Raw genomic sequence first — 144,179 nt, 5'->3', positions numbered from 1 at the left:
TTCAGATTCTGTGTCTCCCTTTTTCTCTGCCCCTCCCCTGCTCACACTCTGTCTCTCTCTCCTTCAAAAGTAAATAAACATTAAATTTTTTTAAATAAATAAATAAATAAGCTTATTCTAAAGCAATAAAATAAAATGGAAATGTGAGAATTCTTTTTTAAAAAAAGAAAGAAATTAATGTCTCCAGAACAAAGAAGATATGTAGATAGCCCTGGAACCTGAAGATAGAGCTGACCTAGGTAGTCAGACTGGATGCTGTTGCCTCAGTTAAGCCAGAGATCTTCAGGATTGGATTTGGAGAGTAGGTAGGCTGAGATTTCAAAAACGACTCCTCGGGGCGCCTGGGTGGCGCAGTCGGTTGAGCGTCCGACTTCAGCCAGGTCACGATCTCGCGCTCCGTGAGTTCGAGCCCCGCGTCGGGCTCTGGGCTGATGGCTCAGAGCCTGGAGCCTGTTTCCAATTCTGTGTCTCCCTCTCTCTCTGCCCCTCCCCCGTTCATGCTCTCTCTCTGTCCCAAAAAATAAATAAACGTTGAAAAAATTAAAAAAAAAAAAAACGACTCCTCAACGGTCCTGATAGTAGGAAAAAATAGGCAGGACCCAGAATCCAACAGCACCTGACCCATGGGAAATCCAAGGCGGTTTTGTATGGTGGTTCCTAAACTTTAGTCTGCATTAGAATAATGCAAACAAAATCCTTGTGCAAATGCAGATTTCTAGGGCCCGCGTCCTGGCACTCCGATTCAGTACGTCAGGAGTGGAAACTTGGCGATCCATATTTTAAGAAGACTTGCTGGTGACTCTGAGGCTAAAAAGTTGGCAGAGCACATGCTGCAAGCAGCTATTTGGAACTAAAAATTGAGAATAGTGGTGAAAGTGTGGGCCTTGCCGCCAGGCTGCACAGATATCAATGCCAAGCTCGGTCACTTCCCACCATCTCCATGGAGGTAAGTCTGTGCCTGTGAAAAAGAGTCATAGTACCCACCTGACTGAGGTGTTATGGAATTAGACAAGTTAACATACGTAAAGTCCAGAGCCTGGTACAGTCTGAATACTCAACTAATGTAAACGATTATGGACTGCAAAAGCATACCAATATTGCCGGAAAAACAAGCTTAGCAAAATTTACATGTGAAATTCCAAGCCTTGTGGATTTTCGCAGTGCTGCAGATTTATGGTACAACCAAAAAGAAGATTTACATCAACGTCGATTTCTGCCTCAACTGATCTTCAAAATACTTCAACATTACTTTCTGCCTATCCTGGAACTTTCAAACATAGTATAATTACTTGAAAACATTAAAATAGGAAGAAGTTAGAAACAGTATTGGCAACATTGGTTGGGTGGTAGTGAAGATGATGATTGACATTTGTGTTACAAGTTTTTTGCCTTTGAGCTGTTACAGGGAAGACAAGGATGATGGCCAATTCCACCTCTGTAATCCTAGGCCGTTTCCTCTGTAGGGGTATAAAGCAGATCATACCGCCCCCCATTTTGATTACAGAGGAAGCTGGAGGCGCAAAGTTTTCATGACTAATAAAAAAGAAAATCAGGATTCAAACCCAGCCCTTCAGATGTAGTCTAGTTTTTGTTTTGTGTCTTGTGTTGTTTAAACCCACTCTACGGTCCTTCTATGCAATAAAAGGAAAGTCTGTTAAAAATAACATTGTACCTTGACATTGAAGTAGGACTCAGAGAGAAAGCGGGGAAGAAAGCAGCACATTAATTTTATGCACGTAAGGAATAGTCAGCTAGTGACATCCAAGTATAAATGCTTAGGTAACCACATTTGGGGGATATTTGAGTGGCACAAGAAATGTACATAAAAACCTACACGTATAAAATGGTTTGGAGCCATAAAGATATATAGAAGTAAACTTCATGGCAGTTGTTGAAGCTAACAAAGTAATGTCATATAATGGGGTTATCCGATGGTTGTAAGGAGACAGTGACAAAGGATATTTTCATATCTACTTTTGAAAACATGGAGGATAACTATACTCAGCACTATTTATTGAGCACCACCCTTTGGTAGGAATTTTAGAGAGGCTATCTCATACGGCTCTAAAAACAACCAGGAGAGGTAGGCATTGACCTGAACATTAACAGAAGAGAAACGGAGAATCAGAGTAGTTTGCCCAGGGGCACGGGACTTATAAGTATTGGGGAGAGTTGCTATTTGAACCCAGATCTGTCTAACTCCAGCCCATATGTTCTTGCCCCTACACCAGCTGCTTCAAGTCAACGGAACCAAAAGAATTCTCCGTTCTTTCTCTCTTAATTCTTTAATGCCGAGTTTGCTAAAACCTATTCTTGTTAACTGACGTCTCTCCCAAATCTGCCTCTCCTCATGTGCTTTCTCTCTGTGACTCCCTTGGCAATCATCCCAATCAGCCGGGCTTGACGCCTTTCTTCCATTCATCCTACCCATCCAATCTGTTTGCAAGTCCTGGCAATTCTAATTCCATCTTCATTTTCACACCATTCCCCCATCTAAAGCCTGACAGGAACCACCTACTGCAATGCTTCACTACTTCTAGCTTACTAGGTTGAAATAACCTCTAAAATGGCCCCCAGTGAATCCCGCCTATTTATTTACACCCTTGTGTAAGGACTGGGCTTGGTAACTTGCTTTGAATGAGCAGAATAAGCACAGTGAATAGAATATGGCACATGTGATGGGATATCACTCCTGAGATTAGGTTACAAAGAGACTCTGGTTTCCATCTTGCTTGCCCTTTCTTTTTCTCCCTTCCTTTCCCTTGCTTTCCCTTCCCTTCCCTGCTTTCTGGTTTAAAACAAAGAAGTTTATGGCCTCACTGTTCTGGAGGTCAGAAGTCCAAAATCAAGGTATCAGCAGGGCCATGGTCTCTCTGAGGCACTAGGGAAGGATCTGTTGTGCATTCTTCTTTTCCAGCTGTAGATAGATGCATGACTACAATCCTGAGTTTATCTTCACATAGCCTTCTTCACATGCTGTCTACTTGCCCTTTCTTGCTTTCTCACTTGCTGGCTCTGATGGAAGCTGGCTGCCATGTAATGAGCTACCCTATGGAAAGCTTCACTTGACAAGGAAGTGAGGGAGGCCTGTGGCCAATGATTTGGAGGAACTGAGGTTCCCAGTCTAATAGCCCGTGAATAGCTGAATGCTACAATAACTACGCCCAAATTTCTCATCTACAGAAACTGAGATAATAAATGCTTGTTGTTTTAAGCTGTTACATTTTGGGATAATTTATTATGCAGCAATAGGTAATGAATATACCTTTAATGGGTAGTCCCAAACTTGGGAATAGTATTGTTAATTTGAGGACTGCCAAATCAAACGTTTAGCAATATAATTCTGATTATGTCATTCCATGTTGGAAAACCTTCAATGACCCCTCATTTAGGCCTTAAGAAGATATCTAAGCTTTTCAGCTTAGCAATGAGATCCTTTATCATTAAGTCCCAGCCTACCAGTTAATAATTAATTAAAGGCTTATTTCATAGTTGAAGGCAATAGTGTGTAATTCAGGTATCCACTGAATCCACTCTGTCCTTTAAAGCCTAAATAAGATAGGCTCCAACCATCACGACACAGTCAGTGGAAAACCCACCACCCTTCCCAAGATTTCTATCAATTCCTGGTGGGTTTATGATCTCACAATCACCTCTGGCTTCATTTTTCTCCTGCTGAATTAATTCAGTGTATGGATTTTCTCTCTGTCCCACACATTACTGTTCCACATCATGTCAACCCAGATGTAGAAATGTAGAAATTGGTCCTGGTCCTTCACACTCACAAACACACACACACACACACACACACACACACACACACAACCACATCTATAAACAAGACTGTTGTAGGGAGCAGACTTTGCTAAATTTTGAAAATTTGCTTCACATCTCAAATAATTTAGATTGAGTTTTAGAAATGACTATTAAAATATTTTGGGAAGTTAGAAAATAAAAACATAAATTAATTTTGGTCTGTATTTGCATAAACACTGGAAAGATACCCTAAAAACTAAAACAGAAATTACCTGGGGGTGGGGGAGGGTGGAATGGGATAGATGGAGGCAAGAGTTGGACTAAGGCATTTCACTGAACATATTGTTCTGATTTATGAACCATATAAATGTTTTTTTCCCCAGGAGATTAAAGTAAAAAAAATAATAATTTAATTTAAAAGATCATTTAAACCCTGTTGGGAATTTCTCAGTGGCCACATCATCCTGCTGGATTCTGAATCCCCCTCTTATTCCTCCTCCTTAAGCACTCCTTCAAGGACTGAATCAATTCCTGCTCCAATTTGGATTTTTCTCACTCCCAATTCAATTCAATTATCTTTTGTCCCACTCTCAGATTCATCTCTAGGGCTACTTTTGTGCATTAAAAACTCACAAACGGGGGCACCTGGGTGGCTCAGTCGGTTAAGCATCCAACTTCTGCCCAGGTCGTGATCTCACAGTTCCTGAGTTTGAGCCCTGCATCAGGCTCTGTGCTGACAGCTCAGAGCCTGGAGCCTGCTTTGGATTCTGTGTCTCCCTCTCTTGCTGCCATTCCCCTGCTCACGTTCTGTCTCTCTCTCAAAAATAAATAAACATTAAAAAAAAAAAAAACAACCTCACAAAAGTACTGATATACACAAAGTACAAAAGAAGACCTAAGAGTGGTACTTTCCAATGCAATTCCAATGCACCTTCCCATCCAGGATACAGAATAAGATGGGGGTGATGGAGAGGAGTTGTCAATGGGGCCATGTTACCACAGACAAGTTGGAAGGTGGGAACCCAATGGGTGAGGTGAAAGGAGAGCAAAGGCAAATGGTGCTTATAACACAACTTTGCTTGGGACCAAGCAGACCACACCCCCTGGCTTCTCACGCTGTCTTTGCTGGGCATGTGTGTGCTGGGTAAGCTAACAAAACGTAGATTGCCACTAATGACATACGTTGTTCAAGTGACTTCCAATTCAGTAGTGTGACTTTAAAGCATCATAAGTTGTTTTTTTTTTTTTTTAATTAAGCAAGAATTTGAACTGGCATGTCACACAAAAGAATGTACAAATGGCTAATAAACATATGAAAAGGTGCTCAATTGCATTTGTCACTGGGTAAATGCAAATCAAATACATAATGAGATATACGATGTGCTCATCAGAAAAGCTAAAATGTAACAGACAATCCGGAGTGTTGGCAAGGTTGTAGAGGCCCGCTGGTGGAGGTGTAAATTGGTACAACCACCTTGGAAAACTAGCAGCGTCTACTAAAGCTGAGCTTCTGCACCATATGAATATTCTGACTCAGCTAGTTCACTCTTAGGTATATTCCAAGCACATATGTGTACATATTCATGGTGATACTTTAACATTGTACCTTATGTTAAATTCAACTACATTTGTAAATATGATCGGAGATATTTAAAACCCACAATCTTACTGCTTATTTTATTCTGCTCCTCAGTCATCTGTGTGACCTGCCCACTTCACCTCTCTGGGCCTCATTTTCCTCAGATATTGAATGAGGAAGCTGTAAATCACCAATCCCAGACCGAAGGTCTTCCAGCCCCAGATGACCGGAAGGATGGGTGAATACTTCTGGAAGTAGTGTGGCACAGCCTTACTCAAGCTACGAGGCAGTAGGCAAGCCTAATCGTGTCCAGAACAAAGCCAGTACCAGGAGTGGAGCGTTTTGTGGTATGCACAGGTAGGGGGATTAATTTGTAGCCAAGGGTAAAAGTAGTTCCTGACTTCTACCAACTGGAGAAACTGGGAAATTGAGAGTAGCCCAGAGTGTCCCTTCCTCCTCTTGCCTATGCAAGGGAACTGAGACATAGGTCCACCCATTGTGGTCAGCGTCTTCTGACTCTATCCAATCAGAAGGGTTGGAGACATCTCCTGGAAGCAGTGTAACCCAGCAGCACCGGAACTGAGGTGAGTAGCAAAACTGGTAGATTGCAGAACAAAGCCAGTGAGCCTCTTCAGTTGGGGAACTTGGAATGTGGGTTGGCTTGAGTTAAGGCAGCAAATAATGAACTTTACCAGCTTTAATGTTACTTCTCCTGCTGCACCCAGATAGAAAATCTAATTCATATCCCCGTTCATCATTGAATACAGCCTTCAGCCTGCCCAATCAGGGAAACTCACCATAGCACACAAAGCTGTATAGCCCATTCAACAGCACTATGCACAGTGGCACTTGAACAGAGAGCACAGCCCATGGCTTTCCTATGTGCAGAGCAAAACTAGTGACCTCATCTGACCAGGGAGTTCAGTGCACACTAGGGCCTGATTTAAGCTCCCAAACAATGAGCTGTACAGGTCCTGAACTCTGTGGTCCCACGGCATGAAAGCTAATGGATAACCCCCATCTATAACTGAATATAGTACCCAGTCCCAATCATCTAGTAAGCCTGACCAGAGAATCCAGGCAACTGCAGAGCCCATCCTACAACTCACTTGGGCAGGAATCAAGCCAGCAGTCCTATCCAGCTGTTTTCAGCCTGTGGCTCCCCCCACCCCTATCCACAGAGCTCAAACAGTTGCCTTACCCCAAAATAGCCCATAATAGCAGCTCCCACCTGTCCAAGGACATTACCAGCAAATACACCCAGAAACCCAAACTGAGCTGACTGTGAAAGAACTTTCTATGCCAAAGCGAACCTGTAAAGTCTGGGAGAGGAACCCAGTTACCCAAATGCACAGATACCAACACAAAGAATCAAGGATCACAGGGCGCCTGGGTGGCTCAGCTGGTTAAGCATACAACTTCGGCTCAGGTCATGATCTTCTGGTTTGTGGGCCTGAGCCCCATATGGGGCTCTGTGCTGACAGCTCAGAACCTGGAGCCTACTCCGGATTCTGTGTCTCCCTGTCTCTCTCTGCCCCTCCCCCACTCACACTCTGTCTCTCCCTCTCTCAAAACCAAATAAACATTAAAATTTTTTTTAATTAAAAAAAAAAGAATCAGGATCACAAAAATTCAGGTAAATATGACACCACCAAGGGAAAATTGTAAAGCTCAAATAACTCACCTAAAAAAAAAAAAAAAAAAAAAGAAAATAGAGATCTACAAACTGTCAGACAAAAAATTCAGAATAACCCTCAGAGTTTGGGAATTTTCCTCAGAAAACTCCTAAGGAAGAGTTCGAAAACTCCCCCGGAGTTCCTCAGAGTTCAGAAATTTTAGCGAACTACAAGAAAACACAGATAACTAAACAAAATTAGGAAAAAAACTAAACAAAATTAGGAAAACAATGCACGAACAAAATGAGAAATTTGACAAGGAAATAGCAACCATCAAAAAACAAACAAAACCACAGACATCTTAGAATTGAATAATTCAATAACTGAAGAATTCAATAGAGAATTGCAAAAGTAGATCAGTGATCTGGAATATAAAGTATTAGAAATTATCCAGAGGAGCAAAAAGGAAAACAATTTTTTTAAAAGTAAATAAAGCCTATGGGAATTTTAGGACACAATGAAAAGAAACAATATTTGCATTATGGGAATTTCACAAGGAGAAAAGAAAGAAAAAGGAACAGAAAGTATATTTAAAGCATTAATGGTTGAAAACTTCCTGAACTTGGGAAGAAAAATGAACATCCAGATAGATTATACACATTGTAATTAAATTGTCAAAAGGCAAAGACAAAGAATTTTAAGAGCAGCAAGAGAAAAGAGAGAAGTTACATACAAGGGAACCCCCATAAGACTAGTTGCAATTTTCTTAACAGAAACTTTTCAGGGCAGGAGAGAAAGGGATGACATATTTAAAATATTGAAACTGTCAACCAAGAAGTCTCTACTTGGCAAAGTTGTCCTTCAGAAATGATAAAAATTTTCCCAAACAAAAAGGCTGAGAGAGTTCATTGCCATCAGAGCTGCCTTACAAGAAATACTAAAGGAAGTTCTTTGAGTGGAAGTAAAAGAATGCTAATTAACACCGTTAAAGCATAAAGAGGTAGTGTAAATATCACTGATAATAGTAAATATATAGTCATAGATTCAACAACATAGTAATTCATAATTACTTACGTAATTCACTTACAACTCTAGTTTAAAAGTTAAAAAAAATGTAGTAAAAATAACCAAAACTATAATAGTATGTTATTAGTAACACAGTATAAAAACATGCAAATTATAACAGCAATCATTTAAAATGTGAAAGGAACGAGGTGCCTGGGTAGATCAGTCGGTTGAGCGTCTGACTCTTGATTTCGGCTCAGGTCATGATCCCAGAGTCATGGGACAGAGCCCCACATCAGGCTCCTTGCTGAGTGAGGAGCCTGCTTAAGATTCTCCCTCTGCCCTTCTCCCCTGCTCTCTCTCTCTCTCTCTCTCAAATAAGAAAGAAAGAAAGAAAGAAAGAAAGAAAGAAAGAAAGAAAGAAAATATATGAGGGAAAGAAGTAGCAATGTGAAGTTTACTAATTTTATTGAAGTTAATTGCAATCAGTTTTTAAAAAGGTGTTATATATTTAAGATTTTCTGTAAGCCTCATGGTGGCTACAAAGGAAAATCCTATAGTAATTACACAAAAGAACAGGATAAAGAAATAAAAACACACTCATACTAAAAGACATCAAAAAAAAAAAAAAAACAAAAAACAAGAAAAGATAGCAGGATAAGAAATGAGAAACAATGGATCTACAAAACAACCAGAAAACAATTAACAAAATGGCAATAGTAAGTTCTTACCTATAGATAATTATTTTAAACATAAAAGGATTACATTCTCCAATTAAAAGACATAGAATGGCTGAGTGGATTAAAAAAAGCAAGATACAATAATATGCTGCTTATAAGAGACTCATTTTAGCCTCAAAGACACATATACACTGAGAGTGAAGGGATGGAAAAGACATTTTGAGCAAATAGTAATCCCCATAAAGCTGCACTTATTTCAGACAAAATAGACTTTAAATTGAAAAGGATAAAAGGAGACAAAGAAAATAATTATGTAATGATAAAGGGGCAATACATCAAGAAGAGGCAACAATCATAAATATTTATGCACCCAATATGGAAGCACCTACATATATAAAGCAAAAACTAACAGAACTAAAAGGACAAATAAATTGCAATACAATAATAGTTAAGGACTTTACTGCTTCACCCTCACAAATGGAGAGATCATCTAGACAGAGAATCAATATGGAAACAGCGAATTTAAACAGCACTATAGACCAAATGGATCTAACAGATCTATACAGAATATTCTATCCAACAACAGCAGAATACACATTCTTCCCAAATGCACATGAAACATTTTCTAGGATAGACCATATGTTAGGCCACAAAACAAGTCTCAGCAAACTCAGGAAGATTGAAATCATACCAAGTATCTTCTCTGACCACCATGGCATAAAACCAGAAATCAACAAGAGGAAAACTGGAATATTCATGAGCACATGGAAATTAAATGACAGTCTTCTGAACAACCAATCGAGCAAAGAAGAAACTCAAGAGGAAATAAAAATGTTTCTTTTTAAAAAAAAATTTTTTTAATGTTTTTTTTTTTTTTTTTTTTTTTTTTTTTTTTTTTTTTTTGAAGGAGAGAGAGACAGAGCATGAGCCAGGGAGGAGCAGAGAGAGAGGGAGACATAGAATTTGAAGCAGGCTCCAGGCTCTGAGCTGCCAGCACAGAGCCTGACGTGGGGCTCGAACTCACAAACTGTGAGATCATGGCCTGAGCCGAAGTCAGACGCTCAACCGACTGAGCCACCCAGGCGCCCCAAACGTTTCTTGAAATAAGTGAAAATGGAAACAAAACATACCGGAACTTGTGGCATGCAACAAAAACAATTCTAAGAGGGAAGTTCATAGCAATAAACACCTACATTAAGAAGCAAGAAGAATCCCAAATAAACAACCTAACTCTATATCTTAAGACACTAGAGAAAGAAAAACAAACTAAGCCCAAAGTTAGCAGGAAAAAAACAATAAAAATTAAAGCAGAAATAAATGAAATACAGAATAGAAAAAAATAGGAAAGATTAACCAAACTAAGAGTTGTTTCTTTGAAAGTATTTTTTTAATTGACAAACCCTTAGTTAGACTAACCAAGGGAAAAAGAGAAAGTTCCAGTCAACAAAACAAATTAAAAAGGAAACATTACAACTAATTACGCAGAAATTCAACGGATCATAAGAGGCTACTATGAACAACTATATGCAACAAACTGAACAACCTTGAAAAATTCGTGGAAGTATACAACTTTCCAAGACTGAATCAGGAAGAAATAGAAAATCTGAATAACCCAATTATTAGTTGGAAGATCAAAGCAGTAATAAAAAATCTCCCAATGAAGAAAAGCCCAAGACCAGACAGTTTTACTGGTGAATTTTAGCAAACATTGAAAGAAAAATTAACACCAATCTTTCTCAAATCCTTACAATAAATTAAGGAGGAGGGAACACTCCCAAACTTATTTTACAAAGCCAGTATTATCCTGATATCAAAGTCAGAAAAGGATACTACTACAAAACAAAACTTCAGGACAATATCCTTGATGAATATGGTTGTAAAAATTCTCAATAAAATACTCCACACTGAATTGAACAGTACTTTAAAAGCATTATATACCACGATCAAGTGGGATTTATCCCTGGGATGCAAGAAAGGTTCAAAATATGCAAATCAATTACTATAATACATCATATTAATAGATTGGGTAAGATTGGGTGCCCACTCTCACCACTCCTATTCAACATAGTACTAGAAGTCCTAGCTAAAGCAATCAGGCAAGATAGGGAAATAAAAGGCATCAGAATTGGAAAATTGTTTCTATTTGAAGATGACATGATTTTATATATAGAAAATCTTAGAGACCCCACAAGAAACTGCTAGATCTAATCAATAAATTTAGTGTAGTTGCAGGATACAAAATTAATATAAAAATCGGTAGTGTTTCTCTACACTAACAACAAATTTTCTGAAAAAGAAATAAAGAAATTAATTGCATTTACAATATCATCAGCACCAATAAAATGCTTAGGAATATATTTAACTAAAGAAGTGAAAGATCTCTACTCTGAAAACTATAAGACATTGATGAAATAAATTGAAGAAATGGAAAAGTACCCTATATTCATGGGTTGAAAGAATCAATACTATTAAAACATCAACACTACCAAAGCCATCTATAGATCCAGTGCAATTTATATTAAGATTTTGATGGCATTTTTTACACAAGTAGACAAACAATCCTGAAATGCATGTGGAACCACAAAAAGACCTTGAAGAGCCAAAGCAATCCTGAGAAAGAAGACCAAAGCAGGAGACATCATACTTCCTGATTTCAAGCTATACTATAAAAGCCACAGTCATCTAAACAGTATAGTACTAGCATAAAAACAGACAAATAGCCCACTGGAGCAGAACTGAGAGCCAGGAAGAAACCCAAGCATTTTTGGTCAACTAATATTTGGCAAAGGAGCCAAGAATAATCAATGGAGAAAAGACAGTCTTTTCAATAAATGGTGCTGGAATGATTGCATATTGTCATGTAAATGAATGAAACTGGACCCAGGTCTTACACCACTTACAAGAATTAACTGAAAATGGATTAAAGACTTAAATGTAAAACCTAAACTCCTAGGGGGAAAACATAGGAATAAAGCTCCTTGACATAGGTCTTGGTAATAATTTTTTGGATATGACACCTAAAGTACAAGCAACAAAATAAAAAATAAACACTTAGGACCACATTAAAATCTTCTACATGGGAAAGGAAGCCATCAACAAAATGCAAAAACAACCTACAGAGTAGGAAAAAATATTTGCAAATTATATATCTGATAAGGGGTTAATTTCCAAAATATATAAAGAACTCATACAACCCAATAGCAAAAAAAGCCAAGTAACCCAATTTAAAAATGGGCAAAGGATCTGAATAGACATTTCTCTAAGGAAGATATACAATAGCCCAACAAGGATATTCAAAGATGCTCATCACTAGTCGTGAGGAAATGCAAATTAAAACCATAAAGAGGTATCACCTCACGCCTATTAGAATAGCTATCATGAAAAAAAAATAATAGATGCTGGCAGGATGTGGAGGAAAGAGAACACTTGTACACCATTGGTGGGAAGGTAAATTGGTGCAGCCACTATGGAAACAAGATGAAGTATCCTGAAAAAATTAAAGATAGAACTATCATATGATCCAGCAATTCCACTTCTGGGAATATATCCAAAGAAAATGAAACTTGAAAAGCTATCTGCACTGCCATGTTTGTAGCAGTGTTATTTACAGTAGCCAGGACATAGGAACAACTTAATTGTCCATCAGTGGATGCATAGATAAATTATGCAGTGGAATATTACTCAGCCATTAAAAAAAAACAAGGAAATCCTACCACTTGTAATAACCTTGAAGGCATTGTGCTAAGGAAAATATATCAGAGAAAACAAATACCATATGATCTCACTACCATACAGAATCTAAAACAAAACAAAACAAAAACAAAACAAAGTCAAAAACAGAAAATCAAGCTCATAAAAAAGAGATTAGACTTGTGGTTGCTTGCCAGAGGGCGGGGAGTGGGGAGAGAAGAAGGTAGTCGAAAGGTAGAAACTTCTGGTTTTAAGATAATTAAGTGCTAGGGATGCAATGTACCACATGATGACTGTAGGTAACACTGCTGCACGATATATAGGAAAGTTATTAAGAGAGTAAATCCTATGAGTTCTCATCACAAAAAGAATTTTTTCCTTTTTTCTTTTTTTCTTTCTTTTCTTTTTATTGTATCTATATGAAAAGATGAATATGTAAGCTGAATCTATAGTGGTGATAATTTCATACTACCTGTAAATCAAACCATCATGCTGGACACCTTAAACTTATACAGTGATATATGTCAATTATTTCTCAAAAACAAACAAACAAACCTGGAAAGGAAAAGAACTTGTTGAACTAATTAACTCGTTTAAGAATGTTAATACTATCAAGTCACACCTAATACTGCAAAAGAAATCTAGTATTGAAATTTCTTTAAAACATCTCAATCAAATGACCGAGAGACCATCGTTATTTGATAGCTCAATATGTTAGCACATTAGGGTTTGTGATAAGACAACTAAAGCCATTGAATCTGGTTAATTACTGTACCATGGAGCTTTCATCTAGAGAGAATGACCATGAACATCTGAGAAAGTGTGTGTTAGTTTCTGAGGCTGAACTGAACTCCTTTCCTAAGTAGGGCAGTAGGAATGAGGCAGAAGAGCTGACTCTATTTGTCTCATGTTGGTCTTCTTTCCCTCTCTGGCCTCCTGGGTGTAACAGATGCAAAAGAAAGGCTTTGCACAGTTATAGCTAAGCCAGGAGAACCATCCCCAGGGAGGGTTCAGTTAACCTTCATTAGTTGCTAACTATCTTTTGCAGGTTGTTTCTAAATTAAGTTCTGTAGATTAGTGGCTTTCAGTCTTTCCATGCACGAAGCAGACTGTTCTTGCTCCTGTGAGTAATCCCTAAGGAAGTCATAGCCACAATGATCCATGCGGGGGTGAAAGCTAAACTCAAGACCGGAGGGGTTTTTAGGGTAATAAGATTTTTTTTTTATGTCATTTTCAGTTAGGAATGTAACATAATGATGTAGAATGCTAGCCAATTAAAATGCAGTTACTGTCCAAACAAGAGCGTTTACAGAATGACTTACAAAGAAAAGACAGTGTGTCTGTTTCATCTGACATTTGGCTATCAGCCACAAAGACCATGGGGGTAAATGGAGAACCTCCTTCCCTGCTTGTCTCAGATTTCACTCTATCTGGAAACATAAATGTCAGACCTCTTGTTCCAGGTGGAGTTTCTTTGATTCACAGCAGAATTTTATCTTGCCATGAATTGTAGTTGCATTGCCAAGGATGGAAAAGGATGTGAAATTGGACATGTTTTTGCTGAATTTGTTACAAGGCACCATAATTTTGAGGTCAGCCTTACTGGAAAGCAATCTGGAAATATGTATTCAAAGTTTCAAAATTGGCCTGTCCTTTAACCAAGAAACTGAACTTCTGGAAAATTAATCTAAAGAAACAGATAAAGATTTGTTTTAAATATGTACGTCCAAGAATATTTGTATGAGAACAATTTGTAGCAAAGAAAAGTCAGAAATAACCTAAATGCTCAACAATAGAGGGTTGGTTAAATCAACTTTGGTCCAGCCATATCCTTGAGTACTATTCAACTCTTCAGAGTGATGTCATACAAAAATTATGTATTGAAATAAAGAGATATTCTCTATATATTCTTTTAAAATTGTATCTTATGCCCATTTTTGTAAGAAAAACAAATGGCTAAAATGTGTTGAATATTTACTTTGCACTAACATTCATATGCATCTTCATATTTAATCCTAATGCAGTTCTATGAAGTAGATATTAACATTGCTACTACCTTCACTTTACAAATGATGAATGTTCTCAAGGTCACATGAGTAGTAAATGTCAGAGAGAGAGAGAGAGAGGAGGAGGGGGAGAGTAAGGACAGAGAGAGATTGGGAGGTATAGATTAGTATATTACAGTGTAAAGGATCTGCTGCAAGATGTCAAAAGCTGTTATCTATGATTATATGGGATTATGAATATTGTTGTTTCCTTCTTTTTGTGCATGTATTCTGGGTTTTTTTTTTTCCTATAATGAGACTGAGTTGGTTTCATAATTAGAATTGCTTAGTCTATCGAACATCTTTTCTTTTCCTTGATCCTTTTCAAGATAGCCTCATATGTATGGGAGAGAGCACTGACTCCTGTGACTTCTTGGTTACAGGGCTGGTGGGGAGGGCAAGAATTCATGAAGAATCCTCTAGATCTTGCCAAGCTCTGTTGCAGAGTGGCTGGTCCCAGCTGCTCCTTGGACTGGTGAATAGAGAGATAAAATGAGTCCAATTTGACTTGTGGATAAATCAGATAAGTGGATAAATATCCACTACTAATGACTACATGGTCTTTGGTCATTGGGTTGTCCATTTTCAGAGGCCTCCTTTTCCCAACACCAGACTTTGCTCACCAATGATGCTCTAAGAAACACTGTGCTCCTCTAAGTCAGCACCTGGGCACATTTGCACCCCATGAAAATTCTGTGTAAACTGAGGCTTTACCTCTTTTTTTAATTGTGTTAAGAACAGATAACATGGGGTGCGTGGCTGGCTCATTCAGTAGAGCATTTTGATCTCGGGGTTGTAAGTTTGAGCCCCATGTTGGGTGTAGGGATTACTTAAAAAAATCTTAAAAAAAAAAAAAAAAAATATATATATATATATATATATATATATGTTTAATAACAGAGAACATGAGATCTATCCTTTTAGCAAATTTTTAAGTGTACAATATGGCATTGTTAACTGTAAACTCAGTGCTATAGAGCAGATCTCTAGAACTTACTCATCTTGCATAACTGAAATTTTATACTTTATATAAAGTTTTATATGGACAGTAACTCTCCATCCCCTGCCTAAGCCCTTCTACTTTCTGCTCCTATGAGTTTGACTATTTTACCTTATTATTTTTTTTAATTTTTTAACATTTATCCATTTTTTCAATATATGAAATTTATTGTCAAATTGGTTTCCATAGAACACCCAGTGCTCATCCCAAAAGGTGCCCTCCTCAATACCCATCACCCACCCTCCCCTCCCTCCCACCCCCCATCAACCTTCAGTTTGTTCTCAGTTTTTAACAGTCTCTTATGCTTTGGCTCTCTCCCACTCTAACCTCTTTTTTTTTTTTTTTTTTTCCTTCCCCTCCCCCATGGGTTTCTGTTAAGTTTCTCAGGATCCACATAAGATTGAAAACATATGGTTTCTGTCTTTCTCTGCATGGCTTATTTCACTTTTGAGAGACAGAGTGTGAGTGAGGGAGGCACAGAAAGAGAGGGAGACACAGAATCTGAAGAGGCTCTAGACTGTGAGCTGTCTGCACAGAGCCTGATGTGGGGCTCGAACTCACAAACCATGAGATCATGACCTGAGCTGAAGTGGGACGTCTAACTGACTGAGCCACCCAGGTGCCCCTAAAGGTATAATCTCTCAAGCTCACTCCTGCTGGTACCTCTCCACTATCTCTCTGAATCTTCCTGGACGACATCGCAAATCTGGCTTCTCTTAGCACCTTGTACCCTTTCTCCAGCGTGCTCAGGTGAGTAGGATTCCTCCAGGTGGTTCCTTCCCTGTCACCATCTGCATCTCCCTTCTTCTCTTACAGCCCATCCCCAGATGAACGAAATCTTTCCTTTATTCTTTTTTCTGTCAGATCAGCACTTTCCTTTCATAAATCTTTATGAAGAGGTGCACCAGGCCTGATTCATGATATGCTAAAGGTGAGGACATTGGAATGTTACAATTTTCTCTTTCTAAAATGACTACCTTCCAGAATTGTTATTGCAAAATTATGTTTAGGCGCCAGAAGAGGAATATTAACTCTTTATCTCTCTTGATATTCCTTCTGCAACAATTTGAAAACTTCCCTAATGAATCAGTCAGAGGTATCAAATGAATTTCTTCAGAAGATATAGTTCAAGAAAATTCAAAGACCTAATATTTATATTTCCCTAGTACATTGTTACAGAAAAGATTGAAATCTGGCATAAGGATTATATAATTAGGGAACAGGACAAGTTATGTGGGCGTCCGGAGTTATAGAAAACATCTCAGTTAGTGAGGGTTTGAGAAAAATGATCAGATGCTTTGTCTTTCTATAAACATCTGGAAAAAATATTCTGAGAACACTCTCTGAGAATGCTAGGTAGTGGTGTTCAATGAAGGAGAGTTGGAACAGAAAGGCAAATTTGAAAATAGTCGTAAAAAAGTACTAAATGAAATATGTAGGATACTTTGAAAGAAAAGTCAAGAAGCCAACTCAGAAATAAAGGAACTGAAAGAGATGATAGTAGAGAACCATATGCAACTACTTGCAACAAAAGTTGTCAAGTACAAGGAGCTTGATCTTTGAGGTCAAACAGAACAGGAATTAAATGCAGCTTTGCTAGTTACTGACTATATGACAACCAGAAGTGATCAATCCTGTCTCTTGCCAACCATTTATTCATCTAAAAGATGGGGTCCCTGGGTGGCTCAGTTGGTTAAGTGTCCAACTCCTGATTTCAGCTCATGTCATGTTCTCATGGTTGTGAGATTGAACCCTGCATCAGACTCCATGATGATCATGCAGCCTGTGTAAGATTCTCTCCCTCTCTCCCTCTGCACTTCCCATGCTTATGCTCTCTCTCTCTTTCTCTCTGTCTCTCTGTCTCTCTCTCTCTCTCAAAATACAAGACTTCCTAAAGAAAAGAAAAGAAAAAATAAAAGATAGAGATGATAATATCTAACTCATTGAATTATACAGAGAATAAAAATCAGATAATGAGTAAATGACATATGTAAATTCTTCAAAGTAATGTGGGGCATATAATACCTGTTCAGTAAGACTGGCTAAACACATATCATCATCATCATCATCATCATCATCGTCATCATCACTACCACTATCATTAGAAAAGGCACAGAATATCTGAAAAACAACTAGAAAAAAGGCTATGGTCCAGGCTTAGGAGAAGCCATGTGAGATCATCGCAAGAATGATAAGTGAGAGCCACAAAAGAAGATAGAGATAAGCCAGACACTTAGGAAACTCCAAGAGAAAGCACAAGGAAAATGGGGATATATATGATTTCCTTATAGATATGGAACCAGATGTGGTAGTAAATCCAGAGTCTATACAACTGAGTTTAAAAAGGTCATCTTGCTTCCTCTGCTGAGTCACACAACTCTGAAACAAGAGAGGAAGAAGAGGAAGAAGAGGGGAAAAACAGCACCCACTATAGTTGGATTTTACACTGGTCACGATAAGAGCCATGAAATCCTAAATGCATCCTCCGCACATGTGGCTTCAATATCCAGAACATGAAGCCCTCTCTGAACACAGGATATGTTGCAACCTGGATGTTCTCCTGGAGCTTCGACACAGGGCCTCTTCCTCCCATCCTGGTCTTCATTTCTTTGTCTGCCTGTGCAAGAGAGTTTTAACTATTGCAAAACCTTCACAAATTGCTATGCCTGGTGCTGTGCTAGGGACACGGCTCCTGACACTTACGGGAGCAAGATGGCCTAATGTTTGGGACTGGCATGCCAAGAGAAGGGAAGGGTGCCACAGTGAGGCTTAATCTGTGAGAGCCCCCCTTCAGGCACAGTACCTAGGAGAGGTGTTCAATATTTGCCCTTTGTTTAAATCTGCTATTTTTTGATGCTTCACTGCACTTCTTCAAATTTGTGGAGCCTTGTTTCTAGCCTACAGTGTGGCAAGTCCAGGACCCCACAATGAATATGCTGACGAATTACTGCCTTCTTCCTTGGGCTCTCTTGTCTCGGAGCTTGGCATAACTATGTGACCAATTAGCAGGTGCGTCTGCTGTCTGGTTTGTTGTCTACTTCTCCACCAGGCAAGAAAGCTTTATTTGGGAACATTCTATCCTGGCATGAATAATTTTGCTTACCTCTGCCAACAGCCCAATATATATGTCTGTTCCCACACTGCATATAGGTCCACAGCTGAGCTGCTATAATTATGATTGGGAATTATTTTTGATCTAAACTAATATTACTATTTGCCTACAATGTATTTTTAGGAGAGGGGAGCTGAAATATCTCGTCTTCATTAATGCAAACCTGTATGTAAAGAGGAGATACAGAAAAAAGCAATTTGCACATTCAGAGAACTTGGAAATGAAAGTTTGCATTATTTATACTATAAGAATGCTTTTCTCCCACAATAGAACTCCAGAAATCCTTTATTCAAATCACTTACTGTGATATAAATATTGTGGATAAAAGTACTAGCCTTTGGCTTTTTCTATCGTCCAATTCTCAAAGCTATCTGTTCATTTAATTAATGCTTCATGCCTCAAATCACATTTATTAGCATATGAAAACACAAGTCAGGTTCAAATCCCCAAACACTTCAGAAACTCAAACACAGTCATGAAATCCGAAGTCAGTTCAATTTATTAGTGATCAGTATTTGTTAAGAAATTGCTAGTCTCGTTCCATTCCATTCAGTTCAACAAATAGAATGCGTCATGCCAGGAAGAGGGGAAACAAAGGTGTCCTCAAAGACCTGAAGGTCTCCTGGGGAGACTGGAGCATGAACGGATCATTTCAACCCGAAGGTTAAGTGTTCTCATTGGCCTTTGCACAAGTTGCTATGGAAACATGGAGAGGGAACCATTTACCAGTCGGCCATTTGGAGAAGATCTGGACAAAATGTCCACCAGAACTAAGATGTGAAAGTTGTATATGAATTGATCAGGCCAGTGGGGATGATGGGCATGTGCATTCCAGCAAAGGAATTTACCCTTATATGTAAAGTGTGAGTGAGAAAATGACAGTAGGTTAGGTCAGAGTTTTAGGTGAACCATAACACATTCCTAGAATCAATCATTTTGACCTACAGAAATGGCAATTTCGTATGGTTCCTCCTATCAGTAAGGGTCAGTTACAGACAACTTTGTATTAATTCCAGGTTGAACAACATGTGCTTTATCTTGCATGGGGTAGAAACTAATGAATTTTAATGAGGTGAGTTTCTGTCTAAAGTACAGATCTGTGTCACAGATGAGGTGACTCGTCTGTGGGTGGCCCAAGCCAGGTTACTCCTCAAGTCGTTTCTCCCTCTCATTTTTTCTCATCAGGTAATAGCCCAGATGAGAGCTAGTGGAGGCCTGAACTAACACCGAAGTACTAATGCATAGAACAATTGGAAAAGGTAATCACAAGATAAAATCTGTCAGGTTTTCAGTGGAGTAGAAGAGAGAGAAGAAAGGCTCAGGTTTCTGGTTTGTGTCACCAGAGGGAATGTGGAGCCATTAACTCAAATGAAGAAAGAGAAAAGGAGCCGGACTGGGGTGAACATAATGAGTTACATTTTGGATGCATAGATTAGGAGGTGCCTGTGGAACATTCCAACAGAGATAGTTATCTGGAAGGAAAGTGAATATAGGAGGCTAATCCAGGAGGACTCTGAACTGGAACGAGAAATCTGAGGACCATCAGATCATCAGCAGGGTGGGAACGGGAGGTCCAAAGCATAAGAGCAGCTGACACTACTTGGAGGCACACAATTTTCAAGGGAACTTTAGAGAGCTGATGTTTTCTTTACATGCTTTTCAGCTGAAGAAGCTTTAGAAATAATCTTATTTGTGGGGCACCTGGGTGGCTCAGTTGGGTAAGCATCCAACTGTCAGCTCAGGTCACGGTCTCACAGTTTGCAAGTTCGAGCCCGTGTTGGGCTCTGTGCTGACAGCTCAGAGCCTGGAACCTGCTTCGGATTCTGCGTCTCCCTCTCTCTTTGCCCCTCCCCTGCTTGTGTTCTGTCTCTTTCTCTCTCAAAAGTAAACATTAAAAAAAATCTTATTTGTCAATATGAAAGAGTTGCTCCAGTTGAAATGGGGGCAAGAGTCACAGAGCCCCGCTTGCTCAGACTCCCTCCTCCTCCTCCTTCTCTTAAGACAGCCCCCAGAGATCTCTGAGGAACACTTGGGAAGTGATTGATCTGGATCAGGGGTCAGAAAACCAAGTCTCACGGGCCACATGCCTACTTTTGTAAATCAAGCTATATTGGAACACAGCTACACACATCCTATTTCTTATTGTCTGACTGCATTCATGCTTTGGTAGCAGAGTTCAGTTGTGGCAGGGACTGTGTCGACCACCAGAGCCTAAAATATTTACTATCTGGCCCTTTACAGAAAACGGTTTACTGACCCCTGATCTAGACTAAACCCTTTAGTTCACAAATGAGAAAGCTGAAGTCCAGAGAATTTAAAAACATCTGACAAGCTGTTCAGGCTAGAACCCATCTTGGAATCCAGCTCCCGCTGTCCTAATTAAAAAAAAAAAAAAAAGGCAGAATTAGCAATTAACATGCCAAACAATGAACTGGATGCATTGCCCACCCACAATAATTCTTGTAAGAACAGCAAACGAATAGCTCTTTTACTGAACTTCCTTTCACCATCCAGCAAAATACAGTTTTTAGTATTTCTTTGTTGCCGTTATCTTAGAAATGAACTCCCTTTGTCTATATTACTGATTATTCTACTACTTTTTCTTGCCTAATTCGATGAACTTAATTCTTCCCTAATTTAACATTTTATGTTAAAACATGAAGTAGGGTATCCTCTTTCCTACAGTAAGGAGCACGGATTGAGATGTTAGTTCTCCAAGGTGGAGTCAGTATGGTGGTTCACAGAGGTGTAACACCTGCTGTTCCAGGTCACACTACACAACCTCATTACACTGCCCCCTGCCATGTGTAGCTCCTTCCCCTTCCTTACATCTCACTCCTTTTACACATCACTCCCATCAGCAAATGCCATGTAAGTGGGACCAGAAACGAGCTGGCGCAGAAAGGTGCCTGGAGCTGCAGAAGTGGACAGGTGGACATGAGGTGGGAGGGGCAGGGAGGGAAGCACAGGGACCAGCCGTTCCAGCAGGTGCACGTGCCATAGTCCTGCCTCTGGGTCCTCCCCCTCGCTGGAGTCCAGCTCCCACACTTGGGCAGAGAGGAGAAACACAAGGCAGGAGGCACACATTGCAGAGTTCTAAATGTAGTTCAGACAGCACCAACTGGGAAGGGAAATTTTTCCCACGGCTCTCCAGAAGGATTTTCATGTAGTCAGAGGTCTGGCGGTGAAGAGACTTGATCTCGGTTCATCTGCTGATGACAAAGCAGTATTGAAGAGCCTCCATTTTCTCCAATCCATATCCTGTTTTTCTAGAGTGGTAAAATGAATATAGAGGCATGAATAATAAACACTTATTTGTCATGTTTCTTTTAAGAACGACAAGGGAGAAGTGATCAGCCACTAATGAAAAGGAAGAGGTTATTTTTATAGATAAAAAGAACTACAGTGTTTAAGAATATCAGAATAAAGTTCCCACTGTGTTTAGTTAAGACTTTGTCTGGACACATGAGGTGGGGAAGAGAAGTGTGAAGAAGGAGCATCGAATAAAGGAGGTCTTTGTAAGAAAATGAGACAGTTAACTCTTTTATTTACAAGCTTACCAACCCTCTTAACATACTCCACTGGTTTTGTAACTCATCAGTTCCATTTCTTATCGTTAGCCATGTTGATTTTAAGTAAAATGAAGAAAAGCATATGAGGATAAATTCTTATCTTGAGTGTGGATATTTTAGTATCATGCATTTATTTATCAAATATTTATATAGTTGCTATTTTACTAGTTTCATAAATATTAACTCTTTCTTGAATAGTTATGGAGTACATCAGGGAAAGAACTGAACACTAAGTTATAAAAGTTGATACAGGGGAAAAAAAAAGGAAAATATTATTAGAAGCAAGATTCAGGGGAAACAATGCAAACAGTATGTTGACAACTGGTATTTTATCTTACTCTACCTTGCTTCTACAGAACATCTCCTCTCCTGAACATTTTGTTGCTTCACTTAGAGTGTTTCTGAGAAAAAGAATCCCATACCTAAAGGCTCAGCTGCAAGGGTGCTTTTATCTCCCCAAGGGGACGCTCACATTAGTGACCGATTTTCATCACTGCTGGGATTTAAAAGAAAAAAAAAGTGCCTAAGTTTATATAATGCTTTTGAAGGTATACTATGCAAATCATTTTACAGATTTACATGAAAAAATGTATTTAAATATGTAAATTGGAATACCAAAAATTATTTAACTACAGTATTTGTATACTTCCAGTTACCAAGAATTTTTTATGAGTATATGACAGCCATTTCCTATAACTGCAATCTCCTCATGTTTGCATTATTTTCCTTTCAACTATTAGAACCTTCTTTTTAAGAACGTGTCCCGTCTGTCTAATTGGCTCTTCTTCTGGATCTTTACATGTCTCTGACGTACACATTTCCACTGGATCAATGTGCAAGTTTGTGAGCTTCCTTTCCTCCTTCAATTAGCCCATACCTAACCAATTTTTATTCAGAGAATTCAAAGACCCAGCATTATTATTGTCTTTCCTCCAGCCTCCTCCATCTTTGGTCAGAAGGTTGCTATTGGACCTGCCTACTTCGTTGCCTATAGCCAGCAGGGGGCTCTGTGAATTTTCCATGCGTTACTCCCATGTGTTACTGCTGTCTGAGCCCATCGATTCCCTGAGCTCATGCTTCATCCTCAGTCCACTCCTTTCTAAAGATCTTCTTTATTTCTTTATATTATATGAAACAGCTGTGTCAATTTCATTTCATCCTTTCATCTCACAAATACTTGTGTGTTGAACTTCTAGTATGTGCTAGGCACAGGTGCATCATCTCTACACATCCAATGATGAACAAAACAGACATCACCCCAGTTCTCATGGAGCAATAAAAAAGTAAACAAATATTGTTTCAATTGTTGGAAGTGACAGGAAGGATATAAACAAAGATCACTGAGGAGAATAAAAGAACTAGGACTTAGGACGCCTGGTGGCTCAGTCTGTTGAGAGGGGCTGAGACTTCGGCTCAGGTCATGATCTCGAGGTTTTTGAGTTCGAGCCCCTCATCAGTCTTGCTGCTGTCAGTGCAGAGCTGCTTCGGATCCTCTGTCTCCCTCTCTCTACCCCTTCCCTGCTTGTGCTCTCTCAAAAATAAATAAGCATTAAAAAAAAAAAAAGAGCTAGGACCACTTACAATGGTCAAGAAAGGCTTCTCTAGTGAAGTGTCACCATAGCATCCTTTTACAGAGGGGCTTTTCTCTGTTAGCAAAACTAGATTAACACACACTTCCCACAACTTTTTTGAGAACTGGGAAAACTTGTTTTTTTTTTTTTTTCTTTTGTTGCCACCTCTTGTCTTAGAAATAAAAGAGCTCTATCTTCTGGTGGCCTGTGCATGGAAACATACACCATACTGTTTTCTACCTCAGGGTCAAAATAAGATCCCCTCCATAGATTGCCGTCCTGGTGGCCCAGCCAAACTTGGCCAACGGGAAAGAGGCTTGGCATCAGGGACCACGTGACTAGTTTTATCCTGTTTTCTGAAGACTTTTTGATCCAGTCCCTTCCCTCCCCAAGATATTTTTTCCACATTTTAACTTTTATTCTGTTTATCTCCTGTTGTCCTCATCCCCTCTGAATGACAAATCAAGACTCTCTAAACCATCCTTCACTCTTACATCTCTAACAGATTGAAGCACCTTTATTTTCTGAACTCCTAGCTTTGAGGGGGCAGTCCAGCACAGCACGTAGACACCCAGCAATGCAAGAGACCCACCATACTTGAACACCAACCTTACCACTTTCTAGTAGTGAGATCTGGTACATGTGATGAACTTCTAGATTTCATTTTCCTTACAGGTAGAGTGAAGGACAATACATCTATATTAACTTCCTAGTTCCATGTACTGAATTACCATAAACTTAGTGGCTTGAAACAACACACTCTATTGTCCATAGCTTCTGTGGGTCAGGAGTCCAAGTACAGCTTAGCCAGGTCCTCTGTCCAGGGGGTCACCAGGCCACAGTCAAGCCATCAGCTAAGCTGTATTTTCATCTGGAGGCTCAGCTGGGGAAGAATCTGCTTCTAAACATCCTTAGTTTGTTGGAAGAATTAATTTTCTTGCAGGATCAGGACTGAGGACCCCAGCTTCTCCTTGGCTGTTGGCTGGGGGCTGCCCTCGGGTACAAGAGGTCATGTGAAGTTCCTTGACACATAGCTTCTCCAGTGTGGCCACTTATTTCTTTAAGCCTGAAAGTAGAGTTTCTAGCTCCAGTGTGCCAAATGGGAGTCTTAAATAATGCAACATAATCACCTGGCCTTTGCCACATATCGTAACCTAATCAGGGGATTGGTTGGTGACATACCATCACTTCTGCCATATTCTATTGTTAGAACTCTGACTACCCCAATGTCAATCATAGGGCTGCTTAAATAAGTACATTAAATAAAATTACACATGCGTTCAGTGTTTTACAGGTCCTAAGTGTAAGCAGGTCCTAAATACTCAACAATTAGCTATTGCTGCACTGCTCCTTTGTTGTACTTTTTAAAATCTACTGCCAGAGGGATGTCAGTTTTTTAAGTTATAACTGAGCACTGGTCACATCTTCTAATCACCATTTAACCTTCACAAGCTTGTCTTTTAAATATATTTTCTGAGACCCTCATTTCTTCTCTTTTTGCTGGTCATTGGATTGGCATTCCCACCTGCTGAGGACGAGGATGAATGAAGGTCATATTATCAGCATCTTCTCTAGCACATTATGCCATGGATGATCTTAAGGAGAGAATTACATTCGCCTGATCAGCTTTTTTCTATAGTCCTGAACATAATAAATATTTTCCCACACTCCTCCTTTGGCACATTTGTTATTTCTCTGCTGCTTTTTTGTACCTCTGCACCATCAGTGCTGTGCCCTGTGCAATCCTTGGCAGCTTTGCAGAACGTTTACTTCAAAACCTCTTAGAACAGTGTTTAAAATGTTAGCAGCTTCCAGTGTCTAATTTCACTTTGCTTAAATGAAATTAACTGCCCCTGTCCTTATATGATTGAGGTGGGTCATGTCAGTACCCAAGGCTCTTGGCATCCCATGGGATCCTAGGCCTTGTGTGAAAGGGGACCTAAAAGTTCACTGTCCAAGAGGCAAATAAAATCTAGGGTTGAAAGAGATGCTGTAGTTACTGTTTGAATATGTCAGAATCTGGCTTTAAAAATGGTGCAGTACCGGAAAGGAGGGTCCAAACTTAAGGAGAGATTAAAAAGAGAGAGAGAGACAGACAGACAGACAGACAGAGAAGAAGGAGGAGGAGGAGGAGGAGCAGGAGGAGGAGGACGAGGAGGAGGAGAAGCACCCTAAGAAGGGACCATGATATCTACATAGTAACCAGACTGAGATTAGAGATGGAATCCTACTGTCTAGTGCTCCTGCTAAAATCAAGTGGACTGAGAGACCCAAAAGGGAATTGAAGCAAAAAAAGGAAGAACTCCTCTGTGCTTTGGCATTGGTGCACATAGACCCAGGGGTAGAAATGGTGGCTGGTCAGGCAGGTGGGCCAGGAGGACAGTGAACTGGAGGGCAAAAGTATCATACCATATAAGACGATTCTTGCATCTTTAGCCTCAGCCATATCCAGTCATTTGTAGAGTGACTGTTTTTGCAAGCTGGCACATTGGCATGACCCATCCAATTTATTAGCCACTGGTTCAGCAAATGTGATTCTGAAGACTGGGATTATCCTGGTGGCCCTGTTGCCTGGCCCGTGGGTGCCATTTACAGCATTTTCCTGTGTGGATCATGGCTGACTCAGGCCATCTTCAGGTGTCAACTATTATGACACTAGCTGCTTTCATTTTTGACCGTTGATTAAAATCCAACCTGTGTTATTTCCCTTCTCTCTTTACTTTTCCTGCTTCCAAAGCAGTCCCTTGAAAAGGAAACTCCACTTTCAAAATTTTAGCTAGGTAAAAAATATACATACACACAAAAATATGACTTAACATGTTAACACATATGTAGTAGTTTTCTTTGGCTGTTGTAACAAGTTACCACACACAGTGACTTGAAAATACACATTCATCATCTTACAGTTCTATAGTTCAGAAGTCCAAAATGAGTCTCACTGGGCTAAAACCAAGATGTCAGAAGCTGTGTTCTTTTCTGGAGGCTTCAGAGTAGAATGCATTTCCTTGCCCTTCCCGGCTTCTAGAGACCACCAGTGGTCCTTGGCTTATAGACCCTTCCTCCGTCTTCAAAGACAGCACATGAGGCCAGGGTCTTCTCCTACTGCCAGCCATCTCTCTGGTTTTGTCTTTAGACTTTCTCTTCTACTTTAAGGAAATTTATGATTACATTGGGCCTATAAGAATAAATGATAAGACTCTTCCTACCTCCAAGCCAGTTGATTAGCAAACTTTAATTCCCCTTTGCCATGTAATCTGACATAGTCACAGGTTCCAGGACTGGGATGCAGACATCTGTGGGGGCCATTAGTGTGCCTACCATGCTAGGATTAGGAGTGATTTTGTTGTTGCTATTTTTATTTCACCTTATGTGTATTTTTAAATTTCTATATAATAGACATGGATTACTTACATACATTTTTAGAAATCACTTCACAAAATGATACAACTTTCTTATCCAAAATTTCCCCGTCAGTGTCCCCCCCCCCCCCCCAATGCCACCATGACCACTACCACTTAAGGACAAAATAAGTCACTGAAATTTTCCATAGGAGACTACTCTTTCTTGACTATTTGCTTTTTTTTTCTTAACAGCTCTATTATATTTCCACAGTTACCTTTGACTTGCTGTTTAATTTTTTTTTTTTTTACTTCTGTGGTTGGGAGTGGAGAAAATATTTGTTTTTAGAACTTTCTCCATCAGAGTCACCATTGCCTCTTTTACTTGAGAGAATTTTGACATATTTATAACATATACCCCCAGTCTCTGATATTTAGAAAATTCAATCAGCATTTTCTCCATGGATCTTGCCTGAAAGAATAATAAAAGCTTACATTTATGTAGTACTTATGATGTTCTAGGCACTGTTCTAAGCACTTTACATATATTAAGCTAACTCACTTACTGTACACAACCATTTACTGAGATAGCTACTATCTTTATAACTATTTTATTTTTTAAGGTTTATTTATTGACTTATTTATGTGGAGAGCACAAGTAGGGGAGGGGCAGAGAGAGAAGGAGAGTAAGAATGCCAAGCAGGCTCTATGCTGTCAGCATGGAGCCCCATGTGGGACTCAATCTCATAACCATGAGATCGTGACCTAAAGTGAAATCAAGACTAGGATGCTTAACCAGATGAGCCACCCAGGCGCCCCCTTATTACCATTGTAAAGGTGGAAATAAGGTACAGAAGAAGGAAGAAACTGAAACAGTGGAGTTAAGTAACTTGCGTAAGGCCACACAGCTAATAAGTGATGAAGCTGGTATTCCAACTCCAGAATCCAGAATCCATCCTCTGATATTTTGTTTTATTGCCATTCATATTTTTGTATCTTCTTTTCCCAACATTTTTTTCTTAATTTACAATATTTTTTCATCTCTTATTCCTTTTGCCCAAATTACCATTTTTTTTGAGAATATAATTTTTCCTATTAGCATACCAGGATTAGGAAAGGAAGTACAGCATCTCTCATAATCTCTATTCTTAAATGCCACAAATGCCACAAATGCTACTGGTGATTACTCTTTTTGGAAGAATATTCCTGACTGTTTACTGCTGTGCTTTTCAGTCCTGTATCCATGCAAGTTGATTCTACGTATTCGGTGTCCTTTCACTTGTTTATTATTCCTGATCATGTTTGAACGCTTTCTGCAACATAGTTAAATCCTGTTATATCATAATCAAGACAAATATTATACCCTAGAATAAAATTCTTTTTTACATTTGTTTTAGAAGGAAAACTAATGTATATTGATTGGCTCTTGAGCCAGGAAAGAGGAGATGCTTTTTCAAATGTTTGTTTAACCTTCACAAGACAGCTGTGAGGCATGTGGTGCCTTCCTTACTTTACAATTGAGAAATGAGATATTAGACAATAATCCTATCACAATTTACTGAAGGCTTGCCTTGGTCCACCATCTTTTTTCATGCATTATCTTAGAAACTTCGAAGGTGGTATTGTTTATCTTCATCTACAGAGGAGGAAACTGAGTCCTAAGGAGGTTAATTAATTTCCCAAAAGCTTATAGTAATGATGGTTTCTCTGACTTCAAGGACTATTGCCTTTTCTCATTACCACACAGAGATTTGGGTTCCAACTTCTGCTGGAAAATCTGTTGTTCTTATGTTCTTCACTCTTACCCTTCAAGAGTTTTTATAAATTGAGGTGAATTCAAATGCCTGCAGGCCCCAAACAGGTAACAAAATGGAGCAAGACAAACCGTGTGTCAGGTACACAATGGTGTAAGCTAAATGGAAGTCACAACTGATCCTGGACCTTAATATCTCCAAAGGCACTTGGATAGAGCTGATGGTGAGGCTGTGCCCATGCACAAAATAGAGGGTGGAAGCCCCACATCCAAGAGTGATTGAGACCAGCTGGCTGAGGGCTCAGAGGCTTAGAGTTAGTGTAACATTTTCATGGCAGAATGCCATCACATGTTCCAGATCATCAGATTTTTTAAGACAAGACAGAAAGTTATATTTTTAAATTATCATTTCTAATGTTTCAATGATGGCAATCAATATGGCCCTTTGTTCTTGGGCCTCCAGTTTGGGACCTCTCTTCTAAGGCTGTCTTGTGCCTTCTTACCCATTTTATCTTGACTTTCCTCCTCCTTTTGCAAATGTCATAGAATTTCTTTTCCTTATTTCTTATACCATTTTTTAAGAAATATTTCATTTCTAACTTTTTTATTGAGGTCTAGTTAACATACAATTTTATATTAGTTTCAGGTGTACACCAATGTGATTTGACATTTACATACATTATGCAATGATCACCATAAGTCTAGTTACCATTGTCACCGCACAAAATTATTACAGTATTATTGACTGTATTCCCTATGCCATACTTATATCCCCATGACTTCTTTATTTTATAGGAAGTTTATACCTCCTAAACCCCCTTCACCTATTTTATCCATCCCTCCACCCCCTTCCTCTGGCAACTACCTGTTGTTCTCTGTATTTATGAGTCTGTTTCTATTTTGTTTTGCTTGTTCATTTGGTTTTCCTTCTAGGTTTCACATATCAGTGAAATGATACTGTGTCTGTCTTTTTCTTTCTTACTTACTTCACTTAGCAATAGGCTCTAGATTCATTCATATTGTAGCAAATGGCAAGATTTTTTTGGTTGAATAATATTTCATGGTGGGTATATATGCATATATATTACATCTTCTTTATTCATTCATCTATCCATGAAAATTAGGTTGTTTCCATATCTTGACTACTGTAAATAGTGCAACAAACATAGGGGTGCATGTATCTCCTCGAATTAATGTTTTTATTCTCTTCAGATAAGTACTCAGAAGTGGAATTATGGGTCAAAAGGTGTTTCTATTTTTAATTTTTTGAGGAAACTCCATACTGTTTTTCACAGTGGCTGTACCAACTTACAGTCCCACCTACAGTACACAAGAGTTTCCTTTTCTCCACATCCTCACCAACACTTTTTATTTTTTGTCTTTTCGGTACTAGCCATTCTGACTGGGGTGAGGTGATATCTCATTGTGGGTTTGACTTGCATTTCCCTGATGTGCCAATGTCGATCATCTTCCCATGCATCTATTGGCCATGTCTATGCCTTCCTCGGAAAAATATCTATTCAGGTCCTCTCCCCATCTTGTAATTGGATGTTTGCTTTTTGGTATTGAGTTGTATGCATTCTTTATATATTTTGGATATTAATTCCTTATCAGATGTATCATTTGAAAATTTCTTCCATTCAGTAGGTTATCTTTTAGTTTTATTGATGTTCCTTTACTGTGCAAAAGCTTCTTAATTTGATGCAGTCCCAATTGTTTATTTTTACTTTTGTTGCTCTTGCCTGAGGAGACAGATCCAAAAACATTTCTAAGGTGTCCAAGAGTTCACTGCCTGTTTCCTTTGAGGAGTTTTATGCCTTTAGGTCTTACATGTCAGTCTTTAATCCATTTTGAGTTGGTTTTGTGTATGGTGTAAGAAAATGGTCTAATTTCATTCTTTTGCATGTAGCTGTCCAGTTTTCCCAGCACCGTTGCTGACTCTTTTTTCCCCATTGTATATTCTTGCCCTTTTTGTTATAGATTAATTGACCATATAAGCATGGGTTTATTTCCGGGCTCTCTGTCCTGTTTCATTGATCTATGTGTCTGTTTTTGTGCCAGTACATACTGTTTTGTACCAGATCTTGAAATCTGTGAGTATGATACATCCAGCTTTGTTCTTTCTCAAGATTGCTTTGGCTGTTCAGGGTCTTTTATGGTTCTATAAAAATTTTAGGACTATTTATTCTAGTTTTATTTTTTAAAATGCCATTGGAGGGGTGCCTGGGTGGTTCAGTTGGTCAAGTGTCTGACTTCAGCTCAGGTCATGATCTCACACTCCATGAGTCTGTGCTGACAGCTCAGAGCCTGAAGCCTGCTTCGGATTCTGTGTCTCCATCTCTCTCTGCCCTTCCCCCACTCACACACTGTCTCTCTCAAAAATAAATAAACAGTAAAAAAATAAAAATAAAAATGCCATTGGGTTGCACTGAATTTGTAGATTGCTTTGTTTGTAGATTGTAGATTGGACAATTTGTAGATTGTAGTGTGGACATCTTAACAATATTAATCCTTCCAATCCATGAACATGGCATATCTTTCCATTTATGTGTGTCTTCTTCAATTTCTTTCATCAATGTCTCATAATTTTCAGAGTACAGGTCTTTCATCTAATTGGTTAGATTTATTCCTAGGTATTGTATTCTTTTTGATGCAATAGTAAATGAGATTATCTTTTTAATTTCTTTTTCTGATAGTTTGTTATTAGTGTATAGAAACCAAACAGATTTCTGTATATTAATTTTGTATCCTACAACTTTACTGAATTTATTTATTAGTTCTAATCATTTTTGGTGGACTTAACAATTTTCTTTTTCTATATAACCTCATGCCATCTGCAAATAGTGACAGTTTTAATTCTTTCTTACCAATTTGGATGCCTTTTATTTCTTCTTCTTGTCTGGCTGGTGTGGCTGGAACTTCCAGTACTGTGGTAAATAAAAGTGGTGAGAATAGACATACTTGTCTTGTTCCTATCTTAGTGGAAAAGCTTTTAGCTTTTCAGCATTGAGTATAATGTTAGCTGTGAGTTTGTCTTATACGGCCTTTATTATGTTGAGGTGTGTTCCCTCTATACCCACTTTGTTTAGAGACTTTTTTTTTTTTTATCATAAATGGCTGTTGAATTTTGTCAAGTGCTTTTTCTTCATCTATTGATATGATCATATAACAATTTGTATTTTTTAATACTACCTTTAATATGAAGTAATATAACCTTTATTATACAGGGAGAAGACAGCCATCTACAAAACAAAAGAGGTTTCCAACAAATTCTTTCCTCATGGCCCTCTGAAGAAACCAAACCTGCTGTCATTCTTAGTTTCAGACTTCTGGTTTCCAGAACTGAGAGAAAATACATTTCTGTTGTGTGGGCCAACCAGTGTGTGGTATTTTGTTATGGCAGCCCAAGCAGACTGTTACATCCTCCTTCAGTCTATGTTCAACATAGCAGCCAGAATGAACCTAAATCAAATCATGCCTCTTTTCTGTGAATACTCCCCAAAACCAAAGTTCTTCTACTGCCCTGAACTGATCTGTTCTCCCTGCTGCCTGCCCTACACCCTCTCCTGCGATGCTCCCCTCACTCTTGTTCTGGCCATGGCAGCCTGTTGGCCTGATGTGCCTCAGGCACTAGATTCTGGCTCTGCCCCAGGGTCTTTTCACTGCTGGCCTTCTGCCAAATGTTCTTCCCAAGATAACCACCTGGCTCTTACTCCTCACTTCCCTCAGGCCTTTCCTCAGGTACAATATTTTCAGTGAGGCCTTTCCTAGCCATTTAATGTAAAAGTGCAACCCTCCCACACCCTACTATCCCCTTGCCTGAATTCTTATTCTCCTTAGTCCCTATTACTATCTAACACAGGATATTTTTTACTTATCTTTTAATATTGTCTGCCACCCTACTCAAATGTAAATTCCAATGGGGGCAAGGATTGACTGTTGTGTCCATTCCTTTAGCTATTGTGCCTGACACATTATTGATGCTCAATAAAGAGCTCTTGGGGCGCCTGGGTGGCTCAGTCGGTTGAGCGTCCGACTTCAGCTCAGGTCACGATCTCGCGGTCCGCGAGTTCGAGCCCCGCGTCGGGCTCTGGGCTGATGGCTCAGAGCCTGGAGCCTGCTTCCGATTCTGTCTCCCTCCCTCTCTGCCCCTCCCCCGTTCATGCTGTGTCTCTCTATGTCTCAAAAATAAATAAACGTTAAAAAAAATTAAAAAAAAGAGCTCTTGAATGAATAAAGGAATTAATGAATGAAGAAATTCTTTATACCAGTTAGAAGTCTTCCTTCTTCCTAAACAAAAAGCCTTGGTAATATTAATATCAACTTACCATGCCACACTTAACCATGGTACAATACCGCTTAAAAATCCTAAACAGTCTTGAAAGAGAATGAGAGGCCTTTTTTTCTCCATAACTGCCAATGACTCTTTTTATCATACTTTTTCCCTGATAAAGTAAATCTAATAAATCTAATTTCTTTGCTGTTCCAAAGTTCCTCCCACACCCATTTACAATGGTTCCTCTCTATTACTCCTTACATCTATTCTTACTGCATAGCATTTGAATTATTCCAATAATATCCCTTCAGTTTATCTCTATGGAATTAATAACCAAATGCTCAGTGCCTTGTTACAGCAAATGTACAATGTCTGCTTTCCTAGGAAAGCTATGGATTCCTGCTTTCTACTTGAGGAAGAAATCCCAAGCAATATTAAAACCGCTGTAACTTTAACAGGATGCTAAAGATAAAGAGTAATAGATTTCTTTTCTTTTTTTAATGTTTATTTATTTTTGAGAGAGAGAGAGAGAGAGCAGGGGAGGGAGAGGGAGAGGGAGACACAGAATCCAAATCAGGCTTCAGGCTCTGAGCTTTCAGCACAGAGTCCGAGGCTGGGGTTGAACCCATGAACCACAGGATCATGACCCGAGCCAAAGTCGGACACTCAACTGACTGAGCCACCCAGACGCCCATAGATTTCTTAATTTTCAAAAATAGAACCATAATCTAAACCTGACAAAACAGAGTTATAAACCCTGTGTTTTTCAAAATATGGCCTAGAAAAGTTTAAGAGTGATTTTAAACATCCAATGGAGCAAATTGTAGCTTCTAACCACTTCTGTCCCCAGTAAGCCCTTGAGCTAATCCTGGCCTTCTTTTGAACAGGACTGCTGTTTTCCTGCCCACCATGTGACTCACAAGATTAGAAACCAGGCCTTCCTTAAAGTCCCTTCCATCAAGATTCTATGAATTTTTTTCATGCTGGGTAAGGCACTGACCACAGAGGACTTAAGCTGTCATTGGTGTAAGATTCCTTGTTGGAATATTTTTGGAGTTTAAGGAGATATGTTTTTAAGCAGCAATCCAGTTTGCTTTTTAGTTTCTAAAAGATTTCTAGGAATCAAGGTTATCAAGAGACGGCCCTAACCGTTGAAGCTTCAATTACATCTTATTCTTCAACTTGATTTCAATGGCTTCCAAGAAGTATTTGCCAAGTGAGGCCATGGTGGGAGGCAAAAGAGATGCATAGTGTCAGCCCTAAAAATGCTTGCCTTCTGGTAGAGAAAATCAAATTAACATCTTTAAAACAGTGAGAGGCCAAAAAATGCAAATTGGGTAGTGTTGATCAGAAGGGCAGGAGTGGTTCAGAGAAAGGAGAGTAGTGTGGTCTGAAGAAATCAAGAAAAGCCTCAGGAAAGAAGCAGTATGTCAGACTGAAATTTAGAGGACAATAAGATTAGGGTTAGGAAGGGGGGGGTCACCGTAGTCAAGAGTAGGAAGGGGAGCGCCACAGTCAAGAGAAATAACATAAGCAAAAGCATGGACATCGTTCCTGAGGAATTCTAAGTGGAGGATAAAAATCTTCATCCTCCGGCCTTTTCCTCTCTCCCTCCAAAATGCATGATTGCCTGGCCCCCACGGGGCTCTGAAAGCACCCCGAGACTAAGTCCATGTGTATCAGGTGAGAAAGCATGTGGAAGTCTCTGCCCAGAATAATAAGTGAGTAGTCCCTTGGTTTCTCCACTACATTTTGAAGAATATAAATGAGCAAATGTCAGATTCAAATAGATCCCTCAAGAAGGATAATTTTAGTTGACTGTTTGGGACTGGAAGCCTGTCTGGGCACGTACAAGCACACAGATATCAGTTACCTTTGGTTACTGAGGAGGAGCAGGTGTCTAAACAAAGCCGCTGCTAGCCAAACTGATTTAAAATGACACTGTGCTCCTCCACAGCCCCAGGGATTAGTGAGCATGCAGCAGGCCCAGGATCACCTTCTTTACAGATGGCTTTTGAGGACACCTGTACTTAATTAACTGTCACAGTCAATGGCTACATTTGAGCCTGACATTTTGTCCTGAAAGGATCATGAAGTTATACGAGCATAACACTGCTGAGCTTAGAACCTGGAGAAAGTGACTCCAGGCTGTTTGTTCCAGGCTCAGTAGCTTCTAAAACCTCCCAAGTCTCTCTGAGTTCCCATTTAACTTTAAGTACATTAGGCAAAGGTGCAACTTATTCGTTCTTATTTCTGTGCTATTGCCTTTTCTATTTGCCTAAACATGTTTACTGAGTGCTTACTCTGTGAAAGGCTCTCTGCCAGATGTTTGAGTGAAGAAGGGAAACACAGAGATGAATGAGGCAATTTATGTCCTCAAACAGTGTGAACTCTCCTCCAGTAGTAGCTCTGTGGGGTAGAGTAAGTCTGAAGCCATCAGGGATACAGAATATGCCAAGGGGAGGCAGGGCAAGGAGCAATTAATTTTGAGGGAAAGTTTCTGCGAAGACTCCTCAGAGGTATTTTTTGACTTGTGTTTTCAAGAACAGACGTATTCTTATTGGGAAAAGAAATATTCAATAACAGAGGAGTGTACACAAAGGGAAAAATATGAAAATGTACGATATATTTGGAAAATGATCAGGAACCCAGGGTAGTTGGAGGGATATAATGAAAAATATGTTTTAAAAGGTAGGTTGAAGCCGGATGATGGGGAAGTTCAATGGCAGGCTAAGGAGATATGATTTTTTTCTCGGTGTATGAATAATAAAGAGTTACTCAAAGTTTTGAGCAAGAGGATATAGCATGACCACATGTAATTATTAGTATGTGAAGGGTGGCAAGATGTGCCACCTAAAATATATTCTTTTGGCATAAGGATTATTTTGAGTGGAAGGCAATGGAGAAGAAATTGATAGAATAGCCCCTTAGCACCACCACCATGCCATTTGCCTAAAAGCAGGGCATAAATTTGTAAAGGTGTCCCCTTCCCTTCTGTACTAGAAAGGACAGAAGTTAACACTGGAGACAACTCTAGACCTTTATTGGCCCAGAGAAATCTACACAAAAGGAATCTATAAAACAAACCTTGTTAAAACTAGTCCTTAGGTCTCATTTGTTCCCCCATATATTTGCCTTCCCACAATTTGCCACCTCTAGAGGCTCAAAGTCTTTTTCCTTTGTCTTGTCACTTCTCTGAAAAAAACGCTTGTCTTTGTTAGGCTTTATAAGCCCAAGTTCTAACCACCCCTTTGAGTTACTCACCACTGGAAGCTCCCATGTGTGTGCACAATGCACTTGTTAATAAACGTGTTTGTTTTTCTCTTGTTAGTCTGTCTTTTGTCAGCCCAGTTTATAGGCCCCAGCCAATACAACTACGATGGGTGGAAAGAAAATAATTTTTCCCTCCTCTACTTGTACTATCAGGAATGTGACGGATGGACTGAAGATAAAAAAAGGCCAGTGAGGACCAGCAGTCACCATATTTCTAGAATGAGATGACAGAGGCCTGACCTGGTCCAGAGATAGTGAGAATGACCAAACGGGGCAGATTCAGTAAGCTGGCTGAGGTACAAGGAAGAATAGAGGTTGGCTCCAACTTTAGCTGGAGTTGGTGTTCACATGTCATCTCCTACCATACTTTCTATGCACATCCCATCTCATGGAATAGGACTTGAACTTATTTCTGTTCACAAAGAAACTTAAACTTACAGACCTTTTAGATCTTCCCAGAACACAATCCTAAACTGATTGTCAGATTAAGACTGATAAAGGATCAAATCCAGTAGCTGCAAGAATAGAGATACTTTCAAATGAGAAAGAGGAAACAGGAACCGGTTCATGATGAAAGAGACTGGGGACACATTTGATGTTCAGCTGCCTGGTGGTCATTAATGTAGAGATCGCCTCACTGTAATTAGGAATGCTCACTTGGTGTTCTCTCATGGCAGTTGACAGAGGTGATAACTGCTGTTTCAGATATTTGTGAACATTTAGGGTAATCTTTCGTTTGTTTTTCTTCATTTGTTTCTTTGTCAGTTAACTATTGGAGAAACATAAGTTTCAGTTCTATTGAGTCTTCCACGTTGAAGCCAAGATAGAAAATTCTATCAGAGATTGAATCTCTTCTAGAAAACTTCGTCAAGCATTGAAATAAACATTAGGGGAAATCTTGTAACAGAGCCATGAAGGCCAGAACCTTTCTTTTAAATTTTTCTTTTTTTTAATGTTTATTTATTTATTTTTTTTATTTTTTAATTTTTTTTTTCAACGTTTATTTATTTTTGGGACAGAGAGAGACACAGCATGAACGGGGGAGGGGCAGAGAGAGAGGGAGACACAGAATCGGAAACAGGCTCCAGGCTCTGAGCCATCCGCCCAGAGCCTGACGCGGGGCTCGAACTCACGGACCGCGAGATCGTGACCTGGCTGAAGTCGGACGCTTAACCGACTGCGCCACCCAGGCGCCCCAATGTTTATTTATTTTTGAGAGACAGAGAGAGACATGGTATGAGTGGGGGAGGGGCAGAGAGAGAGAGGGAGACACAGAATCTGAAGCAGGCTCCAGGCTCCAAGCTGTCAGCGCAGAGCCTGGTGCAGGGCTCGAACCCACGAGCTGTGAGATCATGATCTGAGCTGAAGTCGGATGCTCAGCCAACTGAGCCACTCAGGTGCCCCAAGAACCTTGTCTTTTGAGGGGGAGACCAGGCCTTTTGTCTGATGGTACAGGATGAGGATGATTTATTTTAATTTTATCTGTTAAGTCCCTTATTTACATAAGCAATTGCTTTTGGTCTATTACAATGGCTTATGCCTTCCTGAATCCAATCCTAGAGCATCATCTTTCCCAAAGATTCTGAGGAGAAAGGACTTCATTTGTGATCTCGGGAGCTACAAAGAGGCGGCACCTCAAGAGCGCACCTCCGTACTGGGCAGCCTGCCTTGCCTCAGGAACAGAGGAGGCAGCCAGCCCTTTGTCCCAAAAGCTTTTTCATGACTAACCGACAGTGAAACTGTTAGGTGGAAAATGTGCTGCAGAGTTTCCAATTACTCTGAAAGTAAAACTAATGCCCTCATGTACTTCCAGAATAATTATTAACGTCTTTCGTGATTGAAAACTTTAAAAAGATTCAGATCATTGGAATGAATATGTTCAAGTGATCTTGCCTAGCATTTAGATCATCTTGAGTAATTTAGATCAAAACGTTTGCTTTTATGCTCTAAAACACTTGTGAGACATAATTTTCAAAAATACATTCGTGAATGACAAAAAATATATGTATATAAAGCAAATGTTGTGGCCCAGGGAATTTTGATATGTTCATTCATAGTTATACTTCAACAGTGTGTTGACCCAACTGGCAGTTTTTGAGACTTGTTACCTGCCAAAGAGTATTCATACCCTAGGGTTCATGAGCAATTGTGAGTTTGTGGATACACACACACACACACACACACGTGTGTGTGTGTGTGTGTGTGTGCGCGTGTGCGTGTGTTTGAGGTTTGCCTCTAGTAACAGAAGAAAACTTGCATAAATTTGCCACTTAAGAGACAATCTTCCTCCAAAAATAAATCTTGATTCTTGTACTATATCATCACCTTACAGTTTGGGGAAGAGGAAAGCATCATCTGGAAGGAAAAATATGCTTAGGAAATTCGCTGTGACTCTCTGATTTTTAGGTGGTTTCCACAAAGCTGACATGGTTTTGTGTGTGTATGTGTGACTGTTTCTCTCACAAAAGAAATGAGCAAATATATAACAAAGAAGATGTTTTAGCAAGACCGAGTTTCGCCTCTGTTTTTGGTCCTAAAACCAAATATTTTCAAGGTAAAAACTTCCCAAGCAAGGGGAAAACAAAAATAGTGTTCTTTGTAAAAATGCCTTCTTGCCGCTAACTTGAATGATTTTAGGTAATTACAGTTGGCCACGATGCAAATTCTCATGATGCAGGGTCAGTATGGCAGTAGGAATAGAAAGTACAGACTCTTTCTCAGAGCCTTGGGCACCATCTCAAGTTAGGTTCTCTCTGCCCCAGGCCTCCCGCTGGCTCATTCCCAACCCATGGCCTCTCATGCTAAACCTTGTCTAAATCTGACAGCTCCACCGGGTCCTACGCTCGGTGGAAAAATACCATGTGCACATGTTATTTCCCATCCTCTATGGCTGGAAGACACTGATGACATGTAGTGCTCCAGACTTCCAGAGTCATTTCCAGTAACGAGATATTTTTCATGGCAGGTGTCCACGAATCAGTCCATCCTATAGATGGTCGGGCTGAGTCTCAAGGATTGAATGACCTGCACTCTGAAAATCCCTACAGAGCAATGACAGAGCCAGTTTCATAAGGTAAGGCCTCCAAAGAAATGGGTCATCCCACATGCAAAGTCAGGAAATGAAAATGTGGCCTCGGGCTCAGTTGCAGGGGAGAAATTTTAGGAGGGCTAAATATAGTCACCCAAACTGGAAGACAGCCAGCGCTCAGGGTGCCCGCTTTAGGGGCTTACACAAGACCACTCTGGCATCCTTAATTGCCACAGGTGTGTTACGTAGTTCTTTTAATCTCTTTTAATCTCTCCTAAAAATAAATCTTTAATGAGTCTAGCTCCAAATGTTGACTGTATTATCATTTTTAAGTTAAGGATGAAAAGAGGCTGTGGTGAGGACTAGAAAGAAGAGGTGTTCCTTCTTGGGAAATCAGAGGTGTAGCCCATGAGTTGCTAAGGGATGATCCTGAAAGTTGATCTTCTTTCTTCTTTTTAAGACAAAATTTCTTACAGACCCCTGTTTAATTTGTTCCGTACCATATTATTTTTTGTTTTGTGAAAGCCTGAGAAATGTGTCTGTCAAAGTGTGGTTCCTCGCTGCCCAGGTCTGAGGATAAGGCCACTGCTTTGTCTACCTCACCTTCAGAGTTGTCTGTGCGCCGCCCAGAGGTGCTAGTCCCGTGGTGGGAGTAGTGAGACCAACATATGGGCCAGCAAGGTCCCTTCGCTCTCCAGGGAACCCCACCTTCCCGGGTGCAGTAGGGGTGGTAGAAGAGACTGGGTGTTAGCAAGGGTTTTGGAAAAACGTACGTCTGGCAGTTGAATCGAGGTTTCATTTCTTACTGTCGCGTCCATGCACAGACCTCAGGTTATTTGTTTATACCTCAGAAATAATAACACCAGGCCTTCCAACAAAGGCTGTGAGAACAGATGAGGGAATGGTGCAGGGTAGTCATCAAAGGACCCGACACAAGATATCCTCAGTACACGCTTAGAGGATCTTGCTTAGCATTGAAATGATCATCCGGAACAATCAGACAACCATAGTTGCTTTTATTACATCTAAAACTCTTCTGGAGGAGCTCCTGGCTGGCTCAGTCGGTAGAGCATGCGACTCTTGATCCTAGGGTTGTGAGTTCGAGCCCCACGTTGGGTGTAGAAATTACTTAAAAATTAAATCTTTAAAAATAAATAAGTAAAATACTTTTGTAAAACATGATTTGGCATTTGATAAAGAGTATTGGGGACAGGGTTGGTTTTGCAGATGGCATTGTTTCCATGGGATAACTCACATAGATTAGCGTATGTTATCACTACCAGAAACAGAGAGGGAAGATTCTTCTTAACTGGCATTTCAGATGTCTCCAAATTTATTTCTTTGACTCTCAATTTAAAGTCATATCAATTTGCTTCCTTGCTAGAAGGTTTGTACATGAAGGCGGCATTCCACTATGGTAGCCCAGCTATTCCAAACTGGCTGCTTATTAAGGCATTCACCATTAGTGGTCTTCCATATTTTCCTGTGTTTTCCCCTTCCTCAAAAGCAGGGGCCATATGGGCACCTCTCTCGTTCCCTGCGCCCCCCCCCCAGTCTTAAAACTAGCTAGAGTTCAATGAACTCTTAGCGATTAACTGTTGGATGCATGTAGAACCATTTACTGCTGAGGGATTTCTCCAAAGACACAACCTACAAGCTGAGTTTCCCATCTCATGAAAGCCACTCTCTCCACCCAAATTTCTGTATTTAACTATAATCTTCAATAGATAAGCAGGTGTTTTGGGGTTTTCGTTTTGTTTTGTTTTGTTTTTTGGGCCACTGGTTAGCTCCTTCTCTGTTTAACTGGTTTTGTCTCCATCCAAGACTACTCTTTTGTTTTTTCTTCCTACAAACTCTTTTTTAAAAAGAGGTTTCTCTCTGCAACTTTTAGTTTCCCTGAGGCTGGGTGGATAGACTTAGGAGGCTTGAATTTTGTTTATGTGCTTTGAAAAGTCTAATTATAACTCTTTGGGGAGTTGCTGTGCAAAGTGTTGTATAAAAGGAGAGCTGGATGGGGGACTGACAGGCTGGCGGGGATTAAACGTGCATGTCACTGTGGTGCTGGGTGCAGCTGCCGCAGCAGCTAATGCTACAACAAATAACCCTGAGACAAAGGTTTGCTGCAATACATTGTTGTATCTTACTGGGCTCTTAGAGGGGGGCCTGGTTAAAGGAGGGCAACATAGCACTCTTAAATATGGTGAAGTTGGCTGCCTTTCCAAGCTGACTTAGGGGACCAAGGAGTCCCCCCCCAAAATGGTGCAAGCCTTTCATTCTATAGCCGAAAGGTCAAGTGTGGAATCTAAAAACTCCCTGCTAAAGCCATGGTGTGCCACTACATAAGACAGAGTCACTGACTGGTCAGGGAGTGGCAATGAGGAGAGAACTTGAGGTCAAGGCCCTTAGAAAGAGAGGCTTTGCTGGGGCGCCTGAGTGGCTCAGTCGGTTGAGCGTCGGACTTCGGCTTAGGTCATGATCTCGTGGTCTGTGAGTCGAGCCCCACATCGGGCTCTGTGCTGCAGCTCAGAGCCTGGAGCCTGCTTCAGATTCTGTGTCTCCCTCTCTCTCTGCCCCTCCCTTGCTCATTCTCTGTCTTTCTCTCTCTGTCAAAAATAAATAAACATTTAAAAAAATTAAAAAAAGAAAAAGGAGAGGCTTTGGAGTAAGGTATTTATATGTTTTGTTCCTAGGCTGGTCCAATGAGGATAAAGTAAATGTTTTTAAGGATATCCATTGAGGAGTCTCAGGATAGCTACTTTACCCCCCTCCCACCCTCTTTACCACACAGTCTACAATCCACCATGCACGTCTAGCCTTGTGGGCTAAGAATTGTCTTTTCCCCTCCAAGTGTCTGTTTTTTGTCATTATTTGCAAAAGCTAGGGCAAGGAGAAAGTTAGTGGAAACATCAAGTTGTTTATACCTTTGCTTCTCAAAGTGCGGCCAATGGACCAGCAGCATGCAACATCACCTACTGACATCTTACTTGTTATAAATGAAGACTCCAGCCCCTACCCTAGACCTACCGAATCAGAATCTGCATTTTAACAAGGTCCCCAGATGATGTACGTGCACATTAAAATTTAAGAAGCACTGACTCAGATCTTAATGTAGATTTACTTAATTTTGGTTTGCACATTAGAAAGACAGTGGATCATTTCTGGATGTTGAAAGAGGATACGAGGACGCAAGAAGCTGTACCCCGTTCTATTCCTTGATAGATTCACCGGAATGTCTCCGGGGCCCATCATTCTGTCAATCCTAGGCCAAGTCACTTTACTAGTTTATTCCTACTCCCGCTGGATCCATACACTCCACCTGCCGGTGACTAGGTCTCAGTCATCCCCCTTCTTGTGTCCGTCTAGACATTCCCAGAAGAAGAAGGGAGTAGCTCACATATGCTCACCCTGCTACAGACATCGTGTCCAGAAGACACATGCTCAGAAGAAGAGGACATCTTTCAGACCTCCACGGCCCACAGCAGCTGCACTCTGGTCTGCTGTTACCTGGAGTTCTTTGCCATCTGCTTACTAGGCTCTAATATTTATCTCAGGTGAGAACATTTCCCTTAGAGTGGCCACCTCTTTTCTGAAGAGGGGGGCAGGAACGGAAAGGATGGGAAAAGAGGGGTTCCCGTGCAAGACAGTGGGAGGTAGTGGCCAGAGAGCAAAGTGGATCCCCAGGTAATGCTCTGTAGAGATATGGGAGAAGAAATTCACCACACAGTCTGCTGTTTCGTGTGAAGTTTCTTTCTGAGCTGTGCTCTAACGCCGGCCTCCCTCCATTTCTCCAAACAAGACTTCAGCAAAATCTGCTGTCTCTGACTTCTTGGCAAGAGAGCTGAGCTTCAGAGACCGTGTCTAGCCTGTGGTCAGGTGATGTGGTGCGTTGAGATATGACCTCACCTTTGAAGGCACACCATACCAGCTGGCTAAGTGACCTAGATTTCAGGGGAAACAAGAAGTTGAGAACAGTAACTATGGATGTGTAAGTCCCCAAAATTCTAGAAACCTTGGGGACATCATTGATTTCCCACAGAATATGGGATGAGGGAGGCTCGAACAATTACTTTTTACATTAAACACATGAGTGCTCCCAGTAGGGACTCGGAAACAATTCTGCTAGTGAGTGTAACTGTGTCCTTTCCTGCCAGGACAGAAAGGTTCTGGAAGGTTAGGGAGATTAGTTTGAATTGAAGTCAGGAAAAGCCACTGCTGCCTGCCTGCACTTAGCCCTGAGGACCCCCTTTGCCACTCTCTGAAATCCAGCTTCCTTCCCTTTGCCCTCTGCCCCTTGTCTGTCAGACACGTATTGAACCCCTTTTTTTAAAAATTTTTTTTAACGTTTATTCATTTTTGAGAGACAGAGAGAGACAGAGCATGAGCGGGGAAGGGGCAGAGAGAGGGAGACACAGAATCGGAAACAGGCTCCAGGCTCTGAGCTGTCAGCACAGAGCCTGACACGGGGCTCGAACTCACAAACTGCGAGATCCTGACCAGAGCCGAAGTTGGACACTCAACCGACTGAGCCAACCAGGCACCCTTGAGCCCTAAGTTCTAATTCCCTCCCAGAGTCACCAGTGATATTGAGGAACCTATAACCCCCAAGAAGATTTTGTCTGTGGAGCACACTTAAAGGGTCTACACTGGGAGCCACCAAGTCCTGACATCTGCAAAGCTGAGCCTCTGCTGAGCTGTAGCTGAGAGACACAGGGACAAGAGAACTTGAGTTTACTTAGCTGCTACCACAGGAGCATGAAAACTCGCCTTTCCTGTTTCTGGAAGTTCTCCTCGTTCTACCTACCCAGCCCAGTGCCTGCCAACGTACACAGATGCGTCAAAGGAATGACTGAGCCTTCCTTTATGCAGGGGTGTTGACTGGTACAAACATGTATATCTAGTTGGGTCACTAGATGCTTGGTTTTCTTCATTCAGGCTTAAAGCACTTACTCATCTAGAAGCCTGAAAATCTATCACCACACCACTCGTGGTCTGCTGGCTCTGCCACCATCTCCAACCTTTGGAGGCCATGAGAGTCACTTGGGGTGACAAAGATGCAGATTCCTTGGCCCTGAGCTCAGTTGAGACTTTGTCCTGGTGCGCCATGGGCAACACTGGAGAATCCCTGCTCCAGGGTGCTAACTCCAAGTTCCCTATCCTCCAGAGTCATTAATTTCTGCCCCTCCATAGCCTTTGGATTCTTTTTTTTTTTTTTAATGTTTATATTTATTTTATTTTTGAGGCAGAGAGAAACAAAGCATGAGCAGGGGAGGGGCAGAGAGAGAGGGAGACACAGAATCCGAAACAGGCTCCAGGCTCTGAGCTGTCAGCACAGAGCCCGATGCAGGGCTGGAACCCACGAACCATGAGATGATGACCTGAGCTGAACTCAGACACCTAACTGAGCCACCCAGATGCCCCCACAGGCTTTGGATTCTTAAATTCCCTTCAGAGGTAGGTTCATCCTTTTTGCTTCAGGCATATTGTGGCTTTAAGAGTCGCCTATTTATTTACCAGCGTAGTCAGGTTCCTCTTTTTTAGTTTCTCTGACTCCATTTTTTCCCCCTAAAACTCTCTCCTCATTCCTAATTCTGCCCTTCCTCCTGCTTCATCTCTCTACTTAACCTTCTGGAAAAAATTAACCTTGGTAATAGTCCCTTTTATACAGACCGCAAAACACAAAACACACTTACATTTTAAGGGAAACTTCTCTTTACTATCATTAAAATGTTTGAAATACCAAAGACTCCATCTATATATGATTAACAGAAGAACCTCAGACCTGTGAGCATGGAAGGAGCAGTGACAAACTTAACCTACCTTAAAATTGTTGCTGTGGCCAAATCATGTTCCCCGTAAACAGGGAGCCACTCTCAAGCTGCTTTCACTGTGAGACCGAGGACCTAAAGCTGTCTCACTGTTCCTAGTCACCATTACAATGAAAAGATGCTACTTTAATAAGAGACTCTTAAAAAATGAGTACAAACTGAGGGCTGATGGGGGGTGGGAGGGAGGGGAGGATGGGTGATGGTATTGAAGAGGGCATCTTTTGGGATGAGCATTGGGTGTTGTATGGAAACCAACTTGACAATAAGTTTCATATATTTAAAAAAAAAGAAAAGATGCTACTTTAGCAGTTTAATAGTACCTACATTCCTTATTTTAAATGAAAAAATAAAATGCTTTGAAGATTTATATTTGCTAAATGGGTGGGAAAAATAAGCGCTTCAAATATTGCAGGAACAAAAGAATCATTTTTTTAATTTTTTTTTTCAACGTTTATTTATTTTTGGGACAGAGAGAGACAGAGCATGAACGGGGGAGGGGCAGAGAGAGAGGGAGACACAGAATCGGAAACAGGCTCCAGGCTCTGAGCCATCAGCCCAGAGCCTGAAGCGGGGCTCGAACTCACAGACCGCGAGATCGTGACCTGGCTGAAGTCAGACGCTTAACCGACTGCGCCACCCAGGCGCCCCAAGAATCATTTTTTTTAGGCATAAAGTTGGAAGTTTTAGATTCAAATCACTTGTTACTCATTCAAATCCTTTTGGTGAGGTCTCAAATCTTTAAAGGAAAGGACAGCTAGCTGAATTAAGAATTGAACTGCTTAAAACTTGATGAGACAGATACCGAATTATATCTAAATCATTTAATGGTTTCGTGTTTAATGTATCTTCTGTAAATGTGGTGTTGGGTAATATTGCTTAAATTCTGCTTTTTTAATAAAGAGCTAAACTTTTATAGAAAGGAGGAAGAAAAGCAATGGATTTAATCTCTACTCCAGAGAAGTCAGAGCCCCCAAACCAATGCGGTATGACTGCCACCTAGTGGCAGTGTATCCTCATCACAGAAGCCGTGCCTCCTGGAAGCAGGGGAGAGGGCTACAGCAGGTGCCCTGACTGCAGAGCTAATTTACAAACTAAATCACCACCAGGTGACTGCAGTAGAGTTTTATTTTCCACCATGTCAACTTTCATCACTTCTAAAGCTATTTGAAGAAATATATACTTGTTAACATAGTTTCAAAGACAGTTATACAAGGACATGTAAATCATGGTTTTCATTCTCCAGGAGTTTATCTTTATTTCACTCAGGCTCCAAATGGACAAATAATATATATTTGAGGTTCAAGTTTCCTATCAATTTAATTCTATCTTAGAAAACACTTTGTGATGAAAAAAAAGCACTAAGTTTTGCTGATTTTTGTATCTTTGGCATCAGTAAGGGAAAGAACAGTGGGGCTAAATCGGATTCACTCAGCTCCAACACTGACCAGCTGTGGTACCTTAGGCAAATATTTTATTATTTTCCAATTCATTTGTTCAACCTGTTAAACAGAAGAGCTATAATAGATTGTCTCTAAGATGATCTCCATGAAAAGTTCCAAGACTTCGCCTGTTTCTTAATTTCTACCCCACTGTGGACCAAAACATTTTTAAACTTTAGCTGAGTGGCTCCATTCACCCTGGTCCAGCCCTCCCACCCCACATGATTATGGGCGATTTCAAGACTGACCCAATTTTCATAACCTGATTCTATCCTGGAGCCTTCTGAGAAACTGGAGTGTCTCCGAAATAGCTCAACTGAGTTGGTCAAGCAATTTTTGCTGCTTGCCATTTGCACCTGTGGGTTAGTAAAGCAGTCTTTTCAAATGAAGTTGGCAAAGAAGGCATAAAGGATTTGAATAAAGCCCACAAGGTTCAAAAGTGTGTAACCCGACATAGTTTCATTTTGTTGAGTTAGCAGCTATTTTTGCAAACTTAAAAACAAAAGCTGGTGTGTTCGAGGTTTCATTTCAGTCCATGCTTTCATTATTCAGAAATCAGTGCCAAGACGATTAAGCATGACCTTTCCATACAGATGGTGCCTCCCTTTGCTGGCACAAACAGCACCTGTCACACTCAACCTCAAATGCAGATGTTTGCATATTTTTAAGATACAGTGTCTTAAAATGGTAAAATGAGTGCTGACGTAAAGGCTTTGCGGAAGGGCACATAATATCACTTAATCTGTTTGAATTACTTGATAAGAAAGCCATACTGCAGTTCTAGGAAATTAGGAGACATGTAAAACAAAGCACTCTTCTTAAATCACATGTCCATGTGCTTTCTTAAAATTATTTGAAATAATGTACAAACACTGTTGATTCACTGTGATAAGAGGTGTTTTGCTAAACGTACATGATCCCCCACCTTCAACACAAAGTATAACGTGTACTCCGCATGTGCAGAAAAGCTTCAGCAATCCTGCATGATTGTTTCCAAAAAGTCACAGTATCTCCAAGTTAAAAGGAACCTCACAAGTCATTTCCCCCCCATATAAGAATCCCTTCACTAGTAGCTACAAAGGCAAGGGAGAGAAAGGGCTGGGAGCAATCTAACCCCAAGAATAGCCAATAAAATTAAAAAAAAAAAAAAAAAAGAATCAACTTGAGGAGAAGTCAGTCTGTTTTTATTATCACCAGCAACCAGCGGTTCCAAACAATGTCGATGATAAAATACTCCTCCAGGCAGGAGCAGACCGCCTTCGCTTCTCCACCCCGCCCCACCCCACCAACTCCCATGCTTTCTACAGGATCTGGCCTCTGATGTAATATTATATGACTTACAGCATACTCTTTTTTTCTAATAAATCTTCTTTATATCTCCTATCAAAGTGATATTTTATAACTTAAAAGGTATAAAAACAATATAAACAAGCATTTCAAAATTTGTCCATAATTTCACTATTCAGAGCTGCTTCCAGCCTACCAAAGCGTGTTTCCCGCCTGTCCCCCTCTTATCAATTTTTTCTTTACATGATTCAGATCATTTGTATATCCATACTAAAGACTGTCAATCACATTTTTAAAGGCTGCATAATAATTCACCATAGAGGGCTGTGCCAAACATTTTTTAACTATTCTGTTAGTGTTACGCATTTAAGCTGTTTCCTGCCTGTCACTCTTATAAGATAATGTCATGGTAAAGATTACCATAATATTATTGCATTTCTCTAAGTATAGTGGTTAATATTCCTGGAAATGGAATTACTGGATCAAAGATTAAGCACTTCTTACGAAAACCTTAGAAATTATACTGCTAAATGGCTAGTTTGCATACCAACAGCAGTGCGTGAAAACGCTGATCACACTAGATCTCACTGACAGCCAGCATTATCAGGTGGTTGGGTTAGAGAGAGGGGGGGCTGTTTGTTTATTTTCATTTGTTTGCGAATTTGATAAGCAAAAATGTATCCCATTGCTAATACAACTTATACTCCTTTGATTACAAGCAGGATTTTGCATTTGCATTTTCTCATTTATGAATTCCTCTTCAAGTCCTTTGCTTGTACAGATAGCCAGGCTTTGGAACTTATTTTTTATTAAAAAATGCACAAAGAAGCACAATTTTTTATAAGTTTGCCTGCCTGGGCAAGTCTCACACTGAAAAGTTTTTCTGCTGCCATGTAACCTTGACCCCACCGACCAAGTGCTGCCTTTTGGAGGCACACGCACACTAAAAAGGCATCCTTTCCTTTCTACGGCCCTCTATATCCTTACAGATAACCATCACAGTCTCCTCTGTGTTTTTCTTCCCAGACTGACCAACTGTTTCATCATCCTATTTGGTCACATTTTAGTTTATTGGAGCCCACTGGAGTGGTGGACAGAAAAGAATAGAGGAATCAAGCTGTGGTTTCACCAGGAGGATGGGGCAGGACTTTGACCTCCACTGACTATGGTGCTGTCTCTGTTAGTGTTGCTTAAAGCATCCTTAATCCTTTATCTATCATCTGTCTATCATCTACCTATCTATCTATCTATCTATCTATCTACTTTCCTGCACGATTTCATGGATGTTTCACAAGTAAGAAAGCTACCGAAACTCCCAATCTTTTTTTAAATGACTTTTCTCAAGCCAGGTCTCTTTATTCTGTGCTCAAAGGATTGATTTGAAGACCCTAAAAGCAGATCTTTACATTCATGAGCGGTGTGGCAGATACACTAGCAAAGCAAAAAGCAAAAACAAAAAAAAAAAAACAAAAACAACAACAAAAAAAAAGCACTCTCCTCTATTTGGCACACAGCTAGATTTCAATTCCAGGCTCTGCTGCAGCTGGGTAGAGCCACAGGATAAGTCACCTTCAGTGGAATAGGAGAGGTTATATGTATCTGTTATTGGTCCAACCCCTAAAAAGCTCCCTCAACTGCTCCTCCATGTTGACCTGATTTGGGAAACTGAGAACAACTTTAAAATCTATGTGTTAAAGACAGCACAACGACTGATGTCCTGGTATGTAAATGACTATGAGGTGGGGGAGAGGGGTTGCCCCCGCTGACTTGTATACCCTCACTGGACAGTTACCTGAATAAGAACTAAACTTCCTATGCGCCAAAGTATTAAATGTTGAGTCCACTGGAAGTAGTAATTTAGCATACCCTAACACAGGAGAAAGCAAGCTACAGAGGAAAGAACACAGAACGAGAATAGCATGCGTCTCTCCCATTCCTGACCTCTGCTCCCCTTTAATCACAGGAGCTGGGAGCCCACAAACTGCATCTCATTGATTCCCTTGCCAGCTGTCTTTTAGAAAGAATCTGTCTCTTGGGAGACTAGAGAAAGGAAGAAATCTTTTTTTGTTTTTTAGCTTTCTGCTGTAGGCAGTACAGCCAGCAGCGGTGGTGGCATTTGCGAGCCTCGGAAGCAATAGAGCCAGTTTTCAGCTGCATCAACAGAGGTGTGTCCCCCGGGGTCCTGGAGACCAGCAGTGGCAGTCTCCCTCCCATGCTCAGCAATGCAGACTTGTGTGCCTGGCTCAAAGGCAGTCACAGCTTCATGATCTCCTCTTATTCTTCCAACCTCTTTGTAGCCAGTTCCCTGCATTATATCCCTTCCTGGATGAAATATCCAGAAAGTTTTCTTTTTTTCTCACCTGGACACTGACTGACAATACACACAAATTCTGTTTCTGGAGCTGTGTCCTAGAATCCATGTTCCTGGAGCATGCTCTTTGTTGTTTCTGAGCCCCAACATTCTCATATATTAAAAAAAAATAGCAAGAATGATGAAAACTGCTCTGCCTAATTAACATAACATTCATGATATCTAAAAGAAAATGATTATGGAAACTCATTGTAATTTATACATAATTTTTTTTTCAGTTGTCACACTTCTAATTAATTCAGGGCAAAGCTGTACAACGTAGCAAAGCCCCATTTATTACATTTTATCTCCTACAAACTTAAAAAATTTTAAGTAATAATTCCAGGCCCCAAGGTAGACCATGAACCCACTACCCATTAAAAAAAAAATTTCCACCTTCCTAAAAGAAGTGTGATGTTTTGGGCGGACAGATCAACACCTTAGATAAAATCTGTTGCCGTGAAACATAAATTCTGACCTGGTAACCTGACAGAGCGCCAAGATTCTAACACTACAGAATTCAAGGCATTCTTTTGAATACTGTACTTTAGTAGTTCTCAAAGGAAAATCAGGAAAAGACTTCCAGCTCAGTGAAGACCTTGATCAAAGCATGGTACAAGAGAGCAGGTGTGCAGACCTTGGGAAACGCGTGGCAAATTCAGCGGGCCATGGGAGTGCGTTTCCACGACGGGGCTCTCACCACTCACCGCTTCGGGGCCAGTTTTCCATAGCCTGCTCTCCCAGCGCCCCAGTCCTGCCGTTACTCATCTGGTACCTGGCCCCCAGAACAACCACGGCCATACTGCCTGCCCTCCTTAAAGCCTGCGTCCCAGTCTTTGGGAATGATCCGCTCGTCCTGATGAGTTCCGTTCATATACCTCATGGCATTTCTGCCTCTGCTCTTGAATAGTATTGCACAAAGCAGAACCCACATGCTGTCTTCTTCAGCTTATCCAGGCCCATAGTGGTTTTCTTCATGTCACTTTTGCGGAAAAGTTCACAGATTTGTTCTTCAGTTGAGTAAAAGGAAAGACTGCCAGCATACAACCTACGGCTCTGCTTCGGTCATTTTTCCTGTTCTTCATTGTCACCTCGGAAGTTTTCCTGTTCTTCAACGTCACCCCGAAAGGGCGGGTCCCGGTACTGGCTCAGCTCCACGTAGGAGTCGCTGCGCAGCGCCTTCAGAAGGCCATGGACGCAGTGCAGAGAGGAAGACAAAGACGCCGCCACTCTGGGAACAATGAAGCCCGGCGACCCATTATTAGTATTATTGGTATTGTTATTTTAATGCAACCTGATTAAGCTTCCTCTTGTTGGTCGCATCTTTCTCTTTCTAGAATTTCAGGAGCCTTCTTGAGTATTTCTAAATCTTGATCCAGTTATAATATATTAGTTATTTCATCCTCTGAAAAAGACTAATATAACCCGCTGCCATCAGGAAGAAAGCTGATCTTCTATAACCACTGAGGTGATTGTATTTCTTATTCCAGGGCAAAGCTTCAGTTGTTTCAACATTGCCTCTTGGCAAATGTCACCAAAGAACCCGTGAGCCTGGCTTCCTGTACATATGCAGAACTGATTAAATGCCAGAGATGGGCTTGGGCACAGAATACATGGTAGACACAGAGGAAGGGTACCTCAGTATCCCAGGTGAATGTTCCTTGACTTCCACTCACTTTGCTTAGGCTCCTCTTAGAAGAAGCAGGACCTCAGCCCTTTATCACTCACAGCTTCCTGTTATTTCTGGGAGTTCCCAGAAACCACCTCATGTGTGCTGAAGACCAAGTTCCCTCCTGTTCTCTTGCTCTATCTTTTGTACCAAGGGTCCCGCAAAGACCATTTAGCCATGTCCTCCATGAGGCTGCCCTATGTAGTGTACATGGCTCCCCCGTGCTCCCCTGACTCTGTGGAGGCAGTTCAGTAAAGTGCACAGAAACAGGAAAGGGCTGGCTTTTGATCCCACTACTGCTCTCCTCAGTAGGGGACTTTATATAGCTGCCTTTAATGGATTTATGACATCATCGTTTTTATGATGTTCTTGGAGTGAGAAAAAATTGTGCTTGAGGTAGACCAAGGAGAGTGACAGGATCACATTGCAGGAGATTGTGTTGGGTAAGAGATACTTTCTCGCACCATGCACAAAAATAAATTCAAAGTGGATGAAAGACCTAAATGTGAAACAGGAAACCATCAAAATCCTAGAGGAGAACACAGGCAGCAACCTCAGTGACCTCAGCCATAGCTTCTTACTAGACCCATCACCAGAAGCAAGGGAAACAAAAACAAAAATGAACTATTGGCACCTCATCAAGATTAAAAGTGTCTGCACCATGAAGGAAACAATCAACAGAACTAAAAGGCAGCCCATGAAATGGGAGAAGACATTTGCAAATGACATATCTGGTAAAGGGTTAGTAGCCAAAATCTATAAAAAACTTATCAAACTAAGCACCCAAAAAACAATCCAATTAAGGAATGGGCAGAAGACATGAATAGACACTTTTCCAAAGAAAACATTCAGATGCCTAACAGACACAGGAAAAGATGTTCATTCATCATCAGGGAAATGCAATCAAAACCACAATGAGATATGACCTCATACCTCTCAGAATGGCTAAAATTAACAACACAAGAAACAACAGATGTTGACAAGGAAGTGGAGAAAAGGGAACCCTCTTGTACTGTCAGTGGGAATGCAAACTGGTGCAGCTACTCTGAAAACAGTGTAGAGGGTCCTCAAAAAGTTAAAAATAGAACTACCCTACGACCCAGCAATTGCACTACTAGATACTTACCCAAAGGATACAAAAATAAAGATTCGAAGAAGTATGTGCACCCCTATGTTTATAAAGCATTGTCAACAATAGCCAAATTATTGGAAGAGCCCAAATATCCACTGACGGATGAATGGATAAAGAAGATGTGGTATATATATATATGTGTATATATATATATATACATATATATATATATATATGTATACACACACACACACACACACACACACAATGGAGTATTACTCAGCCATCAAAAAGAATGAAATCTTGCCATTTGCAACAACCTGGATGGAGCTAGAGTGTATTACACTAAATGAAGTAAGTCGGTCAGAGAAAGACAAATACCATATGATTTTACTCCTATGTGGAATTTAAGAAACAAAACATGAATATAAAGGGGGGAGAGAAAAAAGAGAGGGAAACCAACCATCGGAGACTCTTAATGAATAGAGAACAAACTGAGGGTTGATGGAGGGAGGTGGGTGGGGATGGGCTAGATGGATGACAGATGTTAAGGAAGTCACTTGTGATGAGTACTGGGTGTTGTATGTAAGTGATGAATCACTGAATTCTACTCCTGAAACCAATATTTCCCTGTAAGTTAACTAACTAGAATTTAAATAAAAATTTGAAAAAGAGAAAAAAATTTTTGGGTAAGAGATAGAAATATATACAACATATAACTTTACATATCACATAATTGATTTGTCACAGAAGTAAGCAAAAATTCTATGTAATCAATCAGGTAGAGCTAAACAGAAGTGGTATCCAAAATATATAGATTGCAAATGAATACAAGGAATCTTTTGGGGTGTTGAAAACATGCCAAAATTGAATTGTGATGACAGCCACGCAATTCTTTAAATTTACTAAAAATTGCTAAATTGTATTGCTAAATTGTGCTAGAACAGAGTCCCAGAGGTGCCCTTCATTTGTTGGGTGGTGGGAAGGTCTCAGGCATCTGGGAACAGGGGTGGCCAAGAGGACTGGAGGACAATCAGGGGTTCAGGGCAGTGGCTATTTATAAACTCGGATGGAAGTACTTCAGTATGTTAACAACCAACTTAAGTGTTTTGACAAACAATATGGCAGAGTATGGAAACTGGAAGCACAGGCTAGGGGCAGGAGGAGAAGCATTTGAATATGGTGGCTAAGGAAGTTACTTCTGAGAAGGTGACCTTTGAACAAAACACCTGAGTGAAGTGCAAGAGGAAACCACATGAGATCTAGAGGGAGAGAAAATCAGGAAAAGGGAAAAGCTGGTATAAGGCCCTGAGGCAAAAGTGAGCAGGTTCAAGGAGAAGCAAGGAGGATGGGAAAGCTAGGTTGAAGAGAGTGAGTAGAGTGCCAAATGTGTATGTTGTCTAATCTGGGGGGATACCCTGTCCCTGCTCCAATAACACAGCAGCTGAAAATCTGGGTAGGAATGGAGATAAAGTCCACAGCATCCATCAACTTGATCCTTGGCATGCTCTTCCTATGGCCCTGATGGAGCCTGTGACTTTTGCTGTACTGTGGATGACAGTGGGTGAGGGGCACATACGGCCCTTGAGAAGTTGTGAAAGAATGGAGCTTATCCTGAGTGACATATGGCAGTGTGATTCCTAAGGAGCCTCAGTGCAAGACAAGGATTTCCCACCACTGCTGGGGAGTCTTGATTCTCCACCTTCCCTGAGATGGGTTTTGTCAATTGCACTGCTATACTACTTCTATAGAACTTTCAAACACTGGAAGGTGATATGAAGGAATTAAACCACATCACTGCCTTGGTGAAAGGAACAAATATTTCACACTAGATAAAGAGGGTTGGGAATGGAGTTCAAGATTAACTACTGAAAATGAAAAGTGAGAAAATGATAGAGAAGAGGGTAAATAAGAAAGAGGAACAGGGAAAGTTTGGGAAGGTTGAAGTAAATTTTACACCCTGAAGTTGGTGAGTTATACCCATATCCAGACAGCCTCCGTATTCAACAAAGAAGCTAGGACTGCTTATGGAGATGAGACAAAAATGAAATAAAGTCTCAATTAATTCAAGACAACCCAGTTACCTTAGCCTTTGATACTGGATTAAGTGATCATATAATTGTGGCAGAAAGCACAGAGGTGGTGGCTTCAAGCCAAACTAAACTGGCATTTTTTTAGTGTATTTATGTATTTTGAGAGAGAATGAGAGTGCATGATTGGGGGAGGGATGGAGAGAGAGAGAGAGAGAGAGAATCCAAGCAGGCTCTACACTGTCAGCACAGAGCCCAATGTGGGGCTCAAACCCACGACCCTTAGTTCATGACCTGAGCCAAAAGCAAGAGTTGGATGCTTAACCAACTGAGCCACCCAGGCGCCCCTAAATTGGCATATTTTTAAAAGCAATATGGCAGCTCGGAGCCCACCACAGAATTAAGAGGAGAGATGGAAGCCTTTCCTTTGGAGCTTTCCTTTGGAGAGCTGGCCTGCAGCTAAAAAACATGGTCAGTTCTTTCTTACTCTGCTGTTTCTGTGCCCTAATTTACTATGAAATCATGATTCTTTTTCTTTTTCATGGGTTGGGAGAGCAGACAGTGGAAAACAAAGTTAGGCTTCCTCTACCCCAAGTTATGGTAACCTCAGTACGTGATAATCCCAAGCCATGGTTTCCCTTTCCAGAATGTATCCTTTATTTCCCACCAACATAAACGATGACGAGGAGGAGATCATGCTTATTTAATAACAAACAGTTAACCAAGGAAGCCGAAAGATGGTTCTTTCTGTGAAGAGAATAAATAGAATTGCCATTTCCAGGTAACCAGGTGAAAAGCAGACATTGTGATAGTTAAGCTTCAGAAATACATTAGGAAAAGATCAACAAGGATTTTTTAGAGGAGTCTCAAATGTTAGAAGCCCATTCTCCTAATAAGGAAATTCAACTCTGGACACAATAGCTCTCAATGATTTGGATATGATAGTCATTCCAATAAAGGCCCAAGATTTCTTTTTTTTTTTTTTTTTAAGTGTTTACTTATTTTTGAGAGAAAGAGAGTGTGAGCGGGAAGGGGGAGAGAAAGGGGGACAGAGGATTTGAAGCAGGATCTGCACTGACAGCACTGAGCCAGATGCAGGGCTCGAACTCACATACTGTGAGATCATGACCTGAGCCAAAGTCAGACAGACGCTCAACTGACTGAGGCACCAAGGTGACCCAAAGGCTCAAAATGTCTTGATAAATAAAATTTTTTCCAACAAAGCATAAGATGTTCTAGAATTGTTAAAACAACTTGATAGTTTGTATCCATTTCTGTGTTCAAACCCTGTATGGAAAGAATTCAGTGCCTTGAACCAGCACCATTGAAATAAGTAAAAAGCCATTTGCAACTATGTGGATGGACCTCAAGGGTATTATGCTAAGCAAAATGAGTCAGTCAGAGAAAGACAAATATCATATGACTTCACTCATGTGAGAAATTTAAGATACAAAACAGATGAACATAAGGGAAGGGAATCAAAAATAATATAAAAACAGGGAAGGGGACAAAACAGAAGAGACTTATAAATATGGAGAACAGACAGAGGGTTACGGGAGGGGTTGTGGGAGGGGGGGTGGGCTAAGTGGGTAAGGGGCACTAAGGAATCTACTCCCGAAGTCATTGTTGCACTATATGCTAACTAACTTGGATGTAAATTTAAGAAAATAAATAAATAAGAAATAAGTAAAAAGCAAATTATGTGATATGAGGCAAGAACTGCAGTTTCTTTAATTTAAAAATGTATATATAATACCTAAAAAATCGAACTTAAAATATATTATGAAATATTTGTTATGAATACCCGGAATTTTGTTGAAACCATCTGGTAATGCTATAGCAACTGGTGCCACTGTAATCCTGAATGTGTGGAGAGTGGAGCAGGGGGCCAGTGGGGAAGGGTGGGAGCCTGGGGAAAATGGAATAAGTGACAGAAACAACGACTTCAAAGGAGAGGGTCACAGGAGCGCCTGGGTGGCTCTGTCGGTTAAGTGTGGACTCTTGATTTTTGCTCAGGGCATGATTTCATGGTGCGTGAGACTGAACCCCTCATTGGGCTCCTCACTGAGCATGGAGACTGTTTGAGATGATCTCTCTCCTTTTACTCTGCCCCTCCCCCGCTCGTGCTCACGCTCACTTTCTCTCTCAAAATAAATAAGTAAATATTAAAGAAATATTTTTTAAAAAACGAGAGGGTCACAGGGGCGCCTGGGTGGCTCGACTTCGGCTCAGGTCATGGTCTCGCAGTCCGTGAGTTCGAGCCCCGCGTCCAGCTCTGTGCTGGCAGCTCGGAGCCTGGAGCCTGCTTCAGATTCTGTGTCTCCTCTCTCTGACCCTCCCCCGTTCACGCTCTTTCTCTGTCTCAAATATAAATAAACATTAAAAAAAAAAAGGAAAGGGTCACAGATGGGAAAGCAGAATGAGAAAAGGAGAAGGGCAGGAAGATTGAAAGGGAAGAGGGTGATCTTAGTAAATTTTTGCTACTTTCCTGAAAAAAAAAAGGGGCGGGGGGAGGTTAAGTAAAAAACAAAGCAAAACAAAATTTGCTGAAATGGGAACAAAATAGCTACTGAAACACTGAACAAAAAGCTGTAGAAAGAGAACAGGAAATCTCTGCCCAGCTGCCCCTTATCTCTGCCGTGTGTACGTGCGTCACCTCCCAGGCCAGGACTGGCATCTGCTGCAAGTGGACCCAGTGCTCCCCTCTGGGCAAGCTGTAGCAAAAAGAATTTTTTTTTTTTTTAATTTTTTTTTTCAACGTTTTATTTATTTTTGGGACAGAGAGAGACAGAGCATGAAGGGGGGAAGGGCAGAGAGACAGGGAGACACAGAATCGGAAACAGGCTCCAGGCTCTGAGCCATCAGCCCAGAGCCTGACGCGGGGCTCGAACTCACGGACCGCGAGATCGTGACCTGGCTGAAGTCGGACGCTCAACCGACTGCGCCACCCAGGCGCCCCTCTCAAAAAGAATTTTAAATGTTCACGTGCAATCAGTATGCTGTGCGTTAGCAGAGCTTAGTCTCCCCCAGGCTGTCTTTAGACAGGCAGGAATTTCTCCCACGCACTCAGAGTAAGCCCGGGCCTTGCAAATCACTGGCAGACGGAGGTAATAAGGAAGAACTTTAAGGAGAGATGAAATGATGCCACGGGCAGATCCTTCCCTTTAGGAACAGCTCTGCTGTCTTGGTATCCTATACGGCAGTCTCCTCAAACTTCCAGGGGCACGGGAGTCACCTTGGGGATCTTATTTAAATGCACATACTGGTTCAGAAGGATGGAACGGAAATTCTGCATGGTAACAAGCCCCTGGTGACGTGAGTGTTGCTGGTCTTCAGACCACATTGGGAGAAACAAGTAATAAAGCACCCCAGTGACTCCTGAGTGAGTCAGGTGTGTGTGTGTGTGTGTGTGTGTGTGTGTGAGAGAGAGAGAGAGAGAGAGAGAGAGAAGGGAGAGAATCCAGAAGAACATTCTCTCCTGCAGGTACATAGAGAGAGAAGGCAGGAAACAATACATGTTCTTGGTCCATTTATTACTGCACTTTGTCCGATTCCCAAGGATTCAGTTATAGTAGTTTCCCTTTGGCACTTTCAGGCACCCAGGATTCTCTCATGAACTGGGACACAAAGCAATACCAGCTGAGAGGAAGCCCAGTGAATGAAGCGGGAGTTCCACCATGCCCGTTAGTTGGGCACCAGGCTGGCCTCTACAACTTTTCCTATCTTCTCACCCAACTCTTCCTTCTCAGAGAAAACAGTCATGGGCGTGTTGGAAAGCTTGGGTGATTGAGGCAGAAATATTGAGAAGATGCTAAAAACCGGACTTCAGGATCAAATCTAGTGGTTTGACTCTGATTTCTTTATCCGCTGTGAGGGGTTCCTGAGATAGAAGCTTCCCTGGAGTCCCTTGTGTTTGTGTGTGTGTGTGTGTGTGTGTGTGTGTGTGTGTGTGACAGAAGGTGGGGGTGCTTGCACCCTCTTCTACAAGGTTAATAGCACCAAGAAGAAACTATGCTTGACCTCACGAAAAAAGTTAGAATTGATAGGCCAATCCCAGCTGGCATGACTTTATCTTTATTCCCTTTGACAGAAACTGCATGTGTGGGTGTCCTCAGAGGTAGCTACCTAAGTTTGCATACTTCCTGGCTGACAGAACACTCCTGCCCGTGCCTCAGGGCCAGGGTGGTGAGTGTCAGTGGGAGGAGTAACCAAGTTTCACTTCCTTGCTGGTTGGAGGCTCAACCACAGCAGGCTTCTCCCTCAGAGGAGGAGACAGTGAGAAGCAGTTGGAACTCATCTCTCTCTGCCTTCCCATAGCACCTGGCAGGGGCTCAGGAGACGTGAGGAGCGCGAATGGGCAGAGCAGAATCTCTAGAAGGGAAGATGAGCGCCCAGGATCCTTCAGATCTGTGGAGCAGATCAGACGGAGAAGCAGAGCTGCTCCAGGACTTGGGGTAAGAAAGCAGGTCTTCCTCTCAAAGTACTTCTTGGGTGAGCGTGGGCTCCCAACTCCCACCCAAATGCTCACTTCGATTGATTATCTTTAGCACGCTGCCATCTACATCTTCTGTCCCTTCCACTTCACTCATTTGTGTCTGTTAGGAATCTTTCTGCTTGGGGCCAAAAGCATACAGTCTTTTCCCAGATCTGAAAACAGGTAGGTGGAGAGAATGAGACACAAATCAAATGTCGGACATTCTTTGAGACTCGGGACAGGATTAAGATGCAGAAGATGGTGTTGCTTGATTTCCTTGATATGGGTCTGCTTTATGAATGAAAGTGCTGTTCCAGACAAAGCTCGAAGCTGTATTGCTAGGAAAGTAAACAGAAAGCCCAGCCTACTGCATGGGAGAGGGACTTTTTCAAAAGACAAAGAATGAGGAAGTGTCTGCAATGTCCCATCTGTGTTTCTCTCTCCTGACACTGCGTCTGTGAGTTCTTGTATGTATTCATGTCTGCAGGCACAGCGCTGAGGCTTTTAAATACAAACAAGTCAGGAAGAGGATAGCATTTCTGCCTCTAACAGGTTGTAAGTTTAGGGAGATGGAGACATCACAGTCCTGTCAGAAGGGACCAGATGAGATAACTCATGGGGATATTTAATAAAAGGAGCAAGTATTATGCAAGAGGTGTAGGGGGTTTCCTAGAAAAACTGGGCCTTTACCCTAAAGCATCAGAAATGTCCTCAAGAGGCTGATTTTGACACCTGGGCTTCACGAGAGGCGAGCCCAGCACCTGTCTTGATAAACAGCACTATCTCCACAGCAACCCACTGACCTAGAAACTGTTACCATCTCCATCACACAAAGGAAGAAAAATGGTACCAGAGGGCTTGAAAACATTGCCTACATACACGTCAACACTTGGCAAAGTTGGGATTTCAACCTGCAGAAGCCTACATTCTTAACCAGAGAAAGACTGAGACAGGGATGAAATCTCTCTGCATTAAGGCTGCAGAGATCGTATCTGTTTGTGTGGTGTTACTGTAAAAGTTCTCAAGAAGTCCTGTCTTTAGATTTTAAAATGGAGGTCTCCTCATTGAACTCTCCCTTCACAAGATAAATCAGATAGAACAGCTAGAATTTTCTAGAAAGTAAACTCCCTCTATTGGGAATTCAGCGTTTCAGGATGTCACTGTTCTTCTAGGTTGAATCTCCAAAGAGAAAGGGTAAAATGCCCCTGAGCATCCAAATGGGTGTCACAAAGTCCAGGCACTAAAGCCAGACCCTTGGGATCTCACTCCTGGCCTTATTAAATTATTAAAGTGTACTTCTTTACATGCTTCATTATCAATATTCCCAGCCCACGATGGGTAGGAAGTTCCAGAAGAGAAGAGAGACAAAGGAGATACTCAATTCAATTAAACGATCCGAGCCCACATTCTGTGCTTGAATGACATTGTCACCTCCCTGGATGACAGCGATGAGCTAGCCAACGTCTCTTCTCTTCACCATATGCCCATAGCAGGAAGTGACTGCGGGTAAAACCCACAAGGAAAACAGAATTGTGCCTTCCCTCCTTGTTCAAAGAATGGACACATTCTCAGCACAACCCAGAAACACCCAAAACAGATACAGTTATGTCCAGACTTCTGTATTTCAGAAGGCCTGGAAATTACTAAACATCTGAGGATGATTTCTGTAACAACAGATAAGCTACAATTACCTAGGAAAATTTCTCTACAGTTGTGGTTCTTCAACCTTAATTGTACACTAGAGTCACACAAAGAGTTTTTAAAAGTTCCTGTAGAGGCCACAGGCCAGACAAATGCCATTAGTATCTTGGGAGTGAGCAGGGTTTTTTTTTTGACACTCCCTAAGTGGTTCCAGAGAGAGGCCAAGGTTGGGAGTCACTGCATAGAATACAAATCCATCAGAAGTGCTGAAAAAAGTATGGCCTTATTTCTCATTTGTTGGGTAAGCACCTGAATCTTAAATCCATTCATAAATGTTGACTTCTTGTTTGTTGGTTTGGAGGCATTTTGCTTAACAATTTTATTGAGGTGTGTTTTACAAAAGAGTGGTACAAATATCACCATAAATTAATTTTAGAACATCTTCTTCCGCCCTAAGAAGAACTTTCAGGAGCATGGTTTATTTAAATATACTTTAAATATTTAAATATACTGCTGATATACCACTTGGATGAGGGGTGATTTCTAGAGTGTTCCTATTTCCCTGATGTAAATCCTTCTACCATGGGCAATTTCCAATTGCCAAGGGTTTAACAACCTGCTTGGAAAATTCCTGAACCTTTCATAATGGACTTGAGAAAGTCCACACTTATCCTTCCAGGGCATCGCTGATACACCTTTTATAGGTGATGACATCTGAGAAAGCTTGAAAATGACCTGTTGTCCTTGGCAGAATTCTGAATATAAACGAAACTTTTTCTTTGAAACTTGAAGTCACTGGTTAGGTATGATCTGTACTAAAACTTCTGGTTAGTTCAGTTTTTCTAAATGCTCCATAAAAACAAAATGATATAATGTAATTGATAGATAATAGGTGGCCGGTTTTAATGACTTCATTTTAAAATTATTTTAAATGTATTATTTGAGTAGTTAGGTAGATTCTTATGTTGGTATTTTGGGTGGTTAGAGAGATCTCATACATCCTTATTCTTTGGTCCCTATTTTTATTCAGGCTCTGCAATATCTAAGTTCTGAAAATTAAACCCTGAACTGCAGCAAATCCATCACTTGCCTTTTTCTAGGACACACATGGCTCACTCAGAGCACAGGTTTATTCTTTTCTAAAGTACCTAAATCAAGCAACTCAGATGCATTTCTGTGTCTCATTTATAGAGCATCAATCTAAAACATTTATTTTCTTTAATCCTCAATGTGTTCACGTGTCCAAAACAAAGGGGAAATAAAACCATCTGTGATTGTTGCTCAGATTCACTTACGCTTTGGGGGTGTGGGATTGGGGGAGGAGGCGGCAGGTGGGCTGGAAGGGAGGGGCCGGGGGTATGGAGAATGGTCAGCAATAAGGAAGAGGGGCTGGGAACAGAGTCAGGCTGTTTGTGCTTTCTAAATGAAGCAGTGGGGGAATGAAACAAGCAACGAATACAAGCGAGATCACCAAAATCACAAACTAGTATAAAATTGCTGGTTAGTTAATAATTTAAAGTTCCAGATGTTCTTTGATCACAACAAAGGTCCCTGGAGGACAATGTAGGAATAGTATATACTTTGTGAATGGGTAAGCCTTCATCAACTGTGTAACTACAGACACAAAAAGGATACTATAAAACAAAAATATATTAGGACTTTTTAAATTAAATATTCAGATTATCTAGTCAGACGTATTCCTTCAAGTGAGAAATATGATAAATGTTCTCTTCTTATATACTTTCCCAAATCTCAAATTTTAAGAGAAAGCCGCAGCGTGTAGCTGTATTGGCTAGAGTCAAAAAGCTAGATTCTAAGTTCTGGCTGTTGAAAAAAATAAGGAAGTTTCTCATTTCTCTACCTCCGTACATGTAAGAGAAGGTTAGAAGAGATCAGGGGTCAGCAAACTTTGTTTGTGAAGAGCCAGATCACAAATTATTCAGGCTTTGCAGGCTTTATGATTTCTGCCACAGCTATTCACATCTGCCACTGTCATGCAAAAACAGCCGTAGATAACACGCAGACAAGTGACCGTGACAGTACGGTGTTCAACAAATATTATTTATGGACACTGAAATTTGAATTTCATATTATTTTCATGAGTCACAAAATATTTCTCTATTTTTCCCTCCAACCATTTAAAAATGCAAAACCACTCTTGTCTCTTAGTCGACACAAAAACACGTACCCTGGCAGGAAATACAGAAACATGTACCCTGGCAGGATTTGGCCCTCAGGTGGTAGTTTGCTGACTCAGGGAATAGACGATAATAAGCAAAATAAGTCCTCTTTATGAGGCAGACATTTTGCATACACTAGCTCTGGTCTTCAGGCGGTCTTGGCGTTCTAATTTGCTATCCAAGGAGACTCACAAGCAGAAAACTCAGACTGCCTGAGGTCCCAGAGAATCTGTTGGGATACGCGTTATTTTCTGACCATGTGCTACGTGCCAGCACCATATACCTCTTATGTGCACTATGTCATTTAGCTTTCCCAGTAACACTTTCGATGTGGTATGATTATACTCATTTTGTAGAGAGGGAGAGTGAGTTCAGACAAGGTAGGTGAACTATTCAGGTCACAGACCTCATAGTGGTACAGCTGCGGGACATGCCCGCGAGCTTACCCCAAAGCTGATGCTCTTTCCACTGATCAAAACAGCCATGTGTTCTAATCACGACAATTAGTAGTTATTGGATGCTCACCGTGTGCTGGGCAGTGTGTTAAACCGTTTGTGTGTGTGATTTATAAAATTGACACGTCACTGGCAAGTGGGTACTATTAACTAATATCACCTCCATTTACAAATGAGGAGCGTGAGGGACAGCTTTTATCACCATGCACAAGCTTACATGCTCATAAACCTTTACATCCAGGAGTTTGCCTGTCCAGTGACGCAACTTCCTGATTTCTATCCAACTTTTCTCTTCTTACTGCATTAGCACTATTTGTTAGTGCCAGATGAATTCGGAGACAAAAGAAAGTTCCGTGATTATTATAACCAGCAGATGTGATCACTAAAAGAAGTTTTTCTAGGGCGACCGGGTAGCTCAGTCAGATGAGTGTCCGCTCTTGATTTCAGCTCAGGTCATGATCCCAGAGTCATGGGATTGAGCCCCATGTCGGACTCTGTACTGACAGCAAGGAGCCTGATTGGGATTCTGTGTGTGTGTGTGAGTGTGTGTGTGTGTGTGTGTGTGTGTGTGTGTGTGTCTCCCTCTCCCCCTCCCCTGCTCATGTGTTCTCTCTCTCTAAAATTAAAAAAAAAATTAATTTAATTTAAAAAACAGATATTATTCTTTCACATTCTTCACATAATAAGCCAGGCCAACACCCTAATTAATCAAAAATTTATTGAATTTTGTGTAGGTTCCATTTTTCAGAGCTAGACAAATAGAGTAGGCTAAGAAAAGTGTAGTAAAGTCAAAGTTTTAAAGGAATCTGTTTACAGGGCGCCTGGGTGGCTCACTCAGTTAAGCATCAGACTTCAGGTCAGGTAATGATCTCTCAGTTCACAGTTCGAGCCCCGTGTCGGGCTCTGTGCTGACAGCTCGGAGCCTGAAGCCTGCTTCGGATTCTGTGTCTCCCTCTCTCTCTGCCCCTTCCCTGCTCACACTCTGTTTCTCTCTCTCTCTCTCTCTCTCTCTCAAAACTAAACATTAAAAAATTTAAATAAAATAAAATAAAGGAATCTGTTTACAGAGCTGTGATACCAAGTAGAGCAATAAACCTTGTGCCTCTTCTGTGAGCAACTCTGTAATCTTGGATTCTAAAAATGGAAGGTGATTCTCTCATGGCTGTATGAGAGTATGTAACTACCGTATAGTTCAGTCTCTCCTTGACTCAAATGAATTTCCTCTTCAGTTGTTGTGTTTTCTGTTCCTCCCTGGGTGATGGTGACTTCCTTCTACTTACGTGTGGAAATCTGTCCACAAACCTTCTCCGCACTGAGTGGAGTCACTTTGTTTCATTCATTCGCTCCTTCATCCATTCATAGATCCATCTACTGAATGAGGACATTATGCCTTGCATAATGTGGGGACACTGAGCTTGAGAAGACACGGCTGTCACATCGGGGAGTTTACAGCACAAAGGACAGAGAATGCACCTACATGGACAGTTGGAACACAGGCAGGGGGGCGCTGAGGGCCATGACTGTGTCTAGATGAAGCACACAGCATATGGCAGGCAGGAAGGAGATCACTGGTTGTGAAGAAGATGGCTTTGGAACTGATAGGCATTTGTCAGTTGAAGTCAGAACAGATGAGTGAAGGGGTAAAAGTGGCAAAACACATGGGTGTTCAGGAAATAAAAGAAGCCCACATGACTCAGAGCCTCTCATCCCTGGGACCCAGCAGTTAATGAGTGCTCATTCAGTAGGTTCTGGGATCTGCCTCTCGGAGTCCCCACCGTCTGTCTGCCTCATTCTCAGAGAAGGCACCCACCTGCCTTTCCTCTTCTGGTTTCTAGTGTCATAACCATAGCCTTAGCCATTTAAAAAAAAAAAAAAAAAAACTTGCATTAATGTCTCACTCCTACCACTTCCCTTGGTAAATTCCACTTCTGGCTCCTACTCCCTGATACAGACCTGTCTGAAACCAGCACAGTCCACGTAGTCAAGACTTAATCATGTTCCTTGCTTCCTCTCTAGAGTCTCTGTGGCCACATGTTCTCCTTGAGCACCCACCTGCCAGTGCCTGCCCCCATTATCTGTTTTCAGACATTTTTGTTTACAAATATCTATAACTTTAAAGAGCATAAGAGCAGGGTGCCTGGGTGGCTCAGTCAGTTAAGCAACCAACTCCAGCTCAGGTCATGATCTCACAGTGTGTGGGTTCGAGCCCCGCGTCAGGCTCTGTGCTGACAGTGTGGAGCCTGCTTGGGATTCTCTCTCTCTCTCTCTCTCTCTCTCCCTTTCTCTCTGCCCCTCCCTCGTTCACGTGCTCTGTCTCTCTCTCTCAAAATGAATAAATAAACTTTAAAATAATAATAAGTAATTAAAATTTTTAAAGCTTTCAAAAACTAAATAAAAAACAAAAAGCATAAGAGCAATAAGCTAATTTGTTTTTATAAAAGTATGGTTAGGGGAGCCTGGGTGGCTCTGTCAGTGAGGCATCTGACTTCAGCTCAGGTCATGATTTCACGGTTCTTGAGTTCGAGCCCCGCGTCGGGCTCTGTGCTGACAGCTCAGAGCCTGGAGCCTGCTTCAGATTCTGTGTCTCCCTCTCTCTGCCCCTCCTCCGCCGTGCTCTCTCTCTCTCTCTCAAAGGTAAATAAACATAGAAAAATTTTAAAAATAAATTTATTTAAAAGATAATAATAAAAATAAAAGTATGGTTAGATAAGAAAATATTACTTTTTAGAGACACATGCTGAGTGAACTACCTGGGATTAAAGTGTCATGATGTCTGTAATTAACTTTAAAAATGTTCATCCAGGGAGGGGTGGGGGAGGATGAAAATGGGCATCGAGGAGGGCACTTGTCGGGATGAGCATTGGGTGTTGTATGTAAGCTAATTTGACAATAAATTATATTTGTAAAAAAATGTTCATCCAAAAGCAATGGGTGTTGTATGTAAATGATGAATCACTAAATTCCATCCTGAAACCAATATTACACTATATGTGTAATATGTGTAAACCTAAATAAAAATTTGGAAGAAAAAATAAAAAATAAAAATGTTCATCCAAAAATACATAAAGAATATATGGCAAAAGTTTGAAGTTTATTCTACCTAAAATATGGGTACTATTAAAATATGTGTATTAGTTTCTTCACTACTTTATGCTATTTTTCTCCTTTATTTTTTTTAACAAAGTTTATTTATTTATTTTGAGAGAGAGACACACACACACAACATGTGCAGGGGAGGGGCAGAGAGAGAAGGAGAGAGAGAATATCCCAAGCAGGCTCTGCACTGTCAGCGCAGAGCCCATGCGGGGCTCGAACTCCAGAATCATGAAATCCTGACCTGAGTTCAAAACAAGAGTCAGATGTTTAACCTACTGAGCCACCAGGCACCCCTATTTTTCTACTTTCTGAAGTTATTCATTATAAACAGTTAAAAAAATAATTATCTGTATTAATTGTTGAAAATTTGAGAAATGAAAGCACCCAAATTCAGCCATGTGCAACCACTCAGAATAACATATTGTTCAACTTATCGCCAGTCTTTTAAAAATACTTTTCTGTAGGGGCGCCTGGGTGGCGCAGTCGGTTGAGCGTCCGACTTCAGCCAGGTCACGATCTCGTGGTCCGTGAGTTCGAGCCCCGCGTCGGGCTCTGGGCTGATGGCTCAGAGCCTGGAGCCTGTTTCCGATTCTGTGTCTCCCTCTCTCTCTGCCCCTCCCCCGTTCATGCTCTGTCTCTCTCTGTCCCAAAAATAAATAAACGTTGAAAAAAAAAAAATTAAAAAAAAAAAATACTTTTCTGTAAACACACACACACACACACACATACACACACACACACACATGGAATTGTGGCCATACCACATATATAATTTTTCTTTTGCTTTCTGGTAGGATATTTTTCCATTATCTACTTCTTAGTCTGTGTCAAAGCATGTTCTTGGTTTTTCCCCAGCCCAGCCTGTTTCCCTCTATTAAAGCTTGAATATTTAGGTTGGTCCGAATTCCAGAAGACTTTATATAGATTAAGAGTTTGGACTTCAGTCAAATTCCGCTTGACAGTATAGAGTTATTGAATGCTTATAGGAACGTGGAATTATATGGTCATCATGTTTTGTTTTTAGCTTAATCTGGAAGTTGAGCGTGGTAGGTAGCAATGGGTCCAGAGCCAAGAAAACAAATTAGTGAGGGAGTTTACAGGTTGGTGAATGAGGAACCAGAGTGATCACCTGGGAATGGCAAGAAAGGAACAGAGGTGAAAGCCAGTAATTCCACGGAACTAAGCACAGTGAGTGATTCACATCCGAAGAAGAACGACTTCTGCTTTTGCATCATTTTTCGAAGTAACATCAAAGGAATTTTGAAAACCTTAATGTCACAAGTGTCTTTTAATTCATTCTTTGTTTACTTTACCACCATACATTTCTAACGTTGCCTAGGATTCATATTATTGCTTTTATGGTTCTGACTCACCACCAGTAGAGTCTATGTCTTGGGTTGATTCTCCAGATAATAGAAGCGTTTCGCAAATGTCAGTCCTAAGGCAGTAAGAGGTTTGTTGCCCTTCTCTCAGCCGAGCACAGTAAACTCTTTGATGGTGAGCTCCTCAGGATCAGGGGGGCCCCTTGCGTGCTCCAGCCCAGCCCACCGCTTGGCGAAGAGTGGGCGTCCGAATGTTTGAGTTGCTTCAAGTTGAGTCAAGGTCCATAGACCATATGGACCATATGGACCATATGGACCAAGACCATAATTCAAGGTCCCTGACTTCAGCACTCTACCGCACCACCCTGATGACATATTTGCATTTATTACTCTCAGACTCCATCTGTCCCCTTATACCCAACAGTTTTTACCAGTGGGACAAATTGACATTGGTGACAGGCATCGTCTGAACCATGGAATACGGAAGATATAACTAATGAAACAAGTATCTGTCTATATTTTTTCATCCCCCCAAAAGTCTGGGGCTCTTTCCTGTAGCTGTGGCTTGCTAAAAGTGGCCCTCGCTATCTCCTGGACCAGCCCGCAATGGCAGGTTGCCAGCACCAACCTTGTTGCCAGCAGCAATTGTCCAATGACAACTACCTGCATTTTATGCAGTACAGGCTTCAAGAGTAATGAGCATAAGTGCAAAGTCAAGTTTGACTCCACTCAGAGATGAGCCCTCCTGAGAAACCTCTGGTATGGATCCCCACCCAGCTATTCCAAGCTTCTTGAAGTTCTTATCCACGAAGTATTTGTACTGGTCAGTCTCTGAGCTTTGGATCCCTGTCCAAGTCAAACAATCACTAAGCTGTGACCCCTGGGGAAACAAAGACACCCTTTTTGTCTTGCAACCATTCCTCCACCTGTGTTGCCTGACCTGGGGATTGCACCGAAGGACCCGTGCTGGAATGATATGCCCCTCCCCCCCCCCCCCCCCCCCCCCGCCCCAGTCCACGGCACTGCCCCTCTGGTCTCTGCTGGTCCTTAACCTCCCTGATGAGTCATTTCACCTACAAGTCAGGCTCCCCGGGTCTCTCTTGAACTGTCTGTGTCCTTCTCTCTTTGGTCTCCCGGCCTCTGTCTCCTGAATACTCTGCTCCCATCTGTTTTGTGTTCCCTAAGCCGCTGCCCTCTGTGCTTCTGCTATCTGGGTGAGCCCCTATGCCTTTCTCTGGCTCTGAGTTTTGCCTCTCTTCTCTCTCTCTCTGTCCACATCTCTTGCTTGTTGTGTCCCTGACTCTTTGCACCAGTCTGTGTCTCCAAATATCTGAGTCTCTGTCTCTGTCTCTGTGTTTCCATCTCTCAGAACTGCCTGCCTCACTCCTCAGACTCCTTCAAGAACAGGTTTGCCCTGATCTCCAACTCCCACAGAATTCTCTGCTTCCTTTCAGCCCTGTTTTCCTTTAGCTGAGCCTTGACTCCTACCAGAAAGAAAAACATCCTTGGGTCCCACCTTCAATTGCTTGTTTGACCAGAGAGCCAGAGCCCTGCCTCTGTGATCACTCAGGTATGCCTCCTAATGCCTGGGGCAGCTGGCCTCACCTTTTCGCTCTGCCATTAGCATATGTAAATGTGGGCATGTAGAATGGCAATATGAAAAGCCACAGACAAACTGTTCCATGACAGAAACCTCTTCAGTGGAAGGACTGTGGTGAGTTTATTTTCGGCCTAACCTATGCATCACACTCATGCCTCTCTTAGGCCTCATTAGAGCATTCAAAAACTTTGCAGGGCCTGTTCGGTTCCCTCCGCTTGGACAAAGTCTGTTGCCATGATCAATGGAAAAATCAGCTCACATTTGTGAATATGGAACTTAATATAATTGTATGGACAACACTGTCTTGTCCCCGATATTGTCACAGCCTGATTCTCATATAAATTGCAGCACTGAGAGCTCTTGAGCTAACAAGGCATTTCCCTAGCCTAAACCCATGATTTCTGATGGCACATGGGGCCAAGAGCTTTATTTTTCACAAAGTCACAGTATTTAGCACCAACCATATGCCCAACTGAACGTGAAGGAAATCAACAGCCAAGCGATCCTGTAGAACGACTCAGGTGCTAAGGACAGATGAACCCAAGTGAAGATTGCTTAGAGTAAGATTGCACAACAGTGTCATCTTATATTCTATTCCTGTTGCATTCAGAAGGATTCCGAGGCCCAGTATAGCCTTAGCAAGGAAGAAAACAGATCAAGTAGCTATATTATCCATGGCCTTTAAAAAGGGGAGTGGCATCATAAACCACACATTTGCTGTCTTCTGTCTAGAGGGTGCAAAGGGTGTCCATGTCATTGAAAAGTGAGAATCATTTTGAAAACGAAGAAAAAAGTGAAAATTCTCTAAAGAGTGTTTTTATCGGCTGTTCGACTCCAAGGACTATTAGCTGCTGTGACACAAACAGGAGTCTCTGTTCTTGCTTTAGATTGAAATACATGTTTTCTTTGTAACTCTGATGGGACAGGTCTAGGTTCTGTGTCACTCCCCTTTGCCAGGAAGGAGAAGAATAAGTCATGAAATATATGAAGAATCTGTAGATGTGGGTTACCAAGAAATTTTCTCACCAAGAACCATATAATCTAAATGGTTGTGTGGCTCATGTTGTGACATGCGAGATCACTTTCTGTGTCCACGTGTCCTTCCAGTGTTATTTTGCATTACTCCCCAACATAAAACCTCTGTTCCAACTAAGCATTCTGTTTCCTATATATGCCATGCAAGTGTCAACCACAGTGCCTTTGCTTATGTCATTTCTCCTATTGAAATGACCTTTTTTCTCACTATTTAATGAAACCTAAATTTATTCCTGAAGCTCCAATTCATGATCTTCCTCCTCCATGAAGCTTTCCTTGATATGCCAGCCCCTCATGAGCTCCCCCATCCTATACCATTTATTGGCCATATCTCTAAGATTTGGGAATTTTCTGACCAGGAGAGCTGCAAATCCTTCTCTTTTCCTCCCCATTGGTATTTTAAAGCCACTTAGGACTTTCTTTGTCCTCTTTGTACTCCTCTTTAGATGAGACACACTGTGAACTCAAACCATCGAAGTTACTGAAACAAAGATTTTGGGACCAAGAATCCTGAACCCTGTGCTTCTCAAACTCTAAACTGCATGTCAATCATATGGAGCTCTTGATAAATACAGATTATAACTCAACAGTTGTAGGGGGCCTGACAACGTACATTTCTAGCAAGATTGCAGGGCACTGAGTAGCAAGGCTTCGCATTGTTTTTCAAACACCAGGCCCTACCCGTTAGTGTTCATAAAGTCAATTTCATGGCTCACGATCAATGTTTGTTTTAAAATAAATGGAGAAGGGGCACCTGGATGGCTCAGTTGGTTAAGCATCGGACTCTTGATTCCGGCTCAGGTCATCTCACAGTTCATGAGATCGAGCCCCATGTCAGGCCCTGCACTGACCACGAGGGGCCTGCTTGGGATTGTCTCTCTGTTCCTCCCCCTCTTGTGTGCATGCTCTCTGTCTCTCTCTCTCTCCAAAAATAAATAAATAAACATTTAAAATATTTTTTAGAACTAGAGGAAAGAAAATAGTAAATAGTAAGTATCCTACAGAAGAATAGTATTGTTTCCTATAATACTTTTTGTGTGTGTGTGTATGCTATATATAATGTGTGTGTGTGCATGCATGTGTCTGTTTAGAGAGAGAAAGAGAGAGAGAGATAAAAATGTATTTTATACTGTGGGCTGATTCAAAAAGTTTGAAAGCTTCTCCTCTAAAGGATAGAGCAAAGTGAAATACCAACTCATATCAGCAAATTAAATTAAGGCAATAAAACCCAAAGGGATAAAAACTATGAAGTCTCCAATAATACTGCGGCAATTTCCCAGAAGGTTCTAGCACAAAGGGGCACCGCACTGGAATAGGAGAAGAAGCTGACTTGAGGAGCAGCCTTTTGGATCTTGCGATCTTGCTCGTGTGCCCTTCTCTGTGGTTCAGTTTACTTCCTGTAGTTCGCTGAGAAGCAGCTATGAAAATTCATTAGACGGTGGGTGTTTCCTAATTTGTTACTATATCATGGAAGGGATAATACCACTGTTTCCTTCAAAGTCAACTGTTGGTTTTGGTAACCTCATAAACCCAGTGCAAATATTCTTTTGAAGCTTGGTGAGTCTCTGGTCTGTTCCCTCCATTAGCCTGAGATATAATTAACAGCAATGTGTGGGTCTCGGGGGAAAAGGAGACTATAACATTACTTGAATGTATGTTACAAATAGTAGTTTCTTGCTCTTTTTCACTTCTTCAGAAAAAAATGAGACTGAAAGAATTTTTTTTTTGAATTTTTTGTTTCAGGAAGATGAACCTTATTCCCAACTATGCCCACACTGAGCACAACACCTAGCATATTTATAACATGTTGTATAATTAGCAAATCTTGCGCCTTTCTCTCTCTTGCAAAAGTTACAGAATCATAAAAAAAAAAAAAAAAAAAAAAAAAAAAAACTTTGTAAAAGAAGACCATGTTCCAACATATGAAAATAAGAGGGTTTCCGTTCTGTGGCATTGTTATTAGTCACCTTGCCTGCTGGGAAAATTAAAGTTGCTGCTTGTGTGGGGTCACATAGCTAACAAGTTGGAAGCTACAGCAGACAGACAAGCTAAGGAAATGACTGGAGACAAAGGCATGGTCTCCCCTCAACAAAATTCTCACTGATACTATCTAGACGTTTGTCATCCAAGTTAGCTGCTTATTAGCATTTTTTTTCAGTTGGCATTTCCCAGTAGTAGAATGGTTTCTTACTGCACTTCATTCTAAAGCCATCACCTCTTAAGGCAGCAGGAGAGGAGGTGACAGAACACCAGAGGAAAATGACTTACTTGGGAGTTGTAATCAACAATAGGTTCAGCATGAATCAGCAGCATGATGCAATTGTCAAGAAATGAATGCAATCCCAGGTTGCCTTACTGTGTACCCAGCAGCTAGAATAAGGGAGATCCTTCGGGATCCTTCGGGATCCTTCGGGTCCACATATCTTTATGCCTCAGATCTTAACTTGAAGATAGATTTTTATTTTTTTTAATGTTTATTTTAAAGAGAGAGAGAGAGAGAGCTCACAGGCTGGGGAGAGGTGGAAAGAGAGAGGGAAACACAGAATCCAAAGCAAGCTCCAGACTCTGAGCTGTCAGCACAGAGCCCGACGCGAGGCTTGAACACACGAAGTGTGAGATAATGACCTGAGCCAAAGTCGGACGCTTAACCGACTAAGTCACCCAGATACCACACCTTGAGGATACATTTTTAAAATTTGGGAGGTATTCAAAGAAGTTAAGGTCCTTGAATGATAGAGGGACTGAAAGCCTGTCATAAAAAGAGAAGTTGAAGATCATGGAAAGAGAAAACAAGACAATCTAAATGCTTTTAACTGTTTATGTAAGTACCATGTATATCACTCCAAGAAGTAGCCCTGGGACCATCTGTGGAAAGCTAGACTGCAGGAAACAGTGATTCAACGTACGCAAGTTTTCTGGCCATCAACCATGGCAGTGCGGAAAGAGCTTGCCTATAGAGTAGTGAGTTCCCTGTCATTCACAACATGCAACATAGGTTGGGTAGGAGTCTTGTTAGGGTTTAGAACTTTATTTAGACACCGCACAAAAGAGTTTTAAAAGAAAGAATTACAAACCAACCTGATGGTTGTGGTGGCGGATTATACGTGGTTTTTATTTACTAAGCTAAACATTCCTAATTGCTTAATGTTTTAGAGATTAAAAGCATAAGTGACTTTTATAATCACTAGAAATAAGTTTACTATGAAGCCAATGAGGCTTCAGCTTCAGGGCCCCTCCCTGGCAGTGATATAGTTAATAAATGCCATCAACTCAAAGAATATTTAAGATTAGTTCCTGTACATGAAAATGTAAAATGCCCTGGAATCTTAGAGCTCATATTCGAAAGAAATTTGATAGAGGTCCCGGAATTGGCCAACAATTACAAAAACTTCATTACCAATAAACCTGAAAATAATTTTTCAATGCTATCAATAGTTTTTAAGAATATTCTAGATGAAAGACTGAATTTTTGTTTTATTCTCTCTCTAGAAGATTATATTATCAAAAAATTATCATATGAAGAAATAATCAAAGACAATACAACCGAAAATATAAGGGATAAAAGTACAAAGCTATGTGATACAATTAAGGACAATAGGCTATTTTTCTTGGTTTTGTGATGTTTGTGATATTTGTCAGCTTTTTTGAGTTTCTACTTTTTTTGTGATTTCTCATTCTAAATAATTACTTTTCTTTTTTTTAAATTAAACGACATACTTTTTTTAATGTTTATTTCTGAGAGAGAGAGAGAAAGCACACGTGTGTGCATGTGCAAATGAGAGAGCACACATGTGTGCGTGTGCAAGTGCCCCACTTGCAGACAGAGAGAGGGAGGCAGAGGATCCAAAGCAGGCTCTGCACTGTCAGCACAGAGCCCAGTGTGGCGCTCGCACTCAAGAAACTGTGAGATCACAACCTGAGCTGAAGTCGGGTGCTTACCCGACTGAGCCACCCGGGTGCCCCTGAATAATTACCTTTCTTATTTTTTTTGTAATTTGGTATGAATTTTCTTAAACAGAATTCCATATTTTACAAGCTTCAAGCTCCTTATGATCTGACTCTTCCCTCTAAGAATCAGAATAACAACAAAAAGAATTTTAAGCACAGTTCCAATTATAGGAACTTGGTTGGAACACAGTTCCATGCAGTTGGGACTCTATGTAATGAGCTGTCAGATGTGCCTATTAAGCCATAAGAATCTCTGTAGCTGTCAGCCAAGGACCTGTCAATATCCAGCGCGCTGCGTCACGCAGCCAACCTCCTGTCTTCGTCTCACCACACCTGACTGCCTCTTGCTGGCATGCAACCTGAGTCCTTCACTCCACCAAGTGGTGCTCTGATGCTAGATACACCTGCCGTTCTCTTGTTTCTAGGTCTGCACTGCTGTTCTTATTCCTTTCCCGTGCAACAGCTCCCTGAACGATTGACACTCCAAATCTCACCAGCCTTTAAATGGAGAAAAAGTTCCCTTCCCTCTGTCTCTCTCCCCACCCAAGTGCTAGGTCGGTTCCAGTGTTCAACTGAATAAATGAAAGAATAAGACAAATTATTAGCAGGGCTATCTCTGGAGGTTGCGTGAAGGAAGAAGTGAACTGTTTCTCACTGTTTCAAATGTTCATTTCCCAGTTGATACCTGAATCTATTTTGTTGTTATTTTTTTCATCAGAACAAGCCACATTAGGAAAATTTGATTGAGCTAAAGTCTCCCTTAACAGCACTCCTGGTGCCTTCCAGGATTTGAGTTTGGGGTGTAGTTTCTTCAGGCTTTTATTTTGTGCTTTTACATATCTTTCCACATGAACATATATGTGCTGTGTTGTTTGGGTGGAGGGGAGAGATTTTTTTCTAAATACGTGGTATCACACTGTGCTTTTAACCCCCACTAGCGGTTTTAACTTAATGACATGTTTTGGGATCTATCAGTCTTCATGCGTGTATGTCCACAAAATCCTCGGTGACTCTTAGTGAGGGTGCCCCTGGCTCCTGAGCAGGACAGTTTTCAGTTGTTTCAGGACTGCAGTGTTCTTTTTTGGGAGTTAAGCATTCCGGGCACCCCCTTCACCCTCTTGACAAAGTACTAAAGCACCTGATCGCTTGCCCTCATCATTTGGCAATGAAATGCTCTCCACACCTTTTCTCTTCCGGTTAACTTTTTACGTCTTGTATTCTATGAGTCCTCTCAACTTTGTAATTTCGCCATTGGTAGATATTTAGCATGGTTCCAAATTTTTACTCTCACAAACAAGTCTGCAGTAAACACCTTTGTTCATACTTCCTTCTGCTTCTGTGTATTTCACGAGGCAGACGCTGGAACGGCCATCGCTGGCCACATGTCCATGTTGGTTCACATGTGCTAGATTGCCCTCCACCGTATACCCTTACCAACAGTAGGCGATAATATCCATTGCCCTGGATTCTTCAAGACTTAATACTCTCTAATTCTTCAATTTTAACCAATCTGGCGAATAAAGAAAATATCACATTCTTGTCTTAGTTTGCATTTCTCTGACTAGTATTGAGACTATTTGAAATACCCATTTCCTCTTTTGTGAAAGACTTTCACTTTCTCTTCTGTATGTGTACATATTTTAATTTTTATTACACGTGCTTTATAATCAGAAAAAAATAACACACACGTTAAAAAGTAACTTACGTGTCCTTTAGGGTCTACTCAGATATTGGCTCCTTCAAACAATGGCCTTGATCTTTCTTCCTGCAACCATTCTCTTGAACATAGTTTGCACAGTACTTGTCTTATCCTCTTGTATAATTAACGGAGACTAGACTGGGGCTCTCCCATTTGTGGTCCCTCTGACCTGCCTCATGCAATGCCTTGTGCAATGCTCTGTGCAGATTTGAAGCTTAATAAAGATCTGAACGATAGAAGGTAGAGAAGGTTGACTATGAGAAAACTACCAACTCTACTCTATTTTCAACCTTTAGCTCTTCGTGGACATGGTCTTGAACAATCCTTACCAAAAGTGGACATATTCCTATAAAGGACGTGTAACGTTATTTGGCTCTTGAGTCACTTCCCTGGAAGATATGCTCATCGAAATTTCTCGGAAAGTAATACTTAGCTCAACTAAAAGAGGAAGGTCAGATATTTGTGGAAGAGCTCTTGGGGGAATGAGGATCCCATTGCCCCATGGACATCATGAAGTGATAGGAGGCTGCCTGGCAGTCCCTGTCTTGGATCAGCCCAGGCCCAGGACTCCTAAAACCCACCACATGGCAATATTTACTCAACCAAGCTGGCCACCCACAAATTAACACGTGCTGAGATGTGTCAGATTAGAGCATGGTGTGATCCTCCTTGCTTTATACTCAAGTATTCTTATGTGTTTATGATACATAGTAGTACTTAAAAGATTACCATTAAAAAGTTCTTAGTAAAAACTGCCTCCCAGCTGTAATTATCAGAAGAATTCTGTAAATGTTTTAAACACAGACTTCAGATCTCACTGAAAATAACCCGAAGGAATGTCCAAATCTTTTATATTTTAGACTTTTGTTAATCCAGTTTTGTTACGTCAGATCCAAATAAGTGATCTATTGGTTCAAGCTGAATCCTACACTAAAATGTTCATCCAGAAATTAATTATTGGCATAATGCATTTAAGAACATGTGACCTTGGGGCACCTGGGTGGCTCAGTGAGTTAAGCGTCTGACTTTGGCTCAGGTAATGATCTCATAGTCCGTGAGTTCTAGCACAGCATCGGGCTCTGTGCTGACAGCTCGGAGCCTGGAGTCTGCTTTGGATTCTGTGTCTCCCTCTCTCTCTCTGCTCCTCCCCTGCTCGTGCTCTGTCTATCTCTCAAAAATAAACATTAAAGAAACAAAAAGACGAACATTAAAAGAATTAGAATTTTGGCTGTAGCCAAACCTGAAGTTTTTTATAGCTTCATTTTTAATTCCTCCAATTATTCTGTTTTTCATTGAGGTATAACTGGCATACAATATTGTATTAATTTCAGGTTCCAATTGTCCTTTGAAAGGATTTTGTAATGAGAAGATTTGAACTTGTCAGCAAATTAGCTCAATGAACGGGACTGCTTTACCCATAATTAACTTAGTGGGTTTGCTTATAAAGTTTGTCCTAGGGCACCTGGGTGGCTCAGTCAGTTGAGAGTCCGACTTGCGCGCAGGTCATGAACTTGCGGTTCGTGAGTTGGAGCCCCGTCTGGCTCTGTGCTGACAGCTCAGAGCCTGGAGCCTGCTTCTGACTGTGTGTCTCCCTCTCTCTCTGTTCCTCCCCTGATCTCACTCTGTCTCTCTATCTCTCTCTCAAAAATAAATAAAGAATAAAAAAGATATTTTTTTTTAATGTTTCTCCTTGCAATCGCTTTGAGCTAGTAGATACACTTCTAACATAGGACAGAGGCCTCTGTGCTCCCACAGAGGAAGTATGCTAAAGAAACATACATTAGGAAATGCAGATTTAGAAAACAGATAGCTTGGAGACCTATGTAGAAGAAGCTTCCTTCTTGGTCTTACGTGTGCTTTTTATTATCAGGCTGAAGTGACACGCGGTAAGGATGTCACAGTAGATGCCAGTGTGGTTCATGACAGCAGGCTCCCTCACCCTCAGAATAGGGCTCTCCCTTGAGGCTCCTGTACATTATACATACCTCTTCAGTAGCTCTCGGTTCACTGACGTAATCGGCGTCGTCTGTATAGTCGCCCGTGTCCCTTTCCTCTCCACTGCCCAGAGGTGTGGGTCCCTGGCGGCAGCCGCTTCCCCCAGTACCTAGCTCTCTGTTAGCCAAAATAAATTCAAAGTAATGAAAAATTATATTCGAGCAACAAGAAAATCGCACCGCAGAGGATGTATTGCAATCCATGGCTTTGTGAGTCCCCGCGGTTTCGTGTAACAACTAATGTGTGCTGAGTTCTGCTGTTTGCCAGGCCTGTTCTGACCATTTCATGTGTGTTAATGGGAGCAGCACTTATAATTGGCCCATGAGATATGGCTGTTATTAATCCTGTTTCAGAGGTGAGGAAACTGAGGCTCAGACTGGTTATGTAACCTGCCCAAGGTTGCACAGCTGGTAGGAGTTAACACCTGGGTAGGACTCAGGCAAACTGACTCTGGAGACCGCAATCCTAATTCACCACACTGGACTGCCTCTACCAAGTCGTTAAAAAAATGTGAGAGAGCTGTCATTAGGAGAAAGGAGAAAGGTGCAGAACTGTGTGCCTAGCAAGCTCTTATTGTCATAGAATTAGGAGGTGGCGGAACATACTAGATGCCTTTAGATGCAAAGGATGGCTCTGAGGAGGAAACACAGGAAAATGGTTGACATTGGTGTCCTCTGTGGGAGCGAACAGGGAGACTGGGGACTAAGGGTGAGCACAAGGCTTTATTTTGACTAACTCTTCTTTGGAACGGTTTGGAATTTTTTTTTTTTCTTCTACCATGGATATATGCTACCTTTTCTAAAACAAAATGTTTTTTCATCTCCTTGAGACTTCTTTAGCTCTTCAGATATTTGTCAGTTTGAAACAACATCTGATGGGGCTCATGCGTCATGTGTAAAACATCGGAATTCCTTGCTTTCAACTTCATATCAGTCATTCCAGTGGACTCCAGTGTAATAGCCAGTGGTTTTCCACACTGCAGAAGGTAGTACCATACTTGCAAAAGAGAGTATGTGAGAGAGGGATCAAAGAAAGACAGAAATTTGGCCAAATCTTATTCTTTTTTTTTTTTTTTTAATGTTTATTTTTGAGAGAGAGCACACGAGGAGGGGAGGGACAGAGAGAGAGGGAGACACAGAATCTGAAGCAGGCTCCAGGCTCTGAGCTGTCAGCACAGAGCCCCACACAGGTATCAGGCCCACCAATCACCGTGAGATCAGGACCTGAGCTGAAGTCAGACCCTTAACAGACTGAGCCACCTACACGCCCATGGCCAAATCTTATTCTTATGGTTATTTTTGACTTGGACTTTGAAAAGGATTTGTTTACTCAGTGACAGTGTGTTTGTTTGCTAGGACCACCATGACAAAGTGCCACAAAATGAGCAGTTTAAACAACAGTAAAGTTCTGCAGGATAGAAGCCAGAAATCCAGGCGTCCGTAGTATGGGTTCCTTCCAAGGGTTGTAAGGCAGGGACCTGTCCTGGCCTTTTCTTCTTGCCTTGTAGGTGGCCAGATTCACATGGCACTGTCCCTGTGTGCAAGTCCGTCTCCAAATATGCCCCTTTTATAAGAGGACACCGGTCATATTAGATTAGGGCCCACCCTACATGACCTCATTATAACTTGCTAAAGACGAGATGCTAGCTCCAAATAAGGTCACATTCTGAAGTCCCGGGAATTAGGACTTCAACATATGAATCTTCAGGACACCATTCGACCCATAACACTGCCATGATCCACTTCTCTCTACTCGCCCCTCAGCCTGGCCCAAAGAGCTCCTTGTCCTGACGTTTGGGCTGAGACTTTGGTCTTTGGGCTACCTGTGGTGGAGAATATTGTTGACGTCATCCTTGAGGGGAAAACCCAATGAAGGAAAAGTCACCTGTGGTTTGTCCTGAGTGCAAGTGTGGTTCTCTCCTTCCTAGGTGGTACCATGGTAACCTCACACGCCATGCGGCCGAAGCCCTTCTCCTCTCCAATGGATGCGACGGAAGCTACCTTCTGAGGGACAGCAACGAAAGGACCGGGCTGTACTCTCTCTCTGTGAGGTAGGATGTCTAAGAACTGTGATTTCAGTCTCGCCCCATCTCTTCCTTACATGGGCATTGCTTTATCATCACAATCAAATTGCCAGATAGCAAAATTCTCATGTCACCAGATAAAATTCTCTCAATTTCTGTTAGACCTGCAGGTCTAAGGATTCCAAGCTCTGAATGGTAGACTGTAAAAAAAAGCATTCTTCCTCCTTCCCTTGGCAGGGAAGAAGAAAATGTTAGGGCCGAAGGATACTTTACGAATCGTTTAATGTCTTGCTTGACTGATGGAAAAACTGAAACCTGAAATGGTAAAGTGTCTTTTCACCCAATAAATCAGCAATAGAAACAGCACCGGAATCCAAATCCCTAAAACCTGGCCCAGCGCCCTGTTAATATTCATTGCTTCCTCTGGAAAATCAGAATGATTTGTGGCTGTGCAACTTTCCTCGTCACAAACTCAAGCAGGCAGTGAGGCAAATTTTAAGTTTTTTCTGTAAATGGACTGACCTTTCTCAAGGCTCCACTTCCCCTGAATGTTAGTAAAACTAATCTAGTCCTTACCAACACAAACCGGTGATGGCCCAGTCCTTCTCTGGTCTTTCTCCTCCCCTGCTTCCTCCTGGTTGGCCTCCGTATCAGGGAAGATGGCCTCGCCAGGTGATAATCAGGACAGTGTCTGTTCCCTTCGCGTCTGAGGGCCTGTAGCAAGTCATTCTGGGTTTGCAGGGAGTTGGCCTTGGCTTAGACTGGGAATGTGAGGAGTCCATGAAGTCGCTCTCAGCCACCCACTCATTAACCTCAAACTGTGACTGTTTTATTACTGTTCTGATGGCGCCTCCATATACCCCTGAAAATAGTCTTTTCTATTTTCGTTCGTCTTTCACGCTGATCTGGCATAAGGAGGTTTTCTCTATTCTTTTCTGCTCCACGTGGTCTAGGCCTCCTTGTCACTAACTCAGGAGCAACACTTACACTCTTTTCTCTCTGAATCCTCTTTTTCATGTAGTTTAGCAGTAGTTTCTTTTGTTTTGTTTTGTTTAATTTTTTTATTTAAAAAAAATTTTTTTTTCAACGTTTATTTTATTTTTGGGACAGAGAGAGACAGAGCATGAACGGGGGAGGGGCAGAGAGAGAGGGAGACACAGAATCGGAAACAGGCTCCAGGCTCTGAGCCATCAGCCCAGAGCCCGACGCGGGGCTCGAACTCACGGACGGTGAGATGGTGACCTGGCTGAAGTCGGACGCTTAACCGACTGCGCCACCCAGGCGCCCCTTGTTTAATTTTTTTAATGTTTATTTATTTTGAGGGAGAGAGAGCACATGAGCGGGAGAGGGGCAGAGAGAGAGGGAGACACAGAATAGGAAACAGGCTCCAGGCTCTGAGCCATCAGCCCAGAGCCCGACGCGGGGCTCGAACTCACGGACGGTGAGATGGTGACCTGGCTGAAGTCGGACGCTTAACCGACTGCGCCACCCAGGCGCCCCTTGTTTAATTTTTTTAATGTTTATTTATTTTGAGGGAGAGAGAGCACATGAGCGGGAGAGGGGCAGAGAGAGAGGGAGACACAGAATCCAAAGCAGGGTCCAGGCTTTGAGCTGTCAGCACAGAACCCGACGCAGGGCTCGAACTCACAAACCATGAGATCATGACCTGAACTGAAGTCAGAGGCTTAACTGACTGAGACAGCCAAGTGCCCCTGTTTTGTTTTTTAAAGTCCCTTCTACTTCTGAGAGGGGGAAAAACTGGCTATAAAAGTATTTCCCTAAATAATTGATGGCAGGCTTCTATGAGCTCAAAAGAGAAGAATCACCATATTTTTTTATCTTCTCTTTGGGCTTCTGGACCTACATATTGTCTACGCCACATAACAGATTACCTAAAATGTAGTGGCGTTAAACAACATAAACTGATTATCTCACAGTTTCTGTATGTCAGAAGTCCCAGTGAGGTCTCTGGATTCTCTGCTTGGGCTCCGACCATGCCAAAATTAAAGTGCTGGCTGAGGCTGTGGTTCATCTGGGCCTTCACATGCTCTTCCTTCAGTCTCTTCTTTCTTCTTCAGTCCCTTTCACTCATGTCCTTGTTGCTATAGGACTGAGCTCCCCACTTTCCATCTAGCTATTGGCCAGGGATCGCTGTCAGCGTCTGGAATCCACCCACCATTTCCTGCCAAGGGGCCCCCACAGGCAGTTCATAGCATGGATGTTTGCTTTCTTCTAGACGATCTAGAGCGAGTCCCCCTCTCCTGTGACCAGCCAAAGAAACCCTTTTGCTTTTACCAAGACTTTCATGTGATTAGGTCAGGCCCACCCAGAGAATGTCCCTATTTTAAGGTCAGCTAATTTGGAGCCTCTATTACCTGCAAAATCCCTTCATAGTAGCATCTATATTAGCATTTATTGAATAAATGGTGGAAAGTGTATGCAGTCCAGGGGCTGAGAATCTTGGGGTCCTGTTGGAACACTTCCATCCAGGGCACGTCTATAAGCCTATTTTAAGGGGAATGGAAGAAATAGGTGGGAGGGTGAGGAGGTAAGTTAAGAGGGTCACAGATTTTTAAAAACCACCTTCATTAATAGTTTTCATGTTACTCTGCTCTATTTTGCTTTAAATTTTTTCTAAATAACATTTTGGAAAAATTATTAATCAGACATGAATTTGTGCATGGGTGGAAGCAGGAATGTTACTTTCTCTGATCGACAGCAAAGGTGAAAAATTTATCAAGGGGTCAGGCTGCAAATCCTTTAATGCAAAGATCTTCCCCCGATCTCAAACAAACATGTGGAATTATTAGATCAAAGAATGCTAACTTGTCATCAATATATTTCTCATCGGAATGGTTAGATCAGAAACTTCCTCCAATTAGGTGGCACATATATAGCACATCTATATAAAAATGTAAAAAAAATAACCACGGGGGGCACCTGGGTGACTCAGTCCGTTGAGTGTTGGACTCCTGGTCTCCGCTCAGGTCATGATCTCACAGTTCATGAGCTCAAGCCCCACGTCGGGCTCTGTGCGGACAGCACAGAACCTGCTTGGGATTCTCTCTCCCCCCCTCTCTCTGCCCCTCCTTGCTCTCTCCCTCTGTGTCTCAAAATAAATAAATAATCTTTTTAAAAAATCACCAACAGAGGTGACAGGAACCACAAACCAGCTCAAAAGAATGCCTTTTTTTACTCATTCATTTGTTCACTCCGTTAATAATAAATATCTAAGAGCATCCACTCTATGCCAAGCTCTTTGATAAGTGTTGTGGAAGATTCAGGCTTTGCCCTCAGGGAGTGCAGCTCACGGGACAGTAGGACACTATACAAGTAGCTCACGACAAGGAAGAGTGCAGTGAAAGACGGGAAAGGAGCCAGATGAGTGTGTGGACTGTCGAGGGGAGAAAAGCAAGTAACTCATGTTGTGAGTATCATGGCGTACTTGACCCAGCAGGTGTCTTTGGGCTGACACTTGTTCAGAAACAAAGGGGGCGATGTTGCTGGTGAAGGGGGCTGCAAGAGCTCAGGGACAACAGCGGAAACTCTGAGGAGAATTGTAGGTCCGGTTGGATCGGAGAAGCAGTCCTCAGGGTGTGGTCCCCAGACTGGCGGCATCCCCAGAGAACATGTTAGGGATGCAAATTCTTGGGCCCCACACCCTGGACCTGCCAAATCAGGAATTCAGGGGGCAAGGCCCAGAAATCTGGGTTTTAACGAGCCCTCCAGGTGATTCCAATTTCTGATGCATGCTAACGTTGGAGCAGGACTTAGAGAGGAGAGGAATAGCGGGAGTCAAATACTACTTATCTATTTGGGGGCACCTGGATAGCTCAAAGCACCCGACTCTTGATTTCTGCTCAGGTCAATCTCACAGTTTCTTGAGTTCGAGCTCCGTGTCTGGTTCTGCACTGACAGCATGGAGTCTGCTTGAGCTTCTCTCTCTCTACACCTCCCCTGGTCATGCGATCTTTGTCTCTCTGTCTCTCTCTAAGAGTAAATAAATACACTTAAAAAATTATTTTAATACTAGTGCTTTCAATACTTGTGTTGTAATTCTCAGTTTTTAGAAAGGTTTCATGATGATGCTCATGCCTAATGTTATATTTCCCTTCAAAACAAGATAATTCATTTCTTAAATAACCTAAAGCATTTCTTTTTCCCTTTCAGAGCCAAAGACTCTGTCAAACACTTTCATGTGGAATATACTGGATATTCATTTAAATTTGGCTTTAATGAGTTCTCATGTCTGAAGGATTTTGTCAAGCATTTTGCAAATCAGCCTTTGATTGGAAGTGAGACAGGTAAGCCATGAACAGATAGATACTTGACCTATGAGACATTGTTTCAGGATGGAAGAAGGAAAAGGAGGATTTCATTAAATAGTTGTCACTTCTGTTAGGTTATGTACATACGATATGCGATTAGATACGGTTAGAAACAATTTTTTCCAATCGCTGTGCCATATGCTACATTAATAAATTTAATCTATATCTGTATCTATATACCTGTATTACCTTTACGAGAAAACAATGTGCTTTGAACAAAGTAGACAGTTTTTTTAGAATGTGATATAATAATGGATTGATTTAAAGTACACAACTTTAAAAAAATAGTCTATTCATTTTACAATAATATATCTAGTAAACAAAGAAAAAAGAAAGGCTAGAACAACTTTCTGATTCCTCATAATTTTAGACATGGACAGTTTACATATTGGGACCACCCATAAAAGATAATGGTGAGCATTTTTTAAAACAGAATTCATACTTAAATGTTCACAAATATCGCGGAATGTTAAAAATATTGACTGGAAATTGCTCTTTTGAACAATGCCTTTATTACATCATAAAATTCTGTTTCTCTTGGTTTTTGTAAGTCTTTACACTGGACTTAAATATGGATGGAAAATTTTGAATTTCCCTGTGTGAATGGTTAAAGTCCAACTAGAATATTCAAGTTAAAAAACAAAAAAAGACACACTACCCGGGTATTTGAATTATCTAACTTGTTTTTCCGTACCAATTAAAGTAAGCAAAAACTCACCCCTATATCTGTGATACAGAATCACAATTTTATGTGGCCTAAACGATGGTAATTCTTGGGTAATCAAAAGTTGGGTGATTCCAGAATGTATAGCAGAAGAGGAACTCAAGACGTAACAGTACAGCTATCTTACCATGAATGTGTTTATACTCGCTTTCTTGGTAAACATGGCCAGTGGACTTTTTGTTAACTTCAGTGTGGTTGTAGAGATGCCTCGCCAGTCTTTCCTCCTCTGCTGTTTCTGTGGCCTGGATAGACCCTGATATGAATCACACAGTATCAAGTGTGGATGAAAAGCACAGTGGAAACCACAGAGTAGTTGCCTTACTTTATACTGACCGCATAAGACCTATACTAGAATATTCCAAACTGCAAAACTGAAGCTATAATCTTTCTTTCTGGTGGAAATTCTTCCAATCGGCCCTGAAAACTACTTTACCAGCAGTAGTTCACATAAACAAATGACAAGTGGGCATGCATTATTTATTTCCATTGCTACTTTGGCTATGGCAAGCATTTTAGTTCCTCAAATCCCTTCACTTCAAACTTACCTCCTACTTGTTTCCCACTCTATGCTCGACTTTATTCACTTCTTGATCACAAGAAATTGAGATTTTGAAACTAAAAACTTTTTGTCTACCCCTATTTGTGTCCTTCTCTATGTCCCCCAGGTCCTGATACAGTGCATGACACTTTGGGTGATGGATGGATGGGTGGATGGATGATGATTATGAGTGGGAACTCTTTGTCACTTCAAAGCCATGATAAGTGTTATCTTCCAGCCTTTTTTCTTCCTCCAAGCAACGTCAGCTTCCTTCTTTTGAACTCTCCTCCTAGACTCTATATTTAACCCATTTGATCATTCTCTGTGCTCCTTCCTGGACTTTCTCCAAGTTACGGAACAGGTATACATTCTATCTACCAAAAAGTTTCAAAAACCTTTAAGGTCAAAGTGAATGCAGTGGCTTCTGGGTGAACCTTTCTGGCACAGGTCCAATCTCCAGGCAAGAGGATCACCTAAGTCTTCTTCAAAGTAAAGGCTCCTTGACATTGAATTTAAGACAATGTTAAATTTCCCTGCAAATACAGTAATCTAACTAAAGAAGTTTTACTATTAATCCTTTGGGAGAGTGAAGATTTGTAATCCTGATTCCTAAGGTAGTTTTATCCAAAGCTAAAGTTTGTTGTATCATTATCATTTCTATAATCATTTTTTACAATAAAACTCAGGAAACTAAGATTTTTATCCTCTCTGCTGCATCTTCTCTGTGCCATTCATTATCCAACAGGAAATTTGCTATTATTTGAATCCCTTGCTACAGGCTCTTGATGCTTATGGATATATACTTGGCTTCCTAGCTTCCAGGCCTTGAGTTAGATATCACCAACTCTGAAATATTCCTCTTATCTGTCCCAGCCAGATGAAGCAAAGCCACTGAGGCTGGGAACAAGGGGAAAAACCCATGACAAACAAGTGTTCCAATGTTGCCCCTCTGGGAGTAATAGGCCTCAGGAAACAAGATAACGTGCTGAAGTCATGATGACTCTTAAACCCAGCAGATTTTCAGAAGCCACAATCAGCACTATGACCTGTGAACAACAGTGAATGGAAACCAGGATGCCACCTTCTAAAAATAGGTCCCTTCTTGTTCATTTGAGTATTGGCTCCTGGTGTTGAGCAGCAGTGATCAGGAGGCCTCCAGTCTGATGATTTCTTGGTCTGCATCAGAGAAGTGCAAACTCTTAAAGTTTTCATGCAATTAAAGATTACCAGGGGAAGCATTTGTCTGCACAATGGATGAGGCTAGCCAGGGTTCTTACCTCCAGATCCTAGAATGGAAAAGACTAGAACTGGGGATTTCAGGCCACTCCTTTTAGCCCAGACCCCCGTCAGGCCAGCAGCACCTTGCAGTGCCTAGAGAGTGAGTTTATTTAAAAGAGACTTTCCCACACTTACCCACTGACAGGGACGGCACTACATCTGAGGGCAATGGGCAGGACCTCCAAATAACCAATAGCTTTACCCGACTTCGCCTTGCAGTTAAATATAGTGTAGAGGGAAACCCAGAACACTCGGTTCTGGGTCATAAGAAGATATTTGTATTTGGGATAAGTAAAAGTGTTAGCCTAAAGGGAAGAATACTATTTTAAGATCTCTTCTTTCCTATTCTATTCCTTTTCTCTACTCCTCAAATTCTCAGGATTTCTGTTTCCTTAATCTGAAGAATGAAGATTTCCTAAGCAAGAGCTAAAAGCCTCCTGACAACCTGAATATTCTATTGCTATAATTTCCTTATCCCTTGCTATAATCTGCATTTAACCTTTCAATCTCCATGAAAGTTTCTGTTCACTCTAATTTCTCCTTATTAACAGCCATCAGCATAATATCGTTAGATATTTCTGATTGCCAAATCCCAATCATTTCCCAAGTAAATATCATAGTGACATTCGACATGCTCTCTTCCTTTACTTTCCTCAGTGGCTCTTTTGTCTTCTAACATTGTGTTTAATTCACTTTTTAAAAAATTTTTGTTTAATGTTTATTTATTTTTGAGAGGGAGAGAGAGACAGAGTGAGAGTGGGGGAGGGGCAGAGAGAGAAGAAGACACAGAATCCCAAGCAGGCTCCAGACTCTGAGCTGGTGGCACAGAGCCTGATGTAGGGCTCTAACTAGTGAACCTCAGGATCATGACCTGAACCTGACCTAAGTCGGAGGCTTAACCGACTCAGCCACCCAGGACCCCTGTATAATTCACTTTTTTAAAAAATCTTTGCAAAACATTTAAAAACAAAAACCTCTTTGCATTAGTATGTAAACCCTTTAAGAAGAGGGCTATTTGTCATTTTTGTACCCTGTCATATGTCCCAGTAGGTACAAGAATGAATGGTAATAATTTTCACAACATTTCATAATTTCATGTTGGTTTCCCATTATCTCATGACCAAAGCCTGCATTGCAGCTTGAATGACAACACATCAACCAGTGAACTTCTGACAGTTAGTTTTTACTTCCAAAGTTTTGTTTTAATGTTTATTTATTTATTTTTGAGGGAGAGCATGAATGCATGCATGAGCCAGGGAGGGACAGAGAGAATCCCTAGCAGGCTCCAAAAGGGCTGTCAGTCCAGAGCTCGATCAGGGGCTTTATGTGGGGCTCGATCTCAGGAACCATAAATCATGACCTGAGCCATCCAGGCGCTCCTTACTTCCAAAGTTTATGCAAAGCATCATTTAAAATGATGCTTTGTGTTGTATGTATGCTCAGTAATGCTTAAATTCAGAATTTGCCTTTTTTTTTTTTTTTGTACATTTATTTATTTTTGAGAGACAGAGAGAGACAGAACACAAGTGGGGGAGGGGCATAGAGAGACTGAAACACAGAATCCAAAGTGGGCTCCAGGCTCCGAGCTGTCAGCACAGAGCCAAACACAGGGCTCATACTCACAAACCCTGAGATCATGACCTGAGCCGAAGTCGGACGCTTAACCAACTGAGCCACTCAGGCGCCCCAGAATTTGACTTTCGTTCATTATAATAAGCTGCAATATAAAACTTTTCTTCCTACTTGTACATGGCTTCTAAATTCAACTCAAATAGACTTGGAAATTTGAGCCTTTTTTATTAGCATGGGTACATTTGGGCCATTATTAATTTTTACTGTACCCTCTTATAATTAGCTAGGTTTCATACACATATATTCTTTGAACATAGAGAGCATTTATCTTTATCCTTAAATGTCTTAATATTATTAGAACAAAAATTACCTTTCCTATTACCTTGTGTTTCTATTAGAATACTTCTGTACATGAAATTGCCATATACAATTTGTTATAGGAATTACTGTGTTGTGACTTTAAGCACCCACCCAGCATGAAAAAGGATGACATGAATCAAGTGTTATGTTTGTACTTACCCTTTATAATAATCGGTTCTTGGTTTTGAAGATCCCATCTGGTTCTTTCTTAAATGTCAGATTTCCACTTCTCTTTTTGTTTTGATGTGGGGATTCCCAACATCTTAACTGCTGTCATTATTATTAATTTATTTTGTAACACCAGCCTTTTTACCCAGGTGGCATTTTAAAATAATTACGTTAAAATTCAGTGTAGTTTGAGAATTGTGTGCCATTTCTGAAAATAATCGGTGACAACTCAGAATTCTGCCAAACCACAGCCAAGCATCACTCCTTTAGTTTCTACTTGCCAAAAAAGCAAGTTTTCTCAGTTTGTCATAAGGTGTGTTTGCAAAAGGAAGAGGCAGGCAGGGAAGGGAATGCGGAAGCAACATGTATGGAGTACTCACTGAGTTCTGAGCGGGCCGTTGGATGTTTTCGCAGATACCAAGTTATTGAATCTCCTGAACCATCCACGGTAATGTGAAAGTGGTCCCATTTTTAGATGAGGAATTGAAAACTTAGACATGTGAAGTTATTTGGCCAGCGTGGCACAGCCAGAAAACATCAGAGCTGAGAGTGAAATCCAAGGCAACCTGGTTCTAAACCATAGGGGCTTTCCATTCACCTCACTGTCTCCCGACGCTGGTCTACCACTGACACAGCAGCACGACATTGCCACCGCACAGTGTGACCTTGAGTGGGTTTGGACAGGAAGATCTTTGCCACAACGACACAGTAGGATGTTTGTAGGACAGGGCAGAGCTATCCCCCAGTCTCTTCTTTAAGGTCTGTAACAATATTTTCGGTATGTGATGTAAAGGCATTTTTCTAAAGAATGTGAATCAATCTGAACTTCTGTCTTCGTATTTACCGCTGTTCCTATGCTATTTACATGAATTGCCACTTGGGAAATTATCTTGGAGGACATCTTAAAACATAAAAGGCTGACTAAAAAACATACATAGGCCCATCGCATTTATGTCTCTCCGGAAGAGATAGAAGACAGCCTATGTAAATATGATACGGTAAAAGAAAATGTAAAGTTTGGGGTGCCTGGGTGGCTCGGTTGGTTGAGCATCCAACTTCGGCTCAGGTCATGACCTCACAGTTTGTGAGTTCAAGCCCCACATCCGGCTCTCTGCTGTCAGAGTGGAGCCCGCTCGGATCCTGTCTCCCCACCCCTCTGCCCCTTCTCCCTTGTGCTCTCTCCCAAAAATAATAAACATCAAAAAAAAAAAAGAAGTGACATTATAAAAAAGTAAATAAAACGTAAAGGTTAAATGAGAATGTGGAAGAAAAGGAACATGAGACACAAAGACGCAATGATGTCAGAAGTAAAGTACTTTAAACGGGCAGTGTGCTTGGCAGGAAACAGGACACACCCTTGGTTACTAAGTGCCCTAGTATCTCTTGCCCCTGCATTAGGCTTGTGTGTGTAACTAGATTTACAAGATATTAGAATGGGAAGGGATCCCACAGACCGTTTAATTTTTCCTTTACAAATGGAGAAACCAAGGCCTGATGAGAAACGTTGAGGCAAAAACTCTCATCTCCTTTCCTCAGGCTACCTCCTCAAGGATCTGCTGGTTCGAATTTTGATTTCCATGTACACCCTTGCGCCGACAATAAAGTGCATTTCACAGGCCGTAGAGAGTTTCCATTACTCCATAATGAGTAAACACGTGAACTCCTAGTTCAGCTCCAGCCTCTGCCATTCATTCACCAGCTGTATGTCCTTGGGAAAATGATGTAACCTTCCTGAGATTCAGTTTCATCATCTTACAGATCAGAGCTGGTGACCTAACAGTTCATACCTTAATAGTTCCTGACTTGCTATTGAGGATTGAATGAGATTGGGTATGAAAGGCTATAAAAATCATTTTTAGCTTGGCATAAACAATCACTATTATTGTTTTTTAACAAAGCACCATTATGGTAATCCCATCATATTGTCCACAAGAGCTGCATATTCTTTGGTATACCATGAAGAGTTAGTTGGGGGCAATTAATTACATTTGTATTTATCAAGTATTTATGTCATCTTCAAATTTTAAGCCAGCTCCGCAGAGGATTCAGATAAAGGATCAGATAAAGTGACGGCTCCGCAAAGAGCGACCTGACTTGACTTGGACATTTTAACAGAATCTTCTGACCTGGCCAGCTGATCTACTTCTCCTCCCTCTGTGTAGTTCTCCCTGTGAGACTGGAAAGGGGCTATTAAAGCCCCTGTGTATGTAAGCGAACGTAGTTTGACCAGCATCATCTTAATGATGGGTTAAAGTTCATTCGCAGGGTAGGTTGCAAAGAAGAAAGGAGAAAGAGCTTGAATATGCCTGTCACTCCCTCTAGAAAGCCGCTTCCCACCAGCAAGAGATGACAGAGAAATCTGCCATGCACACACCAGTTGCCTAGCTTGTTTTCTGAACCTGAGGGCAATAACGAAGCATGAGTGGATGTAGTCTTATTTGAATTTAATTCAACAAATATGTATTGGGCGCCAGCCACGAGCTGAGGACTACTAGCTACTGATGATGCAGTGATGAATCAGGTATCAACCTCATCCTCCAACATCTTACAATCTAGTTGGAAACCTGATGGGCAAGCACAAGCTTTAGTGCCTAAAAGAAGTATTCTAAATAAAAGTTTCCCTGTTCAGAGCTAGATGTGCTCTTGTGCTACACTCCACTTCAGATATCGAAGCAATGCCCGAGGCTTGAAAACTGTTCTGTGTTTCTGAAGCGCCGTGGGATACAAGATAAAGAGTCCTCCAATGCAGTCTCACCGTATCACAAACAGAGTGGGTGTCCTGTAAGTTACAGTTCAGCCAATGCAAACTGAAATGCTTGCCTTGGCCCTGCTCTGATCACCTCAAAAATGTACCTCCACCGAGTGTTTCTGAAACCAGGTTTCATATCAAAGGCAGGAAACAACAATCTCCTTCATGTAGTTCAGAAACTGAAGTGAAACTTGCAGCCAGGTTTCCAAGAGCTGGGCTGTACAGCTTCCTCTCTCCTCCCTCCACCAGCCCCTGCCTCCTGTTGCTTTTTATCTGAATCTTCCAACCAAATCCTGGAATTAATTTGCCCTGAATATCACTAAACCCAAGTTTCTCTCTTATAGGGCCAAGGCACTACCTTGGACCTTAGGTGGAAATACAATCAGTCTGTGGTGGCTACATATTCAAGTTTCTTTTGATTGCAACCAACCTTGGCTAGCTGAATTAAAAAAAAAAAAAAAAAAAAATGGCGGGAGGGGAATACAGGGAAATAAATGGATTTTCCTTGGGGGTGGTGGTGGTAAGGATTGGTATTCTCTCCAAGATTTTAAAAGCAGACTGAACACCAAGAGACAATAACGAATCAGCCCCATGATCACGGCACCGCTGAAGCTTTCAGCAAACTGACATGACTGCCTTGTTCCTGCTCTGGTCACCTCAAAAGTGGGCCTCCACTGAGTGTTTCTGAGACCAGGTTTTATGCCAAAGGCAGGAAAGAACAGTCTAATTCATGTAGTCAGAAACTGAAGCTAGTGGGCCTTCTCTCCAGAGAAATCACTAAGCAGATCCCCGGAAGTAAGTCCCGTGAGTGCAGCCTGAGTGAGGTGTTTGTGGGGGAGGCCCAGGGTCTGTGGGGATCTACATTGGCGTGCAAGGATGGGGCAGTGTCTACGGAAGGGGAAATCACTCTTAGCCCAGCAGCCGTGCCAGGAAGCTCTATATATTATTGTTCTTTCTTGGGCAGACTGGTCAGCTAAGACCTTTCAGGGGGCTGGATGTCTATCAGTGGAAGTTGTCATTTTATAAGTGCTTTGCCATTTTCTTCATTCCACCATTCAATCCAGCCTCCTTCATGGTCTTACTAGTTAAAGTCAATGTATAGTCCATTGTACTTTCCTGTTGACTCAATATCATTTCCCTCAGTTTAGCTTTTGTTGGTGAAACTTTAGAAGAGGTTTTCGAAATAGAATTTGGTTCCCCCTAGTGGAGATTTGGACAGCTGTACTTGGCCTTGTGGCCGAAGCCGGCCTTGCCCGAAGCCGGGGTAATCGTAGACCTGGGAGGCTGGTTCCTCCCAGGCTCTTCTCTGACTTAACCCTGAATTACTGTGGCATCCATTTATCTACTCACTCATCAAGCTTTCATTATGTCAGCATCTCTACCAGGAAGTGGGATTGCAAAGGTAAATTTGGCACTGCTCTAAAGAGACTCACAGGGTGGGGAAATGCACCTGTTGAAAAGGCAATGGCTTCATAATACCAAGTGGTTATAGCGTTGTGACTCAGGCAGCATTCCTTGCACACAGATCTTACACTATAGCACAACTGGCCCCCAAGGCTATGCTTATCTCCTGGGCACTGTACTATGGTAGGCAAGCTAATGGCCCACCCAAAGATGCCCATGTCTCTCCCTGGACCTGTGAATATGTTATGTTATGTGGCATGAGGGAATTAAGATTGCAGATGGAATTAAGAGTACAAGTCAACTGACTTTGGATGGGGAGGTGTGTGATTACAATGGTGTGTCCACTGTAATCACAAGGATCCTTATAAGTGAAAGACGGAGGCACAAGAGGGAGACCCAGAGACATGGCAGTGTGAGCAGGCCTTAATGCACTGTCACTGGCTTTGAAGATGGAGGAATGTGGCCACCAGGCAAGGAATGCAGGCAGTTTCTAGAAGCTAGAAAAAACAGGGAATGGATTCTCCCCCAGAGCGTTTCCGGAAGGAAAGCAGTCCTGCCAATACCTTGATTTAAGATTATGAGACGCATTGCAGACTTCTGACCTCTAAAACTGTAAGGTAAGAAATTTGAGTTGTGTTAAATCACTACGTGGTGATTTGTTACAGAAGCAAGAGGAAACCACTACAGGTAGTATACTTGGGTACGTGCCAGAAACAAATTGGCTAGATCCATCTTTCTAAAGCATCATTTAAAAAATTATTTTCATATTGGGGGACGTAGGTGGCTCAATTGGTTAAGCGTCTGACTTCAGGTCATGATCTTGTGGTTTGTGGGTTTGAGCCTCCTGATGGGCTCTGTGGTGACAACTCAGAGCCTGGAGCCTACTTCGGATTCTGTGTCTCCCTCTCTCTCTTTCGCTCTCTGTTTCTCTCTCTCTCTCAAAAATAAACATTAATTTTTTTTTAAGTTCGGTTATAGACGTAGTTTGGATCCTTATAAAACATTATTTTCATATTAAACATGGAAAAGTAGGGGCGCCTGGGTGGCTCAGGTGGTTAAGTATCCGACTCTTTGATTTCGGCTCAGGTCATCATCTCACAGTTTGGGCTCGGTGCTGACGGTGTAGAGCCTTGGGATTCTCCCTCTCTCCCTCTGCCTCTATCCCGCTCTTTCTCAAAATAAATAAATAAGCTTAGAAAAATGCATGGAAAGGGGAGAAAGCATAAGATTTCACGTTTTTTCTAACTTGCGAGCTGCTCTGAACACTGGGGTCCAGTCCCCTCTCCTCCACGATCAGACGGAAGGGTTTAGGAGGCACCAATACATCTTGGAGCTGCCATCAGTGGCTACTAGACTCTGCCATTTTTACTCTCAGCACAATGTCATGCATGGGTCTTTGTAAACTCAACATTTAAAAATTCATGCTCCCAAAGACGCAATCATTAGATTTTCACTTAAGAGTTTACAACTACTCTATATCAAAGCATAATAATATTTAACATTTTCTTTTTCACTATCCTTTTCACAAACAGTTCTTTATTTGGTGCTTCAAAGAGCCTTGTAAAGACAGGGTAATTCTTCCCATGTGTCCGGGGAGGAAACAGAAGCTAGAATGACCGTCCAAGGGTCAACAGGCACTGAGTGGCAGGGGTGGCTCTTTCCATGATGCCACGGTGACTGCCTGGCGCATCACTGGGGGTGGTTCTCTGGGGGGGGGGGGGTCACCATGGAGCCAACCACACATTCTGCAAGCATCTGGCACGGTGTGATTGTGTCACATGGCCCCTGAGCCTGCACAACGGCTGCTCTTGATTCATGCGTCTCTGCTTTCCTTATGACTGTCAAACCGCAACCGGCCTCTTGTCCTGATATGACTGGATCTGTTCTCATGAAAGGGTCACATTGACAGGAGAGCACTGACGATGTGCAAGAGTGGGACCGGGGCTTCAGATAGCTGTGAAGGCCAGTTTTCGCTGTGATCCCAACGCTATGGGTGTGAACTGGATGCTCAAGAAGCAGGAGGCCAGAGTCTCATTGTTTTCTGGGGCCAAGGTCAAGGACCCTCTCCTGGCTTCTCTCAGTGTTCCTTTTCAAGTGATAGCAGGGCGCCACATGGGCGCAGTATCAGAGGCCACGGTTGTGTGGTTGCAGTCAGTTCATTGGGCATGCTCGAGCCCCGTGGAATGGTTGGGCTTTGTTTGTAGGTCTATTATTGTTATCAAGTGCTTTTTAACTGCAGAGGTGGTCTTTCTCTTTCCTCGTCTCTCTCTCTCTCTCTCACTCTAATTCAAGGTCCATACTTTCTATAATCTGTTGAAGTACCTTTTCAAAGAGGCCTTTCTGACCACCCTTTAAAATACCACCTTCTCCCGAAGCCCCTCATCCCCCACTACGCCTGTACCTTGCTCTATTAGGGTTTCCATAACCCTTCTCTCACCTGACATACTTCTTTTCATTTTTTCTTCTCCTCCCCTAGCAGAGGATCAAGTGCTCTATCTTCTTTGTTTGCTGCTGTAGTCCCGCTGCCTGGACAAGTGTCTTGCCCATAGTAGAGCTCAAGAAATATTTGTTGAATGAATTACTGTATTCTTTACATCTCTGCCCATGTCGGGTACAATCTCCATCCTGCCTTTATAAGACCCAGTGAAATAAAAAGCAAGAAGCCATAGCAAAGGGGGAAGAAAAAACCTTAACTTACTCATTTTGTAAAGTATCTAGTTCCTGCTCGCTGGTTGATTGGGGCAGGGAAGTGTGTAGAGGGGGGATGGTCAGAAACATGGTGTCAGGTGGGCTCTCAGCTTCAATGTGCCATGCCCAAGGCCCCAAAGACTGGCCCCTTTTGGAGCCTTTGTGCTGCCCAATCCCCTCCTCCAGATGGAAGTGAAGGCAATCACACATAAGCCAGTTCAGGTCATGTTCACTGGAGGAAAGCGAAAGCTTCACGTAGTTTATTTTGTTAATTGGGTGGCAGGAGACAGTAGGGAAAACGCAACGAGTCCAGTTTTTTGAGATCCACTGATTTGTTAGAAGGCTTGTTCTGAAACGAGTGAGAAATAAGGTCTATGGACTGAATCCTCCCATGCCTCCGTGCATTTGTTGGGTTTTGCTCTCATGGTTTTTATAAAGCCTACCTGGAAAACTCCCAGTTGTAGCTTCAGGTCCGGATCCTGAAAGCTTTTCCAAAGTGTTCCAAAAGGAGGGGTCTTCGGGGGCCCCGGGCACCACCGGTATGCTTTGCCCACACCTCTGACGCTGGCCTCGTCACCCTGTTCATGCACATGACTACCCGTTAAGTGACATCCCATGCTAGTGCTATCTGAGCACTACGAGGACAGAAACCATCGCATCATGCTTTATATCTTCAGCGTCCAGCTTAAGTGCCTGGCATATAGTTGGTACTTGATAAACGTCGAGAAATGAATGAGTGAATAGGTGAAAAATGAGAGACTGAAATCTAGACACGTTATCTGGTCATTTAGCATTTGGACCTTCTTTCTGGGGCTCCTCTTTGATGAGGTTCTTTTATCTTCATCCAGGCACTCTGATTGTTCTGAAACATCCCTATCCAAGGAAAGTGGAGGAACCATCCATTTATGAATCTGTCCGGGTTCACACAGCAATGCAGACGGGAAGAACGGAAAGTGACCTCGTGCCCACTGCACCCTCTGTAAGTGGCCCTCCATCTGACCACAGCGCTTTCACTGTCTAAACTTGGTAATATGCAGTAAGAGTTCAAAGGTTTTCTATATTTTTTAAATGTTTATTTTTGCGAGAGAGAGAGTATAAGCCAGGGAGGGGCAGAGAGAGAGGGAGAGAGAATCCCAAGCAGGCTCCACACTGTAAGCACAGAGCCCGATGTGGGGCTCAAACTCACGTACGGTGAGATCATGACCTGAGCCTAAGTCGAAGGCTTAACTGACTGAGCCACCCAGGTGCACTGAGTTAGATAGTTTTAAAAGGATGTTTGTTCACATAAAAATTCTAACTTGTGATATAAAACCTGGAAAGAAACATAAAGTTTGAAGCCCATGACTCAGTTCATCTGGTCCATCTGGCAAATCATCAAAAAATACATTGCCATAGTGAGGATTCTAAGTACCTTGAAAATGGCACTTAGGGGTGCCTGGGTGGCTCAGTCAGTTAAGTGTCCAACTTTGGCTCAAGTCATGATCTTACAGTTTGTGGGTTTGGGTCCCCTATTGGGCTCAGTGCTGACAGCTCAGAGCCTAGAGCCTGCTTTAGATTTTGTGTCTCGCTCTCTCTTTGCCCCTCTCCCCTTGTTGTCTCTCTCCTTCTCTCTCTCAAAAATAAATAAATAAACACCAAAAATAAAAAAAAGAATAAAACGTCACTTAGATTCTTCCCTTTACTTAGCTAAACAAGTTTTTGGTAGAATGGGCGAGAGATGTAGATGTTCACATAGTTGGCTAAACTGTTATTCTGCCACAAGTTTCTTATATTAAGAAAATTTGGGGGGCGGGGGCACCTTGGTGTCTTAGTCAGTTAAGTGTCAGACTTCAGCTCAGGTCATGATCTGTGGTGCATGAGTTCAAGCCTCGCACTAGGCTGTCTGCAGTCAGCACAGAGCCTGCTTCAGATCCTCTGTCCCCCTCTGTCTCTGCACCTCCTCTCTCTCTCTCTCTCTCTCTCTCAAAAAACAAACAAATAAATAAATAAAAACATTAAAAAAAGGAAGAAAAATTTTTTTTACATCTCAGTGGTCTGCAGAGGAACAATATTCCCCACTTTGACTATAAAACCTCAGGATGTTATTTTTTTCCTATTCTTTTTTTTCCCTCCTGAATGAAGGTTATGGACAGACGGACAGACAGAAAATATTTGCACTTCTTTTTTTAATTTCTTTTAATGTTTATTTATTTTTGAGGGAGAGACAGAATGTGAGTTGGGGAGGGGCAGAGAGCGAGAGGGCGACACAGAATCGGAAGCAGGCTCCAGGCTCTGAGCTGTCAGCACAGAGCCTGACGCGACGTGGGGCTCGAACTCACAAACCGTGAGATCATGACCTGAGCCAAAATCGGACGCTTAACCAACTGAGCCACCGGGCGCCCCGACATTCGCGCTCCTCTGCAATGTGGGCCTTTGTTCAATTTCAGTGCAACAACAGCACTCACTGTTCCTCAAGTCCATTTCTGTTTGCTCTATGAGCTGTGAGCCTGCAAGGAATCCTCCCAGAACTGCTTCCCTGCCCTGTGCTCAGGGCTCTCACACTCTCCCTCTCTGCCTTGCTTGCCAAATACTCCCAGTATAAGACATCAGGATTTGTGTGGATAATAAAGAAGACAAAAAATGAAATACGGAGAACCAACTCTAGACAGCAACTATGACACTTGAAAAAAATCATCCCTTGAAGGTATTAGGCTACAAATGACAAACATGTGGCCTCTTTGTCTCTGCAGAACTTTTTCTACCCTGCCACCAAAGAGATCTTTCTTGAAAAGCAGATCGGTCACTTGACCTCCCTGCTTAACCTTGGGTGGTGGCCGCTGTCTTCCCATCCCACCTGGCCCTGTTCATCTTTCTGGCCTCACCTCTGCTCTTCTCACACTCACGGTCATGTGCATCCCTCTGGCTCTGCTCCTTCTCCTCTCCCTGCCTCAGGTACACTGCGAACACCACTGCTGTGCCCTCACCCTTCAAGGCTCATCAGAGATCGGTGCCTCTCAGGAAGCCTTCCTGGGCACCTCCTAGCTTTGGTGAAAATGCCCCCTTTTGTGCTCTGAGCACCCACTGTTCACTTTGATCCTGCCATCATCACGCTGGAGGCTAATAACCACTTGAGCATGTGCCTGCCGTCCCCGCGGTCTGACACTTCTCAGGACGAGAATCCAAGCTTGTCATTGGAGCTCTGTAGCCTAGCCTGGTTACATTTTTTGCTACTCTGCTACGTCTCCTTGAAAGTAAGCATTGTGGGAATTGGGTGAAAGGGGTATTTTAGCTTTGTTAGAGTTGGAAGAGGAAGTATCAAACCTCAGAACCAGCAACATTTAGGAAAGCAAGACAATGAATAGTCCCAAGTCAGAACAGACCAAAGACCTGTGGACTCACAGATGAAGATGAAGACTCATCTTGGGGTGCCTGGGTGGCTCAGCCGGTTGAGCATCTGACTTTGGCTCAGGTCATGATCTCACGGTTCGCGAGTTTGAGCCCCGCGTCGGGCTCTGGTGCTGACAGCTCAGAGCCTGGAGCCTGCTTCAGATTCTCTGTCCCCCTTTCTCTCCGCCCCTCCCCTGCTTGTGCTCTGTCTCTATCTTTCAAAAATGAATAAATGTTAAAAAAACAAAAAAAGACTCAACTCCTAATCGTTTTCCAGCCAACCCACCCCTCCCTGACTTCGTCTTTATGCATCCTTACCGCCTTACCAATCACCTCACATCTCTTTCATTTGTCCAGTCCATGTAACTTCACATTCTCCTCAGCTACACCACCCCCCCCCCCCACCGAGATCCCTGCTGCTACACCCGCCCTCCCCCCACCCCTCACCGAGATCCCTGCTCAGGGTCAGCTGCACCATACTCTACTACGTGTGTTCTTTATCAACAGTAAATTGCAGGACCTGATCTGTAGAGCTGGCGTGAGCATGGGATGTAGCTCCCTCAGGTAGAAATAGACCTCTTTGAACCAAATTCTGAAAGCCTCATTGCTTACCTTCTTTGCTCACTCCGAGTATGGGATGGATTCCCCTGCCCAAGCATCTCAGTATGACTATACACAGAACGTTCTGTACAATGGGGGTTTTAAAACAGTGGTGACTGATTGGTGGAGTGTGGCTGCACCCACACTGAGGAATGACAAATCCATGAAGCTTATTGTGCATCAATACAGGCAGAAAATTACCAACGTGTTCCGGTGTCGCAGGCAGAGAGAACAGTACAAAAGCCCTGAGGTGGGGACTAAACGGAGGTGCTTTGCAGACTGGCAAGATCAGAATGATTGGCATGAACTGAGCGAGAGGGCAACTGGTGGAAGATGAGATTGAGGGAAGGAGGGGTTGATCGCCTACAGCAGTGGGGTTCTTAAGGGGCCTGCTGCCCAGCTGAGTGTTTGGAAATTCGCGGTGCTTTGGGGCCCTCCTGGCATCAGTGGGTGTCAAGAACTGAGAAGCCTTAGACTTCACCCTGCTTGCAGACTAACAAAGCTCCACAGCCTCATGCCAGACTTCTGTGTGTCTGCCTTTCCTCCGGAGGGAAACACTATTTCTATCTTCCAAAGTCATTTGCTCAGGAGCGCCTGGGTGGCTCAGTCAGTTGTGTCCGACTTCGGCTCAGGTCGTGATCTTGCAGTTGGTGAGTTCGAGCCTCATTGGGCTCTGGGCCGACACTGCAGAGCCTGCTTGGGGTTCTCTCCTTCCTCCTCCCTCCTCTCGCTGCCCCTCCCCCACTTGCACTAAGGTTGTTTGTTCTACAAGCATGCCTTAAAAATAGCTCTGGGACAAAGGGCTGGTGCCTTGCTCATAAGACATACGGAAACATGAGAACCCCTGAAGACTTGTTTCCCAGCAAAGGCAGGGGCCATGGAGCCTCAATGTGCCACCACACATAGGGGAGAATTATCATGTCCAAAATGTCAGCTGTATTAACAATAGGAAAGGCCTTGTAGAGAAAATAAATACTTTATTTTTGTTCTAAGTGTCGAGGAGAAATGATACGGGTTTTGAGCAACGTAATTTAAGTTTTAAAATTTTAAGACGCTCATTCTCACCACTAAGTGCAAAGTGGAATGTGTTGCAAAGTTGGGGCGAGGTGCCCAGTTAGGGGGGCTGTTGGAGCAGTCCAGGGAGAGACGGTGACAGTGGAAACTGAGAGCGGGGATAAGAACTGGTGAACTTCAGGGTGTGTTTTGAAGGTAGAAGAGATGAGACTTACAACAGGTTGAATATGGTATGTAAAGGAGTCACAGAGTAGGCCTCCTGCACTTTACTCATGCGGCCAAGTTGGCAGGAGGGGAGGGTTTGGCAGATGGGAAGAAGCAGTTCTGTTTTGGCTCTGGGAAATGTGAAATACCAGTTGGTTCTGCTGATGGAGATTAAGTGAGATGATATATTTCAAGAGCCTGACATAGAATAGGTCCTATCTAAAATGTTAGCTCTCTGGGGCTCTTGGGTGGCACAGTTGGTTAAGCGTCCGACTTCAGCTCAGGTCATGATCTCATGGGTCGTGGGTTCGAGCCCCGCATTGGGCTCTGTGCTGACAGCCTGGACCCTGCTTCCGATTCTGTGTCTCCCTCGCTCTCTGCCCCTACCCCACTCACACTCTGTCTCTGTCTCTGTCTCTCTCCCAAAACTAAGGACACATTAAAAAAAATTTTAATACAATACACTATAATACAATAAAATGTTAGCTTCCTGGGGTGCCTGGGTGGCTCAGTCAGTTAAGCATCAGAATCTTGATTTCAGCTCAGGTCATGATCTCACAATTCATGGGTTCGAGCCCCACATCTGCCAGTGTGGAGCCTTCTTGGGATTCTCTCTTTCACTCTCTCTCTGCCCCTCCCCTGCTCGCTCTCTCTCTCTCAAAATACATAAATAAACTTAAAAAGTATAATAATAAAATGTCAGCTTCCTTAGCTTCCCTGTTATGGGATTCGTCCTTTTTTTAATGACTCCTTCCTTCTAAAATGTCTGTTCCCTTTGCTTCTGCAACATTTTTCTCTCTTTATTCTGTTATCTTACTAATATAAGATACATTGTGACATCATAATAGAACAAAATATCCTATAAGGAATTTGGTTTCTTCAGAAATTTATGAAGTTACAAAGTCTTCACCTTAGGGTCCTTGTTTTAGGCATATTTCTATTTGCACTGTTCCCCACCATTCCTTACATTTTATAGGTGCTAGTTATGTGTGTGATAGTTACCCTTGAATTAATGCTACATGAGTGAAGAAATGATTCATTGTCACTTCAAGTGTCAATAAATCTGCATTCCTGACATTTATTTCCACTGAACAGAGGCCTCGAGAGATGGTCTGTGAAAAAGGGATGCTAGGATAGCAGAGGATCACGTGATAAAATAAATATGGAAATGCTACCTCTACTGTTCCCTCTTAAAATTCACAAGGCATATTAGCATCATACAGACTCGGGGAAGTAAAGAAATGTCTCTACTTAGTCCAGCGTTTCCCAAATGTATTGACCCAACATCAATCCACGGGTGTGTGCCTGGGTGCGTAATACCCGTGCAACAATCAAAGCGATGGGTTTCACATGACACACTTTGCCAACCCCGACTTTTACAAGTGATGTGATGTGGCTTATTATTTGCAAATTGCTAACTCAAGTTAGAAGAGAGTCTCTCACTTGTTGTCTGTTGCTATAGGATTCCCCCAGAAGATCCAGTCTGCAAACAGTTTCTCCCCACACAGGGAGGATGTTCAAGAAGGCGATTACTCAAAGATCAATGGCAAACTTGTGTTCCTTTTTAAAACAGGGCAGAAATACACAAAAATCACGTTGTGATAGATCTGAGCTTTACTTGGTGCTTCTCTCTTTTTCAGCTGGGCACCAAAGAGGGTTACCTCACCAAACAGGGGGGCCTGGTCAAGGTAAGGAAATGGGTTTCTGCCTGGAGCCAGCGACAGAGAAAGAGAGCATGTCAGTAGACTCAATTCCCACGTTGACATTCTTTTAAAACATGCTTGCCCACTCATTTTGACCCAGTTAAAATATTTCTGTTTCAAGAGTTGATCTTTATGACTAATATTGGTCAAAATTCTGGAAACTCACTTGACTGTCTTTGGCAAAGTCAAATGTGTAAGAGTAGCCTACAGTAATACTCCCCAAAACTTACAGTCCTTTTAATGGAACAATAGAGGATGAAGGATGAAAGTAGCAAGTTGACTCTAGAACATTCTTCTTTTTCATTTTTTTTTTAACAAAGAAGTGAAAATTGTATAAAACGTTTACCCAAAAGTAGGCCAAAAATATCGCTGGCATTAACGTAACTATGTTATAAAATCCCAAAGGAAACACAGTGTAGAACTTGACTAGTGTGGGGTATCCAACTGTCCCTCCATTTATGTCATTGTACCAAGATGGCCTTCATGGAATAGGTCTAGTCTTCCCTATTTTAAGAGTCGGGGCACTTAACCTCTCTCATGGGTACTGGCCTGCTTGAATTCAACCTAAATATTTATTTATTTGTGTCCCTACTAGACTGGATGCTTTCTAAGGATAGGAAGTATTTATATTCACAGCATATCTGTTTTTAAGTTCTCTGTTACCTCTTTTAACTGGACACATTGCCACCCAAGATGAGGGTTCTGTCAGTACATAAGAAGGAGGAGGTGGGAAACACCAGTTCCTGCCACCAATACCGTGGAATTCTTAGGCCAGTCTTAGAAAATTATGTGGTTTGAGGTTCCTAACCTTCAATTTGTGTATTTGTTAAACAAGAATATTGGCATCATATAAGGATTGGCTATAATATATATGAACCTCCAAGGATAGTATGTAGCCCATAGTAGGTGCTTACAAAATGGTATAAATTCTTATTATGGAGTTAATAAGACAGACATTTAGTAGTTTGTTACAAATAACCTTGGATATTTATGATAGACCATTTCTTCTTATTTGTTTAAGTATGTCAATATCTCTGTCTTCATTATGAACTTAAAGCATGAATTCACTTTAGTTTTTGTAGATATTTTGAAACTTTTCTTCAGAAATGACTTACCGCAACAATATTTTATTGGATCTAATCTTTTAGATACTATTGAAATTAAAGGAAACGATCCAGTTCAAAGATTGCATTCCTATATTCAAAACCTGCATGTTTTAATTATTTTTTTCTCAGACCTGGAAAACAAGATGGTTCACATTGCACAGGAATGAGCTGAAATACTTCAAAGACCAGATGGTGAGAAACATAATACATTTGCCCTTTAAAAATCAGCTCTCTAGATGCAAAGAACATCTGCCTTTGAAATCCCTGAAATTTTCTTTATGAGTACCTGAAACGCCAATAAGTGATTGGAAATGTGTGTTCTTGATTCCTGATATGAGAGTTGTTTTCTTTTTAAGTAATCTTTACCCCCAACATGAACCCTCGGGGTTCAAACTCACAACCCCGAGATCAAGAGCTGCATGCTCCACTGACAGAGCCAGCCTTGTGCCTTAGGCAGAGTTCTTCCGCAAGGATGAGATGTGTGTCCCAGAAACGGATCTTTTGAACTGCTAAACCAGCTTCCCAAGGCACATCATTCCCTTGTTTAGGGCAATGGGTTTGTTGTCTTGCTGGGGTGTATTAGCTTTGTCTGCAGCAGTTTCTCCCTTTAGTATAAAATATGTCCATTTCCCATGCCCATTTCATGAAGCCAGTTTGAAATTATTTTATTTCTTCTCACGTTCCCTACACCAAATTTCCGAGAAAGTAGAAGTTTAAAAACATGAAAGAAAAATATGACTCCCTTCTGTGTTTAAAATCCATCTCCAATAAGACAAATATATGGCTTCACTCATATGAGGACTTTAAGAGACAAAACAGATGAACACAAGGGAAGGGAAGCAAAAATAATATAAAAACAGGGAGGGGGACAAAACATAAGAGACTCTTAAATATGGAGAACAAACAGAGGGTTACTGGAGGGGTTGTGGGAGGAAGGATAGGCTAAATGGGTAAGGGACATTAAGGAATCTACTCCTGAAATCATTGTGGCACCATATGCTAACTAATTTGGATGTAAATTAAAAATAAATAAATAATTAATAAAATAAAATAATTTAAAAAAATCCATCTCCACTAAATTTAAATTGATAAAGGAGCACCTGGGTGGCTCAGTGGGTTGAGTATCTGACTTCGGCTCAGGTCATGATCTCACAGTTGATGAGTTCGAGCCCCCCGTGGGGCTCTGTGCTGACAGCTCAGAGCCCTGGAGCCTGCTTTGGATTCTGTGTCTCCCTCTCTCTGCCCCTCCCCCACTCATTTTCTGTCTCAAAAATAAATAAACATTAAAAAAAATTTTTTAATAAATAAATAAATTGATAAAGACAATCTCTTCCTAACGTCCAGTTTTCATGAATAGCAAATCCCCAAACGAGGGGTTATGACTTCCCTTCAGGAAGGTTCTCTATGATCAGTCCCCTTAATGAAAGTAAAATCAACAAGGGCCTATAATGGAAGATTTTTAGGGGAATAAATGATGGACAAATTTGTGTGTTTTATTGTGATGACATATAAGTTGCTTTTTTTTTTTCTTTTTTGAAGTCACCAGAACCAATTCGGATCCTAGACTTAACAGAATGTTCAGCTGTACAATTTGATTATTCACAGGAAAGAGTAAACTGTTTTTGGTAAGTTGTCTTGTAAGGAAATGATTTTAAACATTTGGCAGACAATTACTTTAGCTGAGGAATAAAAAAAACCCTGTATGTACAAATGTCTTGATCTGAGGGGCACGGATGTAACTAACACACGGCGTATGTATGTTAGGAATGCTACAGCTGAGTGTGACATAATACCTCATTTAAAGTGACTTAAACCAATAGGCAGGTCCGGCAGCGTAACTGTTTACGTTGTACACTGCATAAGTATATACATAACAGAATGCCACCGACATCTCAGCTTTCTTCCTTTGGAGTTTTTTACTCATTTTAAATTTTAACTTTGTTGACTGCAACAATGGGTGATTTGTATTATTATGACTATTTCTGGCAGATAACCCAAAAGTGTTTCGTTCTAACCTAATCAGTGCATCATGACACTTCTCTGACTAGGAGACGTGTCTTGAAAAAGGAGTGCTTTATTTTCCATCAACCTTAATGTTTTTCAAACATACCCACATACCTTTCAGTTAGATGCATCATAAGTATTTTGCCATTACCTGCTATATCTCTATCCATTCACTTTTTTTCCTGAACAAATTGAAAGTAAGTTGGAGACATCATGGCACTTTATCTATATATACCTGGGCATGTACTCCCTAAGAATAACAATGTCACCATTACACATCCAAGAAAATGAACGTTAATTCTGTAACATTTACCAGTAATGGATATCTTTTAAAAATTCACTTAAAGGGGGGTGCCTGGGTGGCTCAGTCAGTTGAGCAACTGACTTCAGCTCAGGTCATGATCTCACGGCTTGTGAGTTCGAGCCCCACATCGGGCTCTGTGCTGACAGCTCAGAGCCTGGAGCCTGTTTTGGATTCTGTGTCTCCCTCTCTCTCTGCCCCTCCCTGACTCATGCTCTGTGTCTGTCAAAAATAAATAAGCATTAAAAAAATTTTTTTAAAGAAAAAAAATAAAAATTCACTTAAAGGTACCATATGAGCCAGCAGCGGGGGGGCGGGGGGGAGGGGGTTATTGGTTATATAACAAAATATCGGGAGGCAGGCAGCTCACATGACAAGATGGGAGCCAGTGTCTCTACATTACTCTTGACCTTGAGCAATTCATTTGCTACTTTAGTGTCCAAGATAACTACTCCAGCTTTAGGCCTCACATTTTCATGTCAGTCATGAAGAAGGATGTAGGGATGGGATCACCCATACCTGTCCCTTTTTATCAGGAAAGCAGGCATTTTCTCGGAAATCTATCAGATTTCCCCTCCTATCTCATTGGCCAAGGCTGGGTCCCATGGCCATCCGCAGCAGCAGGGAAAGCGAGAAAACTAGTATGATCATAATTGGCTCCAACTAATTATAATTTATTGCCTGGGGTTCTGTTAGCAAGAAGAAAGGAAAAATTATCTGCATTAATAGGCAATTAATAATGTCTCTCACAGGGAGTACCAAACAATGACAATTCCAGAAACCAGTTCTATATAGTACCACCACTATCCCCTCACCACTCAACTGGGCCTCACACCAAGGTTTACCTTCTATACACAGGGACTTACTTCTTGTCTATTCAACATTAATCACTGATACAAACAAGATATGCTGCTTTGGCTTTAGGATATAGAAACCCTTCTGACTTAGAGCGGAAGGCTTTTTAAACATTTTTCTCACGAGAGAGGAAAAAAGGATTCTTAGTATTTCGCATCAAGTTAGGGCTGATCTTTTTAGTCAAAAGATTTGACTAGATAGCCAAAGAGAGACAGTCAATGAAGAGCTACCATATTCCTAGAATAAGTTTTCATGCCAGTAGGAAAGTTTGTCTTCTTCTAAGCAGAGATGAACTCATGACACAGTGGGCAAAATGAATAGTTGAGATTTATTATCTTTTTTTTTTCCTGACCTAATTAGTTAAAAGTACCTACATCCAACAAAGCAGCTTATTTCTCACTGAATCAGGCCAACACAAATGGGTTTCTTCAGCAAACTCTTACCCGTCTTGCTGATTCTTTGAATCATAGCACGCGTTCGGAGTCATTTAACACATCAGCTGAATAAACACACAAGTGCTGTATTCAGTCTAAGACATAAGCCTACAAAAGGACATAAGCCTACAAAAGGATACGGACATGTTTTTTTTTTTTTTTTTCTGTTTTGACTTCTCATTAGAAAATATAAACTGACCAGTAATAATACTATGAATCCACAACTTCCTCCACATTTCTGCCCTTTGCTGGCAGGAATCACTCTGTATTTATCAGTTCTTCAAGTTGCTCTTTGTTGATTATTTTTTCCTGTTGAATATTTTAATTACTGTTCAACGAATACATTCAACCAACCACCTGGAGTATCTTATGTTTTTCTTTTGTCTTCTCAGCTTAGTGTTTCCATTCAGGACATTTTATCTCTGTGCAAAGACAGGAGTAGAAGCTGACGAGTGGATCAAGATATTACGCTGGAAACTGGTGAGTTATACAAGTCCTCTTGATGTCTAGTACTCAGAAATAACATGTTGACAACTTCAAACATATTTCTATTGAAAGTGTCAGACTATCTCCAAGAACGAATGAGATGTCCACTGGCAGACTTCTTGTGAGTCACTGAAGGCATGGAGATGGGGGTAAAAGAGAAAGGACAGGGCTACCCTGGGGTCTCAGCCCTGGAGCCTTAGCCTCTCGCCCTCAAGATTAGTCTTCCTTTGAGTGGGTGGCCTGGTCCAATTTTGCCTGGAGGACATGTGGGACTGGAAGGTCAGACAGAGGAAAGCTGCCATATTTCTATAGTAGAAAGTCCTTTTAAATAGAGAAGGAAGATTGATTGCTAGAGGAACTTCCCTTAGCTTCCAGTCTTTGTGAAGATCAAGCATGAAATGTGGTTTATTTTATCTGCTTTCTTATAAGGTACTTATAAAAATTCACCAGTCTCATACATTTTTTGTATATGTGTTTGCAACTTAGTGAGTTGTTAGTCAAGAACGTGTCCTTACGGCTTTCTAAAATTTTCTATAAATACCATCTTGAAACCCTTGATGTTTTCAAACATCAACAACTTTTCTTAATTTTTTTTTTTTTTTATGAAGAAACTTGTTGAATATTCTTTTGTAGATGCTGGGACTTTTGCTTTTGGTTGTATTTTCAGTTTGAAATCCAAATAAGTATACCACTCATTTTTATTTTTTATTATTTAAAAACATTTTTTAAATGTTCATTTATTTTGAGAGACAGAGAAATAGAGAACAAGCAGGGGAGGGACAGAGAGAAGGAGATAATCCCAAACAGGCTGAGTGCTGTCAGTACAGAGCCTGATGCAGGGTTCAAACACACAAACTGAGAAATCATGACCTTAGCCAAAATCAAGAGTCAGACACTTAACTGATTGAGTTACCCAGTCTCGCCCCCCCACCCCATTCATTTTTAGATAGTTCCAATGTATTTGATACTCAGTGGGGAACTACTTTGCCACATGAAACATTTGCTCAGATAATCAATTTTTTATTCTTTGTATTCTGTAATTATGCAAGTGACACATCATTATTATAGAAAAATTAAAGTAAAAGTACATCAAATTCACACACTTTCAGAGTTCTCCCTGTGCAAATAAATATTTAAAAATCAAAATTTAATCACTCTTTACATACATACTCCACTGGCAATGTGTCCTAAACATTTTTCCCTATTAATAAATTTAGATCGGGGCGCCTGGGTGGCGCAGTCGGTTAAGCGTCCGACTTCAGCCAGGTCACGATCTCGTGGTCCGTGAGTTCGAGCCCCGCATCGGGCTCTGTGCTGACAGCTCAGAGCCTGGAGCCTGTTTCAGATTCTGTGTCTCCCTCTCTCTCTGCCCCTCCCCTGTTCATGCTCTGTCTCTCTCTGTCTCAAAAATAAATAAACGTTAAAAAATAAATAAATAAAAATAAATAAATAAAAAATTTAGATCTAAGTATTCATTTTGATTCATTGAATAGTATTTCATTTTATGAATTACTGTAAGTATTAAGCCAGTTCCCAATTTGTACATGTTTTAGCAACTACTTTTCAATATTTATCCTGCAAAAAGTACGGAAAGCCATACTGAAATTCGGTGGGGGGTAGGGGTGTCACATGTTAATTAACTTACAGATGCAATGTGTCCTTACTAACCAGCATGTCTTATTTAATATTTGCTAAGTTCGTTATCATAAAATTGCTCACCAGTAAATATGTATGTGTGTATGCTCTATTACAGTCTCAAATAAGAAAGCAGCTCGACCAAGGGGAAGGCACAATCCGATCTCGGTCGTTCATCTTTAAATAGGCCTTCCCTGCCCAAGCGCGCAGGGCGGAATGGTCCCTGATGTTGTGATCCACAGCAGGCTTCAGACGAAAGCTGACTAAGGCTCTTTCTTTCAAAACAAACCAAAAGCACATGCAGATCTGGACCTTTCGGAACCCACCACATTTGCTGACTTGTGGGTAACTGCTTGCCCTTCAGGATGTTGTCACCTCCGTGAGAATACCAAAGCTGTCATCGTTCTGATGGAAGCCGGTGAAACCACCAACCCAGGCGTGCTCACTTTTAGGAAATGTAGAAGACAAAGGGGTTTTGTGTTGTCTCATTGCGGTCCCCAAGCCGCATGGCGTCCCATTCTGCATCACAGTCAGCTCCTCCGACATCCAGGTTGTGCTATCAACCAGGAAGGGAACAGCTATGTGCTTTGACTGCTTCTACAGAAAGTGCCTAGAAATAACAAACACCGAAGATTGAGGATGGGGGCAGCGCTGGTTCTGTTTTTTGTTTTTGTTCTTTCTTTATACAGAAAACCAAACAAAACCAAAATGGGAAATTTCTTTTCTCTTCGTAACAGGCTCAGGCATCTAGTGGGTCCTTTCTTCCCTTCTAATGATAAGCCCGTGAGAAGTACATGTCCTACCGGCTATTAGGTAGGATGAGAAAGATAAAGGAAGGTAATCATTTTGGGGAAAATGTTTTAAAGAGTAACTTAACTTGTAGTTACTCTTGTAACTTGTAGTTTAATAGTTTAATTTAAACTATTAAATTTAGTTTAATAACAATCCGTGTTATTAGTATTATAACTAGAACAATAATAGAGTATTTGTAAGCGCTGGGTTCTCTTCATGCAACATCTCTGCGAACAGACTGAAAGACTCGTGAAGCCGAGTGTGTTGGGACAGTCCCTTCCCCAGGGAGAGCTGCCGGTGTCGGCCTGGGGCAAGTCAGAATTCCCTTGCACTGAGATAGCTGAGCACTCTCGCCTTATTCAAGAGCAACTTCTGTGGCCACATGAAGGAGCAACACTAAGTCCGCATGTAACGAACAATGATGTGTTACACCGCATTTTCAAACTAAAAAAAGAGGATTGAAATAGGGTAACGAGATAGTGGCATCCAGAGCTCAAACAGATTCTAACCCCTTCTCTTATCTTTATGAATACTGCTTTTTTTTTTTAGATAGAAGTTTAAAGGGACAGAAAAGTGGAGGGAGACCCCAAATACAAGAGATTATGGTATATGGTGCGAAGCAATGGGTAACACTGCTTTTGCAGTTCCAAATGCGTACCTTGACGAAAAAGTTGCTTCTGTTACTCAAAACATCTAGGACTCAGAGATTACATTACATTTTTGTGTATTTCAACAAGGTTTTTCATGTATTTTGTTATGTTTGTATCATATGAGATAAAGCAAATGGCAACTTAAAAATGTATTATGTCGAGTTCACAAAGGAAGCAGTTGCAAATGAATCTTCACTGAGATGTGCGGTTCATGTTTTATTTTCTCAGAACCAAGTTTTTCTTTGTGTAGGTAATATTGTTCCTACTTTTTGTAAAATACGTCCTGTTTATTTATATTCTTTGGTTAAGTTTATTAAAAAGAGCATTTTGCTGTGCCTGTAATATTTTGCTATTAAAATATATTTTATCTGTAATTTAAAAGGAAATACAACTGATTAATGTCATAAATGGCAATGAAGAATCCACTTCTGTTAGACTGTGTGCTATGAAGAATTTGGAGTTGAAGAAATACTCTCGGTCTTGAAGGAGTTCTTAGTTAATATGGGAAAGATAATAAATAAATACATACAGGGGCACCTTAGTGGCTCAGTTGGTTAAGCATCTGACTCTGGATTTCAGCTCAAGTCATGATCTCATAGTTCATGGGTTTGAGCCCTGCATCGGGCTCTGTGCTGACAGCTCAGAGCCTTGAGCCTGCTACAGATTCTGTGTCTCCCTCTCTCTCTGCCGCTCCCCTGCTTGTGCTCTCTCTCTGAAAATAAATAAAATTAAAAAAAAAAAAAAAGTGGGGGGGCGCCTGGGTGGCTCAGTCGGTTGGGTGTCCGACTTCGGCTCAGGTCATGATCTCATAGTTTGTGGGTTCAAGCCCTCCGTCGGGCTCTGTGCTGATGGCTCAAAGTCTGGAGCCTGCTTCGGATTCTGTGTCTCCCTCTTTCTCTGCCCCTCCCTGACTCATGCTCTGTCTGTCTGTCTCTCTCTCTCTCTCTCAAAAATAAAAAGAAACATTTTTAAAAATTTTTAAAAACTAAAAAATAAAAATATGGGGCACTTGGGTGGCTCAGTTGGTTAAGTGTCTGACCGTTGGTTTTGGCTCAGGTCTTGATCTCACAGTTTGTGGATCCAAGCCCCACATCAGGCTCTGTGCTGACAGCTCCAAGCCTGCCTGGGATTGTCTCTCCCTTTCTGCTTCTCCCCTGCTCGTGCTCACCTACTTGCTCTCTCTCTCTCTCTCAACATAAATTTAAAAACTTAAAAAGTGCACACACACACATACATCCATGATCACGTACAGAACTAAGTAACACAAATTCTGCGCATGAGGCACACAAAGCTACATGATGGAGAGTATACTTCAGCAGGGATACAGTCGTTTTTTGGAGGGTGTGGACACGAAGAGGTCAAGCTCACCTATAACATAACATACTATGCATTTGTACTCCACTAGATGCTTTACCTGCTCTCAGCAGCCCTGAAAAGGGGTCACGATTTTGCCCCCTGCCAGGAGCCTGCTATTTCTCCAAATCCAAGATAAGGGAGGATGGTTTATGCCAACAGCAGATGGGAGTGGGGCCGTCTGGGAGAACAGCCAGCGGGGTGTCTGCATCAGGTCCCTTCCACTACCAGGTATGTGTTTATCATAAAGGAAGTGCCACTTAAGACACAGCCAAAGTATTAGCAGGTATTCTCAGAACTCCGCCTAGGAAAATCTTGCCCCACAGCAACACTGTTCCCTCTGGACTAGCGGAGTCACCCCCAGGGTAGGGACGGCTATTTATGCCTCTGAGGGCAACCTGTCCGCTATGACAGAGCCACTAGGAATCAGAACACTCAGTGGGCCACAGCCCTTCTCTTCCCACCCACATGATGTGCCAGAGTGGGTGCTTCCATCTTTGACCCTCCCATTCGCCACACACAGGTCAGAGTCAGGCTGTGTCCCTATTTCAGGCAAAGAGCAAGAGAACAGTATGGCGTTAACATCGATCCTACTTCCCTTTCCCTCCACTACTTCAGGTCGGTTGCAACAAACCCGTATTTTTGCCAGACTCCTCCGAGCCAAGTATGCTTCATAGCAGATTCCAGGCTAGAGCCTACGCTCAATCACTTTGGACTCAGGCCGTCTGGGCATGATGCCCCACAGCTTCCTCAGTCATGTGCCGTGAAGGACCAGGCTTTCTTTTGCTTTTTTTAAATTTCTGATCTATCACCGACTGAGATTTTGTAAAATCCGATAAAAATAAGTCGTTGGAGACACGAACTCAAACTACAAATAGCACAACCTCAAGTTCTTATTATCAAAAACAACAGACATGAAGTTGGTTCTGCCTAATTGCTGTTGTTTAAACACTGACTCTCGACACTTACTCTCTGACTTCTGTACTTGTCACGTGCCGCTCACAGGCGTTAACAGCCCAGTTTGTGGACCACATTTCTAGTCGCTCTGGTCTAGTGAACTGGCAGATAAAAGGAGCCAAGAGCCTTCTCGAGAAAGAGTGCACCCGAGGGAAGAGAAGGTTGTGGTGCAAATGTCTTATTGATGGATTATGGACACTCGCCATAGGGGAGGGGTGATTCTGAGCACATTCTTGTCTGTTACGCCCACAGCAAGCCACAAAGGAGCGTTCTCACTGGGGTCTTAAGGGGGAAGACATTGGGATAGTGTGTTGTGTCACATTTATAGCTGTGAAGACCGTGCCCTTAAGTCTTCCACAGTGTCTAGGCACTCAGCACAGCGGCAGGGGCCAGGGGTTGAGCTCATCCCAGAGAATGAAATTGGCAGATGCCTGCAAAAACTGGTTTCAGGAGCGTATGGAAAGTGCTCTATGGGGAATCCCGGAGACACTTGGAAGACATCTGAGAGGAACTGGATTTTCCACAGAAGCCACGAGGATGAAACCAGAGAAGCGTGGCCAGTGAGTTCCTGAGCCTGTGGTTATTTCTCCACTTCTAGAATGCTTAATTGGTGTAGACTTACTCAGTAACTGGCAAGATACACAGCCTGGTTTTCTGAGCTGCGTTGTGAGGGCTACTATAGTCGGAAAGGACAAATGTAAGTCACTGGAACCGTCTCTATTCTGGAAGATTGTAAACCAGAAGCAATATTTGTGGAGGGGTTTCAGAGATTAGTGCCACCATCATGCTCTTGAAGGATGCAGGGGTGGTGATTTCCACCACATCCCCATGCAGCCCACCCTTGGGACCGGTGCGGAAAATAAGATGAATCCTAGAGAGTGACAGTGGATTATCACAAAATTAATCAGGTGGTGACTACGATCACAGCTACTGTTCCAGATGTGATTCCATTTCTTGAGGAAATTAACAAATCCCCTGGTCTCTGATGCGCAGCTATTGATCTGGCAAATGTATTTTTCTTGATAGCTATTAGTACAGACTGCCAGGAGCAGCCTGCTGTATCCGGCACGGCCACCAATACACCTCTCACTACCCTACCTCAGAGGTTTACCAGTTCAGCCCCATGTCATAATGTAGTCCACACCAACCCTGATCACACTGCTCCTAAGACATCACATGAGTCCACTGCGCTGATGACATTAGGCTGACTGGACCTCAGGAGCAAGAAGTAGTAACGACTCTAGACTTTTTGGTAAGACATTTGTTTGAGGGTGGGAAATAAATTCAGGGGCTTTCCACATCACTGCAACTCTAGGGGTCCGGTGGTGTGGACAGGTCAGATATCTTTTCTTTTTTTAAAAAAAAAAAATTTTTTTTTTGGATGTTTATTTATTTTTGAGGCAGAGACAGAATGTGAGTGGGTTGGGGCAGAGAGGGAGAGGGAGGCACAGAATCTGAAGCAGGCTGCAGGCTCCGAGCTGTCAGTACAGAGCCTGACACGACACTCGAACTCACAAGTTGTGAGATCGTGACCTGAGCCAAAGTCGGATGCTCAATCGAGTGAGCTACCCCGGCCCCCTCAAATATCTTTCCTAAGGTAAAGGACACCTTGTTGCACCTGGCCCCTTTCCCAGCCAACCAAAGGCACAATACCTAATGGGCCTCTTTGGATTCCGGAGGCAATATACTGCTCATCTTGCTGATGGAACTTGTTGCCTTTACCATGTTCCCCATCATCCTAAAGCCGCAGGCCTGACAGAGTGGCAGAATGGCCTTTGAAGACTCGGTTACAGCCCAGCTGGGGCAATGTCCCCACGTTCTTGCGCTGTGCTAGTTTAGAGGCATTTGTTCCAAAGGGAGGAATGCTTCCACTGGCCGATACAATGATTCTAACACGCTGGACATTAAGACTGCTACCAGCTACTTTGGGCTCCTATCTCTGATTCAACAGATGAAGGGAATTACCGTACCGGCTGGGATGACTGATCCTGATTCCCCGGGGGAAACGGGGCTGCTACTGCACAATGGAGGTAATAGTATGTTCCAAATACAGGGGATCCTCTAAGGGATCTCAGTACCACCAAGTCCTGTGACTAAAGTCAATGGAAAACTACAATTCAATTCAGGGAGGACAGCCAAAGGCCTGGACTCTTCAGGAATAAATGTTTGGGCCACCCCACCAGGCACAGCCACGACCAGCTTGCTGAGGGAGAGGGAGTATGGAATGGGTAATAAAAGGCAGTTCTAAATACCAGCTACAACTACACACCCAGTGGGAAAAACAAGGACTCTGATTATTACCTTTCTTCCTTGTTTTGTTATGTTTGTGTGTACATAAACAAATATGTATGCATTATAAATACACACATAGTAAGCACATCTTTTTTCTTCCCTCTGGTATCCTCTTATTACCTACCATAAGATATATTAAAAATGGTTAACCTTACATCACAGCATTTAAGCTATAGTATATGAAGGCGAGAAGTGAGCATCACCCGAGAACATCGCATCCTCTTCCAGGGAGAGTTAACATGTTTTCTGTATGTGGGTTAGTTGTTTGATGTTAGAAGTACTTTATGTGGAGATTAAGGATGCTTTAGGAAGATGTACACGATGCCAAGCTGACAAGGGTAGATTGTGAATGTTATTCTGTGTGTCAGCTTAGCGAGGCTGGGGGACCCTATTATTCAATAGACCACGAACCTACATGTTATGTATTGTGTAGCTGTGCTTCACACCCATCTATAATCCACTGAATTTAAATAAGAGTTATCCTCGATAATACGAGGGGACTTCATCAATCAGTTAAAGGTTAGCCTTGGGGTGCCTGGGTGGCTCAGTTACTTAAGCGTCTGACTTCGGCTCAGGTCATGATCTCACAATTCGTGACTTCGAGCCCTGCACCCGACTGTGTGCTGACAGCTCAGAGCCTGGAGCCTGCTTCAGATTCTGTGTCTCCCTCTCTATCTGTCCCTCCCCCACTCACTCTCTCTCTCAAAAATAAACATAAAAAAAAAAAAAAAAAAAAAAAAAAAAAAAGCCTTAAGAGCAAAACTGAGGTTTCCAAGAGGAAATTCTGCCTTAAGACTGCAGCCTCAGATGTGAGGGTGATCTGGCTGCGACATCTGTCACCCCACTGATCGCCAGGGTTGATTCGGCTGATCTGGCTGGCGAGGCGGGTGTCTCCTTCCTTCCTCACCACTCCATGTGCGTCCCTCCCAAAGCTGAGTGCTCCATCGAGGCGGACGACCTTCCCCGATAGAGGAGGACCGTTCTTTGGTCAAGGGTATACGAGTAGCTGCACTCCCCTGCTAGAACCTCCAAACAAGCTCTCAAGGTTCACCTGGAGGAGAATGTAGGGTAGCCAAGCTTCCAAGACTCCAGACACATCCAAATGAGGTGTTGCACGTGGCAATTTGCCTTTGTTTAAAAAAAAAAAAAAAAAAAAAAAAAAAAAAGACTGCAGGCTCAGCTCCTGCCACAGCTTTCCCAGCCTTCTGACCTGCCCTACAGATTCTGGACCAGCCAGTTCGCACAATCACATAAACCCACTCCTTGAAATCAATTTAATACATATATAGCTTACTGCTTCTGTTTCTCTGGCAATCCCTGACTGACACAATTTTCTTCCCCAAATACCCCATCACCATATTATAAATTGTGTTTGCTGGAATACTTAAATTTTATTGTGTTTGAATTTAAAAATTCAGAAACCACCAATGAAGTTGACAGTAAAAAGGCTCAGTCGTGGGCTCCCTGTCCCCCAGGTGCCTAGTCTACTAGTGCCACCAGGTTCTTCTGTGTATCTTCAGAGACAAGTCTACCATATGCAATCAAACATGAACACACGCATGTATTTTTCTTCTTATATATAAACTGCAGCATACCATGCAATCTCACACCATGCTTTTGTCACTGAACGTCATGTCATGGATTTCTATGTCAGTAACTAAAGAACTTCTCCATTCTTTTTTTCATTGGGCAAATGTAGTCATTAATGTAACCAATCCTCCACAATTAGGGTGACCAAATAATTTCTTACCTAAAGTGGGACACTTGACAGATGAAAGGAGTGTTAATGATTACACCAAAACCAGCAGGTATAACTGGTATGTTAAGCCCAGAACATAGGATCACCCTGTCTATGAGGAGTCATTCAGGTTGTTTCCATTCCTTTGTCATTACCAAGGTGCAATGAATACACTTATAAATATATAATCTTGCACATGCTTTTGTATCAGTAGAAATTTCTAGAAATGGAATTGCTGGGTGGGAGGACAATTTCTTTTAATCAACTTGACTGGTCACAGGGTGCTCAAATCAAACATTTCGTGTCTTCGAGGATGTTTCCGTACCATTCCATCTGCGGACTAAGTGGATTGCACTCTGCAGTGAGGGTGGGGTTCATCCAACTCACTGAGAGTCTGAATAAAACAAAAGCTGGAGAAAGGAGGAATTTGCCCCTTTGTTTGCCTCACCCATGAGTTGGGACATCTTATCTTCTGCCCTCAGTGGATTTACACCAGTGGCTCCCCTGGTTCTCTAGCTTGCAGATCATGGTACTTCTCGGCTTCCAGAATTATGAGAGGCAATTCCTCATAATAAGTCTTTTATATTTAAAAGTCATAATACATACTTATAATAAACGGTATATATCCTACTGGTTCTGTTTCTCTGGAGAATCCTAATAAACTAGGCCAAAAGTTATGTGCGTTTGGAAGTTTGACAGATTACCAAAAAGTTCTAGAACCTAGTGGGTTGAGTGTTGGACTCTTGATTTCGCCTCAGGTCATGATCTCACAGTTGTGAGATCACCAAGCCCTGTGTCAGACTCTGTGCTGAGCTTGGAACCTGCTTGGGATTCTTTCTCTCTCCCTCTTTGCCCCTCCCCTGGCTCATGCGCTCTCAAATATTTTTTTTTTAAATTGCCTGTCCTACTTACTGAGTAATCCTTTTCCCACGGACTATGTCAAATTCATAATGTTTTAAGTTCTTGTATGTACGTACTGAAGTCTGTTTCTGGGTTAGTTTGTTCCATTGATCTAAAGTACACCTAATTGAGTTTATACTACTATTTTTTTTTTTTTTAACATTTATTTATTTTTGGGACAGAGAGAGACAGAGCATGAACGGGAGACGGGCAGAGAGAGAGGAAGACACAGAATCGGAAGCAGGCTCCAGGCTCTGAGCCATTAGCCCAGAGCCTGACGCGGGGCTCGAACTCACGGACCGTGAGATTATGACCTGAGCTGAAGTCGGACGCTCAACCGACTGAGCCAACCAGGCGCCCCTATACTACCTTTTAAAAACAGTTTAGTTTCACATTACCTTTTCAAACATTTCTTAGTGATTTTCACCTCACTTTTCTAGAACAATTTATCTATCTTCTTCAAACAAATTTTAATAGTAGTAGCAGTCATCATGCAAAGGTTAGAAATAGCTCCATTTATTATCATAGTTTCCTTTCCTGGGATTTTTAGGTATATAATTATTATTACCTGAAATTAAAAGTTCTGGCTACCTCATTTATAATCGACCGTCTTCTTGTTTAAGCATCATTGCATTAGCAACAATCTCCTGGACACTATTAACCAATAGTCCAGATGATGGGGATTCTAGATTTTAATGGGTACATCCAATGCTTTACTAGGTTTTCTTAACTATTTATAGCTTCCTGCAGGTAAAACTTACCCTCCTGCTTACTTCCACATAAATGCTGTTGCTCAAGTCCCATTTAAATTCCCCCCTTCTGGGTTTCTACAGCCTCCCGTATAGCTTCATGACAGCTCTTCCTGTACGTACCTGTTTGTATTTACTGAGCTTTTAAGTTCTTTAAAGGAAGGTACCACAATTTAGTTTCATATTTGTACAGAAAGAGGAACGGAGGGAGGGAGGGAGGAAGAAACAGGAGGGAAGAAGGGGGACAGGAAGAAGGAGCAAGCAGCCACAGTGTCTGGCTGACCATTCACTGCACAACCCGAGGGAGAGTATTCACACACTCCACGTGCAAGGCACCCCTGGAGCACAGAAATATGAATCGTATTCCTTAGAATGCCGCAGCGTGGCAGCTCTGGGAAACGGCGCACAGTAACTGGTGCTCAATGCGTGTGAACTGAACTCTGATTGTCAAAGAACCTGCCTAGGAAGGAACTACCAACTCTGAATGATGAACTGCATTCCTGAATATAAATGGCTTATTCCAGAACCAAGATACTTCTTTTGTAGAGATTAAATTAGGCTCATGAATACAGCGTACTTTCCAATTGACATTATATGGTGCGGAAAACAGTCTCCAAACCGATGTCTGTAAGAAACACTCACTACTTATTCATGTAGTTGAAAGAGTGCATTCGGTGAACTATATTCTTAAAGAAACCTATTTAGTGCCCAAACTATATACTTTAAAAAATACTATTTTATTTATACTCATGTATGAAAAAAAGTGGCTGCACTACCATGTTTACATACACACCCATACTGGAAACAATTCAATAATGAATCATTTTTAAATTTTATAAAGAACACACAAACATTAAAACACTGATTGGTTATAGAAAGCAGAGTGGAGAAAAAAAAACATTAGCTATCATTTTCATTTTCATTAAAGAGCAGCACCCTCTGAGAAGAATCAGTTAGTAATATTCATCTATATTGCAAAATAACATATACATAGAAAAGTTAGTGATTGTACGGATTTTATTACTTTTACTAAGCCATTTTATCTTCCTCACACTCAATGCAAAGAAATAAAACAATATAAAGAAAAATATGTCCTCATTATTATTCACAATAAAAAGGGTCTGCTTCATTCTGCAGGCCTGGGCATATTATACAATAGGGAGCACTTAATGGCTCCAGTGGATCAAAGTACCATTTTGATTCTGACCCAATGAATAGAATCTCATGCATATCTGGTGACTGGACTAACTCCATGGGAGCTGTGATGTACTGAACCATTTCTGTGCTATCCCCAGATCTCACTAAATTAAGACCCTACACAAGAAAAGATAACAATCAATCCGTCCATAAATTGTATCTCTAGGCTCTTTCTTTAGTGGAAGAAGGTGGGAAAGGGGCCCTTTCTTGAGTATATGGATATAAGTATTGTTGTGTCTAAAGATTGCTGGATTGATACTGTGTCTGTTATAATGAAAATCAGGGGTACACCAAAACCACTGCCAGATTAAGAAACTTCCACAACTTGTCTCAATTCTTCGAATAATGGAGCAAGTTCCTTTTCTAGGCTGACAATGAGTCCTAAAACAGAGATTAAAAAAATTAGAACGTCAGAAAAATATTCCTGAAAGTCTTTGACTTAAATTTCCTGTCAAAATTTAGTTACTAAAAAGCAAACAAGATCTAGTTTAATCCCCATAACTAAAGCAAAATATTGTAATTCTAAATGATCAAAACCCCATATTAAGAAGTTTATTTTCATCGTTAAAGTAAATAAACAAAAAATATTTTTACGTATAAGAAGATATAAAATGAATTATATGTACTGTAACCTCGTTACAGTTTTGAAAGGAAAACTTTAATTTATACTTTACTATTTCGAAACCTGTACAGATTCAGGAATGATACAAGATTTTTATTTAAAAAGCTACACTTTTTTCCTGAACAAATTTTAATGGACTTTATCAAAATATAGGTAGACAGACTGCTTCAACCTTAAGCAAAAAAATAACTGGAAATTTATTTTATAAATTCAGCAAAGCTAAAGCATAAATGGGTAAGTCAAGTGAAAGAATGAATTTTAAAGACGGATGGTATAAGGAGAAAACATACACTTCCATGTTTAAAATTTAGTGATGAATCTGGGAGACAAAGTAGTCTAGAAATTAGCGTATCTAGCTTCTCCCTGGTTTACCAGAGTGAAAAGCTATGTATCTTACACTGCTTGTTTTATGCTCAAAAATCTTCCTCTATTTTGCAAAATATTAAAAACATCTGAGATTCTAGGCTCAGTCAGTTGAGCATCAGGCTCTTGGTTTTGGCTCAGGTCATGATCCCAAAGTTGTGGGACAGAGCCCTGCACTGGCAGAGCCTGCTTGAGGTTCTCTCTCTCCTCTTCTCTCTGTGCCCCTTCCCCACTTTCTCTCTAAAATAATATTGACAAGAAAAAAAATAAAAATAAAAGCATCTGTGGGGTGCCTGGGTGGCTCAGTTGGTTGAGCATCCAACTTCAGCTCGGGTCATGATCTTGCAGTTCGTGCATTCGAGTCCCACGTCAGGCTCTGTATTGACAGAACCTGGAGCCTGTTTCACATGGTCTCCCTCTCCCTCTGCTCGTCCCCTGCTCATGTACTCTCTCTCTCTCTCAAAAATAAGCAAACATTAAAAAATTAAAAAATAAAATAAAATAAAAGCATCTGGGATTCTCAAAAAATGTTCTAGGGACTAATATATATTTCTGTACATTATCAAAATTTACAACTGATGACTTAGTACATGATGGTGATTTATCACAACTGAGGTTTAATATATTTAAAATATCGACACTACTACCATCCTACATAATTTACAAAGTCTTTTCACATATAGCATTTTACACCTTCAAAACATTTAGAAATGGAAGAGACATTGTAGATTATCCAATCTTAACCCCTCATTTTAAGATGAGGAATGTAAAGACAGGTTTCAGTGACACAGCTGGAAATAGAACTTGCTCAAACAACTTGGAAATATAACAAATATTTATATTTGCTTAAATAACAGTTCTAAAAAGCAGTCAAATCTAAAGGAGACAATACTAAAAAAAAAAAAAAAATCCCACTTTACCCAAAAGTGAGTTAATAAATTACAGAATACAATCATTATTTTATACATAAATGTCCAGTGAAGGCTACTGGATATAATGAGATCTTATGATCTACTATAAAATGTACAGCCTCCTAGTATTTGTTCTCTAATTCTTCAACCTTCACAAAGAACACATATATGTTCATCCTAGTCATGCTCTTTAAATTCTCAATCATAATTAAATATGCTATGATTCCACTCATATGTGGAACTTAAGAAACAAAACAGATGAACATAGAGGAAAGGAAGGAAAAATAAAGTAAGATAAAAACAGAGAGGGAGGCAAACCATGAGAGACTCTTAAATAAAGAGAACAAACTGAGGGTGGCTGGAGGGGTAAAGGGGGAGGGGATGGGCTAAATGGGTGATGGGCATGAAGGAGGGCACTTGTGGGGATGAGTACTGGGTGCTATATATAAGTGACGAATCACTGAATTCTACATCTGAAATCATTATTACACTATATGTTAACTAACTTGTATTTAAATAAAATTTAAAAAAATCTATGAATAATATTGAAATAGAAATAAAGAAAGCATATACTTACAAAAAAAATTCTCAATCACATTAATCTTGCCCACTATTGTTCAAGATTTTACAAACTCTAATAGATTGGTCTACATGGAATTGAACTCATCTCTGACCATTTTATTATGTATTTTGTTTGGTTATCTTCACCATTCATTCTCTTTTTGTTTTAGGCTGTTTTAATGTGAACAAGATGTTGCATTCAAGAGGTGAAGATAACGTTTAATTTTCCTTTCTATCTTATAGAATTACTTACCCATACAATTTCTCATCTGAACTAGAAAATAACCCCATAAGACAGTTAAAGCAGATATCAGCTCCATTACACAGCTAGAGTAAACAGAATCCAGAAAGGTTACTTTTCTGGAGATCAAGGAACAGACAGTGAAGCTGGGCCACGAATTCACGTTTTCTGATTCTAAATCTACTATTCTTATCATGTTAGACTGCTCAGATAAGGTGTTTTAAGAAATTAAAAGCTACATGGGGCGCCTGGGTGGCTTAGTCGGCTGAGCGTCCGACTTCGGCTCAGGTCATGATCTTGTGGTCCATGAGTTCGAGCCCTGCATTGGGCTCTGTGCTGACAGTTCAGAGCCTGGAACCTGCTTCAGATTCTGTGCCTCCCTGTCTGCCCCTCCCCCACTCATGCTCTGTCTCTCTCTGTCAAAAATAAACATTAAAAAAGATTTAAAAAAAATTAAAAGATATTATTAATTTAATTTAATACACACCTGTATTGGCATTGCTGCTGGCTATGAAACTCACCACCAAAGGTAAACGATTGAATTGAACCACCTAAAAAGAAAGTAAGCTCTAAATTAAGATGTTATTCAAGGGGCACCTGGGCTCAGTCAGTTAAGCATCGGACTCATGGTTTGTGAGTTCAAGCCCTGTGTCAGGCTCTCTGCTGTCAGCACAGAACCTGGAGCCTGCTTTGGATTCTGTGTCTCCCTCTCTCCCTCTGCCCCCCTCCCACTTGTGCTCTCTCGCTCTCAAAAATAATTAAACTTAAAAAAAAAAAAAAAAAAAGGATGCTATTCAAACGAGACATTTTAATCTTTCAAAAATTTTTTATTTATTTATTTTTAACATTTATCCATTTTTAAGAGACAGAGAGAGACAGAGTGTGAGCAGGGGAGGGACAGAGACAGAGAGGGAGACACAGATTCCGAAGCAGGCTCCAGGCTCTGAGCCGTCAGCACAGAGCCTGATGCGGGGCTCAAACTCACAGACTGCAAGACCATGACCTGAGCTGAAGTCAACTGCTTAACTGACTGAGCCACCCAGGCACCCAGGAGTCCCTGATCTTTGTGATGGTTTCAACTGAGGCATTTATTTAATGACAGTATAAATAAATATATACTTCATGACAGTATATACGCATATTTTATATGATTATTTTGTTTAACCTCATTTTTTAAATTACCTGACCAATTACTATTTCTTTTTTTTTTATTTAATTTTTTAAATGTTTTTTTATTTATTTTTGAGACAGAGAGAGACAGAGCATGAGCAGGGGAGGGGCAGAGAGAGAGGGAGACACAGAATCCGAAACAGGCTCCAGGCTCTGAGCTGTCAGCACAGAGCCTGACGCGGGGCTTGAAGTCATGAACTGTGAGATCATGACCTGAGCCGAAGTCGACCGCTTAACCAACTGAGCCACGCAGGCGACCATCTTTCAAAAATTTTTAAATGACCAACGTGTAAGATACTATGTGACATCATGTAATATGAAAGAGCTGAAAACAAGTATTTCCGTAAAAGACTTCCGATTATCTCTGAGAGATATTAATATTACTTAGCCTAAGTTTTTCAAGTGGGACTGTGTCATCCTCATCTGTCTTTAAACACCCAGCAGCATGTCAATTATTACATAGCAGGGGCTCCACAAATATCTGATAATTAAACGGCTAAATAAAGTCAGTATTTCTCATTTAAGTAGTTATACTATCAAGATTTTTCTGCTTCCTGTGTACCACTATTAATTTTTTTTTACATTTATTTACTTTTGAGAAACAGAGTGAGACAAAGTGTGAGTGGGGGAGGGGCAGAGAGAGAAGGAGACACAGAATCTGAAGCAGGGTCCAGGCTCTGAGCTGTCAGCCAGACGCGGGGCTCCAACCCACAAACTGTAAGATCATGACCTGAGCCGAAGTCGGACGCTCAACCGACTGAGCCCCCCAGGTGTCCCTAATTTAAACTAATTTAAATTAAGTTTAAATCGACTACTGTTTAAAAAAAACTTAGTTTCTGGGCGCCCGGGGTGCTCAGTTGGTTGGTTAAACATCTGACTTCAGCTCAGGCCCTGATCTCTTGGTTCGTGAGCTCAAGCCACGCTTTAGGAGCCCCGCTTCTCTCTCTCTCAGTGCCCCTCGTGGGATTCTCTCTGCCCCTCACTCACTTGAGCATGCGCGTGCGTGCGCTCTGTCTCTCTCTCTCAAGACAAAACACCAAAAAACCCCCCTAAAATTAGCTTTAACCTAATCCTTATCGGTGAAATTAAAGGTCAAAAGGGTTGGTCATCTTTTGCCTATTACACGTTAAAATATGTTAACTTCTAAAATAAAAAATATCACTTGTGTAACATCAAGCAGCACATGAATCATACCCTGGGAAACTCTGCTCTAAAGGAGAAGCTACTAATTTACTCTAAAGAAGAAAACGCAGCCAGAGATCAAGAGGTATGTAGCAACTAAATTCTTTCCTAATAACCTCACATATTATACATACATATTCCAAATCAAATGAAGGAATTAGCAGCAGTTAACAAATAACTTATCATGTGACCAAAAAAGGAAAATTTTGGGGTGCCTGGGTGGCGCAGTCGGTTAAGCGTCCGACTTCAGCCAGGTCACGATCTCGCGGTCCGTGAGTTCGAGCCCCGCGTCAGGCTCTGGGCTGATGGCTCAGAGCCTGGAGCCTGTTTCCGATTCTGTGTCTCCCTCTCTCTCTGCCCCTCCCCTGTTCGTGCTCTGTCTCTCTCTGTCCCAAAAATAAATAAACGTTGAAAAAAAAAAAAAAATTTAAAAAAAAAAAAAAAAAGGAAAATGTTTTATCTGTCACAATAACAAAAAAAGTATGTCATTTGAGAAATCATATTTATTAAGCTAAGGGCACCATCTACTGGAGGTAACAGTGGCCTGACTTCCTTTTTTAGGATAATGTACTTTATTAATAAAAGTTTTAATTACTTTTCCATATTAATTAATTCCTATGTAAAATGTAAAGAAAACTACTACAATTCAACATAACCAATTTGAAGGCTAATGGCATCCATTTCAAAACTAAAATTTAGAGTAACATAAGCTATTTTATATAAAAGACATAATAATAGTTGAAAGCAGCAAGCCATTCAATAATTATGAACCTACCTGGTAGGTGTTATAGTAACAGATGATACTTTTATTTTTTGAAAGTCCAAGTTTGCTCCCTTGATCTGTTGCCAGGGCAAAAGTAGATAAGAAACCAGGTCTCAAAGCATGTTCTGGAGCATTATCATTGGCCACTGGAAATACAAATGATTTACATAAAAATTATGCAGTGGACAGGATACAGAGAAGTTCACTGCACTTTGTTTTTTTAAACATAGATCAGCAAAAATATCAAGCACAAGGGCTTTTATGCTTCACAATATTGAAAATCCTATCACTAATCGGGTCTTACAATTTAGGCAAGATAAATTTCTCAGTCAGAAATTGAGTGATCAGTAGCTAAAGGCAGAAATGCTGATTCTCGCAAGTTTTTTTTAAAGAATACTAAACGTCTATATTTTCTTAATTTCTACTCTAAAACACAGATTAATCAGTATGTTTATTAATAAACCGAATATTCTGGCTAACCAAGAGCCAAGCTAGAATAGTCAAAAAAGCTTCAAAAAAAAAAATCTTTGCTTTCATAAAACCCATAGCAGTATCACTTATAGATATTGACAATTTTGCAGCTGGTCATCGGTTTCAAGTTTCTTTCATTCATTTAAAGGCCTGAATGAAGTCAGTTGTACCAGTAAGCTCAGAGCTTAAGGCCTTAACACAGAGATCCTAAGAAAGAACACGAGAGCTGGAAAATCCGAGATTATTTTGATTTCGTTTAAAGCTCTTGCTACAGAACTGAGTAAAGAAAAAGGCAGGTGCCTTATTTGCCCATGACCCCTATGTTTTATGGTGGGTTAGAAAGCACACTGACCCACACATCAGAAGATAATGGGTTCTATTATTATCTTCTCACTGACTCATGTGCAACTTTGCCCTTGACCATCTTTGTTTACAAAACAAAAGAACTAAAATTAGGTGATTTTTAAAATTTCTTTCTGAAGTCTAAAATTATCTGACATATATAATAACCTCGGGTGGAAAATAAATTGCAAACAATATACAGAACATTATTTAATCTTTCTTTGGTAAGGCTATTATAGCATCCCTATGAACTATGACCATCCATCTGATAAGAAAGAAGTAGTAAAAATAGTCTTAATACATACTGACTCAGTGACATCATATATACTTTTTTAAAAAGCTGAAAAATAGGCAAAACATTTGCTGTTTTTTTTTTTTTGTTGTTGTTGTTAACAAGCTCTTCCTTAGGTGAACAAGTCTTGTTAAAGTCTGGTTAAATAACGTAATTGTGAAGGTAAAAGTTTAAACAATATTTTATTTCCAGTAAAAAGGCAGAAAATCCACAAAGAGTAAACAAAACAATCAATGTATGTTGATTCAAATGTATGAAGTTTATCCCCAAACCACTAGCAACACTGATTAAAAAGTGTTGGGGGTAGTGTGTACGTATAATATATCCCGCTGCATATGCGCACAGTCTCAGCACTTACATTTACCGACGGTTTACATTATACTACAAATGTCTTCAAGAAAAAAACCGGGCTTGTGATAAACCCATGCTTAAACTCTGGATGGTAACACAATATATTCAACATGTAGTTAAGTCATAAGCTCCAACCCAGCCTTCAGCATTCAAAAGCAAACATTTCCGCCCCCCAACCAAGACCATCTCCTGAAAGTATTGCAATAGCTTTTCTATGCTTGCCTTCTGCACTACTGAGACATAAATATGTTTTTACTCAAAAGCAAATGTGACACTGTTTTACCTTTAATAACAGGCACTCCATCTCTATCTGACACAACGATAGCATGGAGCCCTTCAACACTAGAAACAACAAAAAAAAAGAAGTTAAAATATTATGAAACATTTCATCTTCTCAAAACATGTACCTCAAAGTCATTATGGGGATTTTCATGTGTATTTCTGAAAAACTATGTAAACTCCGTTATTGATCTCATAAGCACCTATACATCTGAATAAGAGTACTGAATAAATTGAATGACAGTATTACTGACATGCTTATAATCTTAAAACTTTATGTAATTTACTGATAAAGCTAAAACAATGTAACTCTCCGTTAAAATTGCTAATTATCCTTTCACTGTTTATGAAAGTATGACGGTGTTTATCAGGAGTAGTGGCTACAGTGACAAAAAGACAGATTTTTCTCTTTCTCTCCCTCAATATCAAGTGCCTAGTATTTGGGGCACTTGATATTTACGATACCATGATACAGAAATAGTCACTGCTTTCACAAAGCTTACAATCTAGGAGGGAGACTATCAATCAAATAATCTCATGCTAACAAATGTTAAACGACAATGGTATCAAGTGCCATTAAGATATCTGTGGGGTATGAGAGTCTATAAAAGGTGGGTTGATTAGGCAAGTGGGTCAGGGAAGGCTTCCCTGAGACAGGTGATTAAGCTGAGATGTTAAGGCACTAGTCGAGAGATGAGGGGCAGAAAGCTCATCATTCAGGCTGAAGGAACAGGATGGAAACAATGAAGATCACACAGAAATCTTTTCAGCTATGCCTACGTAAGAAACAGTGGAGAAATGGTCCAGACTATAACCATACAGTCCAGTCTAGGCTCTTCTACATTTACTATTAGTGCTACTCGGGGACAGCTATGAAACCTCTGTGAGCCTCCATTAACAATATGAAAATGGGAATAACTGTACTTATTTGGCTATCATAAAATTTAATAAAACTATGCATGTAAAGTAGAAGCTAGTACATAGTTAACATTCAAAAATATTATTATTTTTAAATTTTTTTTTCAATGTTTATTTATTTTTGGGACAGAGAGAGACAGAGCATGAACGGGGGAGGGGCAGAGAGAGAGGGAGACACAGAATCGGAAACAGGCTCCAGGCTCTGAGCCATCAGCCCAGAGCCTGACGCGGGGCTCGAACTCACGGACCGCGAGATCGTGACCTGGCTGAAGTCGGACGCTTAACCGACTGCGCCACCCAGGCGCCCCCAAAAATATTATTATTAATTAACATCAGAGTGTCATTTGTGCACACTGACAATTTATTACTGTAGTTTAAGTAATAAATCATTAGAGAATTCCTAGAGCACAAAACTAAAGTGTTAAAAATTAAAATGGGAAAACATTCTCCAACTTTTAGCCCTATACCTATCTTATAATATCCGAAGACTGCTACTCAGAAATGTTCAGTGCTCCTACCATAATCCACATTATCCATTCCTTATTGTGTTAACCTTAATGTTTTAACTTAGAAATGAGAAATATTTGTATTAAGATACTGAAATTAAATTTTTTAATGTTTATTTTTGACAGTGAGAAAGAGAGAGCACGAGTGGGGGAGGGCAGACAGAGAGGGACACAGAATCTAAAGCAAGCTCCAGGCTCTGAGCTGTTCACGCGGAGCCTGACATAGGGCTTGAATTCACACACCGTGAGATCGTGACCTGAGCTGAAGTTGGATGCTTAACCAACTGAGCCACCCAGGCGCCCCTGAAATTAAATTTTAAAGATCCCACTGGCAACAACTTTTAAGTCAGAGAAGTGTTATTAAAATTTGAGAAAATGTTATAAATACCACCATTTATGAACCTCATGTTAAAAACAGGAATGATGGAAAAACTGTTTATAAACATTCACTGGTATTATTTTTTTATTATCATTCAATACTGAAATTACCTACAGATTAAAATGTGCTCTATGAAGTTAACGTATAAAACAAATTCTTCTTAGTTAAAAACTAAGTTACATAAAGATATATACCACAGATATTTGCACACACAGAAACTAGTCTGTACATTTTTCAATAGCAACATCAGTTGAAATAGGAAAAGGTCGGAAACCTAACTGTCGTCAAGAAGGACAAGTTAAATAAATTATGACACATATACAATGGAATACTCTGCAGCTGTTCAAAACAAAGAAACAGCTCTTTAAATGTACCGGGAAGGACTGAACTCAAAGGTACATCGTTAAATGAAAAAACAGTTTTAAACAGTGTATACAGGAAGCAACAAATTATGTAATGACACGCGCATGTATATGTTTGCAATACACTGAATGTTTGTGTCACCCCCAAAATTCACATGTTGAAACTCTATTCCCAGTGTGATGGTATTTGGAGATGGGGCTTTTGGGAGGTAGTTAGGCCACGGAGCTGGAACTCTCATAAATGGGAAGAGTGCTCTTATTGAAGGCTAGAGAGCTAGCTTGTCCTTCTACCACATGAAGATATGGGAAGTCTGCAATCTGCAACTCAGGAAAAGGCCTTCACCAGAATCCAACCATGCTGGCACCTTAATCTTGGACTTCCAGGCTCCAGAACTGTGAGAAATAAATTTTGGTTATTTACGGGAAATCCAATCTATGTGGTATTTTGTTATAACAGCCTCAACAAAGACCTCTGTGTATGTGTAAATATGTATGTGCTTATATGTACGTTTGTTTGCAGGTGCATAAAGTATCTTTGAAGGTGATGGGTGGCTCTGAGACGGTTAACTGTGTAGCTGGGGGGCAGGTATAGGAAACTTCTCACTATGTCCTCCAGTTAACTTTCGAATCTTGAACTTTATGAATATATTGTCTACTCAAAAAATAAGCAAATTAAAAGCATGTAAAGAGAACTACAAAACAATGTTTAGAAGTATCTGTGTCATCATAGGTAGTTTCTTTTTTTTTTTCTTAAATATTTATTTATTTTTGAGAGAGAGAGGGCAAGCGTGCATGAGTGGGGGAGAGCCAGAGGATCTACAGCAGAATTCTGCCCTGACAGCAGAGACCCCTATGTGGAGCTGTGAGGTCATGACCTGAGCTAAAGTCCAAGGCTTAAATGATTGAGCCACCCAGGCACCCCCACCACAGGTGGTTTCTTTTCTCCTATTTTCAAGGTAATTAACTTACATGCCAACTAATGCAACAAAAGAGGAAGCAGAAATAAAACGACTTTCTTTTTAATGGATTTTAAATTCACAGAGATAATGCCCAACAGAGTAGAAAAATTTCTCACACACTTAAAATACTCAAAGAAATCAGGTTACAAATATAAAAGGTGTTTCCAATTGTACACATAGTGAACAAAGAATAACATGAATAGACTTTAGCAATAGTTGAAAATAAGTATGATGCATTAATAGGCACACTACACTTCTAAAAAAATTTTTAACGTTTATTTATTATTGAGAGACAGAGAGAGTCAGAGCACAAGCGGGGGAGGGGCGGAGAGACGGGGAGACACAGAATCCGAAGCAGGATCCAGGCTCTGAGCTGTCAGCACACAGCCTGACACTGGGCTTGAAGTCACAAACCAGGAGATCATGACCTGAGCCAAAGTCGGACGCCTAACCGACTGAGCCACCCAGGTGGCCCAGGCACACTACACTTCTCGAAGGACTTAATTATGAAATATTCTGCAGACATCTAAACCTTAATCAAACATTTTTACTCCAAAAAAGGAAATGTTGCATTAGTAACCAAACATCATACTTTGTTTTATTCATATAATAATGAAACATTTGGTTATTTTAAAACACAAAAAAGTTGTGATTATCATAAAGCCTGAGCCTGCTTTGGGTCACAATTAGACTTTTAAAATATAAATTCAAGAACTATATTTAGGAGGGAATTTTAAAATGAATAAAAACATATTCCATTAAGTGCCTTGGTAAACTGGCTCTGGTCATTATGGGGGACAAAACAAAACACACGGTCCCAATCCTTTTTCTTTCACTATAGAAAGATTTTCATTAGACTTTTACAAATGCCCTTTATACAAATACCTACTATGCTTCTGCTCCTACATTGTGTTGCCAGCGTGATACTTCCCCGCCCGCCCCCCAGGTCAACTTTAGCATGCTTTCAATATGCTGAACTTCCAACAAAGTAGATACAGGTAAGAACAGAAGGCCATTATTTTGTACGGTTTCAGTATGGACACATTTTAGTTACCACAGGTGAATTAACTAACACTATCCCCCTGGGCCAAATTTCAGGGAGTATGGTCCATTAACTGAATAACTGCATAAAGTACAAACCTCACTAACTCTTCACACAAATCACTATGTGAATAACTTTGTAAATAACAGATGCACATTATGTCAGTAACCAGTCACATCACTTCTTTCAGACTGTGCTGGTGATTGGTCACTGAACATCTGTTACTCAGTGTATGCAGAGACAGTAGAGCATGGAGTTTTGTGATCTCCCTGTGTCTTCTAAAAATAAAGCATGTGACTTTAAAAAGAAAGACAGAAAAAAAAAAAGGGAGTGCCTCGGAGGCTCAATTGGTTAAGTGTCCAAATCTTGGTTTCGGCTCAGGTCATGATCTCACGGTTCGTGGGTTTGAGCCCCACATGGGGCTCTGTGCTGTGCTGACAGCCTGGAGCCTGCTTCAGATTCTGTGTCTCCCTCTCCTTCTGCCCCTGCCCTGCTCTATGCTGTCAGTGTAGAGCCTGCTTGGGATTCTCTCCCTCTCTCTCTGCCCCTCCCCCGCTCTTTCTCTCCCTCAAAATAAACTTAAAAAAAAAAAAAAAGAACTGAAATAGGGAACTGGCTAATAAAGATGAAATATAGCCAAGGGAGGAGAAGTGACAATGCTGGCGGTGAAATTCAAATAGAAAGTACACAGTTCTAGAAGTAACTGGCTGGAAGAATGCTGCCACTTTCATTCTTGTGCACAAGATGTACAGCCAGAGGAACTTTGTGAAAGTGCACTTACTGACATAAATTAGGAAAGTGGTTGTGATGAAACCGATGAAACTATCCCAGAGGAAGTGACACTGGCAAAAAAAACTTTGCATAGCATCGATAGTACAAAGGACAAAACTGTTGGCAGCTGATCCAAACTTAGAAAGGAGTGTGCCAATTTGGCAAGGTACAGAAAAGATGCCTGTTCCTTATCTTAAGGTTATACCTTTCATATATTTTAATGTTTATGTGAAGAAGTAAGCACTATTCAGTGCGCTGGAAGGCAGGGGCGCTTGTGTGGCTAAGTCAGTTAAGCGTCTTGACTCTTGGCTTCAGCTCAGGTCATGATTGTCAGTTCGAGCCCCGCATCAGGCTCTCTACTGACTGTGTGGACCTGCATGGGATTCTCTCTCTCCCTCTCGCTCTCTGCCCCTCCCCCACTTGTACTGTCTCTCTTTCAAAATAGATTTAAAAAAACAAGACAAAACAAACAAAAAAAAACATCACTGTCTCAGCTTGTATGGTCATTTTTATGGCCCTGCACTGCACTGGTCCATTTTATGGACCGCCTGCTAATCATTATGTTGAGGACAGAAGCAGCACCTGTCTTTCTAGTTTGCAAGTACTGCAAGGAAGAGAGTAAAAATGAACTTAAGTACGGCATGAAATCATCTTAACACTTAAACTTAACACTAAATCACTTAACACTTCAATAGTACTGTCTTCCTGAATACAGAAAAATATACATAAATCAAACCCACGAGATAATATCATTAATTTCTACTAGTCTGTAATCACAGTAAAGGCACAATAGACAAATCACAACAAACAATTCAGGCAAAACTCCAAACAAGAGATTTTTTCCTTTTGTTTATCTACTGACAGAAATAATAAACTGGCATCTAAAACTTTTTAAATTCAAACATTTGGAGAATAAAAAAAGAAGTAACATAAGGATCTCACCACGTATTCTGCTATATTACACCTCAAAGGTTATTTAATTATTCTGGAATGTGAAAATGAGTGTCTTGAGTTATATTCCTCTCTCTTAGGTCCTTATGTATTATTTTACACCGAACTAAGTGTGAATTTTAATTCAATTAAAGGGACAAAGTCCTTTGAACCACAGAAATACCTAAAAGGAAGTTTGCCGGTCTCAACAGAGAGCCTAATTGATAGTGGTACATCAAACTGACTGGGTGCAGGCAAAGGAAAGCCTTGTGACTTTTCCAAGTATGAAGTGCTGCCTACGTCTAGCATTTTCGAGCTACGCCGACTCAGCAAGTAGCTCTTAAAAGTAATACTACAGGAAACCCAAGCTCTCAGGTTTTTTTGCTCCTTAAAATTGCTCTACTTCAAAGCACAATCCATTAAGCAGCCCTCTGGCATTCACTAGCTAGTTAACCTCTGAAAGTCACATTAACTTCTCTAGGCCTCATGGTATTTATCTGCAAATTCAAAGGACAGTTCTTGTGCTACCTAGCATTATTTGAAATGGTAAATAATAGCATAATAGGACCATACTATTAGTCTAAAAGAAACAAAACGCTACATAATCAATCATATATTATACAAAATTTATTTAATATCAAATGAGTAATTTTTTACCTTGGTAATTTTTTATACAGGAATCGCTTCAGGTCCTGAAAGAGAATATAAAATTATCTTATAATAATGTGCCTTGTACCATTTCTCTAGATACTAAGCTATCTACATTTCAGGTACTTTAAGTCATCATTCATAATCCTTCTTGCTTATGGGTTTTTTTTTCTTTCTGATTTTGACACTAGTTCTATGACTTGGAACAAGTTATCTAACCTTTTTCTCTAAGCCCCAGTTTCATTATTTGTTGAGGAGGGGTAATAATCATGAACCTATGTTGTAAGGCTGTTAAAATTTATTGAGAAGATACGTGTAAACTTATAAGCATATCTAGAAAAATACACATATAGTAAATACACATTAGCTGTTAAATTAGATCATACTTTTCATACAATTTTACATCTTGTTGCTATTGTCATGTTCACTTGGAAATATATTATGAACATCTTTCCATGTCCACAGATAAACTTTCTAACATCGCTTTAACAATCCTGGGTAAATTAAGCTGGTAAGAACAGATACTACACTTGATCTTAGCCAAAAGGTCAAGAAGCAGTAACAATCCTGGGTAAATTAACTTCTCTGGAACTCAGTTCCTTTTCATGAGTAAATATAAATAACAACACGTGTCAAGTGTTAAGCATGAAACATAACCAGGACTAAAGAAATAAAAGATGGGGTGCCTGAGTGACTCAGTAGGTTGAGTGTCCAACTTCCGCTCAGGTCATGATCTCACGGTTCACGGTTCAAGCCCCGGGTCGGGCTCTGTGCTGATAGCTCAGAGCCTGGAGCCTGCTTGAAATTCTGTGTCTCCCTCTCTCTCTGTCCCTCCCCCGCTCATGCTCTATCTCTCAAAAATAAAATAAACATTTAAAAAAATAAAAAGAAATAAAAGACTGTTTTATTTCCTCTCATTATACCCTCTCACCTGGGGAATTTCACTGACAATCCAGGTATCAGTTATGAGGTCCTCATAAGTAAATCAGGTACCTGCTGTTTTGAAACTCTAATCCCTACTATTCTCTAAACCTGAATGTTCATTTCATGTTATCACCACCATCTTACCTCTGCTCTTATCTTAAACACACACAGTAAAACTCCACTCAATGTTTCATGTGAAATCCAGATTTCCTGAATCTCATTTCCACTAACGGCACTACCAAACCCATTATTCAGGTTGAAACACAGAGTAATATTTAACCCTAACCTCACCTTTGTCACTTCTAAATGATTTGTGAAGTCAAATGTTTTTAAAATGATCTCGGAGCGCCTGGGTGGCTCAGTTGGTTAAGCGTCTGACTCTTGATTTCGGCTCAGGTCACGATCTTATGGTTCATGGATTCAAGTCCCGCTTCAGGCTCTGTGCTGACAGCGAGGAGCCTGCTTGGGATTCTCTCTCTCTCTCCTTCTCTCTGCCCCTCACCTGCTCACTCTCTGTCTCTCAAATAAATAATAAACTTACAAAAAAAATTTTTTTTTTAATGATCTCTTCCTCTCCTTTTCAACTGACATTACACTCTAGGTTTATTTTATTATTTATGACTTGCCTCCCAACTGGTATGCTGGTCTCCCATCTCTATCCCACACAATTCTACACAATGCCAATAACCATATTATTCTCCTTCTCTACTTGGGTTAGAGGTGCTTCCCAGATGATTCCCTGTGCAGCCAAGGTTGAGAACCAACGTCTGAATGGCTCTCCACTGTTTAACAAATTCTGTACAAATTCCTTTAACATTTGAGCCTCTCTACAATACAGTCCACACCTAATTTTACAGTCCTGCTTCCTACCACTCCCTTGTACATATCCTCAGTCCCAAAGTGGACTACTCACAGCTCCTCCACAAACATCTTTCTCTTTCCTATCTCTGAAACTTTGCTTACACTATTCACTCTAATGGTATTCTCTATCAATCTTACTTAAAAAACAAAAACAAAAACAAAAAAAACCCTCCTTCTCATCATTTAGAGCTAATCTCTACCAAATACTTCAAATAAGCTTTCCTGATAAACACAAACGAGATGTAATCCCACTCTCCTTTGAAGTTTCACATAACAATGTATATACATTTATGATCACTTGCCTACTCTACTTTTTTAATTTTAAAAACCCTTAAGGAATTATACCTTAGTCATCTTTATTTCACCCACAGCCTTTTTCACAACAACCTTTGCAAGGCAACACTCAACAGATATACAGTGATTTGAGTATGCCTGAAGAATAAGGTCTCAAAAACACAATGGGAGACACCCAAAAATGGAGTGATAAAGGCATACAAAGTTCCTAAATATTGAAACACATAATCTTGCAACCTAAAAAGAAAAACCACATTCATAATAATGTTGAATGATCATTCAGTGTTATGTTTAAGAGCATAAACTCTGGAGTCAGACGGCCTGGGTTGGTATCCTGGCCCTACAACTTACCAGCTGTGTAACCTGGGGCAAGTTACTTTATCTTTCTATGTCTCAGCATCCTAATCTAGAACCCAAGGACAATAGTGCCTACTGCACAAAAGTTGTTGCAAGAATTAAATGAGTATATTATATTCAATGTTTAGAAGAATGTCCAGCATGTATGTAAGTAAAATAACAGGATGTAAATTACAGACATAAACATTAGTAGTATTAATTCCCTGTTGTTTCTAATAACTAGTACAATTAAGTTTCCTAAACTTAGAACTTGGGTTCTATTGCTGTGCCAAAGGGGTATCAGAAATCATCTCAAATTGCTCCAATGAATCTAGAAACATCATGACCACTTACTGGGGGGCGGGGGAGGGGGCGGAGATTCAAGGCAGCAAAACATCATTTACAAATTCAAATCGTATTCAGAGCCTCTCAGGCCCGCAGGCCTGGGGAGTGGGAAGAATACAATTTCCTAAACTTCAGACACCTTAGTGTCTTCGATCCCCATGTGGACAGAAAATCAGGACACCCCCCCCCGCCCCCCCCGCAAATCTATTTATAGTAGTTACTCGTTCCAGAATCTACAGAAAATACTTGGGCGGGGTGGGCTGTAAAAGGAAACATTTCTACTTGGGAAGCTTTACCTCTCCCCACCCAGTAGGCCTCCACCAAACTCCCCACCCTCCCCTTCCTCTTGTGTGGGAACTCACATCCGCCATGATGAACCCCTTTCTCCCGCAGGATCAATCTCCACTCCTGGAAGAGAAACTCCTGGTGATTCTCCCCTCAAGACTGCTTCCCACCTCCGACCTGATAAGCGGGGTCAGCTCCCATCAAAGCCAGGCAAGAACCCCCGGCTCCAGGACCCGCACCAGGCAAGCTGAGCTAAGTCGGGAGTTCCCAAATACCCAGGCGGCAGCCGGGATGCCCTACCTCTCAGCCCACTCCACCCTCTACCCGCCAAGGTCTAGGCCCAAAGGAAAGAGGGAGAGGGGTCCTCTCCTTCCCTGGCGTCACACCGCCCGCGCCAGCTGCGGGCCCTGGCTGAATAACGAGCAGAGCGGCTCGAGTTACCTGGTTTGCTGGGTTGCCGTGTTCTCTCAGCTGCAAATTCAGGGACAGCTTCAAAAAGTCTCCTCCAAAAGCCGTCGTCACATGATTTGTGACCTCTGCCGTGCTCCAGGAAGCACTTCCTACGCCTCCGAGGCCCGATGACACAAGATTTCCGGGGAAGCGCAGTGGCTCCGGAGCGCGCCTGGGGCTTTTGCGGCCGGCCCACTCGGCCCCTCCCCGCGCCTCCCCGCCCCGCCCTGCGGGCTGCTCCCTGCGCCTGCGCAGAGCTGTGGGCGTCGGGACCCAAAGTGGTGGAAAAAGCGTTGGTACTAGACCTTTCGGCACTAAAAGCCCCCCAGAAAAATGCGTGCATGGGGACATTGTTGTGTGGAGAGGGTGCGTAAGTTTCGTTAGTTGTTCCAGGTCTGTTACCTTAAAAACCTTTTCTTATAGGTGAAAAAATTTGAAGGGGGTGGTGTTTGCACACTGAACGGCAGGCCCGATGACTGTGATTAGAAGTCCCAGGTTAATAGGTTTCTGACCCCAGTGCCCTAATCTGCCTTGGCTTTTCCTGGGTGCCACCGACGTGCTCTTACAAAAGGTCTTGTCTAGATTGAATACAGGAGCTGTGGGCTTTCTGGAGTCCTTCAGCAATGCAGACATTGGACAGCCTTCTGCGCCTTTTAAGGATGCCCGTATTATTTTTTGTTTGGTGTCTTGCTTGTTTGCACATTTAACAAAAACCTACGGTGGGTGGTAAGAAAATGAAGACTGTCAGAACTGGTGGACAACTCATCTTCAACTCCAGTCCCTAAGAGTGGAGTGCAAAAGGAATGAACTCTAGCCCAAGACGTGGTGAAGAGTCGGATGCTTATTTCCTAGTTATTCTTGAGGACGAAATGGCAAACTGCAGAGTTCCCAGATGTTACACATGACATCTCCTCATCATTACAGGTGAACTTGACAGTTCCACAGCAACTCACATGGTTGAAGATCACTTCCTTTTTCTTATTTAAACCCTTGGATCTCTTAGCTTCTGGGATTCTGCATTACTTATTTTAGATCCTCACCCACTCTAGTTTCCTCTCTAGATGATGACATGTAAAGCTTGTCTTTGTTTTTTTTCTTTCCAGGTTCCCGAGAATGTGAGTCCTAAGTCTGCACCTTTCGTCAAGAGTTCTAGGTTCACATTTTCAGCTGCTTGTGGGTTGTTGGATATTTCTACGTGCATGTCTTATTGTCAGTTCTGACTCAGAAGCTCCAAAAACTTCTCCAATAAACCTTTTTTTCCTAATGTGTGTGTATTGTTTCCATTTTGTTCCTTATGTCAGCTTGTCTTTCCCAACAGTGATTTTTGCATCTATATTTTTTCCAGTTCTTCATTCAAACCCTTACTTTCTTTAGCAAGACTATATTAATAGCCACCTAATAATAGCCAGATAAACCTTCCCAAAACAATGTATATTACTGCTGCTCAAAAAACCTGTATTGATGTACCACTGCAGACAATGATAAAATTGACAGTCTTTAATCTGACACAAACATACTCTCTTTTACTTCTGAATGCATTCTAATGTGAGTCCTATACTCCAGAAAAATTAATTACCCCGTCCTTCCATCATTGGTTATTATTTCTCCACACTGGTTTTGAGGGTCCTTTAATCTCAAATGCTTGTTTCTCTTGTAGGGGAGGAAAAACTTACCTTCTCTTAGGTGCTATGGCTGGGTGCAAAACTGACAGATTAACAGATGAAAAACATAACACATTTAATTAATAGCTTTATGTTTATAAGGGAGTATTCAAAAGGAAATGAAGATCCAAAGAAGCCATTAGGCCCAAATTTTATATACCTTTTTATATAAAGAGCAATAAATTGTAGGGATGTGACCAAAAAAGGGGGGCTTGGGTAAGGGATGGTAAATTGTGGGACAGTGACTACAATGTATATGAGTGAAACTAATGGAAGATAAGGATTATTTTAGTAGACTTGTTTGTACAGGTCCATTTTGGCGTCAGTCTCACCTCTGGTGATAAGAATGTTCTCTTCCTGGTAGAAGAAGGTCCCCTTTCTCACAGGAAATTTTATGACCTGCTTTTTGGTAAAAAGGGAGAAGTTAAAGAACCCCTGGTGCATCTGTTTTCTTAGGGATTTCAGCTCAAAATAATCAATATACCCAAAGTATATTTTGGGGTGAAATGTTCTGAACGCCTTCACTTTCTACTTTAGCTATTTAAATATTGTTTTCCGATAATATCTTCTCACAGATCACATTCTCTTGAATGCTATTATATGTTACCAAGAATAATTGATATTTGTGAATAATTATGTGTCATAGTTTTGGTTTGTTTCCACAATTGAGACTATAATGTTTAAAAAGCTGGGTCATTAGTTTCTAACAATGCCTAAATGTCTTGCACTCTGTAGGCACTCATTCAGTATTTGTTGAATAACAGTGATTAAAAGAAACTATTGGAGTGCCTGGGTGGCTCCATCAGTTAGGCATCTGACTTTCGATTTCGGCTCAGGTCTTTATCTCACATTTCCCGAGATCCAGCCCCGTGTCGGACTCTGCACTGACAGCATGGTGCCCATTTAGGATTCTCCCTTACCCTCTCTCCACCCCACCTGCTCACACACGTGCTCTCTCTCTCTCTCAAAATAAGTTAAACTTTTTTTAAAAAAAGAAGTATTAATCCTGATCCTAAAACTTACCCACTCCTGACCCTCACCATTTGCCCCGAAGTTTATTTTTTTATGTTTATTTTTGAGAGAGTGCAAGCAGGGGAGGGGCAGAAAGAAAGGGAGACAGAATCTGAAGCAGGCTCCAGGCTCTGAGCTGTCAGCACAGAGCCTGACTCAGGGCTTGAACCCACGAATCTCAAGATCCCGACCTCAGTCGAAATCAAAGAGTCTGATGCATAACCGACTGAGCCACTCAGGTGCCCCTGCCCCCAAGTTTAGAGGCTAATAAAAATATGAACCCTCAGGGCACTTGAGTGACTCAGTCGGTTACAAGTCTGGCTCTTGATATCAGCTAAGGTCTTGATCTGCCTTGTCAGTTCGAGCCTTGGGTCCAGCTCATGCTGACAATGCAGAGCCTGCTTGGAGTTCTTTCTCTCTCTGCCCCTCCTCCATGGACTCTCACTTCTCTCAAAACAAATAAATAAACACTAAAACAAAATGAACTGTAGCAAGTTCTTTTGAATTCTGCAAGTACTACTTTTCGTGTTGACATTTTCCATTCTAACAACCTCAATAAATGATAGCTGACCTGGAAAACACTGCTGTTTTTTCTTTTCGGGTGACGAAAAGGGAGAACACAGGTTTCTAAGCTCTCCAAATACCACCACGTCCTCAAATTGAAAGAACTAACAAGATTTCTAATTTCCAAGTGTGGTGATTTCCAAATTACGGCAGTCAAAGGGGGAGTTCCTTACATACTCAGATTGATGTGTTTGAATTTACTCACTGCTGCTGATACAGGACTAGGGGAAATATTTACCGGCCTAAAAGATTATCAGCATATGTACTAGATCTCCAAAGTGGGGTGTACCAGATGATCCCTGAGGTTTAGGAAGAAACTAGTAGAAACTGCATATATGAACACCCAAAATTTTTATGTTAACCGAATTTTCTAGTACACAGCATACTGGAGAGGGTCCTAGCATATATTATTAAATAGCTAAACATGCACATGTTGTTGAAGTTCTAACTTTATTGGTTGTATCAAAAGCCTTTGTTTCTGCTTATTTTTAGCTTAAGTTTCTCTTAGTTTTTGTATATGGCAGAGATATCTTGATTTTTGTTTTTACATTTTTTATTATTTATTTTTGAGAAAGACAGAGAGTGCGAGCAGGGGAGGGGCAGAGAGAGAGAGGGAGACTCTCAAGCAGGTCCCGTGCTGTCAGCACAGAGCCCAATGTAGGGTTCAAACTCACAAAACTGAGATCATGACCTGAGCCTAAATCAAGAGTTAGATGCTTGGGGCGCCTGGGTGGCGCAGTCGGTTGAGCGTCCGACTTCAGCCAGGTCACGATCTCGCGGTCCGTGAGTTCGAGCCCCGCGTCGGGCTCTGGGCTGATGGCTCAGAGCCTGGAGCCTGTTTCCGATTCTGTGTCTCCCTCTCTCTCTGCCCCTACCCCGTTCATGCTCTGTCTCTCTCTGTCCCAAAAATTTAAAAAAAAAAAAAAAAAAAGAGTTAGATGCTTAACTGACTGAGCCATCCAGGCATCCCTCAATTTTTTTAATCCTTCTTTCCTATGAAAAATTACTAATCATTTTGGTTTAGGTTGGTTCCAGTATTTATGTGAAAATTCTAGTTGAAATTCAAACTCATGAGGAGAGTCTTGCTGATTCCCCAACATACAAAAATGAAAATGTTATCACTTAGATTGGCCAAGTTGGAAAATGTCTTGCTAATATTGATTCTGGCTATGGTTTGGGATTTGGCCCATTGAGAACACAATTGCAAGATCATGTGCAATAACTTTCTCTTTTCTACTACCACTCGTTGTCATCACACCCTGGATTTCGGCAGTCATTTAAGTAATCACTAATTCCATTCATCTCTGGCTTGCATACAGTAGGCAATCACTGAACCCCTCACTTGTCAACATCTTAAACTCTCCTACCTTCTTTCCTGCCTGCCAGAACCCCAAATTTGGATGAGTTTAACGAATTGTATTCTCCAGGACTATGCCTAGGCTGCTGGGTTAGACTGGAGAAAATACACATGACTTAATGGACTATAAATTCTGTCACCGACCCAGCATTTGTAAAAATCCTACTTTTTCACTAGTGAGCTGACAATTCCTTCACACTGTCTTCTTCCTAAGCCTCTGTTTATTTTTCTTTCCCCCTCCCCCACTTTATACAGAGAAACTGCCTATTCATCAAGCCAATGCAAGCAAGCCATGACATCTTACTACCAACACTACAAACCTACCTGCCTTTGCACCCATCCTTTGTGCATTCCTTTCTGAAAGAATGCTGGTGGTCTCTTAGCTAAAGTAATTTTTCCATCTGGCCAGTGGACTAATATCTTCTGGACAAATCGGGCACTTACTGCTAACTATCCCCTTTTCTCTATCTTTACTCTTTCACTTTCTACCTGCCCCTTTACAGAAGAATGAAAAACAACAGAATAAAACAGATCTCTCATGTAATAAATAAGATCACATATAATTAATAATTGAAAACACAGAAGCCTTCTTTAGAAACCACATCCTCAGGGCACCTGGGTGGCTCAGTGGGTTAAGCATCTGACTTCGGCTCAGGTCATGATCTCACAGCTTTTGAGTTCGAGCCCTGCGCCAGGCTCTGTGCTGACAGCTCAGAGCCTGGACCCGGCTTCAGATCCTGTGTCTCCCTCTCTGCCCCTTCCCCACTCACACTCTGTCACTCAAAAATGAATAAATGTTAAAAAAGAAAAGAAACCACATCCTCTTCCAGCTAACATCCTTCTCTACTCCCTTTCACAGCCAAATTTTTGGAAAGTTTTTAATTGCTGCCTCTATTTATCCTAAATCCAATCAAACAAATAATTCTCTTGATTCTGTCTCCTGAATCTCTCTCAAAATCATTCATTTATCTGTATTCCTACTCTGGTGCAAGTCATGATTATCTCTCCTTTGCCAATCCTACATTCACTTTTGCCCTCCAGTCTTCCTGGCACAAAACTAAAATGATACTTTAAAAACTCAAATCTCATTATGTAACTCCCTCCTTAAAAATCTCAAAGGTTTTCTAATAAAGTCCAAATATCATCATCATAATCTATATATGGTCTTATGGAACCTGGCCCCTATCCTATTTTAATTCCCTACCTTACCCTGCCTTTCCTATGCCATAATCATACAAGTTTGTTCTCATGCAAGCTTGTTTTCACACTGGTATAAAGTTTCTATGCTTTATCAACTTAGCACACTCCACTGGAACCGTATCTCTAGCATTCACCTCACTCCTACTACTTATCTCATCTTTTGGGCTTCAGCTCAAGCTCACTTTCTCAGAGAAACTTCCCCTAATCATCCCTCCCAGAGTAGGTTACATCTTCTAGACATATGCTCTC

The 144,179-nt window shown here is 41.2% G+C and overlaps 2 protein-coding genes, 1 long non-coding RNA gene and 2 pseudogenes across 4 annotated transcripts; 2 read left to right on the top strand and 3 right to left on the bottom strand.

Moving 5' to 3' along the window:
- The first annotated feature begins 5,507 nt into the window (after positions 1-5,507).
- Positions 5,508-40,370, top strand: LOC123583212. The gene is made up of 4 exons (XR_006704788.1): positions 5,508-5,919; positions 33,881-33,980; positions 39,232-39,339; positions 39,755-40,370. It is a non-coding gene; the product is annotated as an uncharacterized LOC123583212 (long non-coding RNA).
- Positions 40,371-50,420: 10,050 nt separating this feature from the next.
- On the bottom strand, positions 50,421-54,442 carry LOC123596421 (annotated as a pseudogene).
- Positions 54,443-59,183: 4,741 nt separating this feature from the next.
- On the top strand, positions 59,184-110,553 carry DAPP1 (dual adaptor of phosphotyrosine and 3-phosphoinositides 1). Its single transcript, XM_045471978.1, has 9 exons — positions 59,184-59,420; positions 80,339-80,461; positions 84,605-84,738; positions 97,092-97,222; positions 103,068-103,115; positions 104,366-104,428; positions 105,776-105,861; positions 108,223-108,310; positions 110,070-110,553. Exons 1-9 carry the CDS (start codon positions 59,320-59,322, stop codon positions 110,136-110,138), a joined length of 843 nt encoding a protein of 280 aa, XP_045327934.1. The 5' UTR covers positions 59,184-59,319; the 3' UTR covers positions 110,139-110,553.
- Positions 110,554-117,366: 6,813 nt separating this feature from the next.
- On the bottom strand, positions 117,367-138,244 carry LAMTOR3 (late endosomal/lysosomal adaptor, MAPK and MTOR activator 3). 2 transcript variants are annotated; one of them, XM_045471949.1, is made up of 7 exons: positions 138,129-138,244; positions 137,765-137,810; positions 134,652-134,686; positions 128,132-128,190; positions 126,405-126,538; positions 123,765-123,828; positions 117,367-118,276 (listed from the first exon to the last, which is right to left on the bottom strand). In XM_045471949.1, exons 2-7 carry the CDS (start codon positions 137,771-137,773, stop codon positions 118,221-118,223), a joined length of 357 nt encoding a protein of 118 aa, XP_045327905.1. In that variant the 5' UTR covers positions 137,774-137,810; positions 138,129-138,244; the 3' UTR covers positions 117,367-118,220. The 2 variants fall into 2 exon arrangements, with proteins under 2 accessions (XP_045327905.1, XP_045327901.1); XM_045471945.1 differs by lacking the exon at positions 117,367-118,276 and adding an exon at positions 120,101-120,960.
- LOC123596652 lies at positions 135,026-135,202 on the bottom strand (annotated as a pseudogene).
- Positions 138,245-144,179: the final 5,935 nt, after the last annotated feature.

This window comes from Leopardus geoffroyi, chromosome B1 (assembly GCF_018350155.1).
Source record: "Leopardus geoffroyi isolate Oge1 chromosome B1, O.geoffroyi_Oge1_pat1.0, whole genome shotgun sequence".
NCBI lineage: Eukaryota > Metazoa > Chordata > Mammalia > Carnivora > Felidae > Leopardus > Leopardus geoffroyi.
The sequence above is the reverse complement of the archived record's forward strand: the minus strand, read 5'-3'. Positions and strand labels throughout refer to the sequence as shown.

Coding starts and splice junctions, on each gene's coding strand:
- LAMTOR3 (XM_045471945.1), bottom strand. Junction 128,191..134,651: donor CTGTATAAAAAATTACCAAG/GTAAAAAATTAC, acceptor TGTTGTTTCTAG/TGTTGAAGGGCTCCATGCTA. Junction 123,829..126,404: donor GTTACTATAACACCTACCAG/GTAGGTTCATAA, acceptor CTTTCTTTTTAG/GTGGTTCAATTCAATCGTTT.
- DAPP1 (XM_045471978.1), top strand. CDS start 59,320: ATGGGCAGAGCAGAATCTCTAGAAGGGAAGATGAGCGCCCAGGATCCT. Junction 59,421..80,338: donor GAGCTGCTCCAGGACTTGGG/GTAAGAAAGCAG, acceptor TCTCCTTCCTAG/GTGGTACCATGGTAACCTCA. Junction 105,862..108,222: donor GAAAGAGTAAACTGTTTTTG/GTAAGTTGTCTT, acceptor TTGTCTTCTCAG/CTTAGTGTTTCCATTCAGGA.